General features: G+C 46.3%; 2 protein-coding genes and 1 pseudogene across 8 annotated transcripts in view; 1 reads left to right on the top strand and 2 right to left on the bottom strand.

The window, feature by feature from the left end:
• Nucleotides 1–30,414, top strand: part of DSCAML1 (DS cell adhesion molecule like 1) — a 349,917-nt gene extending 319,503 nt beyond the window's left edge. For 2 of the 3 annotated variants that reach the window (XM_081062533.1, XM_081062532.1), the window contains 15 exons: nucleotides 416–571; nucleotides 8,441–8,580; nucleotides 14,254–14,407; nucleotides 17,712–17,829; nucleotides 18,210–18,373; nucleotides 18,684–18,782; nucleotides 20,758–20,946; nucleotides 21,431–21,718; nucleotides 23,227–23,382; nucleotides 25,440–25,470; nucleotides 25,619–25,737; nucleotides 26,040–26,192; nucleotides 26,814–27,008; nucleotides 27,529–27,840; nucleotides 29,378–30,414. In XM_081062533.1, the coding sequence (XP_080918659.1) occupies nucleotides 416–571; nucleotides 8,441–8,580; nucleotides 14,254–14,407; nucleotides 17,712–17,829; nucleotides 18,210–18,373; nucleotides 18,684–18,782; nucleotides 20,758–20,946; nucleotides 21,431–21,718; nucleotides 23,227–23,382; nucleotides 25,440–25,470; nucleotides 25,619–25,737; nucleotides 26,040–26,192; nucleotides 26,814–27,008; nucleotides 27,529–27,840; nucleotides 29,378–29,853 (2,750 nt within the window). In that variant the 3' untranslated portion in view covers nucleotides 29,854–30,414. Of the gene's footprint in view, nucleotides 1–415; nucleotides 572–8,440; nucleotides 8,581–9,768; nucleotides 9,908–14,253; nucleotides 14,408–17,711; nucleotides 17,830–18,209; nucleotides 18,374–18,683; nucleotides 18,783–20,757; nucleotides 20,947–21,430; nucleotides 21,719–23,226; nucleotides 23,383–25,439; nucleotides 25,471–25,618; nucleotides 25,738–26,039; nucleotides 26,193–26,813; nucleotides 27,009–27,528; nucleotides 27,841–29,377 lie in introns of those variants that run through there. The other variant, XM_081062534.1, reaches the window with a different exon arrangement.
• A 20,756-nt stretch (nucleotides 30,415–51,170) lies between these two features.
• On the bottom strand, nucleotides 51,171–141,876 carry CEP164 (centrosomal protein 164). 4 transcript variants are annotated; one of them, XM_081063875.1, is made up of 31 exons: nucleotides 141,757–141,876; nucleotides 135,051–135,153; nucleotides 128,900–129,011; nucleotides 96,965–97,169; nucleotides 90,299–90,454; nucleotides 89,737–89,871; nucleotides 88,989–89,066; nucleotides 81,050–81,421; nucleotides 79,961–80,041; nucleotides 73,717–73,802; nucleotides 72,584–72,751; nucleotides 71,523–71,672; nucleotides 66,918–67,127; nucleotides 63,296–63,427; nucleotides 62,996–63,212; nucleotides 61,996–62,073; nucleotides 61,665–61,796; nucleotides 61,207–61,329; nucleotides 59,956–60,099; nucleotides 59,445–59,528; nucleotides 59,230–59,298; nucleotides 58,766–58,941; nucleotides 58,272–58,398; nucleotides 57,925–57,992; nucleotides 57,314–57,521; nucleotides 56,260–56,367; nucleotides 55,589–55,703; nucleotides 54,700–55,035; nucleotides 53,747–53,813; nucleotides 52,762–52,884; nucleotides 51,171–52,574 (listed from the first exon to the last, which is right to left on the bottom strand). In XM_081063875.1, exons 2-31 carry the CDS (start codon nucleotides 135,130–135,132, stop codon nucleotides 52,481–52,483), a joined length of 4,236 nt encoding a protein of 1,411 aa, XP_080920001.1. In that variant the 5' UTR covers nucleotides 135,133–135,153; nucleotides 141,757–141,876; the 3' UTR covers nucleotides 51,171–52,480. The 4 variants fall into 4 exon arrangements, with proteins under 4 accessions (XP_080920001.1, XP_080920003.1, XP_080920002.1 ...); XM_081063877.1 differs by having other exon boundaries at nucleotides 72,584–72,700; XM_081063876.1 differs by having other exon boundaries at nucleotides 89,737–89,862.
• Nucleotides 108,266–109,408, bottom strand: LOC308503525 (transmembrane protein 248-like; annotated as a pseudogene). Its single transcript has 2 exons — nucleotides 109,241–109,408; nucleotides 108,266–109,068 (listed from the first exon to the last, which is right to left on the bottom strand). The product of its transcript is annotated as a transmembrane protein 248-like (transcript).
• Nucleotides 141,877–143,637: the final 1,761 nt, after the last annotated feature.

Genomic DNA, 143,637 nt, shown 5'->3' with positions numbered 1-143,637 from the left:
CCATCCCAATTAGCCTGGGCTCCCTCCCGGCCAAGTCACTCCTGGGGTCCCTCACGTGGAGAAGGGGTTAGATGGTCAAGGGGAGCATGTCGCTTAGAGAGATGGAGAGATGGAAGTATTCTACAAAGAGAGTATTCAGTTGAATTTGGTGCAAAGTCAGCTGGGGGCTAAGAACAGGCCAGCATATGCCAGTCACCCGAGTGGGGCCGCTCGGGGAAAGGCGTGGCCTGGAAGCAGTGCCCCAAATGTGCCCCCATGTGCACTGAGGAGAAGGGTGCCCCTAGTTGCCACCACACGCAATCAGCTCTGAGCCCAGTGAAGCAGTCCTGACAGGAGCCCGGGCTGGTGGGGGGCAGGGCCGGGGGCCACGTTGTGCTCAGGCTGGGCCTCACCAGAGGCTGCCTGTCCCTGACAGAATGGGGTGAGATGCAGAACATCACCACCACGCGGGAGCGCGTGGAGCTGCGAGGCATGGAGAAATTCACCAACTACAGCGTGCAGGTGCTGGCCTACACCCAGGCCGGGGACGGCGTGCGCAGCGGCGTGCTCTACATCCAGACCAAGGAGGACAGTGAGTGTGCCCCCCGGGCTGCGGGCCGCCAGCCCTGGGAGGCTCCCCAGCGCCTCTTGCTGAGCCGGCCCCTGCGCCACCCCACTGCCCATCCCCCGGAGGAGAAGGAGACAGCAGAGCACCATCCTTTCTCCTGACACTTTGAGGACTCTGGGGCCCTGCTTTGGGAGAATGCAGCTCACTGTGGGTGGCGGTAAAATTCTCTGGGACTCATGCATAAACATAGAAGCACTCGTGACCCTCTCCTCCTGTAACACGGGGTCAAAGGCCAGATAGAGCCTTTCCGCCCACCCCCACCCGAAAGGCATTCTTTGTGTGGCATCTGCTCCCCTGCAAGGTTCGGCCTGGTTTCCTCTGGATGCAGATGGTGGGGGTTGGGGTGCAACAGGAACAAAGGCTGACACATCCCAGGTTAGGGACTCGGCAGTCACCGGACAGAGGCCCCAGAGTGGGCCAGGCCCTGAACTCCAGTGTGCTGGAGGTCTCTTAGGGAGAGTATGGGAGGTACCTCCCTTTGGAGCTATGGTCTCAAACCCCTTTTCCATGGGGGCAGAGCTGGAGAAAAACTAGACATAAAAAGCCAGGCCTCGAGGATAGAGTGATAAAATAAGGGAGTAGTGGAGGCTGGGAGCCAAGTCAACCCAGGGAAGCAGAGCAGGAGAAGAGCCGACTTCCATCTCGGGCCCAGAGCTGCTTACATCGGCCCACCCCAATCCCGTCACTTAGTTCCTTGTTAAATGTTCTGAGCCAGGTACTATATTTTCTGAAGAGTTGGTTTATGTGAACAGTGGCTGGCCCCAGTGAGCACTTAAGAAACAGTAGCCATCGTTGGTATTATGGCTTCCTTCTCACTTAACCTCAGTTCTTCCAAAGGCTAAGTCCTACCCATACAATTTGGCAGAAGGTACTAAAGGCGTTAAAAGAGTTGAAAAGGAATGACAGACTAGCAGTGGTGGTGAAGAAGTTCCCAGAGCAGCTCTCAGTTTAGCTTAATGTTCCCCACTCTCCCAGAGCCCCTCCATTTCCATCAGATCAGCCCTTCCCCACCTTAAGCTCTGAGAAATTAAATATTTACCAACCTGGGGGTGGCTGGTTAGCGCAGTTGGTTAGAGCATGGTGCTGGTAGCACCAAGGTTGCCAGTTCGATCCCCGCATGAGCCACTGTGAGCTGCGCCCTCCTTAAAAAAAAAAAAAAAAGAAGAGAGAGAGAGAGGGGGGGGGGAGCGGGAGGGGGAGGGAGAGGGAGAGGGAGGAAGGAAGGAAGGAAGGAAGGAAGGAAGGAAGGAAGGAAGGAAGGAAGGAAGGAAGGAAGGAAAAAACAGAAAAGAAAATTTACCAACCTGCCTGCTTTGCTTTTCCTCTCATTAATACCCCCACCAGGGCTTCCCGCGACAGCTCCGGGCAGAGCCACCTGCTCTTGTGTGGAGACTGAACAGGGATGATGCTCAGAGCCTGGCCCCTGTCAGGGCTCAGGGCCACACATACACAGGCACCTTCCCAGCCTCTAGAAATAAACCACTGGGGCGCCCAGAATTCCAGCATCCTACTCTGAGGCAATGCCTGAGCCCTAAGCACCACATACGTTTAAATGATAGAGGTGAGGCCCTACCAGGGAATCCAGAGGTCAGGGAGCACCATCGCCCCCTGAACGGAGCTTTCAACTGTCCAGTCTAGAGCTGCCTATGGAGTCACACACAGGGACACACACGGTCAGAGCCAGGGCCCCAAGCCAGCAGCTTCACAGAGTGGAGGGGGTACTGGCAAACACTACAGACATGCATGTCCCAGCCCGATCATTTATTGGCAAGTCACTTAACCTTTCTTAACCTAAGCTTCCTCATGATAAAATGGGGATAAGTGATGTCTCATCAAGTTGTTGTAAGAAGTAAGTTAACTATAAAATCCTTTCTAAAATGTCAAATGCTAGAAAATGGTGGTGGTTTTAAGACTACCAAGGTACTGGCAATGAAATGACTGCTGCCGGTGAACCCACGTGCCCCAGAGACAATTGGTGTCCCCAGAGGGAGGCCTAGGCCAGAGGAATCTACTCTCAGATGAGGTCTCATCCAGAATAGTGGTCATAACTTGACATGTATGTGATGTCATAGGCATGATTTAACTTTCCCAATAGCCCTATGAGGTAGGGGTATTATTTCCATTTTAGAGGTAAGAAAATTGAGTCCTAGAGAGCTAAAGCAACTTACTGAAAGTCACTTAGCTAATAAGTGGCCTATGAAGGCTTTCTTGCTTCCATATCCTCTGTACTGTCCATCTTACCACTTGTATGTTAGGAAGATTTTGGTTGTGAGTAAAAAAAAATTTAAGCAATAAGCATATTTATTATCAGATATAACAAGAAGTCTTGAGTAGGGCAGCTCCAGGGTTGGGTAACTCAGTGGTCCCCATCTTTCTGCTCTGTCATCCTCAGTATGTCATCTATTCCTCTCATGATTTCAAGATGACTATAGCTTCAGGCACCACACCAGACAACACAGAGTTCAGAGTAAGAAAACCTGTCTCTTCCTATGAGCATGCCTCTCTTAGGAGTGAAAGAAACCTATCCCAGAAACCCCCTCAGGAGATTTATCCTCATTTCCCATTGGCCACAGTGGAGGGACATGCCTCTTGTTAGGCCAGTCACTGAAAGGTGAATGGAGTTATCATAGCTGACTTCCCCTAAGTATGATAAATCCTCTGGTATAGGTGATGGAGACAGCTTTCTCGAAGGTGTGGAGAAGAATGGGTACCCAAGCAAAAGTGAGGCTCTGTTTGCAAGGAATAGGAAAGAATAATGGAGGATGGGTAGGCAGATAACCATGCCTACTCCACCAGTGCTACCCTAACTCTACCACATTCTCCCATTTGTAGGTGGCAGGTATTACATTCATTTCTCAGCTGACTTGGAAAGCAGACAAGTCCAGTTTCCACTTCCAGCTCTGCCACGGGAGCTTAGGCAAATATCCTAATCTGAAGACACTATGACTACACACTTACCAGTACCACCCCTCAGGATTTTGCATTTTTCCAAAAGAAAAATGTTATCAGGAAATTTAGAGAAAAGCAAACAAACAAAAAGATAAAATGCAAACATATAAATCCAAGCTCATTTCTTCCATCCAAATCTCTCAGTCTGAGCTTGGTTTCAGGCTGGCTTGACGGGACTCAGTTTATGAACGACAAAGCCTCTTGCTTACTCCTCAGCGCCCCTGTGAATGCCAAGTACCATGTGGCTATTCCCCCGTGAATAGCCACATGGCCTCAGAGTGCAAAGTCGAGTTGGATTTTAGACCACTTTAGAGATCTTTAACTGAAGAAGAGGCTTGACTAGACGCATGTTTTAGGAAGGTATCTTTCGTAGAAATGTAGAGGACTGACGAGAGGAAGCGGGTGGGGAGATAAGGACTAGTGTCAGAGAGGACTGTTAGAGCCTGTGGGCATCTAGACAGAGAAGAGGAAGGTGTATGCTAGGGCAACAGCAGTAAGGATGAAGGGAGGAGAGACACGTTTTGAGAAACATATCAGAGGATATCCACTTCCAGTAATGGTGGACTAGGTAACCCAAACCCACTCTCCTTCTTACTGAGGACACTAAAAAATCTGGATAAAATATTTTTTAAAACACCTGCTTGAAGGCATCAGATTTCTGGCAGGAGAGTGAAGAATTAGTGGGCCAGGATCCAAGGGAGAATGGAAGCCCAGGAGGTAAGGCTGGCATTTGGAACAGCTTTTCCCCTGAGAGGACATTTGCTGAACTGGGGGCCGTGGCTGAGAATCTGAGCCGCATGAGAAAGACATGAATTGGACGCCAGGACCGGCCAGCATATGTGGGTTTGTCTGGTGAACCACCCTCACTTTGAGTTAAGATCGCAAAGGATAGCACTCTAGGATGAAACATGGGACAAAAGTAAACAGCTCAGCTTCAAATCGTCTCAGTCGTGGACGTTATACTGAAGCAACTCCGTGTTGCTAGTGTCTTAAATAGTAAGTACTTGTCAGAAGCAAACATGAATTCTCTCTTTAGGAAGATTACATCACCTGAGGCCTCAAATTATTTTTACAAACAATTTTGCAAATACAGTGCCTGGCATACAATAAAAAAAATAATAATAGGGACAATGTGAAGAAAAGCCAGCAGAAAAAAATAACAGACAAAAGAAATAGGCCCACGGGGATTCCAACCATGGGTGGTTTTAAAAAAAAAAGAAAAGAAAAACCCACAAATATGGACTTTCAAATAATCATTCTTAATAAGATTTAAATTTTAAGAGAATTGGAAACTCGAGAAACAAAATCAAATAGAAAATCTAGAAACAAAAATTACTAATACCTAAAATTAAGAACTCAGTAGATATATTTAAACAAATTAGACACAGCTGAAGAAATAACTAGTGAACTGGAAGATAGTTCAGAAGGAAATGTCCAAAAGAAGCACAGAAAGACAAGTGAATGGAAAATAAAAGAGCAAGTAAGCCATAGAGCAGTGATTTTTTCAAACTTGACTATGCGTGCAAACCACTTGGGGATCATGTTAAAATTCAGGTTCTGTTATACTAGGTCTGGGGTAGAACTTGAGGTTTTGCATTTCTAACATGCTCCCAGCTGATTCGGCTGCTGATCCATGGACCACATTCTGAATATCAAAGACGTAGAAGATGTGAGAAGATAACCCAAAGAAGAGGAGAAAGAAAGTGGGGCAGACCAAAAATATAAAAGCATTTCTCTATAGAGACACGTGTACGCCAATGTTCATTGCAGCTTTGTTTACGGTGGCCAAGACATGGAAACAACCAAAATGTCCTTCGATAGATGAATGGATAAAGAAGTTGTGGTACATATACACAATGGAATACTATTCGGCGTTAAGGAAAGATGATATAGGAGCATTTGTGACAACATGGATGGATCTCGAGAGAATAATGCTAAGTGAAGTAAGTCAGACAGAAAAAACAGAGAATCCTATGATTTCACTGATATGTGGTATATAAACCAAAAAGAACAAGACAAACAAATGAGAAACAAAAACTCATAGACACAGACAATAATTTAGTGGTTACCAGAGGGTAAGGGGGTGGGGGGTGGGTGATGAGGGTAAAGGGGGATCAAATATATGGTGATGGAAGGAGAACTGACTCTGGGTGGTGAACACACAATGGGATTTATAGACGATGTAATACAGAATTGTACACCTGAAATCTATGTAAATTTACTAACAATTGTCACCCCAATAAAATTAATTAAAAAAATAATAATAATAAAAAAAGAAAGTGGGGCAGAAGATAAAATGTCTGAAAACTTTTCAAAACTGATAAAAGAAATAAGGCCACAATGCAAGAAGTTCTACTAACTCTACAGGAAATAAAGAAATCCATACCTAGGCTCATCATAATAAAGCTTATAAACAAAAAACACAAAGAGAAAAATATTAAAAGCAACCAAAGGAAAAAAGACCAATTACCTTCAAAGGAGGTTTTGTCAGCTAACTTGTCAGAAAAAATGTAAGACAGAAAACAATGCAATGGTACATTTAAAGTATAAAAGGAAAATAGTTATCAACCTATCACTTTACACCAAACAAAAATATTCTTCCAGATTAAGATGAAATAAAGAAACTTTCATACAAATAAAAACAGAGAAAATTTATCACCAATATACCTGCCCTGGAGAAATATTAAAGTGCATTCTTTAGCTAGAATGAAAATGATCCCATTCTAGGTGGAAGCTAACTGATGCAGGAAGGAAAGAAGAGCAATTAGGTGATGAATGCACCAGTAAACATAAATTAATATTGAATGCATAAAAATGATGATGATGATATCATCTTAGGGAGGGTCTAAAATATGTGCAGAATTACGGTATACAGCAATGGCACATAAGTTGGGAGAGGGTAACTAGAAATTCTAATACCTTTGCAATGTCTGAGAAGAAAAGTACCAATTAATGTATTAGACTTTGTTAAGTTAAATATTTACGTTGTAATCTGTTCAGTAACCACTAAAAGTAATGAAAGGCTATATAATAGCCCAACTAATAGAGAGGGAGAAATACAGAATTTTTAAAAAATACTCAGTCTAGAAGAAGGCACAAAAGGAAAGAAAAAATAAAATAGATGGGACAATTGGAAAGTATTTAGTAAGATGGGATATTTAAACTCAAGTAGATCAAGAACTGCATTCAGAATAATTGACAAAATTCTCCAGTTAAAAGACAAAGAATATCAGGCCGGCTAGCAATGAAACAAAACCCAATATGTGCTGTTTATAGAAGACATCTGCAACATAAAGGTATAGAAAGGTTCAACATGAAAGGATGGAAAAAGATAAAAGGCATACCATGCAAAACTGTCAAAGAGAAAACTGGAATATTAATGTCAGACTATGTCATACTATGTTATACTAATGTCATGCTATGCTATAAGCAAAAAGTGTTATTAGAGATAAAGAGGGACACTCTGTTGTGATAAAGGACTCAATTTACTAGGCAAATAAGACAGTTCTAAATTTGTGTGAACCTAATAACATAACCTCAAAATATATAAAAGCTAAAACGGACAGAACTGAAAGGATAAATAGAGAAATCCTCAATTATAGTGGAAGATTTCAACATACCACTTCCAATAACTGACAAGAAAAACTATGCCAGGATAGAGAAGATTTGAACCGTACAGTTAGCACACGTGCTCCAGTGGCCACCCACAACTGCAGAGACACGGCAGAGGTGGAACGGCAGAGCTGCAGCAGCAGTGAGGGAGGGGGAAGCCAAGGATGATTGCCAACTTCTGGGCTCAGGCGCCTGCATGAATGATGATGCTGTATCTAGTTATTTTATTTAACCTAGAGCTGTTGACCACTTACTAGACTTTTGTTTAAAAAATCAGGTAGGTGCTAGAAGCTAGAAGCTGAAAGAAGGAATGCAAAATAATAATTGTTGCAATTTATCAAGTGTCTTCTATGTGTCAGGCTCTGGCCAGGTGCTTTGTTCTATCTAATTAGCACTAATTCTCCCTAAAACCTTTGATGTGGTTGTCATTGTGTTTATTGCATAGATGGGGAAACTGAGGCTCAGAGAGGTAAAATAAGTTGAATAGAATACCATCACTTCCTCAAAGGAGTGTTAAAGCTCCCAGGAAGGAAGACAAGCATACAAGGGAGAGATGAACCAGGAGAGTGTGGGCCGAGACCAGGAAGCTTCCAGTCTCACGGCCAGACTACCCTGAGGTCCCAGGCAGGCCAGGGAGACCCAGAAATGGGAGCCGGGGGAGGTCAGAGTCCATATGAATTGGGATCCACTTAGGATCGATTTCCCAGCCAATTCGAAAGGAGACTTTCCCTCCTGAAAACAGACAGGGCCTAGCCAGCACCCCTAGGGCACTGTCCTGGGCACATGGCAGGAAACACAGTCATCCACTTGCTGACCACAGCCCTTGACCCTCAGGAGGAGGCCCCCTCTGTGAGTCTGGAGTCCCCAACTCACAGGCCTAAAAGCAAAGTGCCCGTGTATTTGTTTGGCCTAAATACAAGCTGTTAGTCAGTAGAGCACTGGGATGGGGGGCAGGTTAGGGTCATAGGGATCAAGATGAGTTCCTCATGGGCTGTATTTCCCTCTTGTGGGTCCTAATTCCTTGGTTCTGGCCAAACAGCTCTGCAGCTGGCTCTTCCCAGTGCCTCCATCTCAGAGACTTTGTTACAAGTCTAGAATGATTGCCTTTCTCCTCCCACCTGTTTGCCATGCTAGAACCTCCCCCCTTTAAACCTCAAGGATGCCTCCTCCAGTAAGCTCTCCCAAATTGATCTGCCTCACTCTCCCTATCCTGTCATTCTTTCCCACAGGCTGTGCTCCTCCTTTCTCTAAACTGGCCTTCTCCCTGCTCAGTTCCAGGTCCTCCCGCTGGCATCAAAGCTGTCCCTTCATCTGCCAGCAGTGTGGTCGTGTCTTGGCTGCCCCCCACCAAGCCCAATGGGGTGATCCGCAAGTACACCATCTTCTGCTCCAGCCCCGGATCTGGCCAGCCGGTAAGTGGGCCCAGGCGGAAGGATGAGGGGCACAGGAAGAAGGAAAAAGTGCTCTGTAGATCAGCCGGCTTCCAGGTCAAACCCTGGAGATGCTTACATCTGTGTTTCTACTTGGATTCTGGACACACGAGCGTGGCTAAAGCCTTACCCAGTGTCCACCTTGGATCAGTCCTCTATTCCAGGGGCTGCAAGATTGTCACAAGCCCTGGAAGCCCTTTGAGTCAGGGGTCAAGACCAAGAAGGCATGAAAGAGAGGCCAGGGCCTTGGCTCTTTTGGTCTGGCTGACCAAGGAAGCCTCTGGCAGGCCGCAGAGCTGTTGACTAGGGGCTGGCTGGTCCATGGTCTCTGGAAATGAATCGCTTTTTAGCATGGTCGGTCTGGGCTTGGAGCATTGCTGGGGCTCTGTCCTGAGTGTCCCCCTCAGCATGGAGCCAGCTGAAGGGAGGAGAAAAGATGGGGGACAGCTGAGAGAAGGCAAGGGCATCTCTCTAGGCCAGGGCCTGGGCCTAGCTGAGGGGACAGAACTGAGAGATTGTAATACGTGCCCAAATCCTGGGGCGGGGGAGGCAGCCCCCAGGCTGGGCACATTGCAGGGCGCTAGCCCTTGCCCTTGAGCTGAATGCTGAAAGGGGCCAGAGAGGCCCCACAGAAAGGGAAGAGAAGGTGAGGGTGGGTGCCGTAGGATATACAGCCACTTCTCATAATAGGTGTCTTTCTCTCTGCCCCCACTCAACCGCCAAGTGCTGCTGGGTGACTGCTCTGGAGCACACCTGTTCTAGTGACAAGAGCAGGTGCAAAGAGACCTGCCCTCAGGGGGCTTCCAGGCTGGTAGGGAGGCTGAGGGATGCCCACTGGAAGGCCCAGAGTACTGTCCAGGAGATGTGCTCGGGTTGGGGGAGCAAGAAGCAGGATGCCAGCTTCTCCCTCCATCAGCAACTTGTGCTGTGACAGCAGCCCAAGCACCTGCAGAGGAGCTTCTGGCAGCCAGAAAAGCTGTCCTGAAATTGCTCAGTAATTGTGTCATCATCTCCTCCTCTGCTCTCTGCTGTCCTGTGGTCTTTCTGAATTATTCTGAGTGCTAGGTGGCTCGGCTCCTCACCAGTGAGGCCAGAGTTCTGTAGCCAGAGGGGAAGCCCAGAAATGTCTTTGCAGTGACTCCGTCCCCTCCTCTCCATCCTCACATGCAGGAAAGTGCACTGAACAGGTCCATGAATCGCACACACCCAGGCACGTGGCACCCAGAGCAGGGAACAGAACATCACCACACCCCAGAAGACCTCTCTGGCCCCTTGCCACCACCACCCTCCCTCTAGCAGCGTCATCACCGTCCTGACTTCAGATTAGTATTGCCTCTTCTTGTACGGGATATAATGGAGTCATGTCATTTGTGTGGCTTCATTCACTCAACATTGTTTTGAGTCTGTGAATTTCACCCACATTGTTGTAGGTGGTTATAGATCATTCACTCTCACTTCTGTATTGTTTTTGATTGTGTGTGCATATTATAATTTATTTATCCATTGTGTTATCCATTGATAGGCATTTGGGTAGTTTTCAGTTTGGAGCTGTTACAAATGGTGTTGCCGTGAGCTTTCTTGTACATGTCACTGGGTGCTCATGCATTCCTGCCGGGTGTGTACCTACGACAGGAAATGCTGGGTGCTGGGGTCTGCAGAGGAGGGGTTGATAACACCCTGCCATCGTTGGGTGGTTGTGCCAATTTTCCGGTCAATGTTTTCGCCATGTCTTCTGCCCCTCCTTCCCCACTTCGCCACCCCTCCCCCACACGCATCCCGGCTCTCCTTACACTAAGCTCGTCACCATTCTGGACACCTGCTCTGCCTTTCCACACCTCTAAACTCAGCCCCTGTGCATCCCCACCATGGCGTGCCCGTCATCCTTGGTCCTGCCCTGAGTGCATTAGATGGCAACCAGCTGCACGCTTGTCTGTCTCCCGCACTGGTCTGTGAAGCCCTGTGAGGACAAGAGCAGCATCTTTCCACCTTTGGGACCGGCTGCCAGACACTGTGCCTGGAACATCATTGTCACTAAACACTGTTTGATGAATGAATTGCTAGCAGCCTGGCAATTGTAAAGCCTTAGACATTGGGCAAGTTTCCCTTCATACACTGATTCTCAAGCTTGGGTCTGATGATGAAGTCTTACGGAAGGATTGGCATCTGGGAGCTCAGCCTCCTCATTAACTCCATCCATGAGCCCCCAGTCGACTGCCTGGTGACCCCTCTCCCAGGCCCCAGAGCAGAGCTGCTGGTTCTCCTCCTGCTGCCGGAGACCATGGGTCCCTCCCTGCTTACTGTCCGTGTCCTGAATGGGTGGGAACCTCCACTCTTGTGGGAAGATTTCCCATCAGACAGTGTCACAAAAGGGGCTAGGTGTGCCAGTGTGATAAGAATTTTAGACACATTTTGGGGTAAGGACTGGGCTTAGTGAGGGACTCAGGACCTAACCATCATGTGTCATTGTATGATGTTATCATTTTGCACAAATATATTCCAAATTCCAAACAGTGCATTACAAATTCATTTATGAAAGAGCTCCAGGAATGATGCTAGGGATGAGGACATACTCATGTATACATCACAGTGCAAAACCATGGGTATGAGAGTGGGGTTAGAGACAAGTGCTTGTGAGTCTGAGTGTGTGAGTGTGTGAAAGTGTGCGTGGAACCCTCGGAATAGATGTGGGAAACTGCATATGCGTTGGCTCCCAGTGAGTGGCGCCCTGGGGGTGATCAGAGCCGTAGTGAGTCCTGTTAGATATTTTACCAAAGACTTTAAAACAGCTGTTGTTTTTCTCTGATTATCAAAATAATGCAATTTTATTGTAGAAAATCCTGTAAATATAGAAAAGAATAGAAAGGAAATGAAAAATTACTCGTATGACCATTCCCTAACTATAAACACTGGTAATGTTTTGGTATATAGCCTTCCAGTCTTTGATCTGTACATATATTATGGGTTTTGTTTTATTTTACAAAATTAAAATAAAATTTTACATAATGTTATATAATCTGCATTTTTCATTTAATATACGTAGGCACCTTGCCATGCTATAAACAATTTTTTAAATATGATCTTGAATGCCTCTATGTACATAATCTACTTAACCAGTCCCCCCCCCATTATTCTATTTTCAAATTTTCACCATCATAAATAATTCTTCATTGAGTATTCTTCATAAATGCCTCTGTGCACATGAATTATTATTTTCTTAGGGTAAATCTCTGTAGGAATTCCTGGGTCACAACAATATTCTTAAGGTTTGCAGACACATTTGCAAATTACCCTTCAGAACGTTTGCGCCACCAGCATTCCAAGTACATACTTTTTCCTTGTGCTCGTGCTAAAACATGGTATTATACATTTTTCATTTTTGCCAGTTGGATTTTTTTAATGTCTTATTTTAAGTTATATTTCTTTGATTACTAGTTATTATTGTTATGTGTTCATTGGCTGGTTTTGTTTTGTGTTTTTCATCTTTGGGTAATTGTCAACTCATGTCCTTTGTTCATTTTTCATTTGGGTGGCTCATGTTTTTTTCATATTGAGTGCTCTTTACATATTGAAGATAATCTTTTTTTTAAAATCATATAGGTTGCCAGTATTTGCCAGTTCATTGCTTGCCTTTTGATTCTATTTTTGGTGTACCATAGGTTTTCTTTTTATATAATTCAAATTTATACATCATTTCCATTCATTATTTTTGCCTTTATCTTTGTGATTAGAAAGACAGGTAAGTGTTTAACTATAGTTTATGCTTTTGTAGTTTTTACCTGTTTTTTAAACCTTTGATCCCCTGAGACTTTATTTGGGAGTATGGTTGTATGTTTTTTAAAGTGATTTCAGCAGATTCTTAGGGAATCCAGATTAAAAGGAAGGCTGAGCAAAATGCTAATACCTTCAAGAGGAAACCAAATCTTTCCTGCCCTGTATAGACGCTAATGTACAATCAGGTACACACTGACATACACAAGCAACTACACTCAACTTTTCTTCACACACACACACCCCACACCTCTACCCTCACAGAAAAATGAACCAGGACAAGAACATGTCCCAGTTTATGAAGAACTTACATATAGCCCTTGCCTCATTTGTGCCTCACTGGAACCACACAGGATAGGCAGAGCTGTATTGCTTTCTCAGTTTGCAGGAGAGAAAACTGAGGCCCCAGGAACCATGAAAGTTGCTTATGAGTCATATGCCTAGTAAGAAGGGCAGACAAGCGTTGAAGCCATTACACTCCCCTACTTCATACACAGATATGAACTACAGTTATGTACACAACGCCCTGAGTCTGTAGCCTGAAAGGACTTCCAAGTACCAGGGCTCAGGGTGGCTCTGCCCCTGTCCCCTGCAGGGACCTCTTGGGTTCAAGGCCAGATCTCCATGAGGGAGATCGGAAGAGGAGTTTGCCAGGGAGCTCTGTGTGGGAAGCCTGTACCTTCTTCCTAACATTTCCCTGCAGGCCCAAAAAGATGTTTTCTCCTGTTATAAAGTCATTGGGCCCTTCAGCCCTCCCACGGGGCACAGAGAATGTGCCTCTGTGACCCTATATCTGTCTGGAGGGTTGTCCTTCAGCCTGTGATGAATGCATCTACATATCTGTGTGTGTGAGCGTGTGCATGTGCTCACTTGTGTGCAAGATCCTGTGACTGCAGAGATAACTAATTATTAGCTCCCTCTGGCCTCAGGGCCCCCCCATCTGTTCCAGGGGCTCCCCCTCCCTAGACTTCCGCCCTGATTTCAAAGAGGCCCTAATGCTGTCCTCCTTTCCCTTCCCTGCGGCTGACCAAAAAATAAAATAAAATGAAAGTCAGCCCCATCCCGCCTGCACAAGGAAGAGGCTGACAGGAGGTCTGCAAACTAGCGCTTATCAAAAGCTCCTTCTCAAATTCATTTCAATATCTGAGCCTCTGGTTTCCAAGGCAACATAATCTTTTCATCAAAGCAACTGGTAAAACCACTGGGATCTGATATTGTTTTGTTGGCAACTTGTCAAAACTGTCATTTGGTTTAAAAAATTTATAGATTTATATAACCGACAAATATATATGGGATCTATACCACTACTAATCATTAGTAGAGTGTTGCGGTGAAACTCTCAGAGTTCCCTCTCCCGCCCCTTCGTCCCCAGGTGGGTTAGCCACCTTCAGAATGAAGGACTGGTACTTAGATGGCAGGACTGGGAGGTGACTCTGAGTGGGGACAGGCTAGGGAGCCTGTCTACAACTCTAATAAGGCAAATGTAGTCATCTAGCTTCTTCCTAGAGACTCCCTTTTCTCAAGGTTTTCCTGGGACCCTCTCTCCTCCATTTTCTTAGCTCCATCTCTCACCCAAAACACTCACATTCCCTGGCGTGGCGCTACAGTTGCCAGCCCCTGGATCAGTCAAAGAGGTAAACTGAGGCTGACCCGGCAACACCCCAGAGTAAGCCCCTCAGCTGCCAGAGCCAAGCCCAGTGCAGACTGTTCACTGTGGCTCCAAATCCAGAAAGAGCAACATAGGCAGGATCCTGCCTCCCCTTCCACAGCCACCCCACCACCAGCCATCACCTCCTCTGAGCCCAGGGCCACGAAGGTTGGAGTTGGAGGCTGGAGGCCCGAGGGCCTTGGTTCTTAGTATTTTTTTTTTTTTACTCTGCCCCGCAGGCTCCCAGTGAGTATGAGACGAGTCCAGAGCAGCTCTTCTACCGGATCGCCCACCTGAACCGTGGTCAGCAGTACCTGCTATGGGTAGCTGCTGTCACCTCTGCTGGCCGGGGCAACAGCAGTGAGAAGGTCACCATCGAGCCTGCCGGCAAGGGTGAGCAGCCTGGGGCTGACCCAGAGGGGTAGAAGCTGCCATAGCCCCCTTCTAGAATTCTGGTTCTCCCCAAATAGGGGATGTCTCCCCTCCAACTTGTCTGTGAGGAGCTGGCCAGCCACCTGCCTCCCTCCTGCATCCACCAAGACTGGACCTCTGCTGCCCCCTGACTCCCAGGAAGCCTCACAACAGGCTCGAGGCAGCACTGATACCCAGGGACCAGTCCCCCACTGCAAACTCTACTCCGGGGTTGAAAGAAGGGGGAGTCGGACCACCGCCCACCCTCATCCAGCGGAGTCTTTGTCCCAATGGTCAGCTCTCCAGAGGGGGCTGAGGCAGGGTACACTGCTCCACAGAGCAGAGAGCTGTGAAGAGAGCCCCCTCATCCCAAAGCCTGGACACCTCAGGTGGAGGGGACCCCACTGATTGCTGCTGGTTCATTCGATCAACAGACTACAGAGTGCATGTTGTAAAGGAGGCTCTGGGCTGGAGGCTGCACACAGTGGATTAGACTGTGTTGACCTGCGGGAGCACCCCACTGAATCCCTGACCTGGACATACGTGTGCCGTGGGGGCACACGTACCCACTTTACAGGGAATGACAGTTTGGAGGCTGCAATCCAAGATAAGACAGCCAGCCTCACTGCCAGGCTGCCTTCTGTGCCAATCGTAGGCCTGGGACTTAGCCACACAAGCCCGTGAATTCAGGTTCTCTCCTTTGATGCTGGGCCTCCCTGGGCCCTTCCTCTTTGTCCTGCCTCCTCCACATCCATCTGACTCTCTAGCCGAGAGTCTCAGGACCAGCACTCGAATGGGGTGGTGCCTGCCTCAGCCCAGCCACCGTCCTGGGGTGACGAGCTGCCTTGGTTGGGACACAAGAGGCATCAGTCCTCCCCTGCCACGGGCTCAGAGTTAGCTAGCACTCACTAAGGGCCTGCAGGGGGCCAGGGGCCTCCACCTGCCCTGCCAGTAGGGTTTGTTATCCCATTTGCAGGTGAACACTCTGAGGAGTGGCATGCTCTGCAAGGCAGCTAAGAGTGGTGGGCTAGTTTTTCTGGCTCCAGGTTGGGGCTCTTTCCACACAACCTCAGCATTTCTAACCTCCCCTGACCCTTCCGCCCAGAGGCATAGCATCCCCTTCTCCTACACTCGTCTCCTTAGGAAGAAATGGGCCTAGAGCCTATAATCCTCTCAGAACAGCTGGCACTGGCCCTGAGACAGGGTCTGAGGGCCTGGGTGTCTTGCAAAAGCCTGGCCCTTCCCCTGTGGGTATGAAATGTAACCTTCCCAGGGGGCTTTGTACTTCCTAGAACACATTTGTGTGTCCTCCCTTTTGTCCTCACAGCAGCCCTGTGAGGTAGGAGGGACAAGCACTGCTATTCCCTTCTCCCCCACCCCCACACATGCACTGAGACACAGACAAGTTCAGGGAGCCCGTCCCAGCCGTGTGGCAGAACCAGGCCCAGAACCGAGTCTCTAGAGAACCTTGCGTTCTCCTCCAGGCCCCCAAGATTTCTCTCAGGCCCCAATGGCGGCCATCTTAACTTGCGCCCCTCTGCTCTGTCCAAGTCTTTCTAGCCCCTAGGTGGTCCACCACTGCTCTGAGAAGCCCTTTTCCTTCTCCTCAGAGGCTTCTCCAGACCCATCTCCTAAGCCCCATCGCCCCAGCACTGCCCTCACAGGAGAGGAACCTCCATTTTCTGCACCCAAACCTCTAAACATTGCTTCCTCAACCACCTTACATGTTCCATCTCCCCAAGAAGGGACCCATGGCTTAGAGGGGCCTGCTCTGGCCCTCTGAAACACTTGGTCCCTTGGTTTAATTTAAGACCTTTACCTGAGGGCCTGGAGATCCCTGAGGTACCTGACAGGATTACCTTCTCACTGGACCCTTGACATCATTCCTTCCCTTGCTTTCCATGATGCCGCTTGTACACCCCGATCCTCTCAGTGTGCTCCTGTCCCCGCCCTCCCTGCCGGCCACCCCGGGCCCCCCACACACACACATCTGGGACATTCCTTTCTCCTCTGTGCCAATGTGTATTGACCCCAAGGCTTTGCCACTTCTCTGTCAACCTACATTCCCCCTCCTGGTGACCTCAGTCACTCTGCTGACTCCCACATCAGTGTCTGTGATCTAGCCATCTCTCTTATGCTCCAGAACATTTATATGCAACTGTTTTCTAGCTGCCCCATGTACTCCGTGTCCCCAGGTACTTCGCTCTCAGAATGAGGCAAAGTGTTTCCATCTCTCCTGCCCCCCCCTCCTCCCACATGCCCTGTCTCCATGAGGACACTATCACCCACCTAGGTGGCCCAGCTGAAATCCTAGCAGTCATCTTTACCTCCCCTTCCCTCTCTTCCCCTGAAACCAGTCAAACCCCAAGTCCTGGTAGTTCTTATCCTGAGCTCCTCGTCTCCTGCCCCCTGCCATACATCACCTCCAGCCAGCACTGTGGCCACCATCTTGTCTCTGGTCTATGTACGTCCTTCAGGACCAACTCCACCAAACCATCCTCTGCAAGCAGCCAGCAATTTATCTAAAACTCTACTTTGAACATGTCAATACTTACTTATAAGCCTCTAGTGGCTCCTCGTGACCTAAGAGGAAATCCAGACTCCTTGTTCTGCCAGGAGCCACCTCCACCCGCCATGCTTCTACTCCTACTCACCCTTCCAGCCACTGCACTTGCCCGTTCCTCTTTACTCGCCCTAGGCTTTGATCACCCCAAGTATCTGAAGATCTTCACGCTTGCCATGTGATTCAGACCTCTATGCCTCTGCTCAGTGTTGCTCCCTCTTCCTGACATGCCTTTTCTTCTCTGCATAGTGAATTCCTTCTTAGCCTTCAAGATTCAAGTCAAATCTTCCTCTTCTAGAAGCCTCCCCTGGCTGTCACCTCTGCTACCACTGAACCTGGCAGAGTTCACTTCACCTTCTTTGTGCTCCCATGAGTACTTGCACCTACTCCTTCCATAGTATTTTTCACCTGAATGATTTTTTTTAAGTATCTGTCTCCCTCTTGGACAGTGAACAACTTAAGGACAGGGAATAAATCTTATTCATTTTGTGAATCCTCAGAGTCTCATATGATAGCTGACCTATAACAGGTATTTGATACATGTTTGTTGAATCAATGACTCCCAGCTGAAATTCCCTGCACCCATCTCCCACTCCACACCCAAGGTAGAGGTCAGGTAGGAGAGGAAGGACTTGATGTGAAGTTCGGGGAGCCCTAAGAAAGGGGGGCCAGGGCAGTGTTGCGTGTAGCAGTAGGGTGGCCCTCATACTCTCTTCCTTGTAGCCCCAGCAAAGATCATCTCATTTGGGGGTACAGTGACGACACCCTGGATGAAAGATGTCCGGCTGCCTTGCAATTCAGTGGGAGATCCATCCCCTACTGTGAAGTGGACCAAGGACAGGTGTGTGCGGGACCCTGGAGGGATGGGAGACCCCCAGAAAGGAACATAGTAGAAGAGCCGTGAAGAAGAGAATCAGATGTCCCTTCCTTCCAGCTGACTTGGTCGCCTCCAGCCCTGTGGAGGCCCTGCTGGGTACACAGCTACCACAAGCAGGCCTTGACTCCCTGACTCACCTCTATAGGGCGTTTAGGATCTCCCTCCCCTGGGTGGTCAAAAGGCCAAGGTTACTAGATAACACCCCCCCCCAGGAAGTCCTAAGTAAAGACCCAAGAATCCCGGGTCCCCTAGCAAGCTTCCTTCTGCTCCCAGCTCTACTTGCTTACAGACCTGGGGGAGACTCCAGGTGAGGGGATGCTTGCCATAACCCATACCCCCCACAGTGAAGACTCGGCCATCCCCGTGTCCATGGATGGGCACCGGCTCATCCATACTAATGGCACATTGCTGCTGCGTGCTGTGAAAGCTGAGGACTCAGGCTACTACACCTGCACGGCTACCAACACTGGGGGCTTTGACACTATCATTGTCAACCTTCTTGTGCAAGGTGAGACCCTGCAAGGCAGGCCTGGCTTGGGTGGGGGCAGGGATGGAAAAGGAGGAGAAATCCCATTGTGTGAGAGAGAGGGTTGTTGAATGGAGAGAAATGGCCAACCACCAGGGAGACCAACCCTCAGTGGAACAGCAGTGCCAAATGGAAGAAGCGGCAAGAAGGGTGGGGAGAATAAGCCGGAGTGGAGGTAGTGCCTAGAAGGTGGCAAACCCAGCCCCTTGCCCTGCTTCCCATTTGGGTCCCCTTGCCTCCCATCATCAGGAGTCAATCCTTGTGGTGAGGGCTGTTGGCTTTCCCCTCACAGTCCCCCCGGACCAGCCCCGCCTCACTGTCTCCAAAACCTCTGCTTCATCCATCACTCTGACCTGGATTCCAGGCGACAATGGAGGCAGCTCCATTCGAGGTGAGAGGGGTCTGGGTGAGGAGGGGAAGGGGGGGATTCTGGGCGCGGGGTCAGAGGAAGGGCTTCACTTACTCCCACCACTTATCCCCATAATGCCCAGGAAGTGATGGAGGATGCGATTCAGACCACAAGGAACTTACCTAAGTTCCATGAAAAGTATACCAGCATAGGCATCTGGGCTCTAAAACACCCACCCCCTTGACACTATTGAGCCGTGTGAACCTGAAGAAGTCATTTTCTTTTCTGGGCCTCAGGTTCTAAATCTGTAAAAGTGGATGAACTGCTAGATGCGTGCTTCTCAAACTTGAACGTGCATGCAAGGTGCGATCAAACAATACCGTGAATGTTTAAATTTTTAAAAAATTTATTACAATAAAAGACACATTGCCATTAATCTCCCTCAAAATACTCCCCCTCACTTCAAACACACTTATCCCATCGTTCTTGCCACTTTCTGAAGCAGTTCTGGAAGTCCTCTTTGGTGAGTGTCTTTAGTTGCACTATCGTTGCCACCTTGATGTCCTGAATCAATTTAAAACGTTTACCTTGGGGGTTGGCCCAGTGGCTCAGGCCATTGGAGCTCCACGCCGAAGGCTGCCGGTTCGATTCCCACATGGGCCAGTGGGCTCTCAACCACAAGGCTGCTGGTTCAACTCCTCGAGTCCCACAAGGGATGGTGGGCTGTGCCCCCTGCAACTAAGAGTGAACACGGCACCTTGAGCTGAGCTGCCTCCCGGATGGCTCAGTTGGTTGGAGCACATCCTCTCAACCACAAGGTTGCCGGTTGGACTCCCACTAGGGATGGTGGGCTGTGGCCCCTGCAACTAGCAACGGCAACTGGACCTGGAGCTGAGCTGCGCCCTCCACAACTAAGACTGAAAGGGCAACAACTTGACTTGGAAAAAAAAAGTCCTGGAAGTACAGACTGTTCCCCAATAAAGTCCTGTTCTCCTTCCCCAATTTTTAAAAAAAAGTTTCCCTTTCATGGTCATTTTGACTTTGGGAAGAGCCAGAAGTTTCACTGTACCAGATCCAGGGAATAAGGTGGATGAGGATAAACCATAGCATTTTTATTTGACAGAAATTGCTGTACCAGAAGCGATATGTGACATGGAGCCTTTCGGTTGTGATCACAAAATACGGTGAATGCTGCTGCCGAGTGCCATCCAATGGAAAGGCAGGGATCTTCACTATGAGAAGTGGCGCATCTGACCTTACTAACAGTGTGTGACAAGTTTCCACTTATTTGGTGCAGTCAGTCGGGTGTGAGCTATGGTTGAGAGAAGGTGTGTTTTAGTGTGCTGTAAATCACCCTCCATCATGACAACATCCCATGTCACAATCGCTCTGGTACAGCAATTCCTGTCAAATAAAAACATTACTGTGTGTCCTCATCCACCTTATTCACCAGATCTGGCACCGTGAGACTTCTGGCTCTTCCCCAAAGTCAAAAATGACCATAAAAGGTAAAGGTTTTGTATCGATTCAGGACAATAGAACAATGGGACAAGTGTGTTCAAAGCTGTAATCAATTTTTTTTTTACTGTAATAAATTTTTATTTAAACATTCATCATAATTTTTTATTACACCTCATATGAATCACCAGGGAATCTTGTAAGATCCCTAATTCAGGAGGGTTGGGTGGGGGCTGAGAATTTGCATATCTAACAGGTGCCCAGGTGATGCCATGTTGCTGTCATGGGACAACACGTAGAACTCTAGGATCTAAATAAGATCCCTTTTCAGCCTCACAACCGTGGTTTTCTGCCCCCCCCCCACCTTGGCTTCTAAATCCTAACACGAGGGCTGAAGAGAGAGAGCAGTAAACGTCACCCAAGGTCCTTCCAGTCTTGCCTCTAAAATACATCTGCCCCTCCCAATGACCGAAGGCTCCACTCTGGCCCCTGCCCGGAGCCTGTCAGGTACCCCAGGCCCTGCCCTGCTCCACCTGAGCCAGGCAACCCTCCCGGGCAGGCTTTGTGCTGCAATACTCGGTGGACAACAGTGAGGAATGGAAGGACGTGTTCATCAGTTCAAGCGAGCGGGCCTTCAAGCTGGACAGCCTCAAGTGTGGCACGTGGTACAAGGTGAAGCTGGCGGCCAAAAACAGTGTGGGCTCCGGCCGCATCAGCGAGATCATCGAAGCCAAGACGCACGGGCGGGGTGAGACCCAGTGCTGGGAGTGAGGAGATATGGGCCCAGGGAAAAGGAGCTGGGGGGGGGCGGCGTGGAGAGGAGCCCAAGACAAGAGGTAGAAGATGGCTGGGACAGGGAAGGAGGGCACGGAGAAGCAGTGAGGCTGAAGGGAGACACTCAACCTAGCTCCCCTCTCTGCAGCATCTAGATGCATCACACAGAAGGCAAACTAGTCCCGCTTCCCTGCTAGGATGGCAGATGGGTGTCACTCTCTTCCTTCTTCCTGCATTTCTCTTCCTCCCCTGCTGAGGCCTTCTCTCCAGTCTTTCCTTTCTCTTCCCCTCCTCTGTTCTCTGGGGCATCCCTTCTGCCATAAGTGCCAACCGGTGATCCCCTGGAGCCACTGCAGCCCCAGATGCCCCAGGGGAATCTTTTCCTGCCCCGATGAATGAATCCCCCTACCCTCTCAGTCTCTAACCTGTCTCTCTCCCTCTTCTCCCCCCACACCCAGAGCCCTCCTTCAGCAAAGACCAGCACCTCTTCACCCACATCAACTCCACACATGCTCGGCTTAATCTGCAGGGCTGGAACAATGGAGGCTGTCCTATCACAGCCATTGGCCTGGAGTACCGGCCCAAGGGCACCTGGGCCTGGCAGGGCCTGCGAGCCAACACCTCCGGGGAGGTGTTTCTGACCGAACTGCGAGAGGCCACGTGGTACGAGCTGCGCATGAGGGCTTGCAACAGCGCTGGCTGCGGCAACGAGACGGCCCAGTTTGCGACCCTGGACTATGACGGCAGTGAGTGGAAAAGGGTAGAAAGGGGCAGCACAGAGGCTGGAGCAAGTTGTTGTCAGGGAAGCTGGCAGAGAGGCAGACACATAAAGAGAGAGACAAACAAATAGAAAAATCAGCAGGAGAAAGGCTGATAGGTAGATAAACAGACAAAGGGAGCAACAGATTGGTAGGCAGGCAGGTAAGTGAGCAGTGGCACCAGTGGCCAATACAGACAGATAGACAGGAAGACTAACAGGTCGATCACACTGAAGACAGAGGGTCTTTGACGGTGTGATCCTTGCTTTCCATGGTTTCAGAGAGATGGAGCGGGAGGTAGAGATGCAGTTGAGGTCCTGCTCTCTAAGAACCCACTACTAATATCAACCAGGATGGGAGAGCCTGAGCTACAATAACAGAGAAACGTGAGAAGCTCCATGCCTAAGCCCAATGAACGTCAGTTTCTTGCTCTCCTAATCTCATGAGGGTTGGCTGGCCACCATCTTTTAGCACTGTCATTTTGAATATTTACCCCCCAAAGTCACCAAAAAGAGAGATAGAAAAGGCATACCAGTTCTTAAGTGCCTTGGCCAGGAGGTGATACTCATGATTTCTATTCTCACTCTACTGTCCAGAACTAGTCACATGGTTCTAATCTAACCACCAGGAAGTCTGGGAAATGTAGGCAAGTCCATGGATACGTGGTGAGCACTAACTGATGTCTGCCACCTGAAGACACCCCACACACATGCATGTACATACATATACATATGCGCACACTGGCACACATGCACACATGTAAACATTAAAGCTGCATAGAAGGCTGCATTCATAGGGAGAAATTGTCACAAGCTAACTTAAGTCTACCTATGTGTTAAGGAAACAATAAAGTGATGTCAGAATGGGATGGGCTCAAACAGGGAAGGCTTCATGAAGGGGATGACTCTTAGGCAAGGCTTTGAAACAGGCAAAGATCAGGGCTTGGCAGAGCGCTATGTCAGCAGGAGAATGTGTCCTCTCCTTGCAGGCACTCAAGGCTAGCAGATATTGCCCACGGGAGGAAGAGCAGAGAGAGGATGCAGGGTATTTAGTGGCTTTTGTCCCCATGTAAGGAAGAGAACCCAGGATCCCACTGCCCTGACTTCTCTCTACTGAGACTCTCATCATGCCCCCTCCCCACTCCCACCTTACCAACTGGTATGGGAATTGAAGCAAGACTAGCCAACTTCTATGAATGAACACTGAACACCAACAAACAAGAGACTACCTCTGAGAGACTTCAGGATAATTCTGAAACAGGCCAGGAAGTCATTAATATCATAATGTAGTGTAAAAACCACACAACTGTTCATGGCTTCTCTGGTGGGACCAGAATTTGGGAGAGCAGAGGGGAGGGGAGTAGCTTGGCACCAGAAAGTTGAGCTCAGAGTGAAATAAGGGCAGCAAGAAAGATCAAAGGGCTCCGCCACCCGTGGGAATCTGCACAGCACCCAACTCATAAGGGACATCCAACTCCCTTCTTCACCCCCATTCAGGTACCATCCCTCCCATCAAGTCTGCCCAAGGTGAGGGGGATGATGTGAAGAAGCTCTTCACCATCGGCTGCCCAGTCATCCTGGCCACACTGGGGGTGGCGCTGCTCATCATCGTGCGCAGAAAGAGGAAGGAGAAAAGGCTGAAGCGGCTCAGAGGTGGGGACTTGCCGATGGGCTTCTCGGGTAGGGATCTGGACCTTCAGCACCACTGGCTCCCTTCCACGGATTCACAGCACCATCGAGACGAGAGAGTGCTTGTGTCCCTTTGAAAAGAGAGCTGCCACTCCAACCTCCTCAAACCTCCTTACTGTTCACTGCTTCTTCCTCTCTGCCCCCAGGACTCTGTGCCTGCCCGAACTAGGGCTGACTTTTGGAGGTTCACACTGGTAGAGCCACATTGCTTGTTAAAAGATTTAAACATTTCCATGTTGATTGGTAGATAGATATTGCTCCCTTCACCCTGGGTGCACCATTCTCTCACACAGGATCCCTGTGACTTTCCTAGGACCCAGCCACTGAAGAGTAGAACTGCAGGTGTTCTCTAGGACCTTGTTCGGTTCTGACTGGGAAGTTCCCATGCCACATCAGTTGTCAAATATTTTGAGTATCATCCCCTGTCCCAACACCTAATACTGTATTATGGCGTGAATGGGTCTGATTTACCTCAATTTATACAGTGTCTGTCACCTACTAGTTGCTTAATAAATGTTCATTCACTCATTTGGGAAACATTTAGTAAGCATCTGCTATATTGTAGATACTGCCAGCCATTGGAGATAAGAAGATGAATGAAGAAAGAACAACCCATTCCCTTACAGAGTTCACGGTCTAATGTGAGAAGCCAGGGCAGAGTAGCACAGAAGAAGGAATGACTAAAACTGCCTAGGGTATTTAGGAGTCGGATGAATGGATGCATGGATGGTTCAAAGGATGGTTGGATGGTTGTTGGATAGATAAATGAAAAGATGGATGGATGGTTGGATGATTGGATGGATGAATGGCTAGATAGTTGGATGGATGGTTGGATGATTGGATGGAAGGATGTATAGATGGAAGGATGGTTAGATGTATGTATGGTTGAAGGAAAGTTTTGATGGATAGATGGTTGGATGGATAGGTGGTTGTATGGATAGATGTCGCGAGGGAGAGAAGTAGCAAAGGAGGGAGGGAAGGAAGGAGGGAGGGATAGGTGGATGGATATTTGGTTAGATAAATGGAAGGTTTGATAGATGGTTGGATACATTGATGATTGATGGCTGTTTGGATGTATGTATGGATATTTTAATGGATAAATGGATGATAAGATAGAAAGATGGTTAAATAGTTAAATGAATGGATGGATTATTGGACAAATAGTTGAATAGATGAATGGATAATTGGATGGGTGGTTGGAGAGATAGCTGAATGGCTTGATAGTTGAATGGATGGATGATTGGATAGTTGGGTGGATAATAGCTGAATGGTTGGATGGGTGGGTTGATGTACGAGTCAACAGTTAGATGGGTGGATTGATAGGTGGATGGGTCAATTATGAATGGATAAATGGGTGGTAGTTGGATGCTTGGATGCAGTGCATGCAGCTAAATTCACTCTGACAGTTAATTCTCAGTTATCAGGGGTCTAATGGATTAACCAGGTCCTTTGCTTTTCCTCTCTCACATCAATTCCAATCCTGAGAGCCCTGATCCTATTCAAGAGCCCTCTGAAACAAAGCAGAGACCTCTAAATTCATCCATGAATTGTTGGGGGATAGGTGCCGTAGAGGAGGAAGTGAAGCCTCTTGGTTGATAGTCATCTTGGGATGCCCATTGGCCATCTCTACTTCATCATCTACCCTCTCCTCTCCACAACACATAACTGAGGATAGATCTGCCATTGATGCCTGTTTCTAGCCTGCTATGGTGTCTTGTTTAACTAGAGGCAATTCAGGAAGCAAATAGAGCTCTTTCTATACCCTCTCCTTTGGGAAGGACCTTCTTATTAGATAAAAATCTGAGGAAAGGAAAACAGACCTTAACCAAATCCTGACTTGGGAGCAGTGAAACCTTATCATGTTTTGGACTGTTTTAGAGGTCCTTACATTTCTCCTCTTCCCAGGAGACCAGCATTGGCCCCAGTTTAGCGAATTCTCACACTCTGTCTCCATGCTTCTTCCAGTTCTCATCCTACTCAGACTCCATTCTCATCTAGCTTCTCTCTCTACTGTTTTGCAGATGCAAAGAGTTTGGCAGAAATGTTGATAAGGTGGGTACCACATAGCTGCTTCCTCTCTCTCCCCCCTCTCTTCCCCCCTGCTTGAGACAGGCTTCTAAGACCCCACTGTTTTGCAAAACCCCCTCCTCCAACCTCTTATGGCTGCTGAGTCACCTACCTCTAGCCCTTCTCCCCACAGCAAGAACAACCGAAGTTTTGACACACCTGTAAAGGGGCCACCCCAGGGCCCACGGCTCCATATTGACATCCCCAGGGTCCAGCTGCTCATCGAGGACAAAGAGGGCATCAAGCAGCTGGGTGAGTGACAGGTGCCACAGGCTCTCTGTCTAGCTCTGAGTGTGTTTCCCTAGTCCACAACACACAAAGGGTAACTACCAGCCCTCACGGCAGTGCCCAGGGTTCTAAGTGAAGCCCTATCAACAACTCAACAACCTCAGAATGTACTGCAGCTTCTCTCAAGAGCTGTGTCCTCCTCTGTCTAAGGGAGAATTATCCTAGCCTTTCTGGGCCTCAATGTTGGATAAAGACAAAGAGAAATTTGGGAAGTAAAGATGGCATCCAAAGGGAAGGAGTCGTGCTGATTGTCCTTCTTCCCTCAGGAGATGACAAGGCCACCATCCCTGTGGCAGATGCTGAATTCAGCCAAGCTGTCAACCCACAGAGCTTCTGTACCGGTGTCTCCTTGCACCACCCAGCTCTCATCCAGAGCACAGGACCCCTCATCGATATGTCTGACATTCGGCCAGGCACCAGTATGCATTATCCCCAGGGAGACAGCCCCCCTCCTACATAGGGTGTCTTGGGCACAGCATGGGACAGAGGTGATAAATTTAAAAATTTTAAAAAAAAGACAAAGGAACAGCATGGAAGAATGGAAAGAGCACTGGAGTTAGAGTGTGGAGACCTTGACTGCAGACTCACTAGCTGTGACCTTGAGCATATCACTAACCTTATATCTCTGAGCCTCCGTTTCCTTACCTAGAAATGTTGAGAGGGTTGAGTGTTCTTGCTCTGAAGGAACTTCTACCTCTAGCACTGTGACTCTGGATATAAGGATAGAATACATTAAGGACTGGAGGGAATGTCAGGAGGCAGCAGGAGAGGAGGTGACATCCTTCCCAGGCTCAAGGAAAAGATGGGGTGGGTAGGGAGGACCAGGTACCACCCACTGACCCCATGCCTTGATACTCTTACTCTTCTCCTCTGGGGCCAGCTATGTGGTCAGGAGAGGCTGCATGCTTAGCATTCCCAAGGGAGCTTCTGTGGCTGCTTCTGCCTCCTCCTTTGCTCCCCACTGCCCTCTCTGGTAAGTGCCAGCTGCCCCGGCCAGTGGCCTCAGTTGGAGGGTGCTAGCTCTTGCTTCTTTTGTGTAGATCCAGTATCCAGGAAGAATGTAAAGTCAGCCCACAGTACCCGGAACCGGTACTCAAGCCAGTGGACTCTGACCAAGTGCCAGGCCTCCACACCTGCCCGCACACTCACCTCCGATTGGCGTACTGTGGGCTCCCAGCATGGTGTCACTGTCACTGAGAGTGACAGCTACAGTGCAAGTCTCTCCCAGGACACAGGTGAGCCCAGGGCCTACCTGTGTGCTGCTCACTCTCCTCCAGCTCCCTCATCATCCAGCTCCATGATCCATTTTCCCACTCTTACCCACCAGCTGACGGGGTTCAAGACACAAGTCAATGTCATTTCCAGCTGGCCACTGGCTCACTGTGTGGCTTTGACAAATACACTTGACCTCACTGAGCTCTGCTGGACAAGGACTTCATTTTGCTCTCTCCCATAATGTCAAAGAAAATAGCACACATGACATTTGTTGGAGAAAGTGCTGAGTGTTTCAGGGATAGTTGCTTGTTTCCAAGACTGAAAGGTGTTTGCCCTTCATTAGTCAAAGATCCCACTTCTGCCACCACTGCTGCCTTCACAGTGGGACAGCAGGACCTTCTGAGCCTAGTACACTCTATGACCAGGCTTTCAAATGGCTGCTGGGGTTAGGGGTAAGGGAACTGCTCAGTCTGGCCTCATTGACACACTTCTCCCCCTAACCTACTGTTTCCTCTTACTATATGCCTTCCATCTCCCTAGACAAAGGACGGAACAGCATGGTGTCCACTGAGAGTGCATCTTCCACCTACGAGGAGCTGGCCCGGGCCTATGAGCATGCCAAACTGGAGGAGCAGCTGCAGCATGCCAAGTTTGAGATCACCGAGTGCTTCATCTCTGACAGCTCCTCTGACCAGATGACCACGGGCACCAATGAGAACGCTGACAGCATGACGTCCATGAGCACACCCTCAGAGCCCGGCATCTGCCGCTTCACCGCCTCCCCACCCAAGCCCCAGGATGCCGACCGGGGCAAAAATGTGGCTGTGCCCATCCCTCACCGGGCCAACAAGAGTGAGTGCCCAGACCGCCTCCCTTGCTGTGAGCCCTGGCTAGGCCTAGCCCTAACCGTACCTGGATCCTGCCAGCCCAGCAGAGCTCCTTGGCAGTGTGGGATGGTGCAAAGAATAAGGAGTTGGGAGCAAGCAGATCAGGGTTCACATCCTGGCTCCACCTTTTAGTATCTCTGTGACCTTGGGCAAATCGTTTAACCTCTCTGGCCTTAACTTTCTCATTTGTAAAATGCAAATGATAGCATATGCTTTATATTGTTGTAATGGGCATTAGAAATCATATATACCTGCCACATAGTAGGTTCTCATTAAACAATGATTATTTTTTTAGTCTGAAGCTATGCCAGGATGGAAAGACCCCGTATGGGGTCAACTGCCCAGTGGCCATTGGTCTCAATGTTGTTTGAACTTAATCCAGACCCAAAGGAGCAATCCTGGCAGCTCAGTCCATGGTGGCCAACCCTCACGGTGGACAGTGACCTAGCCTGACTGGAAACCGTCTGGCTCCAGGGGACTGGCCAGAGCCTACGCCCTTTGGGTTTGGCAGGGCAGGTCTAGAATAATGAGGGGCATATGAGGGTAGTCCATCAGCAGATTTGGGGGCCACAGTGTACAAGTCTCATGCTCTCAAACCATTAGAGTCAGGCATGCCCAGTACTGACCTTGCTAAGTGGCCATGCTAACCTGGGGACTCAGGGTCATCTGGGGAAGAGCCTGAGGTAACAGAAAGTCAAGGATTCAGGAGACTAGCAGCCCTGAATGACGCCCCCACCCCTTCTAGCTATGTGAATTTGATTTCTCTGAACCTCAGTTTCCCTACTTGCAAAATGCAGGCAGGTATTAGCCTATCCAGGGTGCTGTGGGACTAAATGAGATTATCTGAGCAAAGTACCTGGCATGGTCAACAGGATAGAAACATGTTCACAGGAGGATACTCACAGAGCGGGGGATGAGGATATGGAGGCAGCTTAAGAAATTAGGAACGTGCCACCTGGAGAAGAGGGGACCAAGAAGAGGGGAGGGGCACTGGAGATCACTTCAGACATCTGAAAGGCTGCATGGGAAGGAGCACAGAATCAGGTTCAATGTGGAGAAGTGACAGGGAGTGACTGTCCTAGCCTCCTCAGGGTAAAGAAAAGCTTTCTAATAGCCAGAGCTCTTAGGAAGTCCTTGTTTTCAGAAGTGAGCTCTCTACCAGCTGAAGCTGACAGCTTATAGTGATCATTTAATAAGATCAATTTATTGAGCAACTACTATATGTGCCAGCCACTGTATTTGCCATATTTTATTAATATCTTATCCACTACTCACAGTAATCCTGAAGGGAAATGTGATTATCCCCGTTTCACAGATAGGGAAACTTAGGCTCAAAGAGATCAAGTAATTGATCTTTCCTCAGCTGTATTTCCCATCCTATGAGAGATAGAGGAGGGACTCCTATGTTAGCTCAGGGAGAAGATGGAGGGGTAGGAGGTGGGGTGAACGAGCTGGTTCCCAGAGGCCTCTGTCTCTCACATCCTCTGCTTCTGTGATTCCAGGTGACTACTGTAACCTGCCCCTGTACACCAAGTCCGAGGCCTTCTTCCGAAAGACAGATGGGCGTGAGCCCTGTCCTGTGGTCCCACCCCGCGAAGCCTCCATCCGGAACCTGGCTCGAACCTACCACACCCAGGCTCGCCACCTGACCCTGGACCCTGCCAGCAAGTCCTTGGGCCTCCCACACCCAGGAGGTCCTGCGGCCACCTCCACAGCCACCTTACCTCAGAGGACTCTGGCCATGCCAGCCGCCCCAGCTGGCACAGCCCCCGCAGCACCTGGCCCCACCCCCGCCGAGCCCCCTGCTGCTCCCACTGCTGCCCCTCCGGCCCCCAGCTCCGAGCCTCCGCGGTCCGGGGGCCCACACACCAAAATGGGAGGCTCTAGGGACTCACTTCTCGAGATGAGCACGTCGGGGGTAGGGCGGTCTCAGAAGCAGGGGGCTGGGGCCTACTCCAAGTCCTACACCCTGGTATAGGGGAACACCGAGACGGGCAGCCCGATGCTTGGACCTGTCTGCACCTCCAGCGCTCAACACCAACTTGGCTGGTTTCCTGCATTATTTATATTAAACTGACAGATAAAAACTAACCAACAATGAAAAGAAAACCCCCCAAGTCATGAACGCTTGTACATAGAACTCTTTTGTACAAATGAAACTATTTTCTTCTTCTCCATGAAGCCAGGGCACAAAGAATTTCACAGTACAAGTCAAACCCTTCCACCCCACAAAATATGTGTGGAGAGATATATACATATATAGAGAGATGGGAACACATCAACAAGCTATGTATCTATATATTTCTCTCACCTTATTTTGAGACAGAGGCACAAAGACTCAGCAAGTTTTCCCTCCTCCTCACCTCCCTCCAATCTAGGTGGTTTTGACAAAGACCAAAATCCCAACTCAGAGACATTGCATGCGATTTTACTGTTCCAAGAAAACCAGGAGTTGCTTCAATTTGCAGATGCTTATGTGTTAATACCTTTTTCTATGAAAAAAGACCCAGCGCCGTGTGCAATAAAGGTTATGTTTCTATGTGGTGGCTTTTCCCCCATCTGGCAAGGGCCAATGGGCAGGGAGGAAGTAGAGGCCTCTATACCAGGCCATTATCTCTTGTGGAGAAACTGAGAAGCCTCGGCTCTAGCTAAGCATATTAAGCTTTTTAAAAAGATTTCAATTAGCCAAGGTGTGTCTTTGAGCACCTGTTCTGTTCTCACATCTGTGCTGGGCCCTAAAGGGGACCATGACCAGGTGTGTGGCTTTGAGCAAGCTCCAAAACCCCTCTGAGCCCCAGTTTCCTTAGCTATAAAATAAGATATTTGTGGGAGCTCTGGGTTTCCTGGTATGGGGAGTTGGAGTTTGTCTACTGGTTTCTCTCCTCCAGGAAATCACAAAACAGCCAAGGGAACAAAGCTATGCAAAACCACTAGTGAACAGTTAGGTTATATAAGAGATTCCTATGAACTGGGAAGGGGAGGGGGAGGGGTGGGAGCGAGAGCCTGAAGTTCTGGGCTGACTGTCAGGTCAAGGTGAAATCATGAGAAGAGGGACGGAGGTCATCAGAGGTCAGGGAGGCGGAAAGGACTCATGGAGGAGGGGGAACGGAGCTCAGTCAAAGAGAATCAGGCCAGAATCCTACCTTACCTGGTTTGGGAGGAGTTGGCAATTAGATTGCCAGGTGGAAACATGCCACGAGAGGATTAATAGGGTAGCACAGGGGGTTGGCATGTGAGCTGGGCCTCCAAGTATGTGAAGATTTGGATAGGCAAAGAGGGAAAGACCCAGGAGAGTAGCAAAAGCCCAGGGGCATGAAGTTTGTGGTCCAGGGACCTCCCTCCACCATGGGTGGAGCCCCCAGCTGAAAAGAAGGTGCACCTAAGAAGTACAAGGGCCTCCTGAGTTCAGCACCCCGAGTCAAGGCTGAGTTGTATGCCAAGAATCTGGAAGGAAGGTGAGTCTGTGACCAGCTGTTGTCCCGCAGCTGAGGGGAGTAACTGGGAAGGGAACAGAGGGGTTTGTGCTTATCAGTCTGGACCAAAGTGAGGGCTGCATACCCGGGATGCGTAATGTTTCATAGAAGCACTTTCCCAAATGCAACTCATTCCATAAGCATTCCTTGAGCACCCAGCTAGTGCAGGACACGAGGCGCTCTCACCCATAAGTAACTACGGACAAGATAAGGGGGCACTGTAAGAGAGCAGGGGGCAGAGATGACGTACTCTTTGGTGGTTCCTGGGCCCATGGGGGAACTCCATCTTAGGCCCCACAGCCAGGATCCACCCCAGAGAACCAGCTATTGGCATTAATGAGAATAGTGAGAACAAGGCCCCTCATTCCAGACACCTGGTGACATTCCAGCTTCATTCCATCCTGGGAGGACGGGTCACCTCCCAGGGCTGCGCGTGCCATCTGCAGGTCGCCTCCCAAACCGTAAGCACAATGATCAAGCTTGAGAGTTCTTCCCAGAATCTGGCTTAGAGCGTCCACCCCACCCCCCACCACCCTCCACCGCCTGCATGCTAGACACTGGGGAAAACAAACACAGATCAGCCCCAACTATGAGCAGCACAAAGAGATGAGCAAATCCTCCGAAGCTAGAGTGGAATGGAGTCACCCGCCTAAGGGCTGCAAAAGAGAACACTGTCATGAAAATACATCGTGGAGCCCTTTCTGCGTGCCAGGTGCCAAGCAAAACACTTTCCTATCATTGGCTCTTGGAACCTCACTGCAGCTTTGGGAGGCAGGCATCACAATCTCCATTTGAAAAGTGAGACAGCTGGAGCTGTGGGGAGTTTAGTAACTCATCCAAAGTTAGAGGAGCAGGAAGAGATGGAGATGAGATGCAAACTCCTACACTGCCCCATGTTCCTCTGTTCAGAGGCTGAGTCTTACTTCTGTCCCCAGGATGTTGCCAGGTGCAGAGTCCTCAACCAGCAGGTGAGCCAGCTGGGACTTACTGGCAGGGAAGCAGTCAGTGTGCAACTGACCAATTCAGGGAGGTGAGTCAATATGCTGGGCTGGATGGACAGGAGCTCTGCTGTTTGACTCGGGAGCGGGAGGGGTTCAGCTCTGGGGAGGCTGTTGCAGAAGGCCTGGGACCTAAGGTGGACCATGTAGGGAAGAGGATTTGGGGAGGCAACAGAGAAGCAAAACTAGAGCCAGTTTAATTTGTGTTCAGCTGAGCTGGGTCCCTTACGATAAAACACAAGATCCGGAAATTCAGACAGACTCATGCAAAAAATTTATATGCTAATAATCTCTATATTTATGAGCTGAACCACAAACCTGTTTAAACTGTACCTAGAAGCTAATTCACAAATCAGCTAAACTCCCTCTTGCTCATCCCCAGCTCCTCATCATTGAATGCTGTATCTGGGGGAATCATCTTAAACATTTTCTTGCTCCTGTCCAGAACTCCACTTTGTCCCCCACCATCTGCCTCCAGAGCCTCGGTTCTCAAAGTGTAGTCCATGCACCAGCAGCATCAACACCCCTGGAGACTCGTCAGAAATGTGCATTGTTAGGCCTCACCCCAGAGCCACTGGGTAAGAATCTGCAGTTTAGCAAAATCCCCAGAGGATTTGTTTCACATTCAAATTCCCATTTCAAGAAGCCCACCTCTAGAAGGTCTTCACAGAGAGACCACTCCCCTGCTCTGCCCCCTCTGCCAAGCACCAAAGCCAGACCAGTGGGTCTCAAACTTAGTTGCACATCAGAAGCACTTGAGGAGCTTGTTTAAAAAGCAGCACAGATCTCACCCATCCCAACTGAATCACAATTTGTGGGTGTGCAGCCCAGGCATTTGTTTTTGTTTTTTGTTTTTTATTTATTTTTTATTGTGGTAAAAGATTTACAACATAGAATTTACCATTTGAACCATTTTTGTTTGGATAAAACAAACAACCCTCTCTTTTAGGGAGAGGGTTAGTATGGTTTGGGTTGTACATGGATAGTAGCAGTATGGTAAACAGAAGCAAGACTTTGCTTTTGTCTTTATCTGAAACTTGAGTATGGAGCTTCCAGTCAAGATGGAGCACTAGGTAAACGCTGTGCTTATCTTCTTGAACAACCACATCAAAATTACAACTAAACTACAAAAGAACCATCATTGAGAATCGCCTAAAACCTTGCTGAACTGAAGCCCTACAACTAAGGACGTGCAGAAGAAGCCACCTCAAGTGTGGTAGGAGGGGCAGACATGGAATGGGCTGGTGCCACACCCGCATGTGACCACTGAAAATTGGGAGGGATATCCTGGCTGCGGGCCCCCAGGAAGAGTGGAAGGTCCCAGCCCCAACCCAACCCAGGGTCCCAGTGCTGGAGAGAGAGGTCTCCGTAATCTCTGGTTGTGAAAACCGGCAGACATTGTGACTGAGTGAGACAGAGGGTGGCTGGAGTCCTACGTGCCCCTCTAAAAGGGACCACACAAGGACTTAACCATTGATGGAGTCACTGGCTCTGAGCTCCAGCGCTGGGGCAGTAGCTGGAGAAGGGACAGGGACATGGGGGAGGGGGCGACTGAGTTGTCTGGCTTCAGGACAGGGGCTGGAGGGGCAGCTTTCTCCTGACTGGAGGAGTTGTGTGGGCCATTGTTTCTTTGTTAAGCTGCCCCTTTTCCAGTGTGCAGATGAAGGCTTCTGCCATATCTGAGTCTCCATCACTAACTGGAACCATTCACCACACCCTGGTGATTCAAGACCCTGCTCCAATCAACTTTCGGGCATACCCAAGCCAGTGGCTTTTTCATACAAACTGCCAGCCTTAGCTCATGCTGCAGACTTCCCTAGGGTCTCTCAAAGGTTCACAGAACCCAGACCAGCAGCATCTGGCTTGAGTGTGTCCTGTACCTCTGGCTGAGCAGCCCTGAGCCCAGCACTAACAGTAGCCAGCCTTGGTTCATAGCTTGGCCTCTCAAGGCTCTTCCAAGCATGGCAGTGGGCACTGACCATCTGTGGATTTCTTTGTGGTTCCTGCAGGTGGCTCCAGGTGGGGCACAGACTTTGAGCTTCAGCTGAACTTGACCTGCAGCAAGTCCCCTCCCAGATGGCCCTGGGGTTGGCATCCCCAGCAGCCAGCTTCAAAATGAGCTGGAGCCTCACCCAGCTGCCTCCAAGAATGACACACCCAAGGGGCAGATTGGGCAGGCACCAGAGCCCTGCTGAGGCAGATCCTGCTCTGTAGCGTCAGCACCTGCACCACAGCTCCTTCACTTTAGTCCAGTTCAGTCCTCACAACCAATCAGCCTGAGGGTCAATCCCTCCTATTGATGTGCAACAGAGACAAAGGCTCAAGTACAAGAGGAGGACACACACAGCCCACAGAAGAGATAGACCTGGGGTGGCTCAGGTGACCAGGAAGACTGCACCACTGAGCCCCACAGCACACCTACCACATAAGGCCAGGACCAGGAGACATAGCAGCCCTACCTAGTACATAGAAATAAACACGATGAGGTAGCCAAAGTGGGGACACAAAGAAACATGTCCCAAATAAAAAAAGAAAACAGAACTAAACAAAATGGAGACAAGTAATCTACTAGATGCAGAGTTCCAAACACTGGTTATAAGGATGCTCAGTGATCTCAGGGCGAACTTCAACAAAGAGATAGGAAACATAAAAATGGAGATAGAAAATATTAAAATGAACCAGTCAGAAATAAATATACAATAACAAAAATGAAGACTATATTACAGGGAATCAACAGTAGATTGGACAAAGCAGGGGATCAAATCAGTGATTTAGAAGGTAAGGTAGCAAAGAACACTCAATCAGAACAGGAAAGAAAGGAAGGAAGGAAGGAAGGAAGGAAGGAAGGAAGGAAGGAAGGAAGGAAGGAAGGAAGGAAGGAAGGAAGGAAGGAAGGAAAGAAAGAAAGAAAGAAAGAAAGAAAGAAAGAAAGAAAGAAAGAAAGAAAGAAAGAAAGAAAGAAGGAAAGAACCCAAAAAACTGAGGAGAGTTTAAGACGCCTCTGGGACAACCTCAAGCATAACAATATTTGCATTATAGGGGTAGCAGAAGGAGGAGAGAGAGAACAAGGAATTGAAAAATTCTTCTGTTTGAAGAAATAATGACTGAAAACTTTCCTAACCTGGCAAAGGAAATAGATATGCAAGCCCAGGAAGCACAGACTCCCAAACAAGATAAACCCAAACAGGTCAACACCAAGACACATCATAATTAAAATGCCAAATGTTAAAGACAAAGAGAGATTCTTAAAAGCAGCAAGAGGAAAGCAGTTAGTTACCTACAAGAGAGCTCCCATAAGACTGTCAGCTGATTTCTCAACAGAAACTTTGCAGGCCAGAAGGGATTGACACAAAATACTTAAAGTGATGAAAAACAACCAAGATTACTCAGCAAAGCTATCATTTAGAATCAAAGGACAGATAAAGAGCTTCCCAGACAGGAGTTCATCACCACCAAACCAGTATTACAAGGAATTTTAGAGGAACTTCTTTAAGATGGAAAAAAAATAAAAAATATGAATAAAATGGCAATAACTACATACCTATCAACAATTACTTTCAATGTAAATGGACTAAATGCTCCAATCAAAAGATGAGGGGCTGAATGGATAAGAAAACAAGACCTTTACCTATGCTGCCTACAAGAGACTCACTTCAGATCAAAAGATACACATAGACTCAAAATAAAGGGATAGAAAAAGATACTTCATGAAAATGGAAACAAATAAACAAAAACTCATAGACACAGACAATAGTTTAGTGGTTACCAGAGGGTAAGGGGGGTGGGGGGAGGGAGATGAGGGTAAGGGGGATCAAATATATGGTGATGGAAGGAGAACTGACTCTGGGTGGTGAACACACAATGGGATTTATAGATGATGTAATACAGAATTGAACACCTGAAATGTATGTAATTTCACTAACAATTGTCACCCCAATCATTTTTTTAAAAAAATAGGGGCAAAGGGAAAAGAAAAAGAAAATGGAAACAAACAAACAAAAGCTGTGGTAGCAATACTTATACCACAAAAAATACACTTTAAAACAAAGACTATAACAATAGACAAAGAAGAAGGACCTACTAATCCCAATTCTGGGTATATATCCAAACAAACCCAAAATGCTACTTCGAGGGGATGTGCTCAACCATATATTCATTGAAGCATTATTTACAATAGCCAATATATGAAAGCAACCTGGATGTCCCTGAATGAATGAATACATAAATAGGTGGTACATACTCATATACCATAGAACAGTGTTAACTATAGTCATCATGTTGTCCTTTACATCCCTAGTACTTATTTCTCTTATACCTAAAAATCTGTGCCTTTTGACAACCTTCCTCCAATTCTTCCTCCCCACACCACCCTCGCCTCTAACCACAAATCTTATCTCTTTTTCTACAGGTTTTTTAATATTCCATGTAGAAGTGAGTTCATACATATTTGTCTTTCTTTGACTTATTTTACTGAGCATAATGCCCTCAAGTTCCATCTATATTGTTGCAAGTGGCAGGATTTCCTTGTTTTTTTTATGACTAAATATTCTGGTGTGTGTGTGTGTGTGTGTGTGTGTCACAACTTCATTATCTATTCACCCATCGATGGACACATAGGTTGTTTCCATGTCCCGGCTATTGTAAATAATGCTGCTATGAACATGGGGATGGCGTGTATATTTTTGAGTTAGTGTTTTCATTTCCTTTGGATATATTCCCAGAAGTGGAATTGCTGTGACATATGGTAGTTCTATTTTTAATTTTTTGAGCAATCTCTATATTATACCAGTGCTGTACCAGTTTACAATGCCACCAACAGTGCACAAGTGTTCCCATGTACCCACACCCGTACCACCATTTGTCACCTCTTTCTTTCCTGACGGTCATTCTAACACTCAGCATAGCTCATTTTGGTTTTCACTTGCATCCCTGACTAGTCATGTCGAGCATCTTCTCGTGCACCTGTCGGCCTGCATTATTTCTGTGGGAAAATGTCTACTCATGTCTATAGCCCATTTTTTTTTTTTAAAGAAAGGGTTTATTTTTTTTTATTTTTTTTTTTTACAATTTTTTTTGCCTTTGTGTGTGTGTGTGTGTGTGTGTTGAGAGCCCACTGGCCCATGTGGGAATCGAACCGGCAGCCTTCGGAGTTAGGAGCATGGAGCTCTAACCGCCTGAGCCATCGGGCCAGCCCTATAGCCCATTTTTAATGACACTGTTGTTTTGTTTGTTTTTGCTGTTGAGTTGTATGGGTTCTTTATAAATTTTGGATATTAACCCGTTACCAGATATACGGTTTGCAAATATCTTTTTCCCATTCCGTTTGTTTCCTTTTAACTTTGTTGATTGTTTCTTTCACTGGGCAGAAGATTTTTAGGTTAGTATAGTCTCACTTGTTTATTTTTTTATGTTGTTGCTTGTGCTTTAGGTGTCATACCCAAAAGTCATTGCCAAGACCATGTCTAGGAGCTTTTTTCCTGTTTTCTTCTATGGTTTCATGGTTCAGGTCTTATATTTAAGCCTTTAACCCATTTTGAGTTAATTTTTGTGAGTGGTGTAAAATAGTGGTCTAGTTTCATTCTTTTTTATGTGAATATCCAGTTTTACCAGCACACTTATTGAAGGGACTGTCTTGTCTCCATTGAGTATTCTTGACTCCTTTGTCAAATACTGTTAACCGTATATGCCTGGGTTTATTTCTGGGCTATTAATTCTGTTCCATTAATCTCGTTGTCTGTTTTTATGCCAGTACCATACTGTTTTGATTACTTTAGCTTTATAGGATACCTTAAAATCAGGATGTGTGATGCCTCCTGTTTTGCTCTTTCTCAAGATTTCTTTGACTATTTGGGTTTCCTGTTGTCCCATATATATTTTAGGATTTTTTTTTTATTTCTGCAAAAAATGTTATTGCAATCTTGATAGGGATTGCATTGACTCTAAGATGGCTTTGGGTAGCATTGATGTTTTAACAATATTAATTTTTCCAATCCACAAACACAGGATACCTTTCCATTTCTTCCTGTCTCCTATGATTTCTTTCATCAATGTCTTGTAGTTTTCAGAATCTTTCACCTCCTTGGTTAAGCTTATTACTAAGTATGTTTTTGATGCTGTTGAAAATGGAATAATTTTCTTTAGTTTTTTTCCTAATTCATTGTTAGTGTGTAGAAACACTACTGATTTTTGTATAATTTGTTTCTTGCAACTTTATTGAATTCGTTCATTAAAGTCTTTTTTGTGTGTGAAGTCTAAGGTTTTCTATATATAAAATCATGTCACCTGCAAATAAAGACAATTTTACTTCTTCCTTTCAAATTTTATTTCTTTTTCTAGTCCAATTGTTCTGGCAAAGACTTCCATACTGTGTTGAATAGGAGTGACGACAGTGTGCACCTTTGTCTTGTTCCTGATATTAGACGAAAAGTTTTCAAACTTTCACCATTGAGTAGGACGATATCTGTGGGGTATGTCCTGTATTATGTTCAGGTATATTTCTTTTGTACCTAAATTATAAAAGTTTTTACCGTGAACAGATATTGAATTTTGTCGAATGCTTTTTCTGCCTCTATTAAGAGTTTGAGAGTGTTTCCAACTCTTCAATTTTTTTGGAAGAGTTTGAGAAGAATTTGTATTAATTCTTCTATAAATGTTTGGTAAAATTCACCAGTGAAGGAATCTGGTCCTGGGCTTTCCTTCACTGAAAAATTTTTAATTGTTGGACCAATTTCCTTACCAGTAATTGGTCTATTCAGGTTTTCTAGTTCTTCTTGATTTAGTCCTGGTAGGTTGTATATGTCCAAGAATTTTTCCATTTCTTCTAGGTTGTCCAGTTTGTTAGCATATAATTATTCATAGTTGCCTTTTTATGATCCTTTGTATTTCTGTGGTATCAGTTATAATGTCTCCTCCTTTATTTATAATTTTGTTGATTTGGGTCCTCTATTTTCTTTCGTTTGTTTAGCTAAAGGCTTGTAGACTTTATCTTTTCAAAGAACCAGTTCTTAGTTTGATTAATGTTTTCTCTTGCTTCCCTGTTTTTCTATTTGACTTATTTCTGCTCTAATCATTACTATTTCCTTCCTTCTGCTAACTTTTGTTTCAGTTTTTGTTTTTCTAGTTTCTTAAGGTGGAGAATTAGGTTATTGGTTTGGAACCTTTCTTACTTCCTATTGTAGGCCTTTATTGATATAAACTTCCCTTTTAGAACTGATTTGCTGCATCCAATAAGTTTTGGTATATTGTATTTCCATTCCCACTTGTCTCAAGATACTTTTTCATTTCCCCTTTATCTCTTCTTTGATCCATTGATTGTTCAGAAGACTGTTGCTTAATTTCCATGTATTCATGAATTTTCTGGTTTTCCTCTTGTTATTGATTTCTAGTTTCATACCACTCTGGTCAGAGAAGATACTTGGTATAATTTTAATCTTGAATTTGCTAAGACTTGTTTTGTGACCTAACATATGGTCTATCCTGTGTACCCTAGAAAATGTTCCATGTGTACTTGAGGAGAATGTGTATTCTCCTGTTGTTGGATAAAATATCTGTATACAGCTCTTAGGTCCACTTGGTCTATAGTGTTGTTCATATCTGCTGTTTCCTTATTGATTCTCTGTATGGAGGATCTATCCATTGTTAAGAGTGGGGTATTAAAGTCCCCAACTATATATTTCTCCTTTTAGTTCTGTTAGTATTTGCTTTATGTATTTAGTTACTCCAATATTGAGCACATATTTACAATTGTTATATCTTCTTGATGTATTGACTGCTTTATCACTATATAGTGACCTACTTTGTCTTTTTACATTTTTAGTTTAAAGTCTATTTTGTCTGATATAAGTATAGCCATTCCTGCCTTTGTTGTTGTTACAACTTGCTTGACATATCTTTTTCCATCCCTTCACTGTTAGTCTGTGTGTCTTTACGGCTAAAGTGAGTCTCCTGTACACAGTGTAATGTTGGATCTTGTTTTTTTTGTTTGTTTGTTTTTATCTATAGAGACATTCTGTCTTTTGATTGGATAATTTAATGTAAGTATTTAAAGTAATTATTGATAAGTAAAGACGTACTATTGACATTTTGTGTTTTCCCGTTGTTTTGTAGGTCCGCTGTTTCTTTTTTTTAGTTTTTATTTTATTTTTTAACTTTTTATTTGTTTATTTATTTATTTATTTATTTATTTATTTATTTATTGGGGTGACAATTGTTAGTAAAATTACATACATTTCAGGTGTGCAATTCTGTATTACATCATCTATAAATCCCATTGTGTGTTCACCACCCAGAGTCAGTTCTCCTTCCATCACCATATATTTGATCCCCTTACCCTCATCTCCCACCCCCTCCCCCCTTACACTCTGGTAACCACTAAACCATTGTCTGTGTCTATGAGTTTTTGTTTCTCATTTGTTTGTCTTGTTCTTTTGTTGTTTTTGGTTTATATACCACGTATCAGTGAAATCACATGGTTCTCTGCTTTTTCTGTCTGACTTATTTCGCTCAGCATTATAACCTCAAGATCCATCCATGTTGTCACAAATGGTCCTATTTCATCTTTTCTTACTGCCGAATAGTATTCCATTGTGTATATATACCACAACTTCTTTATCCATTCATCTATCAGAGGACATTTTGGTTGTTTCTGTGTCTTGGCCACCATAAACAAACCTGCAATGAACATTGGAGCGCACGTGTTTTTATGGATAAATGTTTTCAGATTTTTGGAGGTAGATACCCAGGAGACGGATTGCCGGGTCATATGGTAATTCTATTCATATTTTTTTGAGGAACCTCCACACTGCTTTCCATAACAGCTGCACTAGTCTGCATTCCCACCAACAGTGTATGAGGGTTCCTTTTTCTCCACAGCCTCTCCAACACTTGTGACCATTTGTCTTGTTGATGACAGCCATTCTGACTGGGGTGAGGTGATATCTCATTGTGGTTTTTATTTGCATTTCTCTGATGATTAGTGACGTTGAGCATTTTTTCATATGTCTATTTACCATTTGTAAGTCCTCTTTGGAGAAATGTCTCTTCAGGTCCTCTGCCCACTTCTCAATTGGGTTGTTTGTTTTTTTGTTGTTGAGTTGCATGAGTTCCTTGTATATTTTGGATATTAGCCCTTTATCGGAGGTACTGTTTCAAAAAATCTTCTCCCATTCAGTTGGTTGCCTCTTTATTTTGTCGATGGATTCCTTTGCTGTGCAGAAGCTTTTAAGTTTCACATAGTCCCATTCGTTTATTTTAGCTTTTACTTCCCTTGCCTTTGGAGTCAAATTCATAAAATGATCTTTGAACCCAAGTTCCATAAGTTTAGTACCTATGTTTTTTTCTATGCAGTTTATTGTGTCAGATCTTATGCTTAAGTCTTTGATCCATTTTGAATTAATTTTGGTACATGGTGACAGATAGCAGTCCAATTGCATTCTTTTGCACGTGGCTATCCAATTCTCTCAGTACCATTTATTGAAGAGACTGTCTTTTCTCCACTGTATATTTTTTGCTTCTTTGTCAAAAATTGTCTGTCCGTATTTATGTGGTTTTATTTCTGGGTTCTCAATTCTATTCCATTGGTCTATGTGTCTGTTTTCTGTCACTACCATGCTGTTTTGATTATTGTAGCCCTGTAGTACAAGCTAAAGTCAGGGAGTGCGATACCTCCAGTATTGTTCTTTTCCTTAAGATTGCTTTGGCTATTCAGGGTCTTTTGTGGTTCCAAACAAATCTGATGATTTTTTGTTCTATTTCTTTTAAAAATGCCATTGGGATTTTCATGGGGATTGCGTTAAATCTGTATATTGCTTTGGGTAATATGGCCATTTTAACTATGTTGATTCTTCTAATCCATGAGCATGGAATGCCTTTCCATTTCTTTGTGTCTTCTTCAATTTCTTTTAAAAACGTCATAGAGTTTTCAGCATATAGGTCCTTCACATCCTTGGTTAAGTTTATTCCTAGGTATTTTATTCTTTTTGCTGCAATTGCAAAGGGAATTGTTGTTTGTATTTCTTTTTCTGAGATTTCATTGTTAGTAAATAGGAATGCAATAGACTTTTGTACGCTGATTTTTTGTAGCCAGCAACTTTACTGTGTTCGTTGATTGTTTCTAATAGCTTTCTGGTGAAGTCTTTAGGGTTTTCTATATATAGCATCATGTCAGCTGCAAAGAGTGATAATTTAACTTCTTCATTCCCAATTTGGATGCCTTATATTTCTTTCTCTTGCCTGATTGCTCTGGCAAGGACTTTCAACACTATGTTGAAAAGCAGAGGTGATAGGGGACAGCCCTGTCGTGTTCCTGAACATAGAGCAAAGGGCTTCAGTTTTTCACCATTAATTATGAGATTAGCTGAGGGCTTGTCATATATGGCCTTTATTATGTTAAGGTATTTTCCTTCTATACCTATTTTATTAACTGTTTTAATCATAAATGGATGTTATATTTTGTCAAATGCCTTTTCTGCATCAATTGATAGAATCATAAGATTTTTGTCCTTTATTTTGTTTATGTGGTGTATCACATTGATGGATTTGCAGAAGTTGAACCATCCTTGTGTCCCAGGGATGAACCCCACTTGGTCATGATGAATAATCTCTGTAATGCATTGTTGTATTTGATTTGCTAGAATTTTGTTTAGGATTTTTGCATCTGTATTCATCAGAGATATTGGTCTGTAGTTTTCTTTTTTTGTGTTGTCCTTACCGGTTTTTGGTATCAGGGTAATGTTGGCCTCATACAATGAGTTAGGGAGTACTCTCTCTTCTTCAATTTTTTGGAAGAGTTTGAGCAGGATTGGTATTAGATCCTCTTTGAAGGTTTGGTAGAATTCACTAGTGAACCATCTGGTCCAGTACTTTCGCTTTTGGGAAGGTTTTGGATGATTGATTCAATTTCGTTACTGGTGATCGGTCTGTTTAGATTTTCCATTTCTTCATGGTTCAGCCTTGGAAGGCTATATGTTTCTAAGAACTTGTCCATTTCTTCTAGGTTATTGAATTTGGTGGCATATAGTCCTTCATAGTATCCTTGGATGATCCTTTGTGTTTCTGTGGTGTCCGTGATAACTTCCCCTTTTTCATTTCTGATTTTGTTAGTGTCTTCTCTCTTCTTATCTTAGTGAGTCTAGCCAAAGGTTTGTCAATTTTGTTAATCTTTTCAAAGAACCAGCTCTTTGTCACATTAATTTTTTTCTATTGTCTTTTTGTTCTCCAGTTAATTTAGTTCTATTCTGATTTTTGTTATTTCCTTTCTTCTGCTGATGTTGGGTTTCACTTGTTCTTCTTTTTCTAGATCTTTAAGGTGTAACATGAGGTTATTTATTTGGAATTCTTCTTGTTTCTTGAGATAGGCTTGTAATGATATAAATTTCCCTCTTAAAACTGCTTTCGCTGCATCCCCAAAATTTTGGTAGGATGTATTTTCATTGTCATTTGTTTCTATGTATCTTTTGATCTCTCCTCTAATTTCTTCTTTGACCCGGTTGTTCTTTAAAAGTATGTTCTTTAATCTCCGTGTATTTGTGTGTTTTCCTGCTTTCTTTTTGCAGTTAATATCCAATTTCAAAGCCTTGTGATCAGAGAATATGCTTGGCATGATTTCAATCTTCTTAAATTTGTTGAGGCTGATTTTATGTCCCAATATATGGTCTATCCTGGAGAATGTTCCATGTACACTCGAAAAGAATGTAAAGTCTGATGTTTTAGGATGAAGTGCTCTGTATATGTCAATTATGTCCATTTCATCTAATGTGTCATTTAGGGCTGCTATTTTCTTATTTATTTTCTGTTTGTATGATCTATCCATAGCTGTCAATGATGTATTTAAGTCCCCTAGTATAAGTGTGTTTTGGTCAATTTCTCCCTTTAGTTCTGTTAGTAGTTGCTTGGTATATTTTGGTGCTCCCTGATTCGGGGCATAAATATTGATGACTGTTATGTCTTCTTGTTGTATAGTCCCCTTTACCATTATGAAATGTCCATCTTTGTCTCTTGTTATCTTTTTCACCCTAAAGTCTGTTTCATCTGATATCATTATGGCTACACCTGATTTTCTCTGGGTACCATTTGCTTGGAGTGTCAATTTCCACCCTTTCACTTTGAGTCTATGCTTCTCCTTGTAGCTGAGATGTGTCTCTTGGAGACAGCATACAGTTGGGTTTAGTTTTTTTTTTTTTTGGGGGGGGGGTTTAGTTTTTTGATCCAATCTGCTACTCTGTGCCTTTTTATTGGTGAGTTCAGTCCATTTACATTTAGGGTGATTATTGATACGTGAGGATTTCCTGTCATTCTATGTTTAGTTTTCTAAGGCTGTGTCTTCACTGTTTCTTTGCATTTTTGTTGTTGTCTATTATTTCTGTGTGGTGGTATTCTATGATGTTTCCCTCTGTTTCTTCTTTTATTACAGTATATATTTCAGTTCTGGATTTTTTTTGAGTGGTTACCCTTAAGTTTATGTAAAAGAAAGTTTGATATTTAAAGTATTCCATTTTCTTCAGCACGCTTACTTTCTCCATTCCCATATTCTGATTCAGGCCTTTACTCTCCCCCTTTTTATGTTGCCACAAATTGTCCCTGTTGATGGTGGTTGAATAGCCTCCTTTAGTATTTCTTGTAGTGCAGGTCGTGTATTAGAAAATTCCCTCAGCTTCTGGATGTCTGGAAAGGTCTTTATTCCTCTTTCATATCTAAAGGATATCTTTGCTGGATATATTATTCTTGGCTCATAATTGCTCTCTTTCAGTAGTTTGAATATTTGGTTCCACTCCCTCCTGGCTTTGTAGAGTTTCTGCTGAAAAATCTAATGATAATCTAATGGGTTTTCCTTTGTAAGTTACCGTCTTCTTTTCCTGGCTGCCTTGAGGATTCTTTCTTTGTCATTGATTTTAGACAGCTTTAATACAATGTGCCTTGGAGAAGGCCTGTTGGGATTGAGGTAATTAGGTGTTCTATTTGCTTCTTGGATTCGAGGATCCAGTTCTGTCCACAAGTTTGGGAAGTTCTCATCAACAATTTGTTTGAATATATTCTCTGTTCCCTTCTCTCTTTCTTCTTCTTCTGGTATGCCCATTATTCTTATATTGCTCTAATAGAGTCAGAAAGTTCTTGTAGAATTCTTTCATTTATTTTAAGTCCCAAGTCTTTCTTCTTCCATCTTGTAATTTCCAGGTTCCTATCTTTGATGTCACTGATTCCTTCCTCCATCTGGTCAACTCTACTACCTAAGATGGTTATTTCATTCTTAATTTCTTCTATTGAGTTCTTAATCTCCAGAAATTCCATTTGGTTCTTTTTAAAAATTTCAATCTCTTTCGTAAAATGCTACATGTTGTTCTTTGATTGCGTTTCTGAGTTCATTAAATTGCCTTTCTGTGTTTTCTTGCATCTCATTGAGTTTTTTCAGAACTGCAATCTTGAATTCTCTGTCATTTAAGTCACATATTTCCATATCTTTAAGTTCCTTTTCTGGAGATTTTTCACTTTCTTTCTGAGCTGTCTTGTTGCCTTGGTTATTCATGGCAATTACTGATTTATTATTTCTCTTCCTAGACATCTACGGGAGTGGCTTCTGCAACAGGTTGATAGGAAGAGGTCTTTCTTTTGTTTTCCAGTACTTGTTTGTAGAATGTTTTATTTTCTCTCCGACTGCAGCTTTTTTGTCTCTCACACATGGTAGTGCTGTTTTCTCTGCACTATTCCAGCTTGTCACACAATGGGGGATTCCCTGGGAAACGGGCTTCTCCTCTGTTAATAGTTCACGTGGGTCAAAGGGCGCAGTGTCCCTGTGGGTAGGCAGAGAGCTTTTGAAGTTCCAAAGCTCTTCCTGCGCCAGATTCAGAGTCCGTATGTTTCAGCAGTTCTGTTTACTCCTGCAGGGATCCGCCCAGATAGGTGAGGCCAGGGGCGGGGTGAGTTGTAAGAGGTGGGCCAGAGCAATGGCTGCAGCCACCACCATAGCCGGTCCTGCTTCCACAGCTCCCTTCCCTTTTCCGGAACTAGTTGGGCTGCGAATCTGTGTCTGTGGTCCACAGTTCTCAGAACAGCAAATGTTCTGTTCTCTTGATCTGACACCACTACTGTTCTGCTTCTAGCACCGGGCAGGTGGGGGCGGGGCGAGATCTGGGGGGGTATGAAGGGGGTGGCTAGTCTCCGTGCCTAAGGCTTCCGTTCTCTGCTCGGCAGTGAGGGCTTAAACCACCGTTTTCAGCCTTCTTCCCTCAGTCTTTGCTCCAAGGTCTCTGCCATGAGCATTGGGTTCAGCCGTGTTATATGCTGCCCCCTCAGCCCTGTGGGCCATAAGCGGAGCCCTAGCATTCCGAGTTCTTCCCTTTCCCGCAGCTGCAGTAGTTCCTGGATGCAGCGAGCTCAGAGCACTGAGCTAGGTCTGTGTCCTGTGCCCGCAGGGCTCCGTCCGCACACTTCTCTCTTCCCTCCTCCCCCGCTCGCCCAATTCTCCCACCTTTAGGTGAATTCAGTAGTGGGCCTGTTCGTCTTGCCTGTCTGCTGTGCAGGGAGTCCTTTGTGGAGTTATTGTTATTCAATTAGTTGTAAATTCCAGGGGAGCTTTACAGAGGCTCACCTCATGCTGCCATTTTGATGACCAGGTCCATTGTTTCTTAACCTTTTTTGTTTTAATGACTTGTGGTCTAAAAATGCTTTAACTACTTTATCATGTTCTTTTGTGTAATTACTATAGGTTTTCCCTTGTGGTTACCATGAGGCTTACATAAAATATCTTAAAATTGTAACAACCTATTTTAAAGTAATAATTTAACTTCAATAGAAGTCCTAAGTTTTATACTTTTACTTCTCCTCTCCCTCACATTTTAGGTTATTGGTGTTCAATTTACATATTTTTATGTTGTGTAACTAATAATAAATTATTGTAGTTATGGTTATTTCTAATGTTTGTTTTTAACTTTTAGACTAGAGTTGTAAATGAATGATGCATTACTAACACCATATTACAGAACCAAACTTTGACTACATATGTATTTAGCATTACCAGTAGGTTTTACACTGCCTTATGTTTTTATGATGTTAATTAGTATCCTTTATTTTTTCTCAAAGAACTCCCTTTAGCATTTCTTATAAGACAAGTCTAGTGGTGATGAATTCTCTCTGCTTTTGTTTGAGAAAGTCTTTATCCCTCTTTTGTTTCTGAAGGACAATTTTGCCTGGTATAGTATTCTTGGTTGATGGTTTTTGTTGTTCCAATATTTTAAACATGCTATCCCATTCTCTTCTGGCCTGAAAAGTTTCTGTAGCGAAACCTATAGTCTTGTGGGGATTCTGTTATGCATAACTTCTCTTTTCTCTTGCTGCTTGTAAAATTATTTGTCTTTGACTTTTGATAATTTAATTACAATGTGTCTTGGTGTAGCCCTATTCAGGTTCAACCTATTTGGGGTCCTTTGGGTCTCTTGGGTCTAGATATCTGTTTCTCTCCCCAAGTTGGAAAACTTTTCAGCCATCTAAATATACTGTCCCTTTTTCCTTCTCTTCTTCTGGAATTCCCATTGCAAACATTGTTTCTTTTCATTGTGTCCCATAAGTCCCATTAGCTTTTTTCACTTTTTTTTTTTTCTGACTCTGACTGGATAATTTCAAACGTCCTATCTGCTAGGTCGCTGATTCTTTCTTCTGTGTAGTTGAGTATGCTTTTGAGTCTCTCTTACTCAATTTATTTATTGCATCTTTCAGCTCTAGGATTTTTTTTTATGGTTTCTATTTCTTTGTTGAAATCGTTTTCTTCATGCATTGTTTTCCTAATTTCATTTAGTTTTGTGTATTCTTGTAGTTCACTAAACTTCTTTTAAAGAATTATTCTGATTTTTCTTGTCTAACAGTTCATAAATATCCATTTCTTTAGGGACATTAGAGATTTATTAGTTTCCTTTGGTGGTGTCATGTTTATCTGATTGTGTGTGTGTGTGTGTGTGTGTGAGAGAGAGAGAGAGAGAGAGAGAGAGGAGAGACGAGAGACTTGACTCCTTATGTTGGTATCTGTGCATTTGAGTAAGTGGTCTCCTCTTCCAAACTTTACAAGTTTGCTTTGGCAGTTCTTCACCAGTCAGCTTCTGGTAATGTCCTTGGGCAGGTGGGGCCTACTATTAGGGTCTATTTTGGGGTAAGGCACCTGTTTGAGCTCTGAGGTCAGTTGGGTGTGTGCCATTGGCTGAGAACAGCTGGATAGGACTTCTGGGTTAGTTCCCTGCCCATGTGAGGCTATAGGATGAGCTCTGTTGTTGCCTGAAATCTCTGGTCAGGCTTACTAGATGGTCAGGACTGGGTATCATGCTCAGAAGTAGGTGGGACTATGAATTAGCTTCCCTGCTCTGACAGGACAGCAGGACAGGGTGCAGGACCAGCATGGCACATTGTGCAGGGACCCAAGTTAGGCAAGAGTGTTCACTGAATATCCTGGTCAGGTGAGGCCATCAGTTTTACTCTGCAGACAGGTTAAGACACAGGCTGTGCTCTGTTCAAGCGTCACTATAAGCAGGGCAGTTGGGTGGGCTACGCAGCTTCCTTTGTGCTCTGATAAGGTTCGCTGGTCAGGTGGACCGAAGGCTGTAGTTAACAGTAAGTGGAGCTACAAATTAAGTTTCCATGCCTGGGTGCAGCAGCAGAAGCAGCTGCCAGGCCTCCAAGGCTCTTTTGTGGTCTCAAGCTGAATCATGCCCATAGTTCCCTAGCCAAACAGGGATACTGACTTTGCTCTGGGAGCAGTTAGCTCTCCCAATGCCAATTCTTTCCTTGAATTTCCATAAAATCTCCAAAAGGAACTTGTATATTTGTTGCATTCAAGGGGGAGACTAGATGGCTCATGGATGGAGTGACTTTTGTACCATTTGCACATTGAGCCATGTGAACATACAGCCTATTCAAAATAAATATCCTTTAAAAAATATTCCTGCTCCTTTTTAGCCAGGACTGCCATTTCCTAGTAATTCATCAAAATGACCAACACAAAGGGAAAGAAGAGAGGGACCAACTGTATGTTCTTTAGGCCTTTTAGAAAACATGCAGTTGTCCCTTTGTGAATCTACCAGAAAGGTGATATTGTGGACATCAAGGGAATGGGCACTGTCCAAAAGGAGTACCCACAAATGTTCCCACGGCAAAACGGGAAGGGTCTACAATGTTACCCACAATGTGGTTGGCATTGTTGTAAACAAACAAGGGCAAGTTTCTTGCCAAGAGAATTAATGTACGTATTGAGCATATTAAGCACTCTAATCTGAGATAGCTTCCTGAAACGGGTGAAGGAAAATGATCAAAAAGAGAAGGAAGCCAAAGAGAAAGGTACCTGGGTTCAACTGAAATGCCAGCCAGAGAAGCACACTTTGTGAGAACCAATGGAAAGGAGCCTGAGCTGCTGAAACCCATACCCTATGAATCTATGGCATAAGTGTAAAAAAATAAAAGACCTCTGTACTATTTAAAATATTTCTCTTAATTGAGTAGAAGTGTTGTGTCCCCTCACCCAAAAAAATATTTAAAGACAACGTGGAATTGTGTCCTAAAAAAACAAAAACAAATATCTATCTATCTGTCTGTCTGTCTGTCTGTCTGTCTGTCTGTCTGTCTGTCTATCTGTCTATCTATCTCCCTGAAACCCCAGGCTGGGAGCCAGGACTCCTCAGTTCTGGCCCCACCTCGGCCACAAACTGACTGTAACTTCAGGCAGCTGATGTAATCTCTGAAGGCCATTTCCTCCACTATGAAATAGGAACTAGCTGAAGCAGTCATCTGCAAGGCTCCTTTCAGCTCTAAATCTCCGATTCTAGACCCCCCCAGCTAGATTCCAAGGTCCATGAGAGAGGGATGGAACAATTTTGGAGTCTTCTGAAAAAGCCCCCTGTAAAGCTTGGCTCGGCATTTGCTCACTCAGCTAGAAGCCACCTCACTTCCTGGAAGCCAGTTCTGCAGAGCAAGCTGACCAGGACTGTTCTGTGAGCTAGGAAGAAGACAGGAGATACTGATATGGAGGAGTGCGGTCAACCAAACTCGACTTTCAGAGATATATGGACCTGGGTTCAAATCCTAGGTGACCTTGACTTATAGTCATTTAACCTGAGCCCACATTTCCTCATCCATAAAATATCAACTTCACAGGCTAAACAGATTATGTGACATAGCACGAAAAGCACCTGACACAGAAAGTGTTTGACAAATGTTAACTTGCTTCCTTCCTCCCTCCGTCCCTTAAGAGCTGGCTAGGACACTGGACAGAGGAGGCTAGGGTAGTTTGTATGTATTGCCTTTAAGTTGGTTTTCTTATGCAAACCCATTGAAACATGGCCATCTCAAGTTGGTTCTCTTAGCATTTTTGTTGCTACAGATTCAAGACTGTATGTAGGCTGTTCACACCATTGGAGTGAATACCCCCTTAACTTTGCCAGCTCAGGACTTCAGGGGGCTCATATTTCATTTGTCTGCATGGGGAAAACAGTGGCCTTTGGTAGATGGCACAGGTCTCCATCTGGTAGGTGGCAGAGTAGGGTGGGGGGCAAAAGGAGAGACGGAGAATGTCAGCTGGCATCAGGGTACAAGAAGCTCCAGGGGCACAGGGATGGGGTGTGAAAGTTATGCCTTGTGGGGAACTAGGCTTTTTTCAGGACCCCAGGCACTTGAAGTTCTCTGAATTGCTCTTGATTTTCTCCTTCACAGAAACAAATATGAAAATCTCTACATTACAGGTTTTTCTGATTAGATCAGATACCTAGGAGGTGTCCTGTGACTGTTAGTTTTTCCTTCCTCTATTCTTAAGAGGAAGAGGCAAAGGCTTTCAGAGGAGACACATTCAAACAACAGCCTTGTAGAAAATGGACCTGCAGAGATTTAATTGATGTACAAAACACAAGATTGTCATTAAAGGTGGTTGTGACATGTGAGTTAGTCCCAAAGCACAGTGAGCCAAATAAAATGGACTTTTTTCTGTGTGATAGTCTGATGCCTAAAAATTATCTGGGGGTGGGGGTAAAAAAAAACCAATTGGATCTTAGTTTCTTTTCTTATTCCATGACAGAAATGAGTGGTGGGATGGTGGAAAGTTGGTTTCTATGCGTTGGAGAGGCAAGGGCAACCCCATAGCTTGCAAGACAGAAAAATGGGGACATTTTATTTAAACAATGAGATGTCAGAAAACATCCCTTGTAATCCCCAGGGAGCCCACTGATGAGAAGTGGGGCTGTGCCAGAATGGCAGCAGCTCCAACTGCCATAAGATCCCTCATTGCCAAGGCCAGGCACTGGCCCAGCCCCTCACTTCCTTCAGGAGTCTCCAAGCTCTGAGAAGGGGCAGCAGGGGGTGGCACAGGTAGAAAACATAGATGGAAACAAATAGCCATGAATATACCCAAGGTGGAGAAAAGTGAGATAAGGACCAGAAGCCATCCTTGACTTTTCCGATGGCTTGTTATCTTCTGAAAGTTGTGTGCTTGAGACCTGAGAAGCTAGCGGGGAGGGGGGGGTAGGAAGGTAGGACAGGCAGGGGGAAGGCAATGCCCCTGAGGACAGCACAGTGAAAACAGAGGAAAGGCAGGCTGTGAAACCTGTGGGGCCCAGCCTCCAGCAACCTCTGGCAGGGCTCTGGGCCCAATGCTGACAGTCAAAGAAGAAACAGAGGGCTCAAGGAAGGGGACATTAGAAAAAGAAAAAGGTCTGATCTCTATGAGACTGAGGTATTGAGGACACAGAGCCTGGTCCCAGGGTACAGACGTGCTGGGGGCTTTGTTCCGAAGAAGTAACTGTGCAGGTCCAAGGGACCAACTTGGCTCCAAAGGGAGTCCCCTGGCCTTTGACAGCACTCCTACTAATACCACCTCTGCCCCATGAAAGTGCCCACATCCCCGAAGCCCCACATCATCAGTGCTGCCATGTCCGTGCAGGAGCTCACAGCAGTCCACACATGTCAGCCTGAGATCCGTTACGTGGTCATTGGAGGTGGCTTACTGCTTTCAGTTGTACCATCCTATTCACCTAGCTGCGCCCCCTCACCCTACCGTGGTCCTCCAAGTTTTGAGTGGGGCAAGCAGCAAAGAGGCGACAGGAGAATGTTTTATCAGAGAAATACAGTGCAGGCCCCTCCTCAGGCACTTGTGCTCCAAACGCCACAGATGAGGGCCTCAATAGTGATGCACATTTAGTGTGTTGTCATCCAGGCCCAGCTGCAGAAGGCCAGGAGTGGCTGTTGGGTCGGGCACTGAGGAGAAGAGATGTCTGGCCATGAGGTGAAGGAAAACTGCAGTCAGCTGAGCACGCCCAGGGAAGGGGCATGGAAGTGTCTAGAGCGAAACAGGACCCTGCTCGGACCCCCAGGGCACTAACACAAGCCCTGCAGCCCAGCCCAGCCATCCCAGCTACAGCAGGAAGACAGACCGGAGTTTGGGAACCGGCTAAAGGATACAACTTGGGGTGGCTCCTGTAATGTTCTAGCCACTTCCGGTTAGCCTCGATCATGCCCTGAAAGTTGGAGCTGTCCAGCCCAGGGATGTGGGAATGGGGACGTTGCAGAAGGCGGAGCTGCTCCCTGGGAAAGAAGAACAGCATTGGGAAGAGAAAGAGAAGAGTCAGGAGTGCCCCAAGAAGGGGGTACAGGCGGTACAGCTAAGCGGAGGCCATCACATCTGCCGCCTCCCTCTTCCTCTCAACACGCCCGCTGCAGCCTTTGTGGAGTCACTTCAGCAATTCAAAACTTTGTCTACTGGCAGGCATGCCCCTCTGGGACGGGCCCAAAAGGGAAGGGGGACCCCTCTTCCTAGGTGAATACTCCTGATATCAAAGCTCTTGGCTCCTGCATCTACCCATTCTGGGCCAATCTCATCAGCAAAAGCTCTCCCCTGTGTCAACTCAAATACCTGCCTAATTGACCAAAGGCGTAAGTGGCGGTGGTGGGGGGATGTACTTATGGCTGCGCCAATGTGGGGGGATATGTTTGGCAAGTAATAAGATGAATGGGAAATTGATAACAGGTTTAAATAATTGCCCGTCTGTCTCCCCCACGGGGCTCCCCTCTCACTCCCCTCTCACTCCTATGTTGCTCAGCAGGACCAGGGGAAGAAGGGAGCTCTAAGAAGCAAACAAAGGGCTCAACGGCAAAGACAAAAGACACACTGAAGGGCTGGAGGGTCCGGCCAGGGGCTGACTTCTTCCTAGGATGCCCAGGGCAGCTTCGCATAGAGCTGGGCCAGGTACGCCCAGCCCCACTCCCACTGGGACTTTCCTCTGGTTGTGGAGGAGAATCTCAGACTCAGGCAGCTTTGTGGACTGGAGGCCTGCCTGACCTCTCTGGGCAACAGGACCATGAGTTCTGCTCCCTTCTGAGGGCCCACCAGCTTAGGGAGGTGCAGTGAGCCACTGACCTGTGTGGCTCCACCTACAGGGCGCCTTACCTAGCGGACACATAGCCCAGCCTGTTCTCCACGGGGGCAGGGCGGCTGCTGAGGACTGGGACTCCAGCTGGAAAGTGGGAGGAAATGATTCAGAAACGGGCAGTGGTTCAGCTGAACCAGACCTGGGCCTAGGCAGGCCACCTCCCTGCTCACCAGCACCTCCTGTCCCCCCATTACTGAAAAGGCACTGCCCTCAAAACAAACAAAAACAGAGAAAGTTTCAATGGCTGGAAGTGAGAGATGAAAGACAGGAACTGTCCTATTTATTTTATTCCTAAAACTCAATCTCCTTTCCTTATTTGGTTGAGATGGGGAGATGTAACTTTTTCCCTTAAACAACGGTTTTTATGGCTTTTCACATTCCTTAGCAGTACTATGACAGCACGGGAGGCCACCGAGCCCAGAAGCAAGGGGAAGCCAAATGCCCAAAGGTGACAAGCAAAATCCTTGAGTCACAGAGACAGGGGGGTGAAACCCAGCCTGCTGCTGCCTCACTGGGCACCTGCAGCATATTACTTAGCCTCCCTTAATCTCAGTTGCCTCCTCTGTAAAGTGGAACACATAATTAGTGCCTCAGAGGGTTATTACGAGGACTAAATGAAAAACTTTACATAAAATGCCTGGCCCATAATATAAGGCACATGATAGTAGCTATTATGATGATGCCATGATGACCTTTTAGGTTCTGCTGAGCTCTGGAGGCATAAAAGCCCCTGTGAGCCCAAGCTCCAGGAAAACCATCGTGACCCATGTAGCCTCCAGCTGCAGGGCAACCAGCAAGGTCTTCTTCCCAGGGTCCACAGTCACTGGATCAATGAAGCATGCCAAAGGTGGGGGTTAGGGGGATGAAGCGTAAGTGAAAAAGGAAGGGAGAACAAGGAAGAGGAGGAGAAAGACGGAAGGAGGAAGAAGAGCAGGAACACACACACACACTGGCCCACAAGGAGGCTTACTTGGAAAATACTTGCGCCACTTCTCCATCAGAAAGTCGTCCACAGAGGAGGAGAGCCTGGGGCCCAGCCCCGGGTCCCAGGCCCACTGGGTGGACATGAGTGTAGCAGGGGATGAGGCTGAGAGCTGGGCCAGGGAGGGGTAGATGGGAATGGGGGTGCTCCTGGAGGACCCAGGGCAGCTCTGTGCCGAGGTGGAGGTGACGAGCGCTGGCGGTGGCTGAGGGTTGGCGCTGCCCAACATGCTGAGGACACTGTTTAGCTGGCTGCTGATCCGCTGCAGGGAGCTGCTCAGGCAGTGGATCTTGTTGGGGAAGGCGGCACTTGCAGCTGGGCTGACTGAAAGGGAAGAGGCAGACGGTGAGGACGGACTCCGGTTCCAGGCTCTGCAGCAGCCCCAGGCCCAGCTGGCACTGTGGCCCCCTACTGGCCCACCCCTCGCTGTTTCTCCAGACAACAGCCCCTCGGACTTGACTGCGGGTACAGGGAATGGCAGGGCTTCTATGTCCCAGACAGTGCAATTGGAAGCCGGCCCTGGGAAGAAGAAGGAGGAGAGGGCCCTTTGCAGGCTTCAGTGGCACACGGAGAATAGCCGCCCAGAAGGCGGCTCCGGAAGGGAGTGGAGAACAGGGACACTTCTAACTGTAAAGTGCTGTGCACATTCAGAAGGCTTGCCTAGATCCTTTTGGCCCTGTGTGCTGGCAAAGCCAGACTAGTTCACTCCTTCCCAGCATTTACTGAGTACCTGCTCCAGACACTGGCTCCCACAGGCCTACCCACACAAGGCTGAGGGAAGGGGGGCTGTACCTCTGCTCCGCAAGTTTCTCCATCTCCATGAAAACTGTGGTCCTCCCCGCCTCTCCTCCCTCTCTTCCCTGCCACCACCACTCACTGTGAGGCAGGGGGCAGGACTCGGAACTATCACTGCTCATGTCTTCCGTGTCGCTGAGGTCAAAAGTCACCACTTTCTTGAGGGGGGCTCCTCTCAGAGTGTCATTATCCAAAGCCTATGGGTAGAAGTAGCAGCTCTTACTGGTACTTTCCGTTGTGAAGTATGGGGACTGAACACTTAGTGAACAGGCTCTCTGGGACCCAAAGTTCTGGGAGAGGCACATTGTGTAGGGAGGCCGGAGGGAGGCGAGGCTAAGAGAACTCATCACCTGAGACACAGGCGCTAGGCCCACCCTTCTCCACATCAACTCTCCCTGCAGTGTCTCTCCACCTAAGCTTCCTGCCTGCCACACCCATGCCTCAGGCACCCAGGGGAAAGTCCCTAAGGCCCAGGGAAGATAGGGAAACCTGCCAGGTGCCTCTATCCCAACACCCTGGGAAGACCTGTCATCAGGTGCTGTGGCCGGGGAAGGGCAGGGGCTAGACCCTCTCTGAGAAATCTTCCGCACAGATACCCAAACTCAAAGCTGAAGCCACTGCCGTTTTCACCAGCCCAAGAGCCCTAAGCCTACTGCTAGGCCTGCGCCCTAGAGGCCCAGCTTCCACGACCACATCCCAGGAACGGAAGAGGAGGCCGCATCCACACCGGGCTAGGTGGCCCTGGGGCTACACCTCTTCCTGAAGGGAGGACTCCAGCTGGTTCAGCTTCTCCTCTTTCTTCTTCAGCAGGTCGTGGCCTTTCCGCATGGCTGACTTCATCTCATCCAGGTGCCTGGTTTCCTGCGCCAGGGAGGACGGGAGGGGAAATGGGTGACTACCACTCAGGCACTGGACTCCCAGCTTTGCCGTTGTTGGCTACGTGATCTTGAACCAATGACTTAACTGTCAGTCTGGATTCTCATCTAAGAAAGAGAAATACTACTTTTCATAGGATCATGAGAATTAAATGAGATAGAACATGTCACATGCTTAGCACCAAGGCCATACCCAACAAATTCTCAAATGGTTACTGTTAACCCAAATGGTAATCATTATCGCCGCTCCAACTACTAGTTCTACCATCACCGTACTGTCATCAGGAGGGACTCGGCAGAGCAAGGACAGGGTGCGGCGGTCGCATGGGAAGCCTGCCGCTCTATCGGCCTCTTGCCCTCTGCTGCCCGCAAGCTCGCTCACCAGCCCTGAGCACCATCACAATGCTAAGGGACGAAGTACGATCTGCCAGGACCTAGCTAATAACAACCATGAAGGCTCTGCCTTTCCATTGCAAATTAGGGTAGCAAAGCAGTACAAAGGAGAAGTAATTCAGTCTTACGCTGAGTGAACTCAAAAGATGTTCCGTTATGAACAGTGTTTAGGGTGCTGGAATGGATAAGCAAGGTACTGGGTATAAATGTTAAAACCTTCCTTGTATTCTTCACCTAGGAAATGGAGCTACTACTACTATCCTGCACGTCATCTACAGGTACTGTGAGGACCCAAAGAGTCACTATTAGAGAAAGCCTTCTGCACGCGGCATTGCCTTGTAAACAGAAGGTGCTTCCAGCCTCATGGAGATATGTAATGACCTGCATCCCCTGTCCAGGCGCCCGAGGAGACTCGTGCAGTGATCCCAGGGCCGATGTGACCACACTCATGGAATCCCCAGGACGCTCAATTTCCCTGGCTCCCGCAGGCCTCGCCCGCCCCCACGCAGGGCTGACAGGCTCGCCTGCAAGCTCCTGACCTCCCGCAGGTCCTTGCGCAACTCCTCCAGGGCCTTGGTGCTGGGCAGGTCTTTGGGTACCTCCGGAGCAAGGGCCAGCTCGTGGCGTAAGTGCCGCTGGGCAGCTTTCAGAGCCGTCTGCCGCCTCTGCATGGAGCGTGTCTGCCGCACCAGGAACTCCTTGGCACTGCGGAGAGCTACCCCCTCCGCAGAGAAGTAGTGCCGGAGGCTGTGGGAAGACATACAGACTCGGAGAAGCCCTGCTCCGGGTCGCTCCACCACTTTCTCAGCAGATTCCTGGGCTGGGGCTGAGCAGTGTGTGGGAATGCCGCCAGGAAACACTACAGCAGGGGTATGTTGCACTGAGTCTTCCCACCCTGACTCTGAAAGGCCTTCGGATAGGTGGCCAGATGCACCCATCAGCCTGACCCTCAACCAGGGGCCAGCCGATGCCAGCGGGCTGTGTCGACAGTCACAATCGGTACCTACTTGGCTCGCCACAAAGGATTCCTCAATCCCCAGGACCCCCTCCCCGGAACCAAGCCCCACTGGTGATTGTTACCATGTCACTCAGGTTACCCCAGCTCTGCCATACAGGCCCTCCCCCGTCATGACCTCCTATCGGAACTCACCCGTCCAAGGACAAGTCAGTGTCCTCCTTGCTCTGGGAGAGAGGAGAGGGTACCTCTTTGGTCTTGCTCTAAGGATACACAGTAGAAAAGACCCCCTGAATGAACTAAAGCAGATACACTGCAGGCTCGGGATCCCGAAGCCCCTCCAGTGGCCTAGACACAAGTGGCTGTGCCAGCTGCTGGGCACTAGTCACTTATAGATAGCATGTGACTGACAGAGATGGGGGCTGGGGATGATGACTACAGAGAGCCAGGGCCCCTCCAGGGACCCTCCCCCCCCAGGGGCCCACCCCCGTCTGGTGCCTCAGCCCAGCCATCTGCCCCTTCCACGGCACAGAGAAGCTCACTGTCACAAGGGATTTCCTCAGTTCCTCAATGTGGAGATCTGGCTCAAAATGTGGAGAGGCATTACTCTCCTCGACTTCCAGCTCTTTCAATGTGTCCTGCTTCCTCTGAGCTTCTGCCCCCAGGTCTCTGTGGTGACAGAGAGAAGGGGGAGGCGGGGTAAGTGAGGCAGTGACACGACGGAGCAGGCGGGCAGCACCGTTGGGACCCTAGGTGGGCTTCAAACCCCAACTCTAGAGAGCAGGAGCACCTCCATCCCTTCACGCCCGTCTAAGTCCCTGAGGCAGGGCTGGGGCATGAACAGTGAAACCAGGGATCCCCAGCTCTTTACAACCTCCTATCACCCCCTACTCCCTACAAAGTGCAGCCGATGTAGCCCCTCTGCCTGGCTCCACCTCTGCCTTTAACTGAGCCACGAGCAGACATGGCCCCTGGGCAGTAGAGGTCAGAGGCAGGCGAGAGGCATCAGGGTAGCTAAGCGCAGGGCGCACACCACCTGATATGTTTCTGAAGCCTCTGAGTCTGGGTCTGTAGCAGGTCCACCTGGGACTCCAGCTCCAACTTGTGGGCACGAAGCTCACTGAGAATTCTTCGGAGCTGCTGGTTTGACTCCAACAGGTGGGTGTGTTCCTTTTTGGCCTCTTCTAGGGACTGACGGGTGGCTGTGGCCTCCTGAAGCAGAAGAAAAGATAGAGGCACCTGGAGCAGGCAGAAGTAGAGGACAGGGAAGCCCAAAGAGCAGGGAGACAGGGCGGAACACTGGAGTTAAGGACTGTGTCCTCCCACCAGGGCTCCACGCCAAGGTTCCCCAGTTGGGTCCAACACAGTGGTGCTATTTGTAGAATAAACCCAATGCCCTGAAGAGATCAGGTGAACAAAAGGTGGGGCATTGGGGGGGAGAACAAAAGAAGGAAAGGGAACGAGGAAGAACAAAGGAGGCTCCAAGAGAGGCAGACACACCTTACTCTCCAGGGCAACCTGCCTCTGCACATCACGAAGCTGCTGCTTCTCCTTCTGGGCAGTCTCCTCCTGGAGTGGGGAAGGAAAGAAACAGGGCCCCTTGGCCATCTCCAGGTCCCAGGTCTAAGGGGTGGAAAGGCCCATCCGCTCCTGGAGGAGCTATGACTTCAAGGTCAAAGCTACCTAGAGACCGTCCTCCACCCCTACACCCTCACCTGAACATCCAGCTGAGACAATCTGGCCTTGACATCTTTGGTTCTGGTTTCAAGTTCCACCTCCAAATCTTGGAGTTTCCTTTCCTGCACAGAAGCACAGGTGGAGAGAAAGATGTAAGTGTAGAAAGAGCACAAAGCATTAGCTGAAGGGGCAGGAGCGGGCCTGATCCACCGTACTATACCACATCCTCCAAAATGGGCTCAGGCTTCCTCCCATGAGCCCCACGGCCTCCTAGGAAAGCACCACACCTTATTTATTTTCAGCGGGGACAAGGAGAAGCAAAGGTGCCAACCGCAGGGCCCTAAGGGGGCTGACCTCCTCTTCTAATCCTGGGGATGTTCCCTGGCCCAGAAACAAGCAGCAAATGTGTCCAAGCTTGGGGACGACCAGTGAGAGACCCCCACTTCCGACACTGTCAGGCCCCATCCTGCTACCTTGCTGTCCCAGCACTTTTCTGCCCTGCCTGGAGGTTGCGTGTGTGAGCCCCAAGTGCCCAGCCAGAGCCCCCACCTGCTCCCGGTGCCGACGCCGCAAGTCCTCCAGCTGCGCGTTCTGCTCCTGCCTCACCATCTCCAGTTCTCGCTCGTGCGCCCTTCGCAGGCGCTCCAGCTCTCGGGTCAGGTGCCCCACAAGTTCAGCCCGCTGCTTCCTCTCCTGCACAGAGGGTGGGGCTGCAGGTGGGAAACTGCAGTGGCCCTCACACACCTAAAAGCACGGCCTCCCCACAGCTGCAGCCTGAGTCCCGTCGGTTCCGTCAGGCCAGCTCCTAGAGAAGGAGCACGGAAGGCAGCATGGTCCTACGCCCCGGAAAGCCCGTAGCCCTCTCTGCTGCAGCAGCAGAGGCTGGGAAATGCCCCTGTGGGCGCCTCCCTCTAATCTACTACTGCTTCATCATGTACAGCTGCCCTTCCTTAAGGGAAGAGAGGTCATTAATAAATCATCACTCTTCTTCAGCAAGGTCAGAATTGGTTTGGGAAAGGAATCAACTCCATTCCATCACGGCCCACTACTTGTGCCCTGGGAAAGACGTACAAAGTGTCTGGGTTACTGGTTCCAGGCCCTGGAGCAGCAGCCTAGGAGTCCCGGGCAGAAGCCCAGCTATGGGCTAAGGTCAGCCACCGCCATTTTCACCCCAACAGGAGCAAGCCAAGCTGGAGCGGGTCAGCCATGCCTAAGGGCTGAAGGTGGGCAGAGCATAGCTACACACAGGATGGCTCTTGCCGTGGAACTTCCATGACCCTGGTGGCATGGTGTTAGGGCGGTGAAAACTGAAGGCTTTGGAATCAGACAGTCGAGGCCTTCATGCTAGCTGCTCTGCTTGTTAGCCGGGGTGGGCTTGTGCAAGTTCCTTCCACTCCCCAAGTCTATTGCCTCATTTTTAAAATGGAGATGATGATAGTATATCTGTCCTCTGTGTTTTGAGGACTAAATGAGTTAATATGAAGAACTTAGAGCAGTGCCCGGCACGTCGTACAAGCTCAGTGATAGCTATTATTACCATGAGAGGAAGGGGCAGCCTGCCCGAGGAAGAGGAATCGCTCCTCAGCTAATGCTTTCGTGAAAAGGCAAACGATGACCCCACTGCAGGGCGCCAGGGAAGACAGCGTCCCGTAAACCTGAACAGTGTGTCTCCTTCCCCTGCTTTCTAGCCAGCTGAGAAGGGCCCAGGGCGTTGGGAGCTGGGGGGTGAGTGGGAGGATGTGTGTGGGGGTGTGGAAGCGTGCACACGTGCATGCGTGCTGGGGGACACGGCCAAGTCACCTCAGCTTCATACTGCTCTCTGGCCTCGGCCACCACTTGCTGGTGCTCCTCCTTCATCTTGTCCATCTTCCTCTCATGCTCCCTTTCCACCTCCTGGCGCCTGTCTCTCAGGAGGCCACTGAGCTGCAGGGCAGGCGGTACATACAACACGCAGGACTGAGTGGGCCAGCACTCGGGGACTGAAGCACTCGAACGTCTCATACACACATGCAACATACGCACACGACATGCACGTCACACGTCCATGACACACGCTACACACGCAGCAACATCCCCCAGCACCCCCTCCTCACATGGGCACAGGGCCATGCGGGGAAAGAAGCACCTGACCTGAGGGAATGAAGACATAAAAAGGGGACGAGAAGTCCTAACCCCAGCTGAGTCACCCAAAGCGGAGCGCAGGCCTCCAGGACGGTCGGCCCTCCGTCAGAGCGTCCGCAACAGGCACGCACATTCACCTCTCGCTCATACTCCAGCAAGTGGCGAACTTTCTGCTGAGCTCTGTGCTCCGCCGACCCCAGGCTCTCCTGCAGCTGGGCCTCCTCTTTCTGTTGAGTTTCCTCTATCTTCTTCTGGAGGCTGGAGACCACCTAAGGAGACCGCAGCAAGGGGGGTGTGACTCAGAGAGCACTGCAGAGCAGCCAGAGGGGCCTCCCTTCCCGGGGACCCAGTGGCCCGCTCTCGTGGCAGCCATGGGTCGAGTCCCTGTGGGGACTAGCTGTGACTTGGGGCTTACGGTCAGGGAGCAGGATGCCGAGCTCTGCCTCACAGGCCAGGCGGCAATCTCACCTCTGTGTGCTTGGCCTTCAGCAAGGAGGAGAGCCGGTCCAGCTCAGCTCTGTGCTCCCTCTCCAGCGCGGCCTCTGCCTAGGGAGCAATAAAGGGCCTGTGAGGTGGGCACTGACCCAGAGGAAGGAAGAGCCAGCAAAACCATCCCCAAGCTAAGGGGCTAAGGGGAACCACAGGCACATCTTTGTTCCTGCAACATAACTTAGTCTCAAAAGTCTGCAACCAGCAAAGGAACAAGAACATGAAGGCCAGAGGGGAGGGGCACTCTGGCAAGGCAAGCCGCAGGTCACTGCTCCATCGCCGGCCTCTGGGCTAGGCACCTGGGTGACACCTGCGCCTGGATGAGGCCCCAGGAGGGCAGGACTGGAGGTTTTGCACAGTCCCCCTGAGCACTGGCAGTGCAATGTTCTCCTCCAGCCGTACTGGAGTTTCTCCTTGTCTGACACTGCACCATTCACCAAAAGACAACAGAAGTTCCACTGGCCTGTTACTTACTTCCGCCCCTTCCATAGAGACAGACCATCGGTTCGGAGGGACAAGGAGCAAGGACAAAGGAGAAAAAAATCCTCTAAATGTGCTAACCTCTCATTCTCTGGCAGGAGAAAAAAGGAGAGGGATGAAAGGTCATCAGAGCTGCCCAACAGGGACAAGGACGGGCACCTTTGTCACAGGACCTCTGGGCTAGTTTAAGTTCTTTCGGTCATGAATTCTTCCCAAGTCCACAGGCCATTTCCACTGAAACTTCTTCACTGCCGTTGCCAACCCCGGCTGCTGCTGGCCCAGCTGGCCCTAGAGGGAGCCTCTGGATACCTGCCATGGGGACCAGGGCTAGCTCCTGCCCTGAGACAAGCTGGGTCCACATGGAGGAACGGGCCCACCATCTCCTCTCTGCCTGGCTCCCCACCACGTATGCCCAAGGCGGGCTCTTCCTCCACACTCAGTCCCTCCCAGGCAGCCCAGGGACATGGCAGAGGGGAAGGTCCCCACTCTACTTGCTCACTTCTTTCCTCTCCCTTTCTAGCTGCAACCTCAGCTGCTGCAAAGCCTTCTCCTTCTCAGCGTTCAGGGCAGCCTGCTCTCTCTTCTGCAAAGCCTCCATCTCTTCCTTGAGCTGCTCCACCATTTGCCTGTTTTTCTGCTCCAAGCTGGCCCGCTCAGCCTTCTGCAGAGACTCCAACTCCTCTCTCAGCCTCTGCAGGGAAGCCTCTTGCTCGGCCCTGGGCAGAGAAGGGAATGGGGATGGGCCTGTGCACTCAGGGGCTGCCCCCACGGGGCAGGGAAGCTCACAGGAGGCACTCACCTGATTTGGTCCTCATCTGCTTCTGCACTGGACTGGACCTGGGCCCGGAGCTGGGACAGTGTCCGGCTTTTCTCCTCTCTCATCCGAATCCCCTCTTCCTCAGTGGCTTTCTGCAGTTGCTCCTTCAAGGAACTGGGAAGGAAAAAAAAGCCAAGTTTGTTGGAGGATCCACAGGTTTTTCCTCTTCTAGCCATAATCCCTGCCTCTCAGCCTCAAAAGCCTGTAGCCTGTAGCCTGCCTGTATAGCTCCCTAAATCTTAAAGATGAGCCTAACGTCAGCTTCTGGGTCCTGCTGCCCCCCGATAATACCTCCCAGGGTAAAGAGAGCCATAAACTCTACCTACCCTCTGCCACAGGAAGCAGATCACAGGCTGCTTCATCTCAGAGCAGTGTTTCTCCCAAAGGCTCCCCTCTGCCTCCAGCTTCAGCTGACATGGCATTCATGCCAGGACAGACAGTCCGACCCCAACCCAATGCTGGTTCCGTATCCTTTCACTCCCCACCTCACAGACTCTGTTCCAGCCACATCAGATGAGCCACCACCTCTAAATCCCACCACACTCTTCCTTGCCTCTTGGCCTTTGTTCACACTGGGTCCTCTGCCTAGAATCCCCTTTTCCACCTGACTATCCCATATTCATCGTTCAACACCCAGCTCCCTCCTCTCAGAGGAGACTTTCTGACTCCCTCCAAGTTCATCAATTAGCCTTTCTGTTCCTATCACAAGTTATATGGGGACCTTTCTTATCCTGTGCCATTCTGTACCATGCATCAAACTGCATAATAATTAATCTTTTGTATGTCTGTTTTCCTTACAAGTCAGGGAGCTTCTCCAGAGAAAGAATCTTCTTAAAATTATTATCCCAGTTGCTGAACACAGTAACTGACATGAAGTAGGTGCTCAATAATGTTTGTTGAATTTGAACAGTATCATCCAGCCCCAAAATATAAGCACGGCTTTGATTATCTATGAGGGTATCTTATTTACAGACCAACAACGGCAACCATTTCATCCCAAGTGAACACCCCTCTGCATATACAAACCACATCTTCTACACGCAGCCCCCACATGACCAGGGCTATGTTCTGTGCAACCCGGGAATTCAAGTCTAGGGAAAAAAAGATTCAGAAGACAACTTCTCTGAGAAGCTTCTGTAATGAATTCCAAAGCCAAAAAAGATTTAGGATCGTTTTCTATTTCACGTTATCAGTACCAGTGCTCTCTTCTGTTATGATGGAAAATTTGAGTAAAAATCCTTCCCTATAGATTCCACAGAAACCCTTTCTCTGTCCTATGGCTAAATTTTACACATAGCAACACAGAGCTGGAAGGGTCTTTAGAGGTTAAGTCCTTCATTTTACAATTCTCTCTTTATCTTACAATCTCTTCATTTTACAACTAAAGAAAATAAGAGTCAGCCTGCCTGTCTTCCTGCTTGCCTGCTCATTCAAGAAACATTTGTGGGGTGGCCGGATGGCTCAGTTGGTTAGAATGCGAGCTCTGAATGACAGGGTTGCTGGTTCAATTCCCACAGGGGATGGTGGGCTGTGCCCCTTGCGACCAAGATTGAAAACGGCGACTGGACTTGGAGCTGAGCTGCGCCCTCCACAACTAGATTGAAGGACAATGACTTGCAACTGATGGGCCCTGGAGAAGCAGACTGTTCCCCAATATTCCCCAATAAAACTAAAATATTTGCTATAAGGTCAGTGTGGCTTCCAAGTAGAAGTTCTACCAAGTAGAAATTTCCCAGCAGAGAGAAGGCCCCCCCTCCCAGGAAGGCTCATATGTAAACAGAAACAGGGTTCTCATTGTGAACCATTTTGAAGGGAACCAGGCAAGGCACTGCCCACTGAGACATCACTTAGTCAAACCGTTGAAACTATATTGATTTCAACTGAAAATAAAAATAAGAGCTTCCAAGTACTGAGCAATTACTGTGCTGCACTTCCTGAGTTAGATACTTTTGGGATGCCAGTCTTCCCCACAACCTAAAAGGGCTCTTGGACGTCCCGCTGGAGTTGGAGGGTTTGGAGAAAAATGAAAAGCCCCGTCAGCCACGCCCAGGGAGGGCCATGAAGAGAGGAGGAGGCTGACAACCTGACATGGAGCCACCGCCAGAATTTTCCCCAAGGCACTGCCTCTCAAGCTGAGCTGAGCCACACTCTGTCTGGATGGGCCCCGGCCTCAATTTCCAGTCGGCAGGAAGAGGAGGGTGCTGCGGGGAGATCTGTGCTGTGGGATACCCCCTGGCAGGGAGTCCCGGAGGGTGATGTGAGTACAGAGGGTGCTGGGTCAGCAGGTCCTGGGACGGATGAAGGAACCCGTCCCCAACCCACTGGGTAGTCGAGTGATGGTGTTCTGTTAGCTTCTCTAAGCAGAAATGTTTTACACACTCTTTGTTATCTATGATATAAAAGCAAATAAGTCTCTACCACTTTTGGATGTTCTGTCCAAGAAGATAAGATTTTGTCTGTAGATAAACTGCAAAGTGAGTGAATTATACCTTTTTGTAGCATGTTTCCCATCTTGGGACTGTGACAGAGATTGCTTATTACCTTCTCAGTATCCACTCTCTCACTTTCCTTACGAACAGAACCCTGATTTTATTCTATCAGGTAGAGCCCCAACTAAAGGACTACATTTCCCAGTCTCCTTTGCAAGTAGGGCTAACCAATGAGCTATAAGTGGAAATCACTGCATAAAGTTCCCAGAAAAACTCCTTTAAAGGGACTGAATGAGCTAGAAGGTACCCCCTTTATACTCTTCCCTTATACTTCCTGCCTGGAGCACTGACACAACAGCTAGACATCTAGCAACTATTAGGTTGGTGCAAAAGTAACTGGGTGTTTGCAATTATCTTTAATTTAATGCAAACACCACAATTACTTTTGCATCATCCTAATATACTGGACTGTGAAGAGACCCTGAGAGTGAAAACCAGCATCAAAGAGGCAAAGAGATGAAAGGAGACAGGGACCCCGTGACTGTGTGGAACCACTGTGCCAGCCCTAGACTGCCTTTTCTTATAAAAATAAACCTCTAGCTTATTTACACAATCACATACACACAGGCCCAGCCCAGGCTCAAGTGTCATGTTTGGGGCCTGCCAGCCAGCTACTCAAAGAGTAGGAACCCAAACAGAAACTTCTGCGTCCTGGGCAAGAGCACGTTACACTGTGTCTCCCTGGGTCCCAGCAGGGCCCTGACTCCCAAAAGAGAGGGCAATGTAGTAATTAATAAAACCGGCTTCACAGACGAGCTGCCATACTTTGTACAAGGGACTTAACCTTTCTGTGCCTCAGTTTCTTCATCTATATTACATACTCTATAAAATGGGGTTGATAACAATACCTCCTGAGAGGTATTCACAGGACTAAACAAATACATGTAAAGCACATGGATCAGTACAATCTGTCGTAAAAGGTTAGCTACTCTCATGATGATTGTGCCCCCTCTCAATCCTCTCCCAAAAAGCCCATTCCTCCATACAGGTCAGCGAGGCGGAGTCTTGGGGGGGCCAAGGGCATTCCTGTGATCTCCGGGGTGGCAGGAGAGTGGCCCCCACGCCCCGCGTCCCTGCAAGGCCCTGGGCGGCTTCTCTAAGGGGAGGGGCAGGACCTGAGAGACTCCTCTTTCTGCTGGTGAAGCCGGAGGACCTCCTCTTGCTCCTCCTGCCGCAGCTTCTCCCGTAGCTGCTGCATCTTCTCTTGCTTCAAGTCCAGAAGCTGCCTCTGGTGTTGCTTGAGTTCTTGAGCCACTGCCTCGTCCATGGCCTGCATGGCGGCCTTTGAGAGCTGCTTTGGGGGAGCCACAAGCTCCGGAGATCGCCTGCCAAGGGTGGAGAACAGCATTTCACTACTTTTAATATCCAGCCACCTTTTGGCATCAGGGCTTATACAACTGGATCATCACATATGGAGTCCTAATGGGGGGCCCACGATCAGGAATCACATATGCAAATCAGGGCCCCCACAGGCAGGCAGTGAGGCCGCCCCGGTGGGACACACAGGCAGCACCTGCTGTACGGCACAAGCCCCTCTGTGGCTGTCTAAAGCCTGAGAGCCTGGGGAGAAGGGCAGCCCACAGCAGGCTCTCAGTGGGCCCAGTGGTTGTGGCCCAATGTGAAGAAGTGCTCAGGAGCTCGCAGCAGCGGGGAGATGAAAGTGCTCCCCTGACAGGTTTTCCCCAGGGTGGCTCGGGGCCCTGTTCCTGTCACCCACCAGGGCTCTGCCAGCTACCTGAGGCTCATGCCAGCAGTTTGGGAAGTCCCCAGAGGCTGTTCTTTGCCTCCCCAACTGAACAGAGGCCAATGCCTAGGAGCTGGCAGCAAAGCAGCAGCATCTGTACGCGCCCTGAGACCCAGACGAGTCCCTGCAGGTCCCGGAACGGGACCCCCTCCCACTGCCAAGGGAGCCACGCAGGAGACCGCGGCCTAAGCCAAAGACAGTAGCAAGAGCACAACAGGAATATGGTGCTCCGTATCTCACCGATGATGCCATGTTTTCATCTGCTTCAAGTTAATTCAATGGTTGAAAATGGGTATAAGAAATTGAAAGCTAACCTGGACAAATTAGGTGGGTGGGAAGATAAGAACTAATGGTATTGGTTATAAACATGCCCATACATTACAAATGTTGTTTGTTGCTTGTACTCTGGTTCTTGAAGGACATGCCCAAAGAGAACATTTGGAACCATGAGAGCACAAGCAGGATAAAGTATTTCACCTACCAGAATGGCTCTCCTGAAGGCCAGTATGCGTTTGCATTCCCAGGGCCCTACATCTTATGTTAGAAATTGATCTCGCCACACAACCACCACCCTTCTTCCATGTGCTTAGGCTGTGGCAGGCCTGGCACGGGCCCCAGGCCCAAGTCAAGGAGCACTGGAGCAAGAGTGGGACAGGGGATCCAGTCCCCCGGCTGGGGTTGCAGAACCCCCTTCTCTCTCCAGCTCTAGCACTGCAGCAGATAGAAGGCAGTGTGTAGGATCAGATTAGAAAAGCAGAAGAAAACAAGGCCTTTGGACTTCCATTTTGGCCCCGGGACTAGAGAGAGAAGACATAAAAGGCCACTGGCATCTCTGAAATACCATTACAATCTTTCCTTCCCCCTTTCCTAACATTGTCACTCAGACCAGAAGCCGTCCTGAGCTATGCCTTCAATCCTCTTCTGCCCCAGCTCCATCTCCCCCCCTCCCTTCCCAGCTTCCTCTCGGTCCCGACACAGCACAGCTGATGCAGATGTAAGACAAGCGGCTGCCACCTCCTCTGAGAATTCCGCCTTTGGAAGGAGCCTCTCCCCGCAGCGCTCCGCCTCATCAACCCTCCAACTCATTTCCAACCTTGGCTGAAAACATCTTTTTTTCCTGAGATGGTACCTTTTAATGTTTCTCTCCCCCGTGGGCTGTGTAGCTATGTGGAGCCCTAGGGACAGACGCTACAGAAAGATGGGCCGTGTGTGCCCAGGCTACACGCATGGGTGAGCTGGCTTGCAAGCCTGGCATGCAAGCAAACAGGCCTTTTTCAGTAGGCCTCTTTTCTGTGTCCCTGTTTGAAAGACCTAATATCCCAAACTCCCAGCTTAAGTCCAAAGCAGGCCTGAAAGCTGACTGGGAAGTTGGAGACCCCAGAGAAAGAGGCAGGTCTGGTTTCTAGGCCGCTCCTCAGGTGTTGGCATCATTGAGATCCAGTTTTCAGCAGTTAGGGCCAAAAGGAGGCTCTGTAGGAGAGTAACCATTGCAGGCTGGCCACCAAGTGGCTCTGGGACATGCGAAGGAAAGCAAGGAGGGAAGGCGGGCAGGGAGAGGGAAGAGGAAAGGAGACAGGCACCCAGACATTCTGAAATGTCTGTACACCACTGAAACCAGGATCACAAGGCAAGATATCTTGTTTCCTCTCATTCAACAGAGTGGTTTTAATGAATCTACCCTCTTCCTACAAACACCTCAAGAAAGATGCTGGGATGACAAAGGGGAGAATCTCCCCCTTTCCCAGACTCAGGCCTTCTGGCCAAAAAGCGTGCACGGCGGTGGCTGCTTGCTAGCCTTGCCCACACTCGCTGGCCTGCCCTTTGCTCCTAACTCCTGATTCAGCTTGACTACAGCTATGAAAAGTGACACTCTATGAATCATGCTGTCTGATTTTCTGTATTTTGTGATGTTCTGACATCTTAAGAAGCTTGCTGGTCAAGGAGAGACTGCCCCTCCCAGGACTAACCAATTCTTACTGACATCAAAGGAAACACGTCTGTCATATGCAAGCCAACCAATCCTGAGTCTATATCCCAACTGTCTCCTTATTTAACTCACACCAAGCCAGTATTTCCCTACCCTAAATCACCAGGACCAGGTACCAGGCAACTAACTAACGCCACCCCATCACCCAAAATCCACAAAATTATTCAACCATCCAATCCTACACTCACACAGGATACTTAGCCTGTCTTGCCCATTCCTTCCCATGAAAACCCCAAGAAAGAAAACCCCTGGGTCATGCTCTCCCTTCTTGCCTCTTCTGCCTCCTGACCAGCCCTGGTCCTTCCTCACGTGGCCCTGCATGGCGTGGCACGCTTTCTTCTCTCTGGAAATGTTATTAATAAATTCTTCTTTCAATGGCAATGGCCTCCCTGTGTTGTCAGTCACCTCCATAAATTAAAATCCCGCAGGAACAAATGAGACAGACAAAGCTACTTCCTACAAAACCCAGAAAAATCAATCCATTCCTAATGTAACTGTAAAGATTAATGACAAGGAATTTGTGGGGCCTGAAAAAACTCAGGAAAGGAATAAAAGACGTTTCCTAAGAGTACCGTGTAAATTGGTCAAGGAAAGTGTCCCTGAGACCCCAGCGGGGGCAGCCTCCTTAGGACAGAGGGAAAACACAAAGCTGCCTTGGCTTCTCTCACTGCCCAGCTTCTCTCTCAGAGCGCCAGGCAGATACCCTCTGACCTCTGCCGACAGCATCCTCCCTCTGAACCACACTCGCCTCCTGTCCCCATAGCAAGCACCCTGATCTGGCTGTCCACAGCCACCAAGGACACTTGGGAAAGCCATGTCATTTCTCCAGGTCAGAGCTGTCATTGTAGAATATATCGCCACCTGAAAAATGACACGACCCCTTCCCGACACCGCTCCTGTAGTGCCATGGTGACATGACATGGGGAGTTCACGTGCTCTGCCCGCTCTCGGTGACACTTCCTGTGAGCAATCAGCGGATGAACCAGCCTCTGCTCAACAGTCGGCCTGAATCCTGGGGACTTTTAACTCTTTTGTAGTGCTCAGGTCAGATGGGAAAAACTTTGTAACCCTGGCACTGGTCTCTCTCCATGTATAGAAAAGGAACCACGGCTGCAGACTAAAAGTCAGACATCTACGGCTCCAGTGACTAGAGTCTAGTTCTAATTCTGCAACTGACCAGCATTGTGACCCTGGGCAAATCCATTCGCCTCTCTGAGCCTCAGTTTCCTCATCTGTAAAAGAAGTGAGACAGGGGAAGGCGAAAATGGGAGAAAAAAGCTAAGCAATTTTCTAAGTTTTGGAAGTGCTTCATGCAACCACATGGGTGAGCTGCAAACCCAGGTACAAACAATGTATACTGTATACCATCTACGTCCATTTACATGAAGTTGGAGAACCAGAAAAACAAATTTACTGGATAGAAGCCAGAAGAGCAGTGACGGGGACAGGTGGATTAGAGGAAGAGGCATGAGGAAACTTTCTCGAGGGACAGAAATGTTCTCCATTGGGTCTCGGTGGTGGTTATGTGGTATGTACATATGTAAACACTCACTGACTCGTACAACTCGAATTGGTGTACTTTCGTCTATACAAAGATCTCAATAAAAACTTCTGGGGTTTCTTTGAGCAGGCATTGTTTTTCCAATTACAGTTGACATATAATAAAAATTTTTTAAAGAAAGAGAGAAATAGTGCTTCGTAGAGAGAAGAACACGATTTACCAGATTTCTAATGACCCAGGAGGTAACCTCTTGCTTGTATCCGTATACCCAGGTCCTGACGAGGGGAGTCCCGGGGACCTCAGCCAACCCACACGAGGACCAGTGATGGCTGCTTGGGATCTCAAAGCTGCTCACAGAACCGAGGGTATACTCACTCCACCCCTTGGGCCAGGGCCAAAGCATCCCCTCCCCACCAAGAGTACATGGGCACTAAAGCCAACCATCCACAATGGAGGACAGGAACAGACACTTTAAAACTAGCCCTTACACCTCGGGAGAGACTGGCAGGGTGGGGCTGACCGCCTCCTTCTCTTCGGGCTCCTTGGCCTCTTCCTGCCCAGTGCCCAGCTCCTCAGCCTGGGGGTGCTGTTCTTTGCCCCTCTTGTAGGTGAATGGTGGGCTTGAGATCTCCTCCTCCCTTGAAAGCAATAAGGAAGAAAATGTTAAAGCCAGAAGGAAGGTGAGGGGCTCCAAACATCATTCAGGGTCAAAGAGTTGTGAAGGGGACAAAGGAGGCAGCCCCAACAGTTTCCCTACTTCAGGTCTTAAATCTCACTCTCCTCTCCCTGCCTCTTCCCGAGCTGTTTACAATGAAGACCAGACACTCAGGTCCCACATGGGACGCAGAATGGTTATGGGGCCCAAGAAGTTCTGCTCACAGCAGGTGTTCGGTGGAGGCTGGTGATGGAACATCACTGCTATTCAGCTTCCCCAGTGACTCATTCCAACTGGATGAGCTCTACAGGCAGCTTCTTTCTCTTGCCAGAACAGGACTAGCAAATATACAGCAGGCTGGGCACAGAGGTCCAGTCAGCTGGCCTTGGGGAAGCCTTAGCTCTGCACCTCCCTCGCCCTGGGAACTCGCACAACAGGGCTCTAAGGGATTTGCTCAGTGACTAGCGGTGGAGCGGTGGGGTGACAACTGGGCGGGAGGGGCTGCTGGGTGCAGGCGAGGAGAAACGCCCCACCTGGCGGGACGTCCACAGCCTGGGTGACAGCAGTCTCTGCCCCAGCCCCGGGCAGGGAGGCAGCTAGCTCAGAAGAGACCGTTCCTAGTTCAAGAGAGTCTGAGATCCCCTAATCAGACTGTGCACCCCAATTTTAGCTGTGGATTGAGGAGGAGGAAGAGGCCAATTTCCTCATTCCCCAGCTCGTGTGGGACACTCAGAGGAAACCTCTACTGCTGCTGCTTAGGCTGCAGACCCACCCCACCTCTCCGCACTTCTCCAGGCCTGCCACCCCCACCAACGTCTCTCCCAGCCTGGCACACACAGCTACACACAGGATAGGGGCCACTCCCACCCTGACAGGACCCCCGCTCACCCTTACCTCTGCGGAGAAACTGGCGGGAGGGGGCTGCCTGTAGAGTCCTCCCCGGGCTCCTCTGTCCCTTTCCACTCAGGCTGCCCCTCAGGGGCCTGCAGAGGCCCTTCTTCAGTGGCCTGGCTGTGAAGGGAACTCTTGAGCCGCTCCCCATACAGAAGTGGAGGAGATAACCTGGTCAGACCAGCCAGAGCAGCAGAGCAGGAAGATAATTGGGGAGTGTAGGATGTGGAGCTAGGTCCATACCTCTTTGCAAGCTGTAGCCTGGCCCAGCCCCACATCCATGGAGAGCCACAGAGGACAAAACAGCCAGAAAAGCAGGAAGGACAGACTGGCTACTGAGCGCTCCCTTTGCCTGGACTAGACTCAGGCTTCCCAGGTCCCTGTGCTTCATAAGCTTGGCCCAGGAGTGAGAGTTAGGTACACTCTCAGTGTATCCATTCCCAGAATTCACCATCACTCAGGCCAGGGAGGGACTGAGCAGAAATTAGGGAGAAAGAGAAGTCAGACTCAAGTGGTCAGACAATGGAAAACGCATGAAGCTACAGCTTTAAGGAAGAATGCTGACAGCTTTTCAAGGTCCAAAAAGTAGAATGACTGCTGCCCTTCCCTTTCCAAGGTGGCAGCCCTTCCCTCATCATGGGCTCAGGCCTGAGACGCTGGAAGCCACCACCCCCCACCCCCAGCCACCACACACAGAGTTAGCCTCAGCCAGTTCTGATATGGCAGTGCCCTGGTCAGAGCTCCGAGTTGCAGAACTGACCCTCCAGCCTGACTCTCCCAGATCTCTAGCAGGCTACTCCAGCGCTGACACATGACCAGGCACACACACAGCTTAATCCAATCCAGTGACAAAGCCCTGGTCCCACAGTGGCGCTATGTGCACAGCAAAGGTACCCACCAAAAGCACCCAGCAGCACTTCACATTGCTGTGGTGCAGATTCAGGGGGTTTGCACACGCGCACGCATACACACACACACACACACACACACACACACACACACACACAGACTCTAAAGGCCATCTAGCCGTTCATCATCTGTCTTCATGCAGGAGCATAACGAACCACACAGACCAAATTCTGCCCCCGTCCACGCATCCTTAAAGGCGCCTGAGGGCAGCCTCTCACGTACTGTACCTCTCTGAGCCTTTGGACTGTTTGCTCTGCAGCTCATCTGGGCTGGACTGGCTGTCATCCTTGTCTTCTCTTACCAACCTCTGGGCCTGGAGGCAGGAGCAGTGCAAAGTGTATATTGGAGGGGTCTGTATTTGGGTCCCTCAATCCTCCAACTGACTCCCATGCCTAAGAGGGAGCACCGAGAAGTGGCTCTTGTGTGGGTGAGGACCACGTGGGGTACAGAAGAGGTGGCCGGGCTACTGTGCAACAAAGCCTCCTGGGGCTCTGGCTGAGCCTCCAGGCGCACAGCTGCTCCCAGAGCCAACCTTGCTGGCCTGGGGAGGGTGAGTCACAGACCACAGTCACTGCATGCAGAGCCAGAAGCCAGAGGCTGAAGGAAAACACACAAGAAAAAGAAAACGCTGCCTCCTGCAGTTGGAAGCCTTCACTGCCAGTTGCAAAGTGAAAGCAGAACCATCCATGAACACCACACACCTACAGAGGCCCCAGACCTCCAGTACCAATGACATACAGGGACGCTGCCATTAAGTGGGCAGAACTGGGGGCAGCAGACAAGTACATTAAAGAGGAAGGACCTGGAGAAATGGAGACTTGGTAAAACGAGAGAGTACCGTACTCCAGATAAAAAGGGTACCATTTGGGCACCTGAAGGGAGGAAAACAGAGTGCTCCTTTGCTCCATTCTGAGCTCCCCCAAGCACCCAGCTCCGACCAGTGGACAACAATGCCCCCTTCCCCAATCAGGGATTATACCATCCATCCAAAAAAAAACCAACCCAACCCAAATCTCATTTTTAAAGCGTGGGTGTCTGGGCAAATTTGGTAAAAAAGAGGACTATTCTCGATAAGTTCAAGTATTTTCTGCAGGGGTGGGGCCATGGGGTACAGTGGTGTAGTCAGCCTAGACTCCACCCTCTGTTCTACCACATCCTGCCTTGGGAGTCTGTCCCCCACCGGAAAACGGGATAGCAAACCGGACCTCACAGGGCTTCTGGTGAGGATTCAACTAGATTATGTACATAAATTCAGACTCCTGGCCTAAAGAAGTCTGCCACAAATGTTAGCTCCTCTATTCACATTCCTCTCCCTCCCCCAGCCTAAGACAGAAAAAAAAAGAAAACAACCTTGCCAGTGCCAGTCCCCATTCTAGGACCTGTACTCCTTCTGTCATATTGACAGGAGCCCCGTCTGTTCTGGGACACAAGGGTTAACAGGAGCGGTGGGGAGGAGACAACTCATTCCATCTTCCCCAGTGGGGTTCCTGCCTGGTTGGCACACTGCTGTGTCCTCAGCGCTGTGCCCACAGCCCCCCACACCTCTCCACTGGCAGTCTGACCCCAGCAGCTGTGGCCGACTCTGCCATCTGGATGGGCAAGGAAGGGCAGGGCCTGAACTAAAAGCCGGCTCCCCCAAATTACATTAAAAATAGAAATGCTGCCTGTGAGTACCTCCCAGTGCAGCAGAAGGGCTCCCTGCCAGTGCTGCCACCCCTAATCACATCAGCCTGGGCAGAGCCTGCAGACAACAGCAGGGGCATGCAGTCCTCCTCCCGCCTCACCTCCATTCCCTTCCAGTGTTCAACTCACAACTTGTCTTCCCTACAGATCACACCAAGCTCAGCAAATAGCTCCCTCTCTCAAGTCTCAAGGGGGGAAAAAGTCAGCCAGGCCAATCTCTTTAACAAACTAAAACTCGATGGGTGGTACAGTGAGGTGATCATAACAATTTGGGGAGTGGGCCTGAGTCAGAAAGAAGTAGCTGCAGAAAACATCTGTTTCCTCCTCGGTTCATCTATATTTCTGTCAGAAACCCCTGCTTGAGAAAAGGGGATACCTTGGGAAAGTACCCCAAGAGAGGTCCTTCAAGTAGAGTTTGACTTGATCCCTAGAACTTTTTGCCCCAGAAAAGGAATCAAAGGAACCAGACAAGGCCAGCACTCTTCAGAAAGGGGCGGAAAGGGGAGAAAGCAAGGACATTCTCAGCCTCTGGCCTCAGACGGCTTAAGACACCATTTCCCCATCCTTAACTCAGTTGTGGGTTTGGTGTTATGATCCAGTACCCAGTTAAATAAATCACAGTGCATTTATAAAGCAGGATGCTCTGCAAACAATAAAAAGAGTACGGTAGATCTGAAATAAGTCAGAAGTCAAGGACCTATTCCCAAATTTAAAGACCAATATTGCCAAGCAGTTTTTGTAGCACAGTCCCAATTTTTATGGGTGGAAACAAGATAAACAAATAGAAAATAGATACATGCTTATATGTGCACAGAAAAACTTCTAGAAAGGCACGTGAAAAATGTTAATGGAAACTGTTAATAGTCCCCACCTGTGGGAGTACGGCTATAGAAAGTAGACTTTGACCTTCTATAATATTTGAAAAAATTTATGGTCACTTTTGTAATTTATTATAAAATTCATCACATTTACAATTGATCATAATCATTATTTTGACAGTAGTGATGGTTTGAAAGGTGTATCACATGGTAAAAATATCGAATGGTACACGTTAAATACATGCAGTTTATTACGTGTCAATTACATCTCAATAAGGCTGCATTCAATTTTTTTAAGTGAACAAAACCTCGTTAAGCTCAGTTCTAAGGCTCTGCACTGGCCTTGGCCTCGGGAGAGATCCAGAGAATACAGAACCTGGGCAGGAGCCCCCAGGGAACGGCCAAGGAGACTGTGCTACGGTCTGGTCTGCCCTACACAGAGGCTGCGGCTTGGTCCTCCCGCCCCATGCCCCTGCTCAGCCCCTTCAGGCACTGAAGACGGGAGAGCGTGGAGACTGAGCCCCACAGGGCTCTGTGTGGGCAGCCAACCCGAGCGCCCAGAACCGCTCCATACCCAGTATGCTGGTCATGAGCTGGAGCTCAGGGCTTCCTCTGCCAGCGCTGGCAGAGGGTGCCTCATGAGAACCAAATCCAAGCCAAGCTCTGCTACTACTTTATACCAAGTGGCATGACTCAAAAAGAGGCTGCTGGCCACATTAGGTTTTATGTAGGACCCACAAACCTGTCTTTTTTAAAGCCCCCAAGTATTCTGATATTGGCCAGTTTTGGAACCAGAGCAATGGACATCCACCCTGCCCAGCCAACATGGTCACTTCCCCACTTAACCACCACTGCCAAAGGTGCCCTGCAATTCACCTGCTCTACACCCTCCCTGACCAGTCTGGCCTGCCAGGCCAGGTTTGTGCCTTCACATCCCATCAGGGCTGCAAATGGGAGTGGCTGAGGTGCAGCAGGGACCTGGCGGCTGGGCAGTGGCCCAGGAGGCTTGTCAGTCAGAGCTGAGAGAAATGCAACCAGCCTTACAGCTCTGCACTGTCTCCCACTCATTTCACTGAGGCCTCCCCAGGCTCGATTCACATTACATATCTTGTTTGCTTCACCCAAACCAAATGCTCCCTTACACTTGCAGAGACCGTACACCAGAATTTCTATTCTAACAACCCACAGAGGAGGAAAACACGATCTTGTGTTAACTCTGGAAATGAAAGCACAGCATCCCTTCTGGCCAGAGCCTGAGGAGGTCCTCACCACAGCTCAGTGATCCCACACACACTCGCACGCACACACAGCCAGTCTCTAACCTCCTAGATTCATGTCACGTTCCTGCAAGAGCCCAGAGGCAATGATCTCACATGATGTCACAGGCAATTCACACAGTAGTAGTAATACACAGCTACGTTTATTTAATGTTTGTATGCTAGTGTTTCACGTTCTTTACACCACTTTCTTCTCCTAACAGCTTCTAAGGACAGGATTTATCTCTGAGTCATCCTTGTACCCTTCTCTGGGTCACACGTCACCCATGCCTGCACAGAGCTTACATCTGGCAGGGGAGATAAGGAACCATAAAATAAAAGAAGCAGCACTAAGAAGAGCAAACGGGGGGAATGATTCATCCTGCTTGGAGGAGGTGGTATCAGAGGTGGGCCTCCAAGACCAGAACCAGCCAGGACAAAAGGGGCAGAAGCACAGCATGCAGAGCAGTGGAGGAAGGGACGGTGCCCAGGGAGTGGTGAGTGGCAGGCACTGCTGGTGCCCAGCAGGCAGGCTGAGGACCGGCCTGCAAATGTTAAATGGGCCAAGTAGGGAAGTGCCTTGAAATCCACAATCTATACACAGTGCTTTTCACATGAGCCAGTGGTCAACCCTCAGTTTCTAAATGAATGGACAGACAAATATGGGTGGGGGGTGTGCCTAATTCATAGCGGCAGCAGAGCAGGAATGGTCGGAAGCCCCCTCACAGTCAGGGCCCCGCCTAAATGAACAGAAATGCCCCTAGGATGTACAGGGCTCAGCTCTGGCTCATCCCCAAGGTGAAGCTGCAGCCCACCACCCAGTGACATTCGCCTCCCAGGGGGCCCCACTCAGGACTGGGGAAAACACACCAACATCCAGAAGGGGCTCCCAGATATGGCAGCAAAAACCAAAGTCCTGGAGACAGTGGACATGGAGAGGTCAGCACCCACCAGGGCCTCTCCTCTACCGCTGACCTTCCAGAAAGGCACCTACTACTATGTGTTTGGCACGATGCTAAATATTTCGACATGTACTAATTATTTAAAATAATACCAGGACTACATGGAAATATATGAGATAAAGGAAGTATATTAAAATGTTCACTGTAGACTCTAGTTGGTGAGTAGGTGAGTAGTCACTGTAAAATTCTTTTAAGTTTTCTGTACGCTTGAAATTTTTATAATAAAATTATAGGTAAAATACAACCCTGGGAGACTGGTACCCTTATCCTCATCTCCCAATTGAGGAAGTAGGTCTAAGAGCATATGTCATCTGTCCAAGGTCATACAGCCAATAAACAATGGGGCTGAGGGCAGATAAGCCCTGGGCAGACTCCAAAGCCCAAGCTCTTTGCATGACACATGCTGCAAAGCATGTCACTTCCCAACTGTCTCTCCCCGCCAACCAGAGCACCAGGAGAGAGGCCAAAGCGCCCAGAAGACCTGTAAAAGCAGCTTGGAAATCAGGTTTGGTAGGCTCCTCCCAGCTTTTTCTTTCCTCTTTCCCATGCAGATGCCCCTCTGGACAATGGGGATTAATCAATAGCACTTCCTCTACAGGCTTCTCTTTGGGACAGGCAGCAAGTGCCCACAGAAGAGCCAGCTCCCCATTGCCCTTTGGCTGCCACAGAAGATCCCTGCTGGGCTAAGTGACGGATTGCTACCTGATGGCACACTACTAGGGGCAGTTGTCACGAGCCCTGACAAATGGCGGGATGACCAGCCAAGGTCTGGTCCTGCTGTCCATGGCTTCCTTCACCCACTCCCATAGGGAAGGAAAACACAAATGGGCACATGTCTCTACATGGGACTCCTTCAGGAAGGCCAAAGCCCTTGCTTCCGAGTTCTGAGACATGGCTGTTCTTCATGATGGTTTTTGCCAACAATGACTTTTTGCCTTCCCTTCCTAGCTTTGGTTTTCTTTTTTGGTGACATTTTCCTTTCAGTTTGAGTTCTACTCCATTTAATACAGCTGCCATCTGCCTCCTAAGCCTATGGCTCAGTGAGGGGCTGAAGCACACAGTCCCCTAATTCCTCTGCACTCCCTCATATCATTACTGCTCATCCCTGATCCTCCCACTAATCCCTTCCCTTTGATCTGCTTCCTCCAAACAGATGGAGCATGGTTTCTAGAGGTAATGCTCTGCCAAAAAGCACCCTGAACGACTCCCCTTAGATGCAGACCGGGCAATTGAAGCCAGGATACAGCAGGCCGGGTGGAAGGTCTGGGACCAAGAAACTATGGATGCTGGCATTCCAGGACAAACTCTTAACTTTGAAAATGAAACCACAGCATCCCTCCTGGCCAGAGCTGGAGGACTGGTCCTCACCACAGCTCAGTGATCCCACACACACTCGCACTCGCACACAACCAGTCTCTAACCTCCTAGATTCATGTAAGTTCCTGCAAAAGCCCAGAGGCAATGATCTCACAGGCAATTCACACAGTAGTAACAGTAACAACAGCTACTTTTAAAAATGTTTGTATGCTAATGTTTTATGCTCTTTCCCCCACTTTCTTCTCATAACAAACCTATAAAGAGGGCAGTGTTATCCGTAGTTAATGGGCTAAGAATCTGGAGTTAGACGAGACCTAAGTTTGAGCCCCAACTCCCACTTACCAGCTGTGTGCTGTTAGGCAAACCGCTTCAGCACAGGAACCCACAGATCCATGCTATTAACCACCACTCTGCTGGCCCTCATAGCAGACTCACCAGGCCAAGGTAGGACTTGGGGTCAGAAGCAATGGAGTCTGAGAACTGTAGTTCCTTCATGTGTTCACTAATCTCCGACTCCTGGGGAAACAGACCCACAGAAAAGTCACCCGGAGCAGCACACAATGTCGTGATCACTACCCAGGGAATTCCGTTCAGGCCATGACGCCAACACAGGGCTCAGCCCAAAATCCACCTCTTCTGGAAAACCTGAAAGAGGCGTGTGGACCCTCCCCTTCTCTCTGGACACATGCACCAAACCCCCGCCCAGTCAGGCTGGGCAGCCCAGCTGCGTGTGGACAATCACACGCTGACTCAGGTCACCAAGGATTTACACGTGTAAGGAGGGCCAAGTGAAGTGGAGTGGAGATGGTTAGAAAGTTGGCAGTACGGAAGTGCGATGCTATCCTAAAGAAAAACAGAATGAGAGTCTCTTTCCCAGGAAGTAGTTAAAAGCCCTTTGAATTAATTCCCTCACCATCTACCTGGAGGAGGTGCAGGACTAAGGGTTGAAAATAGAAAATGCCAAAGGCTCTCCCCACGGGTCCTCCTTCTGTCCATTTGGGTCATTGGCCAGGTCGTGCCAAAGCAAGACTCCCGTGTCTTGAGTTGGTTCAGAAAAAGCCACAAAAATCAATGCGTCTTCCTGTAACGTAACTGACGGTGATAGAGCAGGAACTGCTGGTTGTGTTCACCACCCACCCCCTCAATGTTCTCCTCTCTCTACAGGAACCACTGCTGAAACCGTGACTAACACCAAACTGATGTCAAGAAGTAGAAGGGGGAGGTAGGAAACGGGAAGAGGAAGGAAGTAGGAGAACAGAAGAACATGCATATTCCAGGAGGGTGCCAGCGGAAACGCCAGTTTCTGCTCTGACTTTCTAGAGCCAGCAGGTTTCGAGTTTCATTCAGGATGTTACCTCCTGTGGGGTCTGGGCACATTTGTCACAATTAAGAGTTTTGGCTGGGTGATGTTGACAGCCCATTACAGGCCTGCAAATGAAGCTCCTGCCTCAGTAATAAAGATCTGGGGACAGAAATCTGCACTGCGCTTGCAGCCGCGACTGCCTGTGGGACAAAGTGACTTACTTCACTGGCGTCTGATATGCTCTCTTTCAGGACAGAACCCTCCTTCTTTGGCTCGTTTGCTGCCTCTTCCTTCCTGGAACCCTCCTCTCCTGTAGGCACCGGGTCCTCGTGGGCACCTTTTTGATTGGCTTTAGCAGGCTGATTGCCCCCAGGGTCCACCAGACTTCTGGATATCACAGGATCACTCTTGTCATTCTGTTCTTTTCCTGGGAGCCGAGCACTCGCCTCTCTTCCCTGTCGCCCTGTGCCATGGGCACTGCTCAGGCTGCTGTCTGCAGCTCGACTGCAGAGCTTGCCGGGAGGAGGGGGGCGGGCAATGTCTGAATCAAGAGAGGTGTCCTTTGCCTCTGGCTTGCTTGTTCCTGGAGACTCCTGGGGGCAGCAGACCACGTCAGAAAGGAAGACAGCAGGAATTAACAGAAAGAATTGAGAGACTTGCTGCAAGACAGAACGGTCATTCCTTGACTCCTACAGGCCAGTGCTGTACTTCTGACACCAGTGGTTATCAAACACGCCAAAGCTTTTCAAAACACATGGAGCATGGTTTCTAAGGCACCTGAACGACTCCCCTCAGGTACAGACCTGGCAACTGAAGCCGGGATACGGCAGGCCGGGTGGAAGGTCTGGGCCCAAGAAACCACGGCTGCCGGCTCCACTCCAGCCCTACCGAATCTGAACATCACGTGGTTTGGGCACGCCCCCCCGACCCCTGTCCACTGACAGGCTTGGAAACCACCGCACTGGACTGTACAACTCCATTACCAGCTAGCATGTCCTCGAGTAGTAAATCTGTCTGGTTCCAGCCCCAACAGCCGAATCATAAGATTGCAGACTCAAGTCAATGTTCATTTACAATGATGATGATGGAAAATCATGTGAGAGAAAAGTACCAATGTCTATTTTTCATTTTTAAAAGGTAGGAGGAAAAGAATATCAGGAGGGTGCCCTTCTGCAATAGCAATGCGGGTCGCTCTCTCCCTAAAGCCTCTCCTGTACAAGCAACCCTGGAGACAGGTCCTCTGTCAGAGGGCGCCAACTGAGTCCTCTGAGAAGCAGAGGCCAAGATGAGATTAGGTGTTTACGCGATTTGTGGGGGCAATGCCTATGAAGGATAAGGGAGGCAGGCGAGCCTTCAGGACAGAGGTCTGAGATCTGTGACAGGAGAGAGGGAAGGAGGAGACTGCAGTCGGAAGAGCCTCAGGCCACAGCATAATTCTTAGAAATGTCTTGACCAGCCCTGCAGGGGTCCGCATCGGGCAGAGATGGTCCTGCTGGAGGGCCTGCTGGACTCCATCACCTCCATCCACAAGCCGGCCTTGGCACGAGCTGCGGTGAAACAAAGGTGCAGGAACTAGAAGCTGTCAGTCAACTGAGGCTCCTTCAGCAGGGTCTCTGAAGGATATCTGTGCAGTACACCTCCACAGCTGCCACACCCTGCCTCTCACACAGAAACCCCACTGGTCAAGATGAGTAAACACCTTTAGAGCTGGCCAAAATAGAAAAAGAACCCCCCGCCCCTAGGAAATGCAGCCAGAGATCTCCCCTGGGCTCGTGCACAGAAGCCTTCTTCCCACAAAACACGTGCGCTAATACTTGAGCTGCCAGTGTGAACAACTTCTGAGCAAGATTTTGGAGACTTCCTGATTCTCCCCCCTGGAGACTCAAAGAAGGAGCATGATGACTAGAGTCCAAAAGTCCAAGGAGCAGCCCTACACGTGGCATTCACTGACACCCGCTGTTGAAGGATCTGCTGCAAAGACATGACCATCTGCCTGTAGGTCCGGCAAAGCCAAACTTTCCAAGGACTGTTAGAGAGGCAGGAAAGCAGAGCAGGTCAGGCTCAGCTTTGGAGACAGACTAGCTAGGTTCAAATCTTTGCTCCATGCTTACAGTGACCTTAGGCAAATTATTTAACTTCTCTGTGCCTCAGTTTCTTCTTCTAAAATACAGGGATATAGTAAGGCCTATCTCATAGGGTTGTTGGGAAGATCAAATGAGTTAACACTCATTAAGTGAGTTAAAGAACTGAGAACTGTGTCTGGCATACCGTGTTTCATAAACGTTAACTAATGTTATATGATGAGACCCACACGTTCATTCCTGAGCACCTTCTGTGTGCCAAACACCACCTTGGGGACCCAAATACAAACAAGACACACATCTTGCCCTCAAGGAATTCAACTGAATATGGAAAAAGTGAGATGTCCCAGGTGGCCCTGGTTATGAGCCTTTACTGCTCAAAGCAAAAGGCACTGGACACGGTGGTGACGCTGTCACCAGCCTCAAGCCTGTCCCAGGGACAAAAGCACAAAGGCAGGGTACCTGCCGTGCTGCTCATCCTCCCAGCGTCCCTAACCTGCAGCACAGAAACAATGTGCCGTGACCACTGGGCTAAGAGAAGGGGGCATGATGTCCTCTTGAAGACAAGCATCGTCTCGGGGAGGCAGGCCTCCTCGTCTCATACCCCCAACAGGGGCCAGCTCTCAACAGGAGCTCCACGGCCTCCAACAAGTGCTGGGAGCTTCCCGGCGTGAGCGAGGGGTGTCTGGCCAGTCACACTCCCTCACTCATCAAAGCAGGGCCAATCCACCGGGCCATGCTCACTTCGTGTTTAAATAAAGGCAGCAGACCTGGGTTAAGGGACAGAGGAGGTGGCAGACCACAAACAGCACCCATGGCCTTCAGGATAAAGTTCACATCTGCTCAGATGGCCCAGCCCTTGGCTGCATCGCATGGGTCCTCTCCAGCCACACCCTGCACAGCCTCTCCTCCAGCCTGAGAGCAAGCATCATGCTATTTCACTACTTTGTCATTTCACTACTTTTTAAAACTCTCTCTCTCTCTCTCTCTCTCTCTCTCTCTCTCTCTCTCTCTCCCCCCCTTCCCTCTCCTTCTCCCTCGCTCTCCCTCTTTCATCCTCTCCTTCTCCCTCCTTCCCCCTCTCCCTCTCCCTCCCTCTCCTTCCCCCCTCCCTTTCCTTCCCTCTCTTTCCCCCTCCTTCCCTCCCCACCCTCCCTCTCCTTCCTTCTCCCTCCCTTTTCCTCTCTCTCCCACTCCCTCTCACCCTCCCCTCTCCCTCTCCCTCCCCCCTCCCTCCCCCTCCTCCCCCTCCCTCTGCGTCTCTCTCTCCCTCCCCCTCCCCCTCTGCCACGCTCTCCCTTTCCCTCTCCCCTGCCCCCCGACAAACTCCCACTGGTCCTCACAGCATCACATCTTCTAGGAAGCCTTCCTTGCCTTCCTTGATCCCTGGCAGTTGTCCTGAGGTGAGCCTTCCCCATCCTCTTACGTAACTATATTGTATTATAATTGCTGATTTCCTTACCTGTTTCCCTCACCAGATCTGCTCCCTATTATCCTCAGTGCCTGGCACATAATAGATACTCAGTAAATGCCTGTTGACTTGAGTTTTTGAAAATGAACTTTAAAGACTCCACGGACATTTGCTAACCTGAGAATAAGACAGCTTCATCTTGAATAAGCCCTTTCACAGTCTACTCTGAAAGAAGAGAAACTGAGGACGAGAGGTCTGGAAATTCATATTGCTGCTACAAAAATAAATGATTAAGAATAAGTGTGTCGTGCAGACATAGAAGTTCCTACTCCATAAAACAGAGATGTAACATTTATTTTGCAAGGTTATACAGGGATTAGACTATATTTATTATAGTGCTTATTAAATGGAAAATAGCTAAACATATGTTAACTATTAATATTCAAGATGATGGAAAAACAACCTATCAAAACTCAGAGGACACGAGATACAGGGAGTGGTTCCCATTCTTATACAGGAGAGAACACAGCCAGACTACAAGAATGCTAGGCCAGCCTAGGCCACGCTCAAGCATGAATTCTTCAAAAGAAGATTTTCCCACGGTGGAACTTACCCTCTTCTGTCTACCTAAATACTAAAGCGTGGCGAACAGTAAAACCAATGAGCTTGCATTCTCGTGCTCATGTCAACTAACGGCAACGACACAACAGCCAGAGGTGTATCTGGAGGGGGAGGACAGCAGACGGAGACTAGACATCTGCTGTACATTACCCACAAAGGGATAAACGAGAGCTGAACTTATAGAAAGCCTACTGGACAACACGCTCCGCCCCTGTCCCGCCCTTGCTCCTCGTCACACTGCGGGCCCAAGGCCGGAGGCCCTGCCCAAGGTGCACACCGCAGGCCCGGTACACAGCCTGCCGCGTCAGGGCTCTGTGGCTGGGGACTGCACGGCTCAGCTTTGCTTCAGCTCATCTGTGCTCAGACTCCTTGTCTCCTCCTGTCACAGCCCCAGGTCCTTGAGTATCTCAAGGCAAATTTCTGTTGCTCTTTCAAAAAAGACCTTGCCATCTGCATGAGGAGGGGGTATAGGAGAGTGCCTGTAAGAACCAGTTCATGACTATTTAACAGAGCCCCCAAAAGCCACAGGCCCCAGCCCAGTGCTGTAATCGCCCTCCTCCGGCTGAGCACAAAGGCAGGGGCCGGCTCCCGTGACCCACACAGCTCCGAGGGAGGGCGTGGAGGGAGCCGAGCACGATCCTGTTCTGGGGAGACCCCCACCACGCCAACCATCAGTCCAGTCTATGTTCTACATCTCATTCCCACACAGTGGGTCTCAGTTCTTTCTACTGCTCCCTGGTGGTGATAGCACTTTCAATCACACTGACATCATCCTGTTATTTCTAAGCCCAGCTCCCTCCCTCTCCTTTGATCAGCTGATGGGCTTCTCACCAGCTCCACGAGGCCACATGCCTGCTTGCCTATCCCTCAGCCTCTCTCTTTCACTCCCACTCATTCTCAGTGTCTGTTTCATGAGCCTATCCCTTTTGATTCTGTAACAGACTAGAAATGGGTTTAAGCTGAAGGCAGAAGAGGAGGGGAAGAGGAAAGAGAGAGAGAGGCATTCTTGCCATCCTACTGCCCTCTCATGGAACCACGAGCAAAGTGACTGTCGACAGTGAGACACAGCAGAATAAACCATGGAATGAGCTCTCTACTGAGGGGAGCCTGGGATGCCCAGGAGTGGGCAGAGGTGGACAGCTCACAGCATCCAAGGTCTATAAACCTGGACAAAAGGCATTTTCAAAGGGCGTGGTCCCAGCAGAGGCAGCTTTGTCCAGTCCTAAAACCCCTCATTCATGCCCACCAACCTTTCCCACCAGGAAAAGCCCTAGTTCCTGCCTGAGGTTAGACACGGGAACCCAACCCTCCATGTGGCAAAAACGACTAAATCTGTTGAGATGCTAGAAACAGGGGTGGGAGGTGTTCAATTCACCTCCCACTCCAGACATTTCCCCCATCACACTGGGTTGCCTATTTATATTAAGAAGTTATAAGAAATATGTTTAAAACCTTCTCATCAGAAGGGAAGCTTTTGGAAATTCAGGACTGTCTTGTTGACATTTATAATCCATTATGAAGCAAAACTTAACTAAAAGTCCAGCTCCGTCATCATCAGTCTACTTGGGGGTCTTTAATCCAGCAGCTGACAGTAGGGATCAAGTACCCACTCTACGTGGAACACAAGAAAGCCAAGGGAGGAAAAGAGCACGGCACAGACTGCCAGGACACCCTCCCCGTCCCAGCATGGCTCATTCATTCATTCACCTATTCATTCTCTCAACTGCTCAGCACAACTTACTCAAGGCCCTTCCTATGTTCCAGACAGTGGGCCAGGTCCTGGACATACAGACATGAATAGGGCAGAAGCTCTATTCTCAATGCACTCAGTCTTGTGGAGACTATCCTCTTCTCCAAAAGTAAGTCCTCCTGATATCCCATTTCTATTCATGATCATCCTTTCTAGGCTCAAAATCTCAGCTACTGATTCTGTCAGTGTTATAAGGATTTAATGATAGATAAGAAGAAACAAAGTTGTCATTTCAGGAAAGCAAACAGACTGAAGGCTTTGGATTTAATGCAAACAGACCAGGCATCACTTGGAAGAGTTTCAAAGTAGACACAGTCAGGTTGATGATAAAGATGGGATACTCACAAAAAAGTGTCACATTTGGAAGAAAGTCACAATCAAAACATATCTGATGGCACAGAGCCAAAACTACAGATAGTCTGTGAGGTAATAGAGAAAGCCTAACCACAAACAGGGGCCTGCGATGGTTAGAATTGGGTCATCTGGGAAGGCCCACCTACACCTCAGGGCCTGTCAGCCAGCATCTGCAACCCCAGCCAGCCTGAGACATTAACCCAGGCTCTGCAGATGAGCTGAAGACCAAGAGATGAGTCAGCAATGACAGGAACACAATAAGGGATTACAGGGACATAATAAGAGAAAATAAGGAAACAAATTTAAATCCACGATACAAACACTGGTGTTTTACTGGTCACTTCTGTGACCATTTTAATAAAATGTGAGTGATCTGATTCACTTTAAAGTGTTTAAAGTATTTTTTAGAAATTGGTATATTAGATTGTGAAAAGTTTAATTAAGCTTGCAATCAATATTGAAATGTTTGGGGAAATCTGAGCTGTTGACTACATGATTTACAAGGTGTGTGACTACTTTGGGAATATTTAGAGAAATGTTCATTGTTAAAAATGAATAAACTGGACACCAAAGTACATATAGTAGGGAATGTTCCTTTTCAAGTGTAAAAATGCATTCGAGTTTTTAGGTATTATAACAACACGATGAGTTTTTGGTTTTGTTTGTTTTTCATAAAGAACATTCTGGTGGCAGTGAAGGACAGAGTGCCGAGAAAGAGATCAGAAGTAACAGGATTATTGGTGGGGGAGGTGGAGAGGGGTGGTAATTCCAGAATCTATTCCCAGTCGTATTCTGCATTTTCTAGGCCTCACCTGAGGCCTTTGCTCAAGCTGTTTGCTTGCCTAAAATATCCCTTATATTCTCCCCCATGTCCAAAACATATCCACTCTTGAAGACCAAGGCAAATGTCATCTTTCCCCAAGTCTTCCCTGAGCCCTAGGCAAGTAGCTTCTTCCCCTCAGAACTCCTTCCAGTAGTATCCCTGTGCTCTAGTTCTTTACACACGCTGCCCTGCTCTACAGTGTCCCACACACTAACCTACTCAGCATTTACTGAACACTCACTAAACACCAAGTACCTAGCGTTCCTTCCCTCTCTCCAACTGCAAACTCTTTGAGGCCAGCCAGACGCTTGTCTGAGGATACCCGGATCGCCCGTAGGGCCTAGCACAGGGGCCTGCTACACGGCCAGCACTTGACAAATGTTAAGAATCCGGATGATGTTATACCTCTGAAAGCTACCAATGCCTATGTAATCCAATCCCAAACGCTCAGCTGGCACTGGGGCCCTCCATGATCGAGCCCAACCTCCCTCCACAGTGTCCTCTCACATCTCTCCCTCATACGTTCTGTACTCCAGACAAAGGAGACGCCTCATCTTCCCCCACTCACCCTGCATCTCTGTCTCTGCCTATGCAGTGCCCAGGGGACTTCTCTGTCACCCATCACCTCTGCCTGTCTAGTCCTGCCCACGGTTCTGCCTGACTCACCTCAGACGTCAGTTTCTCAATGGAGCCTTTCTTAGTCAATTCAAATGGACAAGAGACCCCTAAGTTTACAGCAAGTCCGCCCCCTCATGGCACTCTGTTTTACCTTGCTTATGGCCTCACTGCATTCTACTCTGTTCCAGTTATTTAACACTCTCTTTTATGAGACTATAAGCTCTTAGAGAGCAGGAATCACATCTAATTTAGGCTTACACAACCTATAGCCTCCAGCAAAGTGCCTCATTTTGTAGAAATAGGCAATAAAGGGTGCTTATTTGATAAATGAACAAATAGATGAATTTCTTTCCCCTCTTATACACCCCCAAACCCCAGAAATCCCATCTGAACTGGGACAAAATGGTCCTCTTTCCAAGTACGTATCCCATAGGGAGAAAGGTTTAAGGAGCAAGGACACAGCCCGCTGGGGCATTTGCCTGCAGGGGCTTCGGGCTCTTACCTCATACTCAAAGTCGCCCCCCAATGCCCCAACGTCCAGGTGCAGGTTCTTAAGAAGCTCACTTGAGCTGCGGAAACTCTGTAAAGAAAATGACTGTGAGGGATTAAGTGGAAGGGAGCGGGACAGCCCAGGGTGAGGGCCAGGAGGCTCCTTGTGGGTTACGCCTTCTCAGTGAGAACTAGGACACAGACAGACTGGGCAAGAAAAAACTCTGTGGGCTGGAAATTCATTTTTACTTATTTCCAAGTAGCACAGAGGTTAGAAAAAGGTGAAAACAAGTGTCCACCAACAGATGAATGGATAAACAACATGTGGTCTATTCATACAATAAAGTATTGTTCAGACATAAAAAGGAATAAAGTTCTAATACATGCTACTACATGGATGAACCTTGAAAACATGCCACACAAAAGAAATCATACAGAAAAGAATACTGTATAATTATATGAAATATCTAGAATAGGCAAATCCACAGACAGAAAGTAGATCAGCGGTAACCTGGGGAAAGGGGAACGGGGGGAGTTATTGTTTAGTGGGCACCCAGTGGCAATTTGGGATTATGAATAAGTTCTGGAAATGGATCGCAGTGATGACTGTACAATACTGTAAAAGTAATTAAGGCCACTGAATTATTACTTAAAATTGGTTAAAATGGTAACTTTCATTTACACATATTTTACCACATAAAAAAATTAAGAACAATTAAAATAACACAGAGGGTTTCCAGGCCAGGAAGAGGATTCATTACCCGGTTGTCACTCTGTGCCTCGTCCTCCTTGTGGGTCTTCTCCCCTAAAGCCAAGAGGCGGAGAGCATTCTTGTCCTCATGGATGGAGCCCAAGACACCCTTTGTATAAGCAGAAGTCTTGAGACCCTGTGAAGGCTCCAAAATAGAGAAAGTCAGTCAAGTGACTCACTAGGAAGACCTTCAGAATGACCTTCAGAATGACCTTCAGAATGCTATCCCCACTCTCCTTCTATTTAGATGTCTTCTAGAGCAAGTCTACCAGGTCCACACAGCTGATGCTGGTAACTCCAGCTCAGACCAACCCCTCCTTTGCCCAATTCCCACTGCCCTGGCTACACGGACTGACAAATCAGCCCTACAGTCCCTATGGCATGAGTCCACCCTCCACTGCCCAGATTCCACCTTTGGCATCATACGGGTGTGACTCACCTTTCCAGCTAGATTCTGAGCTTTGAAGGCTAGGCCCATGCCCTCTGGTTCTCATCTATGGGCCACAGTTCCTAGCATGGTACACAGGGCCCCACAGTAACTAAATACACTAAACGCAAGAAAAAGCATTTACCAGCATGAGTTCTCCAAGTTGACTGGACTCCACTGAGTTCCCCTGGCTCACACTTGGAGATCCACAAAGAGCAGAGGGTGGGGCATCCACAGGGGCTCGTAAGGGAGCCAGGCCCCCAAGAGGAACGTGGACTGGGGCTAACAAGGAGCCCAGGGCCTGGGCAACAAAACACATCTTGTTACAAACCCAAGAAACCACATGGCTCTGAGAGTATCAGAGACAGATACAAAAATAAAACATCTAAATCCTGCCTGCTCAAATTTAAACCACCTCCGTTCAGAAGCTGCTAATGAAACACAACATCCAGAAATTACCATTGTGCCAACTATGTAAGAAATCACAGGCTGGTTGTTTGATTCTTATAATGCTGCTCTCTCACAGCGAATGGTTCTTTCACATTCGGCAGATGCTGCACAGGGCTCCGCCCTCCCTTCCGAAGCCACATAGGAAGTGTGGGGTGGGGAGCAGAGACAAAAGCCTCATCTACCAGAATGAGAAGCCTCAATAGTTTAAAAGTGATGAATCAAGAAAAAAGCAGTGTAAGCACATTATTTACAAATGCAGAAGTAAACATCAGAAGAAAGCGGTTTCCTCTGGAGAGGGGCACACACCATTGAACTGCTGTATTTTGTTATACACCTTTTGGAGCTATTTGACTTCACTTAATATGGGTATGTATTACTCTGAGTAAAATAAATATTAACTATGAAGCAGAATACAAGAGCAACAAAAGAGGAACTCTCCCCGCTCCACTGACGAGGAAAGAGGTTGAAAATAAGCCTTGCCTTCTTTTCCCCATCCTCAGCACAGCCCAACGAAAGCACTGTGCCAGCAAGGACAGGGAAAACCAAGCTAGGAGTCAGAACCTGTGAGACCTCGGGCTACTCAGACTCTTGGATTCTCAGTTTACTCATCTGAAAGATGGAGATTATGTGTGTCCCGTCACTTAAGGTTTATTGAGAAGTTCAAACGAGATCATGAATGCAAGGTGCATATGCAAGTGGTCCAGGGCTACACCAAGGTTATGGACTTACTATTAGTATAGAGATTCACATTACAATAGTCAGGGCTTAGAAGCAGAGGCAAGGAAGGCATTCTGGGGACAGTTTACAAAGAGCTCTTTAAAATTCATTTCTCAAACTTAAAATGTATGAAACAACACAAAAATTCCATTTCTCTCTAATCCCACAGGACTGAAGAAAGAACAGGGAACCTGGAAGAGTTCAGGATGAGAACATTCAGAGAACCCCTCAGCCTAGGGGCCAGACCATCCGAAGGGTTCTGAACAGGGCCCGTTTCTGCAGGGGAAGGGCGTCAGGCACTCATCTGAAAGGTGACATGAGAACCACTCCTGGGCCTTTGTAGATTCCCACTCACCTGGCCTGTTGTATAGTATCCTTGTTAAGCAGAAAAGGAGCTAATAAAATTGGCCAGCACTACCTGGGCACCAAGCACTGAGTTAAGCACCTTACATGCCATGTCACATTGTACTCTTGCAACAGCCTGAGGCCACAGTCCCCACATGAGCCAATAGAGACTGATAAGGTCAAGAGCCTGCCCAAAGTCACGGGCCAACAGGGGAGCAGATATGGACCTGGCACCCAAGGCTAGCTCAGGCAAGCTCTAAGGTGAACTGTGAGAAAATGGGGCTGCTGCTCCTGATTTCCACCCTCCCAACCAGCCCCAGTATAGCAGCAAGCAAAATTCTTCCCACACTGTATTTATGGAAAATTACAGACTCCTAACATGGCTAATTTGCTAACATGCTGGGGGCTAGAGGCAGGAAGACAGGTATGCAGAGGGCTTTGTCCTGCCAGGCCTTTACCAAATCAATGGTTGACAGGGAAATTATACATTCCTGGCTCCTAGCTGCTCGTCTGCTATAGACAGCCATTAACTGACTAAGGGCTGTGCGTGGCATTGTCCTTCAGAGCAGATAAACTTGCTGCCACTGGGCTAATTAAAACTTTTGGGATAATCTGCAGCTTATCTGATATTTATAGTGCTACCATAGTTATTAGAACTAACGGAGAACCAGCGCACGTTAGCAATTAGGAACCAGAGGTAACAACTGGGTAAAGCCACAGCTGGGCAACAACAGAATAGCCGGGGAAATTCAGACTGATCCCCATGGTCTCTAAACCAACATGACTTCTTCTGAATGAGGAATATTGCATGATTCTTTAAAGGGACCAAGGGGCAAAATGACAGCATACCCAACCCTTTGATAAATCCCAGTACAGGAGGAAGTGAAGGCACAAACAGGGTCTGCACAGCTTAACACAGGTTATCCACATGGTTTCTGGGAACCCTGGGAAGCGAGGAGCAAAAGCAGCTTACCAGATAATTGAGATTCTAGGCTTCAGCCCCTCGTGACTGTATGATTTTAAGAAGGGACTAAATTCAGGACTTTGGGGTAGGGTGTCTACTTGGCAGGACCTCTCTATAATCAGCTGATGGGAAAGGCTTCCCAAAGCCTGGGAAGGTACCTATATCCTGCGTGAGTGCTAGGATCGGCACCACCTTGCTTCCCCGCAAACTTGATCATCTTCAAGGCATGTGAACCACCCCGGAAACCTAGGTACCCTCAGCCCCTATCTTGCAGGTGATGGGGTAGAAAAAACATGCAACGCATGTCATCCCACACAATGGCCATCCTGAGTAGTTAAGCAATCAATAGTTACCAAGGGAGGGCAAACAACAGGAAAGCAGACCTGACGGCTACGCTGTCAACGCTACCTCCTCCCTCGCGGCCACGTTCCCTGAGGCCCAGAGGCCATGCTCTCTAAGAAGCCTACCTGGTTGAGAAGCTGCATCTTGCCTGGCTCTGGAGCAAACCCGCTGTTGGAACTCAGCTCGATTAGCCCCTGCCTGGGGGGGTTGCTGCTCGGCTGGAAATGGGCTTGCTGAGAGGCCTCCTGCCCAGTGAGGGCGAGGGCCACCTCCTGAGGATACTCCGGCAGCTCTGGCCCCCAAGTCAGAAACCCTGAGTCCCTGATGGCTTTGTGCTCTCCCTCACTAGACATCCTGGCAGACTCAGGTGCCATATAGAAGGCCATCCTGGCAAAGTCTTTGCATGCCATTTTCTGCACGCTCTCGGTCAACTCCAGGCCCTCCAGCTGGTTGGAGATCTTGCCCATGTGCAGGATGTGCTGGTAGAACCTCTGATCCTCAGAGCAGTCTTCACTCTGTGACTGCTCATCAGAAGACCCCTGCAGGTTGGACGACTGGGACACTAGGAAGGGGCTGAAGTGCAGATCTCTGGGTCCAGGGCCTGACTGAGCCATGCCCCACTCAGATCCCTGAGAGCTCTGCAGGTCCCACGGGAAGTTATTCACCTCACCCAGTATCTGAGAGCCCAGCTGAGAGGTCAGACTGCTGCTGCCGTTGCTCTCCAAGTGAGGCCCAGACCCACTAAGCTTCCTGTCTTCTTGGGGGGGCTTTGGAGATTCTGGGGGTTGTCTCTTCTTACTGGTAGGAGATGCCCCAGGGACACTTCCTGAAGGGGCGTTCTGGGCTGGTTCTGATGCCCGGGTATCAGGTGGTATTAGGAAGTGTCCCTCTGGTACAGCTTCAGCTGAGGCCCCTACAGCCTCAGGCTCGGTTTGCTTCCGGCTCTCAGGGGTGTCCATGTTGACAAGCCTGGAGACCTGTCCCATCCACAGTCCAGGAGGCTCTTTCCTCCTCCTTCGCGGGCCCACACCTCCACCTTCCCCAGAAACACACTGCCAACTCAGGTCTTCAGCTGGACGACTGTCGAACAAGAACGGCTTGCTCTTCCTGGTAGGCAGCATATGGTCAGAAGAACAAGGGGACAGGGAGGGGGCCTCCTTAGGGGATGGTGAGGGAATGGCGTTCTGGCCCTTGTCCCCCCCGGGGCCAGTGGCGCTCAGTTTGGTCACACTGTGGCTGTGCTGCCCCCCTTTCAGCTGCGGGCCCTTGATGGTTTCAGAAAGCTCTGAGTGGACAGAGGCCTGGCTCCTGCTTCCTAACTCATCCTGCCCGTTCTGCAGGAGCCTACTGTTCCCAGGGCCCAGAGTGCTGGGTTTCTGCTGTCTGGTCCTCATTTCCAGCTTTTCGATTTCAGGGTCTGTAAACCCCAGGTAGATGTTCTCTGTTAGCTTCTGGGGTTTCTCTGGACCCTGCTGGTCACCTACTTCTGTCCTGCATTGGGCTGGGGTCCTACCTAAGATTTTCTCCACATCAGCAAAGATCTGGTGGGAAGCTTGGCCTTTGGAGAGTGGTTGTAGCTTGCTGGGCAGTGTGTCCGTGAGAGGCCAGCGGGTATCACCCAGCATGCATGGGCTCTTCCCTTTATTAAAGGAGCCCTTACTTCTAGCCTGCATCTCTTGGTATAGATCCAAATCAGCAAGCCCAGGTGCTGGAAGAGGGGATGGACCGCGGAGAAAGGAAGGAGGCAGAAGTCCCTGCTCAGGCTGTGTTTCCTAGATGGGTATATAAACATGCAGAGAAAACTAAGACAAAGCACTTCTGATTTATACTTGCTACCTCAGCTCTTAGCAAGCCCTTAGCAAAAACCCATACTCATTTAAAGTCAAACAAAAACCAAAGAGGAAAGAAAAGCTAAAAGCTCCCTTGGGCTTTGTTGTTTTCTGGCCCTAGTCTCCTTATCCATAAAGAAGAAGCCAGACTAGATCACTGGCTCACAAACCTTGCTCCATGGAAGCTGCAGGTTGTTTCTATATGGTACCTTGGGGGCTGCTACAGTGTGCATGTGATGGGGAAGGGGCATCACCAAGACCCACAGCAGCTCCACTTCTTTATATGCTGGATCTCTTTGGAGGAACTGATTTGATGAGAGGGCTTCACTAACAAAAGTCTGAAAAATCATCAACCAGATTATCTCTAAGGTACCATCAAACTCTCAGTTGTGTGACTGGTTAATTTTATAAAATCCACTAACCTTATCAAGGACTACCAGAATTATTTAAGAAGGGAGAGAAGGAAACCTAACTGAGCTGAGCCTTGGAAACTCAATTTAGGTCTCCTACCAAAGACACAAGTTGGTTCTGCTCAAGAGAGGTTCACACAGTCAGATAATCTTGGGGCTAGAAGAAACCCTAAAATATCAACCAGATCCTGCTAGAATTCACTCTAAACTCTGCCCGGCCCGTGAGCACACACTTCCAGAGAGCCCAAACCACCTGCACAGAGGTCGCCCAGTTGGTTGCCCTCTGGACAAACTCAGTTTTGAGGCAACTGTCTTGAGCCCTAAGATCCAGACTGGCAGCCCAGGGCTATCCAATGGTCCCCAACTCCTGAAACCACAGAAGAAATCCTTTTTTAACAGGGAGCTCCGGGAACTCAGTGACACACCCACGACTCAGTCTATTAGCTAACCCTCCACTCCAGAATCCTCGCCTCATTCCCTCTCCCACCTGTAGTCGTGCCACAGCCTGCCCAGATACTGATTATCATTTACAATAAACTTGGGTTAGTGAAAATCCCGTTGTCCATCTTTTGCCTTTCAAATACATGACATTGGAAAATTCAACCTATTTGGTAATTACCTCTCCTCTTTACCTGAAGGAAGGGGCTTGCTATCTTATTTTTCAAAACCACGAGTAGCAGTATGTGGAGAAGGGGAAGGGAAGGAGTATCTGTAGAGTTTGGAAATGATAAAAAGGATAAATTCATCAGTAACTACCCAATGCCAGGACTGTCACCTTGGAAAGGATATAAGAAAGATAGTGGAACTCTTCACTGAGAAGTAAGTATCAGGCACTGGTGGGAAATAAAGACTATAAATAAAAGAGCATATCAACTAAACCACTGAGAGGGTTAAAGAGATATTCCCAGTTCTCCACACCAGGCTGACCCTCCCTCTCCTCAACCTGTCCCACCTGTCTCACACCTGGGTGAAGAGAAGAAGGCAGGTTTTCTTCCACTGCCATAGCACACTGGGAGAGCCTGGGCCTCACTCCAGTATGACTCCAACTCTTAGCTTCTCCACCTATAAAATGAGGGCGATAACTCTGCCTCCTAAGTACAACATACTGAAGGGACAAATAAAACAACAACGGAAAAGAGCTCTGAGCAAAAAAGCTACCTGAGACGAAGGTGTTCATGCTGCAATTAAACCTCAGTCACCCACCACTAAGGACACTGGCAACAAAAACAATCCATGGCAGGGGGTAAAGCCCAAAGCATTTCTTTTGGGATCTTGAAGGCACTGGTGTCCTGACAGCTGAATTATGGCTACATCTCCCATGTAGGAATTCACACCACTGAGACAAATAATGAACCCACACTAAGAAGGACTGACTGTGAAAAAAGAGAAAAGTCACTCCGTTCATCTAGGCTCTGTGGCCTCCACCAACTGTTCCCTGTCCCCCTACTCTCCAGAGGGGCAGATGGCATCACTTCTTAAACTACCTACCATCCTACACAGAGCACTCTGTCTCACTAATCCTATTATGTAATGTAAGCTTCCCAAAGGGGGGGAAAGGAATTGTTTAGAAATAGTAACTTCTAGAAACTGAAAGGAAAATTTGCCAGAAGTTAGGCATATTCAGATGATGTACTATCCAGAAGTTACTACGTTATGGTAGTTGTTCTTAACCTCCCCGCTATAAACAGCTGGAGATGCCCAATGTCCCCTCAGGTTGCAGCCTCTCTGGGAGCTGGCATCACTGACTCACTCACCAGAGGACTTTTGGAGGTCTCTTTGTCCTTCTTGTCTTTCTTCTCCTTTTTCTTTTTCTTGTCTTTCTTCTTAAGGGTCCCAGAAGTTGACAGCTTCCCTCGCTCTTGGATCACCAGGTTCCGATAGTGTTCGTCACATGGGTGGTCCCACACGGACTGCCCGTTGGCAAAGTTGAAGTAGTAAATCTCACCTGTGATGTCCTGGCTGGGGATGAGCAGAGGTCAGAAGTTAGTCCCTGCTCAGGTCCAAAGCTACTTAGGAAAAAAAGGAAGACAAATGGCGAGAAGGCAGAGGAGAAAGAGGAATTCAGGGAAAGGGGCAGAGGAAGAGAGAAGATGGGAGGAGAGGAGAAGAGAGGAAAGGATTAACACAAAATTGAAGGGTACCATTTGGCTAAGAAGAAAGGCATTAACTTAGATAGGAACAAAGGATTGAGATACCTAGGGACTTCTCTATATGGAGACATTGGGGTTCTTGGAAATTCATGCTAGACTAGTGTAGAAATAAACTTGGTTTTAAATGGATAAGTACAACTGTGGTATCTTGGACATAAATTCTAGGATAGGCATTACTTAACATTTTTATAAATGGTCTGAGAAAGAAAGATACATTGTGAAAGCTCTTTTTACAAAAGAGTCCAAACTCTTAAGAGGTGACAATCCAAGCTAGTGGGCATCAACAATAGAAGAAAATAATGTAGAAGGTGGGTCTCAAGAATCTGTGTTTCCCAAGTCCAAAATAAGTCATTCATCCTATCTGCCATTATTAATAATCCATTAAGACAGCTAACAGGGGGGGAAAAACATGCACGATAGCAATATACAATATATAATACCCCAAAATAAATCCAAAGTGCAAAAGTTTTATAAAACCTTTACTGAAAATCAGGAAAAATAAAAAATAAAAAAACAATTAGAGAGAGAGTCCATGTTCCTGAATAGAAAGACTCAAGTCTATAAGCATGCCAATAATCCTCAAATTAATATATAAATCCAATACAATCCCAATATAATCCCCAATCAGACTCCTTATCAAACCTGACAAACTCAATCTCAATTCAAGTAAAGAAAATACACAGAAGTAAACAGGACAAATATCAGGGGTAAAAGATAAAAATAAGGTATACAAATGGCCAATAAGCACATGACAAGGTGCTCAACAACACTAAACATTAGGAAAATGAAAATTAAAAGCACAATGAAATGTCCCTTCACACCCATTGGCATGGCTATTATCAAAAAGCAAGAGGAAAATACCAAGTGTTGGCAAAGATGTGGAGAAACTGGAACCCTTGTGTACTACTGGTAGGAAGTTAAAATGGTGCAGCCACTGTGAAAAACAGTATAGCAGTTCCTCAAAAAATTAAAAATGGAATTACCATATGACCCAGCAATTCAACTTCTGGGTATATATCCACAAGAACTGAAAACAGGATTCAAACAGATATTTGTATATAGGCCCTGGGAACTTGTGTTTTAATGACAATGTTTATAACAGCATTATTCATATTAGCCAAAGGTGAAAACACCCAATTACCTATCAACAAATAAATGGATAAACAAAATATAGTATATACATACACTGGAATATTATCGTCTTAAAAAGGAATTAAATTCTGACACATGCTATAACATGGATGAACCTTGCAGACATCATGCTAAATAAAATAAGCTAATCACAAAAGGACTAATGTTGTATGAGTCCACTTGTATAAGGTACCCAGAATAGCAAATTAATAGAGACAGAAAGTAGATGAGAAGTTCCAAGAGCTGGGGAAAATGGGGAGCTATTGTTTAATGGGTACAGAGTTTCAGCTTAGGTAGAAAAAAAAAAGTTCTAGAGATGGGTGCTAGTGACGGGTGTATAACACTTACTGAACGTACTTAAGGCCACTGAACTGTGTATCTAAAAATGGTTAAAACAGTAAATTTTGTTATGTATATTTTACCAGAAAAAACCCTTACAAAAAATTTTTTAATTTATGCACTGACTAATATAATTGAATATAATTGAATAGAAGTGATTACAATGCATATTTTTGCCTCCTTCTTCAGTGTGTAAGAAAGCATAAAGAAAATTAAAAGACAAGAAACTGGGGAAAAATAGTAGAAATAGCAGTATAAGATTAACACACAGAAAAATCAAAGAGTTCCACCTCCTTAACAAAAATAAAAACACAGCAACAGGACAAAAAGGCAAAGGATATAAACAAAGATAAACCAACGGCCAACAGACAACCAACTCGACTCTGTGAACATTTCGGGAAATGCGAATTAAAACAACCAGGTATAATTTCTTGCCCTTAAATTGACAATTTGTTGGAATAATTTTTTTTATTTTGGATTGACAATTTCTTTTTTTTTTGACAATTTCTTAATTGATAATATTTTTTAAATGAACAATTACATGTGCTGTTGGTAGAACTGTTAAACTTTAGTGGAAAATAATTTGATATTAAGTAACGATATTTAAATTCTGCACATCTTTTAACATATCCATTCAAATTCCAGAAATTTGTTTCTAAAGAAACACATACAAAACCGGGCAACATGCGTAACTGAACTGAAGAAAACATCTGACCTCCCCTCACTCCGTGCCAACACAGATACTGCATTAATTATAACAACAATCACAACAGCAAAATAATAAGACCAAAAAAAATTTTTTCAACATAGCCAGACAGAAAGAGAAATTCTCACATGCCAGAAACAGAAAGAAAATGTGAAACCTGACTAATAAGTGCATGAATTAATAGGTCAAGGCTGATATCTGACCTAGATATAGGCCCTGAGAATTTGGGTTTTTAATGCCAATTTACGGACATAAAATGTGGCCTTAGGCCTCTATAAATTTGGAAACTGGAGACTGTTGTATCTGGGGCCCTTAAGAATGCTACTTCTGTAAATAAAAGAACCTAAAGGCCCATGGAAATAACAAGGAAACATGTCACCAACTCCAGATTCTAGGCAGGCAAAATAAAATTTTATGGAAAATTGAAAACTCCAAGGCACATGTAGATATAGAGGCCAAAATGTGATAAGGAAACACCAAGTCAGAAAATTAATATAAAAATTTAGTCCTACACCACTGAAAAATCCTTGGCAGAAGCCATTATAAAGCCACTCAACAACCTAGGAATGAGACACTCACAGAAACAACCTCTATGGAAGATTAACTGAGAAAATTCACAATAAATAATTACAAACCACATAAGGAAACAGGTCACCAAGAGAGAAAATTAGTGACACACTGAAGCAAAGAATTAGCACACCAAATATCTTGCATAGCAGAACAATCAAAAGAAGACTAAAAGCTAGAGAATCAAGATGGCAGAGTAGGTAAATGCTGTGCTTACCTTCTCTCACAGCCACATCAAAATTACCTAAACTATAGAACAACCGTCATTGAGAATCGCCTAAAGTCTTGCTGAACAGAAGCCATACAACTAAGGACGTGCAGAAGAAGCCACCTCAAGACTGGAAGGAGGGGCAGAGATGCAGAACCGGCTATTCTCTAACCCATGTGAGACCATTAAAAATCAGGAGGGATACCTCAGACGCAGAGGTCCGCCCCGAAGGAGGAAGGGGTCCCAGCACCACAAGAGGCTCCCCAGCCCAGGGTTCCATTGTCGGGGAGAGAAGTCCCTACGATTTCTGGTAGTGAAAACCAGTGGAGATTGTGGCTGAGTGGCACGGAGAGTGGCTGGCGTCCTAGGCGCTCTTCTTAAAGGGACCACACAGGGACTTACTGACAGAATCACTGGCTCTGAGCTCCAGCACTTGGGGCAGCAGCTGCAGAGGCAGCAGGGACATATGGGAGTAACTGAGTTGTCTGACTTAAGGTCAAGGGCTGGCGGTGTAACCTTCTCCCAGGAGGAGGAGCTGGCAGAATCCATTGTTTTGGGGGGTATTTTTCTTCCTTTTTTTTTCTAACTTAGCTTTTATTTTTGTTTAATCTATAGATGCATAGAGTACAAATATATAGATTAGAAATAATTCTCCATGGCTGATTAAAAAACACAGCAGTTCCCCGTCCCACTCCCCAGAAGCATCTACTTGCAACATGCACCTGCTTCTTTTCACATTCACTTATGCATTTGCACGTAACATTCATCTTGCTTTTTATAAAACGTTTTGGACGTATTTGTTTTACACATGGAATACAAGGACTTTGGCCTCTTTTACCCACCTATCCCCAGCACACAATTCATCTTCTCCATTCTCCCAATATAATTAAATTGTAATTTGTTTAGCTCATGATTCAGAGTTCACTATGACAACGCATGCTGTATCATGCAGTATACAATTATTATTACTTTTATTTTTGTTACATCTTTTTGTTTTCCCTAAAGTTGACTATGGCCTTCTTATCCCATTTGTTTAGTTTTCTATAGACCTGCCATTAATTCAGTGCCAACTCTTCCAATACATTCAATTTCATTTTTCCAAAGGAATCTCTCTGGATCTTTTGAGTGGCTCCAAACTGGACCAGTGACATATCTGTCATGCCAAGTTCTGTCTTTACCCATTATCCTGTTCCTTTACCTATCTACCTGCAGATGTGGAAAGCTCTTCATTTTATCTTCTTACTTAATTGATAGTTAGCTAAGTTTAAATTCTAGGTTTCAAAACATTTTACTTCAGAAATTTGCAGACTTCGCTTCATCATCTTCTGACTTCATACATAAAACCTATGTTTTGGTTATTTTTCTCGTCTGAAGTTTGTAGAATCTTTCCTCTGTTACAAGTTCTGGATTATTGTAATGATATGCTTTGTTGTGGAGCTATTTTGCTTCCTCTTCTGGGACTTGGTGTGTACTACTTAATCTAGAAACTTACATCTTTCAGCTCTGAGAGATTTTTCTTGAATTATTATTTTTTTAATTAAAGTTTATTGGGGTGACAATTGTTAGCGAAATTACATAGATTTCAGGTGTACAATTCTGTATTACATTATCTATAAATCCCATTGTGTGTTCACCACCCAGAGTCAGTTCTCCTTCCATCACCATATATTTGATCCCCCTTACCCTCATCTCCCACCCCCCACCCCCTTTCCCCCTGGTAACCACTAAACTATTGTCTGTGTCTATGAGTTTTGTTTCTCATTTGTTTGTCTTCTTCTTTTGTTGTTTTTGGTTTATATACCACATATCAGTGAAATCATACGGTTCTCTGCTTTTTCTCTCTGACTTATTTCACTTAGCATTATACTCTCAAGATCCATCCATGTTGTCACAAATGGTCCTATTTCATCTTTTCTTATCACCAAATAGTATTCGATTGTGTATATACCACAACTTCTTTATCCATTCATCTATCGAAGGACATTTTGGTTGTTTCCATGTCTTGGCCACCGTAAATAAAGCTACAATGAACATTGGAGCACACATATCTTTATGGATAAATGTTTTCAGATTTTTGCACTAGACCCAGGAGAGGGATTGCTGAATCATACGGTAAGTCTATTCTTAATTTTTCGAGGAAGCCCCACACTACCTTCCACAGCGGCTACACCAGTCTGCATTCCCACCAACAGTGTATGAGGGTTCCTTTTTCTCCACAGCCTCTCCAACACTTGTTATTATTTGTCTTGTTGATGATAGCCATTCTAACTGGGGTGAGGTGATATCTCATTGTGGTTTTCATTTGAATTTCTCTGGTGATTAGTGATGTTGAGCATTTTTTCATATGTCTATTTGCCATTTATATGTCCTCTGAAGAAATGTCTCTTCAGATCCTCTGTCCATTTTTCAATTGGGTTGTTTGATTTTTTGTTGTTGAGTTGTATGAGTTCCTTGAATATTTTGGAAGGCAGCTATGCTCACCACTATACCACCAACGCTCCTTGAATATTTTGGATATTAGCCCCTTATCGGAGGCACTGTTTGAAAAAAATCTTCTCTCATTCAGTTGGTTGCCTCTTTATTTTGTCAATGGTTTCATTTGCTGTGCAGAAGCTTTTAAGTTTGATATAGTCCCATTCGTTTATTTTAGCTTTTACTTCCCTTGCCTTTGGAGTCAAATTCATAAATGCTCTTTGAACCCAAGGTCCATAAGTTTAGTACCTATGTTTCCTTTATTTTTTTTTTAAGACACTGAATAAACACTTGTTGAAACTAATTGCAGGGGAATGCTCACTGAATTTTTTAATATATACATATTTTATTGGGGAAGGGGAACAGGACTTTATTGGGGAACAGTGTGTACTTCCAGGACTTTTTTCCAAGTCAAATTGTTGTCCTTTCAGTCTTAGTAGTGGAGGGCACAGCTCAGCTCCAGGTCCAGTTGTCGTTGTTAGTTGCAGGGGACGCAGCCACCATCCCTTGCGGGACTCGAGGAATCAAACTGGCAACCTTGTGGTTGAGAGTCCCCTGGCCCATGTGGGAATTGAACCGGCAGCCTTCGAAGTTAGAAGCACAGACCTCCAACCACCTGAGCCACCGGGCTGGCCCACTATGTTTTCTTCTATGCAGTTTATTGTTGAAGGTCTTATGCTTAGGTCGTTGATCCATTTTGAATTAATTTTCGTACATGGTGACAGATAGCAGTCCAGTTTCATTGTTTTGAACGTGGCTTTCCAATTCTCCCAGCACCATTTATTGAAGAGGCTGTCTTTTCTCCATTGTATGTTTTTAGCTTCTTTGTCAAAAATTATCTGTCCATAGTTATATGGATTTATTTCTGGGTTTTGAATTCTATTCCATTGGTCTGTGTGTCTGTTTTTCTGCCAATACCATGCTGTTTTGATTATTGTTGCCTGTAGTACAAGCTAAAGTCAGGGAGTGTGATACCTCCAGTATTGTTCTTTTTTCTTAAGATTGCTTTGGCTATTCGGGGTCTTTTGTGGTTCCAAAAAAATCTGATGATTTTTTTGTTCTATTTCTTTAAAAAATGTCATTGGTATTTTGATGGGGATTGCATTAAATCTGTATATTGCTTTGGGTAATATGGCCATTTTAACTATGTTGATTCTTCCAATCCATGAGCACAGAATGTCTTTCCATGTCTTTGTGTCTTCTTCAATTTCTTTTAAAAACGTCATAGTTTTCAGCATATAGGTCTTTCACATCCTTGGTTAAGTTTATTCCTAGGTATTTTATTTTTTTGTTGCAATTGCAAAAGGAATTGGATTTTTTATTTCTTTTTCTGAGATCTCATTGTTAGTATATAGGAATGCAATGGACTTTTGTACGCTGATTTTGTAGCCAGCAACTTTACTGTATTCGTTGATTGTTTCTAACAGTTTTTTGGTAGAGTCTTTACGGTTTTCTATATATAGCATCATGTCATCTGCAAAGAATGATAATTTAACTTCTTCATTCCCAATTTGCATGCCTTTTATTTCTTTTTCTCGCCTGACTGCTCTGGCGAGGACTTCCAACACTGTTGAGAAGCAGAGGTGATAGGGGACAGCCCTGTCGTGTTCCTGAACATAGAGCAAAAGGCTTCTGTTTTTCACCGTTAATTATATTAGCTGAAAGTTTGTAATATATGACCTTTATTACATTAAGGTATTTTCCTTCTATACCTATTTTATTAAGTGTTTGAATCATAAATGGATGTTGTATCTTGTCAAACGCTTTTTCTGCATCAATTGATATAATCATATGATTTTTGTCCTTTATTTTGTTTATGTGATGTATCTCATTGATGATTTTGCGTATATTGAACCATCCTTGTGCCCCTGGGATGAACCCCACTTGGTCGTGATGAATAATCTTTTTAATGCATTGTTGTATTCGATTTACTAGAATTTTGTTTAGGATTTTTGCATCAGTATTCATCAGAGACATTGGTCAGTAATTTTCTTTTTTTGTGTTATCCTTATCAGGTTTTGGTATCAGGGTAATGTTGGCCTCATAAAATGAGTTAGGGAGTCACTTCTTCAATATTTTGGAAGAGTTTGCATAGGACAGGTATTAGATCCTGTTTGAAGGTTTGGTAGAATTCACTAGTGAAGCCATCTGGTCCCAAACTTTTGCTTTTGGGAAGGTTTTGGATGACTGATTCAGTTTCGTTACTGGTGATCGGTCTGTTTAGATTTTCCAGTTCTTCATGGTTCAGCCTAGGAAGGCTATATGTTTCTAAGAACTTGTCCATTTCTTCTAGGTTATTGAATTTGGTGGCAAATAGTCCTTCATAGTATTCTTTGTATTTCTGTGGCATCCGTGATAACTTCCCCTTTCATTTCTTTCTTTTTTTTTAAATTCGGATGTTTTATTCTGTAAAGCACATATACACATACTTCAAACACAGAAAATTCACCTGGGAGTGAATGCTGTAACAGATTAGCTACTGACCATCATGCAGCAAGGTAGGTGAAAGGGACCCACTGGCCTCGTAACCCACGGTGCCTGCAGCAGGGCTGCAAACCGGGACCTGATTCCCGACAGACTGCCAAAGATGACGCAACAGAAACAGCAGATTCCTGATGGTGAGAAAAACTTACGAAGAGAATCACAACTGATTCAAGTGACACAGTGACAGCACAAAAGGAAAAGGGAAAGAGATCAATATGATCTGAAACAACACTTCAACAGCAAGGTGCTGGCCTTTTGTTGGACCCCCAGTCCACGATGCCTGAAGGCGAGCAGTGCTCCTACGAGGGGCCGCCCCTCCATGGCACACGGACCCCATCTGTGACACTGCAGAGGACCTGCCTTTGTCTGTAGCGCCCCCGCAGCAGCAGGTCCTTGGACTTCCTGAAAGCCAGGGGAGTGTCTGCCGTCACTAGACATCTTTGCCCAGTCCATGGCATCCCCTCTGCCGGGCCTTCCTTCACACACCTGAGTGACCCACGTTTCCACCTCTGAGAATGACCTGCTAGGGTAAATGCTGGGTTTTAAAGTGTGTGTCCTGGCCTTAGGACAAGTCCTACTGGCCAGGCATTTTTGGCACTTCCTTTCCTCATGCCTATCGGTACCCTTCCTCCCCTGGCTATAGTTCTAGCCATTCCCTATAATTAAAACAAGGGTAATTACTATTAGCAACAAGCTGGATTAAACAAACCAGTGAACGTGACTTTTTCAACCTGTCTTTCTCCTTACTCTGCAGTTACAAATCTCTCCCTACACTCCACTCATCTGGATTTTTTAATTCATTATTGAGTAGCAGCTTAACCTACAGTCTGTTGGTCTCAATGATACTGATGTTTGTAAAGGCCAAGCCAAGCAGCTTTTTCTTTTTTTTTTTTCTTTTTTTTTTTTAATTTATTTATTGGGGTGACAATTGTTAATGAAATTACATAGATTTCAGGTGTACAATTCCGTATTACATCATCAATAAATCCCATTGTGTGTTCACCACCCAGAGTCAGTTCTCCTTCCATCACCATATATTTGATCCCCCTTACCCTCATCTCCCTCCCCCCACCCCCCTTACCCTCTGGTAACCACTAAACTATTGTCTGTGTCTATGAGTTCTTGTTTCTCATTTGTTTGTCTTGTTTTTGGTTTATATACCACATATCAGTGAAATCATAGGGTTCTCTGCTTTTTCTGTCTGACTTACTTCGCTTAGCATTATATTCTCAAGATCCATCCATGTTGTCACAAATGTTCCTATATCATCTTTCCTTAACGCTGAATAGTATTCCATTGTGTATATACACCACAACTTCTTTATCCATTCATCTATCGAAGGACATTTTGGTTGTTTCCATGTCTTGGCCACCGTAAACAAAGCCAAGCAGCTTTTTCAATCTCATCTCATAAGAGTCTCGAAGTCTCCAAAGAAAAAACTAAATTACCAAGCTAGCCATGCATCATGTAAGCAACTCACGGCATACACATAACTGGACAGATTATGATTACTGCGCCTGAAATGTACTGAAAGGAAAAGACATATATTAACATATCAAGTTACTACGACAGTTATTTTAACAATCTTCAGTAAAAGCCTACAATTGTTTTCCATTCAAGAATGCGTGGGATGAAATGTTCTGGGCCGGTCTGTATTTCAGACTGCAGGACTGCCTCTTGCTGAGAACAGACTGCCCAGACCTGGAGTTAAGGAAAGGAGCTCCAACAGTCATGTCTAAGGCTTCACTTGCCCTTCACCTATAACACTGCTTGTAAGACCACAGAAGTCATTAATGATATGAGCTTTAAGGCAAAGAGCTAGTAAGAAAATCAGCAGGAATACAAGTAACAAGAAAGGACTAGAAAAGATAACGCACAATTTTCTTTTTTTTTAATGAAGATGGATTAGGAGGAAAATGGGGTAATAGAACTAGATCACCAAAATGTCACAGGAAAGAGATGCTCTTGGTTTCCCTTATACATGGCAAATCAGAATTGCTTTCATTCAGATTTCACAGGCATCGTTTTTATAACATTACTGATCTATGAGTTGCCATTTTCCTTCTGAAGACATGTTAACTGCATAGAAATGCAAGAAAAAAGGAAGGAAGAAAAACTACTCCCTCTTCAAGGGAAACATGAAATCCTTTCGTAACTCTTAGGTCAAAAATCATCATTCTCTTTCCACATTGTCATTTGCATTCCAGAAAATGAAACAGCTAATTTTTGCTCTAGAGACATTTACTTATTTTTTAAGCCCTTGTGAGTGAGGAAGGTGCTTTAACTTTTAGTATGGAGGGAAGTGACAACAGAGGAGAAAAAGATGGAACTTTCTGTGCCAACTCAGCTCCACAAGATCATGCTCCTCTCCATCCACATGGAAAATGGAACTTAGATCTTTGACCATGTAGGTGAATCTTAAATATTTAACTTTTTACACAAGATGAAAGCACAAGCCTGTCCTAACCAGAGTAGTATTAAAATGTGACTATTTTTTTCCAAAGGAAAACAAAGAAAACTTAGAAAGATAGGTATGTTTCCTTGCAAGCAAAACAGAGAAAACGTATTGTTGTTACTATGATTATTAAGCCAGACACACAAAATCCACAAGAGGAACTGGTGGCTTGGGAAATGAATGTACTGTCATGTCAAAGGTGCAGACTGTCTCGAATCAAAGCAAACCTCACCCTAGCAGCAACGAGACGCCCGTGACCGTGGTAAACAGCATGGCCCACTGCAACGCAGGGAGACGAGGGGTCATTGGAGTCATGTCGCCAAGTCCACAGGAGGCTGCAGGCTCGGGCTGCACCCAGGGCGAAGCACATGCATCACTGGATTGATTTCTGAACAGCTTTTTATAAATATATACAAATCAGTTACAGGCACTTGAAATGTCTTTGGCTGGAATAACCCAACATTGCAAGATAATGTATTCACAGAGTGTCCAGGCCCAGGCTGGTGTCAGCAGGCGATGATTACGCCTTGCTCAGTCTCTCTCAGAAAACAGGCAGTTGTGGGATTAGGTATCAGCCAAAGCCACCTTCTCTGGACAAAATTCAGGACTGTTCTGTTGCAATTTGCTGGGTCTGCCCTTGATAACCACGTAGCAAAACATTGTTATCACCATAACGAAGAGGAAGTAACTGGTGCATGAGATGCAAATTTATTAATGAACGATCATCATCTGGAACAATAACTGAGCTTGGGATTTAAAGCATGATAGACTTTTCCAATGGCCCCCTTGTAACACCAGCAAGGGTTGTAATCTTGAGTGTATTTTGTGTTGGCATCTCGGGCAGTCGTGAAGATCTTGTACCAGAGTGTGGCATTGCTGTACATGTCAGGAACACAGTGTGGTGGCTGTACGGTGACGGGGAACACGTCAGGGTTGGCTGTGAGGGTCATGCTGGCTGTGAACACCACCTGCTCGCAGTGACCATGAAGCACACAGTCATCCGCACTCCAAGCTGTGGGCAGGGCGAAGATGATGTTTACCTCCTCGTGGGCTTCCCTGCCTGAAAGTCCAATCTGATGCCCTAAGATAGTCGAGTACAGATGTGTGACATTGCGAGAGCAGCCTCCAAAGGGTCTGAGTGGGTCCAGGGTCAGGGTGATTGCGACTGAGACGTTAATGGGGCCAGACTCCTCCAGGACCTGTGGGGACTGGGTGGACACTCTGGTCTGCCCACTGGTCACTGTGCTTTCTGGAGATGTGGTGTCATTTGTGAGGTGCTTTAGCGTTTCATTCTCTGACACACACAAGTCCAAGTCATTAAACCGCAGCAGGAAAGTATTCCAATCCATCGTGGAGACACCACACTTGGAGAGTCAGTCATTTAGAACAACAATGACAATGCAGCCATCAGCCTCTTGCAGTAGCATAATAGTGTAGTTTTCCAAGCACTCTCATACTCATAAAATACGAATTCTTCACTGGTGTGAGATATGAAATAAACCGTGGTATTAAACCAACCTCTGCCATTTCCGGTCACTTAATCTCCTTGATTTTGAAGAAATAGCCCAAGGTCAGGAAAGCTATGGCCATGGCGCTGACACTGATCATAAACACCACCAGGGGGGGCCGGCTGCTGATGTACGGCTCCAGGATATCCAGGGGGTTAATGGTGAGCATTATTCTCATCCGCTCCACCCGCACTGGCCGGCAGCGGCGCACCCCGGGCCCAGCCCGGCCAGCTGCTCGGCGGACGCCCGGGGCGCTCCAAGCTCACTCTCCGCGGCGAGCAGCGGGCCCGGGGCCGCTCGGAAACCATCCTCCCCGCCGCGCCGGGAGCAGCGTCCGGCTCTGTGGGGCCCGCGCGAGGACCAGAGGCCAGTCGGGTTCACGCCGCTGAGACACGAGCCAGTCTGGGTCCAACAGCCGCGGTTTCGGGGTAGCATAAAAACGCCACCGCCAGCTATGCCGTGACCTCCGATACCTGGCCTCCTCTTTCATTTCTGATTTTGTTTATTAGTGTCTTTTCTCTTGTTATCTTAATGAATAAAGCCAAGGGTTTGTCAATTTTATTAAACTTTTCAAAGAACCAACTCTGTCATATTAATTTTTTCTATTGTCTTTTTGTTCTCTATTTCATTTAGTTCTGCTCTGATTTGTAATGTTTGTTTTCTTCCGCTGACCTTGGGTTTTCATTTGCACTTCTTTTTCTAGTTCTGTAAGGTGTAATGTGAGGTTACTTATCTGGGATTTTTCTTGTTTCTTGAGATAGGCCTGCAATGATATAAATTTCCCTCTTAAAACTGCTTTTGCTGCGTCCCCAAAATTTTGGTAGGATGCATTTTCATTGTCATTTGTTTCTATGTACCTTTTGACCTCTCCTCTAATTTCTTATTTGACCTGGTTGTACTTTAAAAGTATGTTGTTTAATCTCCACATATTTCTGGTTTTTCCTCCTTTCTTTTTGCAGTTGATATCCGATTTCAAAGCTTTGTGATCAGAGAATATGCTTGGTATGATTTCAATCTTCTTAAATTTGTTGAGGCTGATTTTATGTCCCAATATATGGTCTATCCTTGAGAATGTTCCATGTATACTCGAAAAAAATGTATAGTCTGATATTCTAGGATGAAGTGCTCTATAAATGTCAATTATGTCTGTTTCATCAAATGTGTCATTTAGGGCTACTATTTCGTTATTTTTTTTTTTCTGTTTGGATGATCTATCCATAGCTGTCAATGATGTATTTAAGTCCCCTAGTATAATGGTGTTTTGGTCAATTTCTCCCTTTAGTTCTGTTAGTAGGTGCTTGGTATATTTTGGTGCTCCCTGATTGGGGGCATAAATATTGATGACTGTCATGTCTTCTTGTTGTATAGTCCCCTTTACCATTGTGAAATGTCCATCTTTGTCTCTTGTTACCTTCTTCACCCTGAAGTCTGTTTCATCTGATATCAGTAAGGCTCCACCTGATTTTCTCTGGATACCATTTGCTTGGAGTATCAAATTCCACCCTTTCACTTTGAGTCTATGTTTGTCCTTATAGCTGAGATATACCTTTTGGAGGCAGCATATGGTTGGGTTTAGCTTTTTGATCCAATATGCTACTGTGTGCCTTTTTATTGGTGAATTCAGTGCATTTACATTTAGTGTGATTATTGATATGTGAGGATTTCCTATCATTCTATCTTTGGTTTTCTGGTAAGACTGCATCTCCATTGCGCCTTTTTGTTGTTGTCTATTATTTCTGTGTGGTGGTATTCTATGATGTTTCCCTCTGTTTCTTCTTTTATTACGTTACATATTTCAGTTCTGGATTTTTCTAAGTGGTTACCATTAACTTTATGTAAAAGAAAATTTCATATTTAGAGTATTCCATTTTTTTCAGCATGCTTACTTTCTCTATTCCCATATTCCAGTACAGGCCTTTACTCTCCCACCTTTCATGTTTTGGTTGTCACAAATTATCTCTATTTATGCTGGTTGAACAGTTTCCTTCAGTATTTCTTGTAGTGCTGGTCATGTGTTAGAAAATTCTCTCAGCTTCTGTATGTCTAGAAAGGTCTTTATTCCTCCTTCACATCTAAGGGATATCTTTGCTGGATATATTATTCCTGGCTCATAATTTCTCTCTTTCAATAGTTTGAATATTTGGTTCCACTCCCTCCTGGCTTGTAGAGTTTCTGCTGAAAAATCTGATGATAATCTAATGGGCTTTCCTCTGTAGGTTACTATCTTCTTTTCCCTGGCTGCCTTGAGGATTCTTTCTTAGTCATTAATTTTTGACAGGTTCAATACAATGTGCCTTGGAGAAGGCCTGTTGGGGTTGAGGTAATTAGGTGTTGTATTTGCTTCTTGGATTCGAGGATCCAGTTCTCCTCACAAGGCTGGGAAGTCTTGTCGACTATTTGTTTGAATACACTCTGTGTTCCCTTCTCTCTTTCTTCTCCTTCTGATATGCCCATTATGCTTATATTGCTCTTTCTGATGGAGTCAGAAAGTTCCTGTAGAGTTCTTTCATTTCTCTTAAGTCTCAAGTCTCTTTCTTCTCCCATCCATGTCATTTCCAGGTTTCTATCTTCAATGTCACTGATTCTTTCCTCCATCTGGTCAACTTTACTACGTAAGCTGGCTATTTAATTCTTCATTTCTTTTACTGAGTTCTTAATCTCCAGATATTCTATTTGGTTCTATTTTTTTTTAAATTTATTTATTGGGGTGACAATTGTTAATGAAATTACATAATTTCAGGTGTACAATTCTGTATTATATTTGGTTCTTTTTTAAAATTTCAATCTCTTTGGTAAAATGTTCATTTTGTTCTTTGATTGTGTTTCTGAGTTCATTAAAGTGCCTGTCTGTGTTTTCTTGCATCTCATTGAGTTTTTTTATTTTCCCCTCCTTTTTTTCGCTTCCCCCCCACTCCAGTTCAAGCCAGTTTCTCAGTCTAGTTGTGTAGGACAGCTCCCTGGACCGTGCTGGTATTATGAGCCTTGCGCTCCCCTCGGCTGAGGCAGTCAGTTGCCAGTCATTGGTCAGCCGCTCACGACAGCTCTCGCCGGCTGCCGGCTGCTCACGATGGCTGCTGGCCACTCACGCTGGCCGCTGGCCACTCATTCATGGTGTTACACAGTAGCCTGCAGCAACTCACAGCAGCTCACGCCAACCTCTGGCTGCTCATAGCAGCCCAGCTCCAGGGAGAGCTGTTGTTCACAATCTTAGCTGTAGAGGGTGCAGCTCACTGGCCCACGTGTGAATCGAACCGGCGGCCTTCAGTGTTAGGAGCCTGATCCACTGGGCCGGCCCTCATTGAGTTTTTTCAGAACTACAACCTTGAATTCTCTGTCATTTAAGTCACGTATTTCCATATCTTTAAGGTCATATTCTCGAGACCTTTCATTTTCGTTCTGAGCCATCTTGTTACCTTGGTTATTCGTGGCTATTAATTAATGATTTATTATTTCTCTTCCTAGACATCTACAGGAGTGGGTTCTGCAACAGGTTGACATAACCTGTCAACAAACCCTTTCGTTTGTTTTCCAGTAGGTGTTGGTAGAATGTTTTATTTTCTCTCCAATTGCAGGCTTTTATTCGCTCACACTGTAGTGTTATATTTTCTCTGTACCCTTCCAGCTTCTCACACAATGGGGGGATTTCCTGGAAGGCAGGCTTCCCCTCTGTGAACAGTTCACCTGGGTCATAGGGTGTCGCCCCCGTGGGGGGATGTGGAGAGCTTCTGAAGTTCCAAAGCTCTTCCTGCACCAGATTTAGAGCCCACGTGTTTCGGCAGCTCTGTTTACTCCTGCAGGGATATGCCAAGATAGGTGGGGACAGGGGCAGGGTGGGTTGTGAGAGGTGGCCCAGACCAATGGCAGCGACCACCACCACAGGCGGCGACCACCTGCTTCCACGGCTCCCTCACCTTTGCTGGAATTAGTTGGGCTGTGCGTCCGTATCTGCAGACCACAGCTGTCAGAACTGCAAATATTCTGTTCTTTAGATCTGACACTGCTACTGTTCCGCTTCTAGCACTGGACAGATGGGGGCGGGGCGAGCTCTGAGAGGGTAGAGAGGGGGCAACTAGGCTCAGTACCTAAGGCTTCCGTTCTCTGCTTGGTAGTGAGGGCTTAAACCACCATTTTCAGCCTTCCCTCCTCAATCTTTGCTCCGAGGTCTCTGCCGTGAGTGTTGGGTTCAGCCGTGTTATATGCTGTCCCCTCAGCCCTGTCGGCCATAAGCAGAGCCCTAGCAGTCAGAGTTCTTCCCTCTCCTGCAGCTGCAGTAGTTCCGGAATGCAGGGAGCTCAGAGCACTGAGCTAGGTCTGCGCCCAGTCTCCGCACTTCTCTCTTCCCTCCTCCCCTGCTCGTGCAATTTGACCACCTTTAGGTTATTTCTGTAGTGTGCCTCTTAGTCTTGCCTGTCTGCTGTGCAGGAAGTCCTTTGTGGAGTTATAGTTCAATTTGTTGTATATTCCAGGGTAGATTTCAAGAGGCTCACCTCATGCCACAATTTTTATGACACCATCTAACCCATTGCTTCTTTGTTGAGCTCTCCCCCTTCCCAGCATGCGGACAAGGTGGCTGCCATATCTGAATCTCCACCAGCATGTCTAATGCCTCTGTTCTGAGATCCCCCACCCTGCCTAACTTTCGGACAAACCCAAGCAGCCTCCAGTGGCTTTTTCGTACAAACCACCTGCCTTGGCACATGCTGCAGACTTTCCTAGGGTCTCTCAAAGGTTCACGGAACCCAGACAAGCAGAATCTAGCTTGAGTGCGTCCCATACCTCTGGCTGACCAGCCCTAAGCCCAGCCCAGCGGCAGCCAGCCTTGGTTCACAGGTTGGTCTCTGATGGTACTTCCAAGCACAGTGCAGGTGGTGGCCATCTGCAGATTGCTTTGCGTCAGAACTGGGCCTTCAGCAGGTCCCCCTCAGGCTGGCACTGGGGATGGTGTGCCAGTGTACAGCTTCAAAAGGAGCTGAAGCATCAGCAGGCTTCCTCCATGCATGATAAACCTAAAGGGCAGACTAGGCAGGCACCAGACTCCCGTAAAGTGAACCCTGCTCTGTAGGGTCAGCCCCTGCACTACAGCTCCTCCACTGCAGTCACAGCCAGTCCTCACAACCAATCAGCCACAAGGTCAATCTCTGCCACTGATGTGCAAACAGCCATCAAGGCTGAAGTACAACAGGAGGGCACACACAACCCACACAAGGGACACACCTGGAGCACCAGGCTCTTGTGACCAGGGCGACTGCACCACTGTGTCCCACAGGACACCTACTACATAAAGCCACTCTACTAAGATTGGGAGGGATAGCAGCCCTACCTAACACACAGACACAAACAGAGGGAGGCAGCAAACAAACACAGGGGAGACAAAGAAACATGTCCCAAATGAAAGAACAGAACAAAGCTCCAGAAAAAGAACTAAACAGGAGTCAAGCAACTTACCTGACGCAGAGTTCTACTGTGTTTCCCCGAAAATAAGACCAGGTCTTATATTAAATTTTGCTCCAAAAGACGCATTATGGCTTATGTTCAGGGGATATCATACTGAAAAATCATGCTAGGGTTTATTTTCCATTTAGGTCTTATTTTGGGGGAAACACAGTAAACACTGGTTATCAGGATAGTTAATGATCTCAGGAAGAACTTCAATAAGGAGATGGGAAACATGAAAATGGAGATAGAAAACATAAGAAATAAAGAAAAAAGTCAGTAAGAAATAAAGAAACCAGTCAGAAATAAAGAATACAATAACTGAAGTGAAGAATATATCAGAGGGAATCAACAGTAGAGTAGATGAAGCAGAGGATCGAATCAGCAATCTAAAAGATAAGGTGGCAAAAACGCACAATCAGAACAGCAAAGAGAAAAAAAATTTTAAAAATGAGGACAGTTTAAAGGGCCTCTGGGACAATATCAAGCATATCAACATTCACATCATAGGGGTACCAGAAAGAGAAGTGAGAGAGCAAGGGACTGAAAACCAATTTGAAGGGAAAATGACAAAAAACTTCCCTAACCTGGTGAAGGAAATGGATATTCAAGCCCAGAAAGCACAGAGTCCCAAATAAGATGAACCCAAACAGTGCACATGAAGAAACATCATAATTAAAATGCCAAAGGTTAAAGACAGAGAGGATCTTAAAAGCAGCTAGAGAAAAGCCGTTAGTTACCTACAAGGGACTCCCATAAGACTGTCAGCTGATTTCTCAACAGAAATTTTGCAGACCAGAAGGGACTGGCACAAAATATTCAATGTGATGAAAACACAAGGACCTACAACCAAGATTACGGTATCCAGCAAAGCTATCATTTAGACCTGAAGGACAGATCAAGAGCTTCCTATCATTTAGACTTGAAGGACAGACAAGAAAAAGCTAAAGGAGTTCATCACCACCAACCAGTATTACAAGGAATCCTAGAGGGACTTAAGATGAAAAAAAAAGATAAAAAATATTAATAACAAAATCACAATAATTACATATCTATCAACAATTACTCTCAATGTAAATGGACTAAATGCTCCCATCAAAAGATGGGACGTCATAGGAATGGCGGCAGCCGGACTCACTTTTTGAGCTCTCCTCCGGATCTTATCACAAACGGGACATCTATGACCCACCAAAGAACTATCTGCTCATCACGCAGAACAGCTAAGAGACTCATGCAAGAATTACTTGAAGGTGGGCAAATTGGACGAGCAAGGGAAGAGGGAAGTGGGCAGAGTGGAGCCAAGACCCGCATCTGCAGCGGTGGAAACAGCCCGCATCTGCGGCGATACAAACGGCGGTCTGCATCTGCAGCGGTGGAAACGCGGTCCGCACCTTCGGCTGTGGAAATGAGGTATGCACCTGTGGCTGTGGAAATGCGGTCTGCACCTGTGGCTGTGGAAACGCAGCCGGCATCTGCGGCTGTGGGGACGCGGCCCGCACCTTTGGCTGTGGAAACGCGGCCGGCATCCGCAGCTGCAGAGACGCAGGGGATCCCAGGACAGAACAGAGAACATAAGAGCCAGGAGGTGGGCTCTTTCCCTGCGTCCCACAGCTGATCTCTCCCGCTGAGGGGGCACCTAGGTGGGCCCTAGGGCAGACAAAGGACACAAACTCCATACCTGGGCCCCTCCCCCTGCTCTTCCACTCCTACCCCCGCCTTTCCAGAGACTCAAACTGGCCCCTGAACTAAGGAGTAGTGTCAGATTACAGAGGAGCCTTAGTGCTCCTGCACTGGTGTGCAGCTCTGACCCAGGGAAGAGGCTGGGAAGAGTGTGATTTTGGCTGGGCTAGGAGAGAAGAGACTCCTCCACCCCCAGCCACCACCTTTTCTGGCCTGCGGGAAGAGTGTGACATAGCTGGGCTGGGAGAGAGAAGATCCCTCCATCCCCAGCCCCCACCCTTTCTGGCCTGCCTAGGGCGGGGCAAGTGCAACTGTGGAGGCACTCCCAGGGATCAGCAGTAAGTGGCAGAAGCAGCTCCCGGCTTTCAGCAGCTCAGAAATCTCCCGCCCACCACACACACATGGAAGAAGTGTCCTAAGACTCAGGAGAACTGGACACAGGGCTGGTGGTGCTACTCTCAGTGTGCATATGTGCAGGCAAGGGTAGAAACTGCACTGACTTTGTAAAAACTACCATCCAGACCCCTCAGCCCCACGCATCTAAATCTGCAGTTCCAACGTCACTCTGGGCACCAGGTGACCAGCTCTGCCTTCACAATAGGCAGGGGACTCTTTGGTACAGCAGAGGACAACCTGGAGATTACTGGGTGGACTTAAGCCAAGACTGGCGCTGCTTTCTATTTTCTTTTGTTTTGTTTTGTCTTTACATCTTTGATATCGTTTCCTGTGTTGAGTGAGGGTTGTCGGTTGTTTTTACATGTAAAGGTATTTGATTTTTTCTTTGTTGTTGTTGTTGTTGTTCTTGTGCTTGATGATTTGCTTTGTTCTAAAATTGCCGTACACCAGGGCCCAGCTTAAGAGGCACAAGATTCAACACACCCAGAGTACTACTGGGTTTGACCTACAAGTCACACACCCAGAGGGAATTCTCTACAGGCACAAGAGCCCACAGAGGCCAAACCTCATTTAAGTGGTCATGCAGCAGAACACCCTGCAGTGGGCAGAGCCAAGTCTCACAACTAGTCAGCCTAGGAGTCAACCCCACCTACTCACAAGCGAAAAGCAATTAAAGATCTTCTTTAACAGGACAATATACACAACACAAGAGTCAACTTTGGAGCACACACAGAGGAGAAAAACGAAGTAGTGCAAGTCAAATATAAAGGACACATACTACATAAGATAACCCAGCAAGAACTAAGAACTCTAGGGGATCTACCTAATACATCAAAACTAACACAGAGAGTCAGCCAGAATGGGGAAACAAAGAAACATGTCCCAAATAAAAGAACAGAAGAAACCTCCAGAAGTGGAACCAAATGAAACAGAGGTAACCAACCTATCAGAGACAGAGTTCAGAACACTGGTGATAAGAATGTTTAAGAACCTTAGAGACGACATGAAGAAGGATGTAGAAATCATAATGAACAACCAGTTAGAACTAAAGAACACAATTACCGAAATTAAGAACTCACTTGAAGGAATTACCAGCAGGTTAGATGACGCAGAGGATCGAATCAGCGACTTAGAAGACAAGTTAGCAGAGATCACCCAAACAGAACAATAGAAAGAAAAAAGAATGAAAAACAATGAAGATGGCTTAAGAGACCTCTGGGATAACATCAAGTGCAACAACATCGCATCATAGGAATACCAGAAGGTGAAGAGAGGAAGCAAGGGATTGAGAACATATTTGAAGTAATAATATCTGAAAACTTCCCTAACCTGATGAAGGAAACCAACATACAAGCCCAGGAAGTGCAGAGAGCTCCAAGCAGGATAAACCCAAACAGGCCCACACCAAGACACATTATAGTTAAAATGGCAAAGCTTAAAGACAAAAAGAGAATCCTAAAAGCAGCAAGAGAAAGACAGAGAATTACAAAGACTATCAAATGACTTTTCTACAGAAACATTGAAGGCCAGGAGGGAGTGGCATGAGATACTCAAAGTGATGGAAAACAAAGGCCTACAACCTAGATTGCTTGATCCAGCAAGGCTATCATTTAAAGTTGATGGAGAGATAAAGAGCTTCCTAGAAAAGAATAAGCTAAACGAATTTATTACCACCAAGCCAGCATTGCAAGAAATACTAAAAGGACTTCTATAAATAGAAGAAAGATGAAAACAATCTAACTACAAATTTAAAAACAGCAATAACTATGCACCTATCAATAATCACTTTAAATGTAAACGGATTAAATGCTCCAATCAAGAGACATAGGGTGGCTGAGTGGATAAGAAAGCAAGACCCTTGTATATGCTGAGACTCACCTCAGATCAAAAGACACACACAGGCTGAAAGTGAAGAATTGGAGTAAGATATTTCATGCAAATGGAAATGAGAGAAAAGCTGGAGTTGCAATACTTATATCTGACAAAATAGACTTTAAAATGAAGAACATATTAAAAGACAAATATGGGCACTATATAATAATAAAGGGATCGATCCGACAAGAGGACATAACCCTAGTAAACATCTATGCACCCAACATAGGAGTACCTAAATATATAAAACAGATATTGACTGACATAAAGACAGAAATCAACAGTAACAGTATCATAGTAGGGGACTTCAACACTCCTCTGACAACAAGGGACAGGTCTTCCAGACAGAAAATCAATATGGAAACAACAGCCTTAAATGACACATTGGACCACTTGGATTTAATCGATATTTTCAGAACAATTCACACCAAACTACAGAATACACGTTCTTCTCAAGCGCACATGGAACATTTTCCAAGATATGTTAGGCCACAAAACAAGTCTTGTTAAATTTAAGATACGTTAGGCCACAAAGCAAGTCTTGTTAAATTTAAGATATGTTAGGCCACAAAATAAGTCTTGATAAATTTAAGAAAATTGAAATCATACCAATTGTCTTCTCTGACCACAGTGCTATGAAATTAGAAACGAACTACAGGGAAAAAACTGGAAGACACACCAATTCATGGAGGCTGAATAACATGTTACTAACTAATGAATGGGTCAAGTAGGAGATCAAGGAAGAAATCAAAAGATATCTCGAAACAAACGAAAATGAAAACACAACAAGTCAAAATCTGTGGGATGCCGCGAAAGCAGTCCTAAGAGGGAAATTCATAGCATTGCAGGCCTACCTAAAGAAACAAGAAACATCACTAATCAACAGTTTATCTTCAGACTTAAGGGATCTGAAAAAAAAAACAGCAAAATAAGCCCAAAAGTAGCACAAGGAAGGAGATAATAAAGATCAGAGCAGAAATAAATGAAATAGAAACCAGAAAAACAATACAAAAGATCAATGTATCCAAGAGTTGGTTCTTAGAGAAGATAAAAATTGACAAACCTTTAGCCAGACTCATTAAAAAAAGAGAGAGAGAGGACCCAAATTAATAAAATCAGAAATGAAAGCGAAGTGACAACAGACACCACAGAAATACAAAAAATTTTAAGAAATTACTATGAACAACTATATGCCAACAAATTTGACAATATGGAAGAAATGGACAATTTTCTAGACACGTACAACCTTCCACGGCTAACTCAAGAAGAAACAGAAAACCTGAATAGACTGATTACCACCAGGGAAATTCAGTCAGTAATCAACAATCTCCCAACATACAAAAGTCCTGGACCAGATGGCCTTATAGGTGAATTTTACAAAACGTTCAAAAAAGAATTATCACCTATTCTCCTCAAGCTGTTCCAAAAAAACCCAGAAGGAGGGAAGACTCCCAAACACTTTTTATGAAGCCACTATCATCCTGATCCCAAAATCAGACAAAGACACCACAAAAAAAGGTAACTACAGGCCGGTATCGCTAATGAACATAGATGCAAAAATCCTTAACAAAATATCAGCGAACAGAATTCAGCAATACATTAAAAAGATCATACACCATGATCAAGTGGGATTCATCCCTTATATGCAAGGGTGGTTCAACATCCTCAAATCAATTAATGTGATACACATTAACAAAATGAAAAGTAAAAATCACATGATCATATCAATAGATGCAGAAAAAGCATTTGATAAAATCCTGCAGCCATTTATGATAAAAACCCTTAAGAAAGAGGGAATAGAGGGATCATATCTCAACATAATAAAGGCTACATATCATAAACCCACAGCTAACATCGTACTCAATGGGGAAAAGCTAAATCCATTCCCCTTAAGATCAGAAACAAGGCAAGGTTGCCCACTTTCTCCACTTCTATTCAACATAGTGCTGGAAGTTCTAGCCACAGCAATCAGACAAGAAAAAGAAATAAAAGGCATCCAAATTGGTAAAAAGAAAGTAAAATTGTCATTATATGCAGATGACCTGATACTATATATAGAGAACCCTAAAGACTCCACCAAGAAACTATTAAAGCTGATAGATGAATTTAGTAAAGTAGCAGGATACAAAATTAATATTCAGAAATCAGTTGCGTTTGTATATACCAATAATAAAACATCAGAAGGAGAAATTTAAAAAACAATCCCATTTACAATTGCTCCAAAGACTATAAAATACCTGGAAATAAATTTAACCAAAGAAGTAAAAGATCTGTACTCAGAAAATTATAAGACACTGAAGAAAGAAATGAAAGAAGATACAAAGAGATGGAAACACATACCACGTTCATGGATAGGTAGAATTAATATAGTTAAAATGCCCATACTGCCTAAGGCGATATACATATTCAATGCAATTCCTATCAAACTACCAATGACGTTTTTCACAGAAATAGAACATATAATCCTAAAATTTATACGGGACCATAAAAGATCCCATATAGCCTCAGCAATCTTGAGAAATAAGAACAAAGTGGGAGGTATAACAATACCTGAGTTCAAATTATACTACAAGGCTACAGTAATCAAAACCGCATGGTACTGGCATAAAAACAGACACATAGATCAATGGAACAGAATAGAGAGTCCAGAAATAAATCCATGCCTATATGGCCATATACTCTATGACAGTGGAAGCAAGAATGTACGGTGGGGTAAAGATAGTCTATTCAATAAATGGTGCTGGGAAACCTGGACAGACACATGTGAAAAAATGAAGCTGGACCACCTCCTTACACCATATACAAAAATAAATTCAAAATGGCTTAAAGACTTAAATGTAAGATCTGAAACCATAAAATTCCTAGAAGAAAATATAGGAAGAAACTTCACAGACATTACCCGGAGTAAGATTTTTACTGATATATCCCTTCGCATGAGGGAAGTAAGAGAAAAAATAAACATGTGGGATTACATCAAACTAAAAAGTTTTTTCACAGCAAAGGAAACCATCAATAAAACAAAAAGGGATACTACTGAATGGGAAAAGATATTTGCCAATGATATATCTGATAAGGGGTTAATATCACAAATTTATAAAGAACTCACTCAACTCAACTCCAAAAAAAACAAACAACCCAATTAAAAAATGGGCAGAGGACATGAAGAGACATTTTTCTAAAAAGGACATACAGATGGCAAACAGACATATGAAGAAATGCTCAACCTCACTAACCATCAGAGAAAGGCAAATAAAAACCACAATGAGATACCACCTCACCCCAGTCAAAATGGCTATTATCAATAAATCAACAAACAACAAGTGCTGGCACTGATATGGAGAAAAGGGAACGCTTGTGCACTGTTGGTGGGATTGCAGATTGGTGCAGCCACTATAGAAAACAGTATGGAGGTATCTCAAAAATCTGAAAATGGAACTACCCTATGATCCAGTAATTCCACTCCTAGGTATCTATCCGGAGAAATCTAAAACTCCAATTCAAAAATCTTTATGCACTCCTACGTTTATTGCAACACTATACACAATAGCCAAGACATGGAAACAACCGAAATGCCCATCGGTAGATGACTGGATTAAGAAACTGTGGTACATTTATACAATGGAATATTATGCAGCCATAAAGAAAGAAATCTTACCATTTGCAACACCATGGATGGACCTAGAGAACATTATGTTAAGTGAAATAAGTCAGACAGAGAAAGACAAATACCATATGATCTCACTTATATGCAGAATCTACAGAAAAGAATAAGTGAATGAACTAATCAGAAACAGTTTTGGAGACAGAGGAAAAACTGAGGGTTGCTAGATGGGCGGGGCAGTGGGGATAAGGGGGAAGGTGAGGGGATTAGAAAACAGTCGGTAACCACAATATGGCCACGGGGTTTTGAAAATTAATTTGGGGAATGTAATCAATAATGTTGTAAAGATTTTGTAGGGTATCTGATGGACACATGTCCCATTTGGGAGACCACCTCAGGGAAGATGTAGATGCCTGATCACTGCATTGTACACCTGAAGCTGAACAATAATGAATGCCAACTATAATTTTATATATATATATATATGGGTGTGTGTGTGTGTGTGTGTGTGTGTGTGTGTGTGTATGTATGTATATACTTATAAGAAGCGGAGTAGAGCATTAGGAATAGAGACAATGGAAATGTAATGGCTCTGTGCGATGTCAGAGGGATAGTGGATGGGGGCAGGGGGGATGGTTGCTGAATGGATAAGAAAAAAAAGACTCACATATGTCACCTACAAGAGACTCGCTTCAGATCCAAAGACACACAAAGACCGAAAGTAAAGGAATGGAAAAAGATATTTCATGAAAAAGGAAACAAACAAACAAAAAGCTGGAGTAGCAATATTTATACCAGACAAAATAGACTTTAAAACAAAGACTATAACAAGAGATAAAGAAGGACCTAGTAATCCCACTTCTGGATATTTATCCAAAGAAACCCCAAAAGCTACTTCAAGGGGACATGCTCATCCATATGTTCACTGCAGCATTATTTACAACTGCCAAGATATGAAGGCAACCTGGGTGTCGCTGAATGGATGAAGTGATAAAGAAGAGGTGGTACATATATACAGTGGAATATTACTCAGCCATAAAAAGGAACAAAATCTTGCCACCTGCAACAACATGGATGGACTTAGAGGTTATTGTTCTGCCATAAGTCAGACAGTGAAAGACAAATGTCATATGATTTCACTTATAAGTGGAATTTAAAGAACAAAATAAACAAACAAATGAAACAGTAACAAACTCATAGATACAGAGAACAGTTTGACAGTTGCCAGATGAGGGGGGAGTGTTGAAGGTGGGTGAAAAGGGGGACGGGATTAAGAAGTACAAATTGGTTGTTACACAGTAGCCATGGGGATGTGGGGTACAGCATAAGGAACATAGTCAATAATATTATAATCACTATGCATGGTGTCAGATGGCTACTAGATCTATCAGTGTGATAGATGGGAGGGGGCTTGGGGGCAGGGTGAAAAAGGTGAAGAAATACAAATTGGTAGTTACGAAACAGTCCTGAGGATGTAAAGTAAAGCATAGGGAATATAGTCAATAATATGGTTATAACTATGTATAGTGCCAGGTGGGTACTAGTCCAAGGGATCACTTCATAAATTATATAAATGTCTAACTCCTATTCTGTACACCTAAATATAAAATAATATTGACCATCAACTGTAATGGAAAAATTAAAAAGGGGGGAAAGATAAAGGGGAATAAGAGATTCAAAGTTCCAGGTATAAAACAAATACGTCTTGGGGATATAATATACAGCATAGGAAATATACTCAATAATATTGTGGTATGGTGTCAGATGGTTGCTGGATTTATCATGGTGATCACTTTTTTAGTATAGGGAATATAACCAGTAATATGGTAATAACCATCTAAAGTGCCAGGTAGGTACTGCTGAATAATTATGATGTACATCTGAAACTAATATAATATTGTATGTTAGCTACATTTTAATAAAAAATCTTTTCAAAAAAGACTAAAAATAACTATATTCACAATTATTGTAGGGATAAAAGAACTAGAATCCATAATAAAACAACTGTAAAAAAAAATGAAAGAAAGAAGAAAACCCCAGACATTGAAAAAAAACGTAACAAAACTTGTAGGAATTGGAAGTCATTAAATTCTTTAAGAAACAGATGGGTTAAACAGCAAATTTGACAGAGGAAAGTAAATAAATAGTAAATTGGAAAACATACCAAAGAAATTATTCAGAATGTAGCACGATAGAGAAAATGATTTTAAAACTACGAAACAGAAGTTAAGAGACATAGTGGATATAAAAAGAAGGTCCGATATATTTCTAGTAAGAGTTCCAAAAAGAAAATGGGATAATACTTGAGAATTTTCCAAAATTGAAGAGAGACATGAGTCATCAGAGTAAGAAAGCACTCCAAATCCTGAATATGGTATTTAAAAATAAATCCATACTTATATACATTGTAGTGAAATTACAGAACACCAAAGTTAAAAACAAAATAATAAAAACAACCAGAGGGGAAAAACCTGATTGCCTAAAAGGAACAACAAATGAGACCAAGAAAACATGTCTTATTCGCTAAACCAGAAGGCAGAAGATAATGGGTACATATAATGTCAAAAGGCTGTTCATATTCAACAAACAATTCTATACTCAACTAAACTATCATTCAAGAGTGAGACCAGACAAAAATGACTGAAGACACAAAAAAATATAAACACATTTAGCATGCTTTATATAAAGGACATTTATAGAACCCTGTATCCAAAAATGAAAGACGACATTCTTTTCAAGCACACGTTGAACATTTACATAAATAGGATCACTTATTGAGTCACAAGTCTCAATTTGTAATAAAGAATAAACATAATAAATAAATAAAATTGGAAATCAGTAATAAAAAAACACCCAAACTCTATCTCATTCCCTTCAAACTATTATTTTGTAACAAAAATACTTAACAAAATTTTAGAAAATCAAATAATACATAATTACGATGAAGGAGAACTTATCCTACAAATGTAAGTCAGATTAACATTTGAAAATCAATCAATGTAATTGTTAACAGGCCGAAATAGAAAAATCCTATGAGCCTGTCAATAGATGCAGAAAAAAAATTTAATAAAATCCAACATCCATTTCTGATTTAAACTCTCAACAAACTACAACTAGAAGGTAAGTTCCTCATCCTGACAAAGGACTTTTACAAAAATGTACAGCTAATATTGTACTTAATGGTGAAAGGCTGAATGCTTTCCCTAAAAAATAAGGCAAAAATGTCCATTGTCACAACATCAATTCAATTATAGTAGAGGTCTTAGTCAGTGCAGAAAGACAAGACGTAGAAATAAAAAGGTATCCAAATTAGAAAGGAAGAAGTAAAAATGTCTTTAATTCCAGAAGACATGATCATCTGTGTAGGAAATCCTGGGAATCTACAAAAAAGCTACTAGAACGGACATAAGTGAGTTTAGCAAGGTTGCAAGATATAAGATCAATATACAAAAACCAATTTTATTTCTGCATAAAAGTAACAAACAATTAGAAATTAGAAATTTTAAATATACCATTTGCAGAAACATGAAAAATATGAACTACTTAGGAATAAATCTGACAAAACAGGGGCAAGATCTATACTAAAAACTACAAAACATTCCTTAGAGATATTATAGACAAACTGATTAAAGAGATAGACCCTCAACCCAACTGAAAAATGGGCAGAGGACCTGGAGAGACATTTCTCCAAAGAGGACATATAAATGGCAAATAGACATATGAAAAAATGCTCAACATCACTAATCATCAGAGAAATGCAAATAAACACCACAATGAGACATCACCTCACCCCAGTCAGAATGGCTATCATCAACAAGATATATAGTAACAAGTGTTGGAGAGGCTGTGGAGAAAAAGGAACCCTCATTCACTGTTGGTGGGAATGCAGACTGGTGCAGCCGTTATGGAAGGCAGTGTGGAGGTTCCTCAAAAAATTACAAATAGAATTACCATATGACCCAGCAATCCTTCTCCTGGGTATCTACCCAAAAAATCTGAAAACATTTATCCATAAAGACATGTGTGTTCCAATGTTCATTGCAGCTTTGTTTACAGTGGCCAAGACATGGAAACAACCAAAATGTCCTTCGACAGATGAATGGATAAAGAAGTTGTGGTATATATACACAATGGAATACTATTCAGCAGTAAGAAAAGATGACATAGGAACATTTGTGACAACATGGATGGATCTTGAGAGTATGATGCTAAGCAAAATAAGTCAGACAGAAAAAGCAGAGAACCGTATGATTTCATTGGTATGTGGTATATAAACCAAAAACAACAAAAGAACAAGACAAACAAATGAGAAACAAAAACTCATAGACACAGAAATAGTTTAGTGGTTACCAGAGGGTAAGGGGGGTGGGGGGCAGAAGATGAGGGTAAGAGGGATCAAATATATGGTGATGGAAGGAGAACTGACTCTGGGTGGTGAACACACAATGGGATTTATAGATGATGTAATACGGAATTGTACACCTGAAATCTATGTAATTTTACTAACAATTGTCACCCCAATAAATTTAAAAAAAATAAAAAAATAAACGTAGACCCTACCCTGTTCATGGGTTGGAAGACTCAATATTGCTTTAGATGTCAATTCTCCCCAAACTGATTTACAGATTCAAAGTTATCCCAATCAAAATCCTAACGGGATGTTTTCTAAGAAAATGGCAAACAGATTCTAAAATTCATATGGGAATGCAATGGACCTATAATACAACTGTGAAAATGGAGAACAAAGTTCCAGGATATACCCTAAATGATTTTAAGATTTATAATAAAGCTACAGTAATCACAACAGTTTGACCCTGGTACAAAGGCAGACAAACAGATAAATGGAAGACAGCAGAGAATCCAGAACTAGACCCACACATAATGGTCAATTTGGGAAAACATCTAACTACCCTTCAATATAACTGGTTAACTAAATTGGGATTTTTTTAAAAATTATGGTACATCTACCTATGAAAAATATGCAGCTGATAAAAAAATGAGGTAGAGCTTCACACACTGACATACAAGTGCAATGTATACAGTATAGCACTTACATTTAAAAAACAAAACGTGTGGGGTGTGTGTATGTCTGTGTGTTTTAAAGGTCTAGAAGCAATTTACCAGTTACTCTTGCGATTGGGAGTAAGGGTAAAAGATGACATGTATACATAAGTTTTAATAACTTTTGTTATTTTAAAAAGTGAGATATACTTCACACTCTCCTGATAGGATGGGGGAGTGTCTGCCACAGCCAGCAGGTACATAAAGGCAGCTGGCACGAAGCCTGGTCCCAGCTGGCGATAACAAATGAGTTTCCTTCCTTCTATTCACCTTTTTTTTTTTAACATCGCTGTAGCCATTTATTTATTGAGTATGTGTATATTAAGGTGTTACTATACTGACTACATTCCTCATGTGGCTTTTAATTTAAAAATGTATCCAAAAGCAAAACAACACAGATATACACGAAGTTAAAAACACAGAGAAAAAGAAGATAGAGATTATTAGATAAGGCAAAGGTGGGTACCAGGGTGGATATTGGACACGAAACAGAAACCATTATCCTACCAACACAACCGTGAGTCCTCAACACCTGTAATACTGTGTACAGTGCTGATGGATTTACTATAAGAAAGATATCATGAAACGAGAAGGTTCAAGGAAAGGCAGCTAAAAAGATCAAGACAACAGGGAGCCTGCCCTGTGAGGAGAAGCTAAAAGGATTACAATTCTTCAGTGGAGATGAGTAAGGCTACAATTGCAGTCATTTTGAAGTATGGCCAACACATTAAATGGATGGGTATAAACAGGATCATTACATCTCGCACACAAATTGCACAATACCAACATAAGAGAGGACCCACACACACACACCCCAAAGACATCTGGGACTAGTTTGGGACAAACATAGGGTAATCCCATGCTATCGTAGGAAGTAAACTAATGGCACTCACTTTAGGGAAACAGCTTGAAGAGAGAGCTCTATGCATGCGATGAGGAGGTAAACAGGACAGACGTGCAGAACAGAGAAAATAGCATCACCAAAAGAGGAAGGGAATATATCCTCAAAAGGACAGAGACACAGCAGCTTTTAGCTGCAACTTTTAGCTTCCCCACCTCAGCCAGTCTATTTCCTCACCTTTTTCCCTGTGATAACCTGAGTAAGTCTGTGCTCCTCCCAATCCAGAGTTCAAACTGAAAGTGAAAATATGAACGAATCTTCCAATGTGACCCTATTCCTGAAGAGGTGACTCAAAGTCAGGGATGGGCTGCCAAGGGAGAGGAAACCCTTGCCAGTCTGCGTAACCTCACATAAACCTCTTTAGCACCAGCATCCATTTTGGACATGCTGAGGAGGCCTCAATGTCATCATTCTCAACATCAATCTGCAAGGAGTGACACCTCCTCCTGAGTGTGTCCAAACCAGATGCTGGTGCTAGGGGACCTGACCCAGGGCAGCAGCTCCTGGGCCCCTGAGTGTAAGTGCTGAACCCCTCATAGGGACCACCAAGTCGGCCCATGCTCAAGCCAAAGCATCAAGCAGCCCAGCACAGGACTGGCCCATTGCTGTTCCCAACTCCATGCAGGGCAGGCTTCGAAAGCTGGCTGATTAAAGCTGATCTCCAGTGTCAGGCTCCCTCCACCTCTGACAGGCCACGTCAGTGGGCCACCCCCGTGCTAACTTACCATGGTTTCCACTCCTCAGGCAGTGAGGCCACAATGCCCTCCCGCGCGAGCCACAGCAGTTCCGGTTCCTTGATGGGATCAATACCAATCTCTCTGGCAAACTGAAGAATTTCTGCAAAGACAGCCAGGAGGGTAGAAAAGTAAGAGAGGTGAGAAGTAGATAAAAGGAAAAAGAATCACAATCAACCTGTGAAATAATAAAAAATACATATGTTGGTCTCTGCCACCAGTTCCTGTTAATATTTGGTCTTTGACCGCAGTTCCTAAAAGAGCTTCTAAAACCCTTGTGATTTCCTAAGTAGTAGGAACATTTTTGCTCCAATAAAGTGACTCTTCGTGGGTTCCTACAGGGCTCCTGGATGAGGGGTGGTCACCGGAAAGACCAGGCCATGACTAGAAGCTTGGAACTTTCAGGCTCACCCCCGCCTCCATTCTCCAGAGAGGGAAGAGGGGCTAGAAAATGAGTTAGTTGATCAGGTCTACATGATGATGCCTCCAGAAAAATCCCTAAACTATGGCGCACACAGAGCTTGCAGGTTGGTGAACACATCCACATCCATGTACTCAAACTCCACGGGGACAGAAGCTCCTGCACGTGGGACCCTCCCTCTCAGACCTTACCCTATGGATCTCTTCATCTGAATGTTCACCTGTACTTCTTTTTCCCCCTCCTCTCCACTCCTATTCAAGTGTTGTTTCTCAGTCTAGTTGTGTAGGATGCAGCTCCCTGGCCCACGTTGGTATTATGAGTCTTGCCTCCCCCTGGCAGAGGCAGTCGGTCACGGCAGCCTCACCGCAGCCCAGCTCCAGGGAGAGCTGTTGTTCCCAATCTTAGCTGTAGAGAACGCAGCTCACTGGCCCATGTAGGAATCGAACTGGTCACTTCATCATTAGGAGCACAGTGTTCCAACCACCTGAGCCATTGGGTCAGCCTCACCTATTTTCTTCATCATGTCCTTTATTATATAATAAGCTGGTAAATATAAGTGTTTTCCTGAGTCCTATCACTTGTTCTACCAAATTATCGAAACTGAGGATGGCACCGTGGGAACCATGGTGTACAGGTGGTTAGTCAGAAGTACAGGGGACAGCCTGGAACTTGAGACTGGCCTCTGACGTGTGGGCAGTCTTGTAGAACTGCGCCCTCAGCTTGTGGGATCCAATGCTAACTCCACGTAGATAATGTCAGAATTGAACTGAATTGTAGGACATCCAGATGGTGTCGGAGAATTGGTAGATATGGGAAGAAAATCCATACATCTGGTTTCAGAATCACTGAGTGTGAGAGTAAAGGAAAAACAGGGTTTCTTCCCAAACAACTGTTCTATTCTGCCTTACTTTCCAAATTTTCTTCAGTGAGCAGGGATTACTTCTATATAATAATTTTCTTAGGGGCCAGCCCGGTGGCTCAGGAGGTTGGAGCTCCGTGCTCCTAACTCCGAAGGCTGCTGGTTTGATTCCCACACGGGCCGGTGGGCTCTCAACCACAAGGTTGCCGGTTCAGTTCCTCGAGTCCCGCAAGGGATGGTGGGCAGCGCCCCCTGCAACTAAGATTGAACACGGCACCTTGAGCTGAACTGCCTCCCGGATGGCTCAGTTGGCTGGAGCGCATCCTCTCAACCACAGGGTTGCCGGTTTGACTTCTGCAAAGGATGGTGGGCTGCGCCCCCTGCAACTAGCAACAGCAACTGGACCTGGAGCTGAGCTGCGCCCTCCACAACTAAGACTGAAAGGACGACAACTTGACTTGGAGAAAAGTCCTGGAAGTACACACTGTTCCCCAATAAAGTCCTGTTCCCCTTCCCCAATAAAATCTTTAAAAAAATAGTTTTCTTAAATTACAGTTATAAATGGTATACCTGAATCAAGGCACGCTACTGCTGTACTCCAAGAATGAAATCTGAAGACAAGTATCACAAAGGCCAAAATAAATAGGACCAAGACTTCAGTGTGGCAGGGGCCTCTGGAAGAACCCCAGCAGCCACAGCTAGGACCATCGTGAATGAGGGCAGCCTTACCAGTACACAAGCTCTCCCAAGATCTGCAAAATCTTAGTGCAAAGGGTGTCACTCAATCAACAAGCATGTACTGAACAACTCCCGAAGACTTGCGTGCAAAGCAGGTGATAGGTGCTATCAGGGAGATGTGCGCCGGGCCATAGGAGCAGAGAGGACACAGTGACTTACTCCGTCAGAGCTGAGAAAGTGACATGATACTCAGGCAGTATCTTTCCCACTTGCTGAACGCTCTCTTCCATGAAGAGAGTTGTTTCTTTTTCAATTTTGCTATATATTATTATGGACTCTAATACTTTTGTTGTACTCTTTTGGAATCAAGCATTCAGAAATGCTCTTTTGCCAGAGATCTGGAGGGAAAGAAAGATATGTAAATTGAGTTAAGACCTATCTCACCTAGAAGAAAAAACATAGGTGCAGAGCCCCTAGAATTAACAAAATAAATTCCCAAGCGGCATGGATGGTTAAGCTGATAACAACCCAGGCCAGAGAAGCACCAACAACATGGGTCACCTCCGTGGAGAGTTTGGGGGTTGACATTGACATACCTGTGGACTAGGAAAGGAAAACCACTTTTTCAAAGGACCAGCTGGAATTTGGCTAGCCAGAGACGAATTTATTAACTGATTTCACAAATATTTTTGGAATGCCTCCTATTTACCAGTCATCATGTGCCATGAATGACAGAGAAATGGTCTCTGCTCTTATAAGCTTACATTCTAGCAAAAGAAACAGCCAGGAAATAAGTAAACAGAAAAATATACAAAGAATTAAAGTTTCTAATAAACGTAATCAAGGAAGTAAATGAGGTATGAAATAGAGAACGTCAAGGTGGAGGAGGCACTCCTTTAGAAAGAGTCAAGGAAAACTTCTCAGAATGGTGACACAACTAAAACCTGTAGGAGGAAACAAGCCAGCCATGCACAGCACTGAGGAAAGAGCATTCAGGCAGAAGAGCAGGTGCCAAGAGCCTGTGGCAAGCAGCAGTTGGCCCATCTGGGGACTGTCAGAAAGGCCAAGTGACTAGCAGAGTGAGCAAGGGAGAGAGTGGCACTGGATGAGCCAGGCCAGGTGGCAGGGCCAGGTCATGCAGAGCCCTGCACATCCCACTAAGGGTATTATGCTGAGTATAAGGGAAGATTTTAATAATCAAAGCCCTGATATGATCTGCTTTACACTGTAAGAAGTACGTTCTTCTTCTAAAAAAAAACATTAGAACCCGTTTACAACAGCAAACAAAAAGATAAAATATTTAAGAAACTGAGCAAGAAATGTACAAAGCCTATATGAAAAAATTTAAGTCACTCTTAAGAAACAAAAAACAGACACAAACAGAAAGGAATACAATGTTCTTGGCTAGGAAGACTTAACTTCATAAAGCTATCACTCCCCTCTAGGCTCATTCATAAATTTAACACAATTTTTTCCAAGACACTAACAGCCCCCACATACAGAGCCCTCCCTAGAACTGGACGTGATTCTGAAGTTCATGGGGAGATAAAATGAACAAGATAACCAAGAAAACTTTGAAGAAAACAGCAATGAGGGCACTTCAGTCCTACTAAATACTAGGATTTATTATCGAGCCTCATTAATTAAGAGTACGGCACTGGCGTTATGAATAGACAGTCCGATGGAAGAGAAGAGAAAGTAGACCCAAATGTACATAGGCAGCATCTCATTCAGTGGGGGAAAGGTGAGCTATTCCATGAATGGTTGGGGACAAAACTAGAGGAAAACATGAGAGAAGTATTCATCCTTAGAGTAGGGCAAGCTTTACTATGATACAAAATTCAGAGGCCATGTGAAAATGGACTGATAAATTTAAAATGAAAATATACAATTTTGCCCAGCTAAGAATTTCCCGATGATTCTTGTCTCCATCAGGAACCTGGTCACCCGCCTACAACTCTGAGCCTTCAAGCTGGATTCTGACAGCACAGAGCGGAAAATCACAGCGCCACTGTTTTGACCTGAAAGTGGGCTTGGAAGAGCTGGTGCAAAATGCCACCTTCTGCTGCACCTTGGCCACCCTGCTGGCTGTGGGCAACTTCCTCAATGGCCCCCAGAGCAGTAGCTTTGAGCTGAACTACCTGGAGAAGGTGGGAGAGGTGGCGGACACAGAGCGCCAGCAGTCACTGCTGCACCATCTCGCTCCTTGGGGCTCCAGACTCGGCCTGATTCTTCTGACCTCTACTCAGAAATCCCCTCCCTGACCCACTGTGCCACTGTGGGATTTGAGCAGCTGACTGAGAAGCTGGGCAGCTGAGGAGAGTCTGCAGACCTTGGCCAAGCATGAGCTGGCCCCAGCCCTGTGAGCCAGCCTCACCCACTTCCTGGCCCAGTGTGCCCACCGCGCTGCCATGCTGTGGGTCGTGCACCTCTGTGGCTGCAACAGGTTTCATTCCTTCCTGCTGTACCTGGGGTACACAGCACAGGCAGCCCATGAAGTGCACTACATGCAGTTCTGCCATACGCTGCGGGAGTTTGCCCGGGAGTGTCGGACTTGCCGGGAATGGGTGCTGCCACAGCAGCAGAAGCCGGCCACATACAGTGAGCACAACAAGACCTGGCCGCACGATCACTGAGACAGAGAAGTGCTCAGGCGTGGCTGGCGAGCCCTCAGCAACCCAGCCATCCCAGTGGCCATTAATGGTGATGAAGGTAGTCACGCCAGCACGAAGAGTCTGCTGACCAGAGGACACCACACTCAGCGGCCGCAGCAAAGGTGTGGCTCAGAGCAGCCCCCAGTCATGCCCAGAGCAGTGGGGCCCTCCACGGCACCCCCAGAAGGACTCCCAGGCTCCAGTTTACCCAGTGACACTTCAGATGAGATCATGGACCTGCCGGTGTAGTCCTTGTGCCTTAAGAAGCCCTGAGAGGGACCTTGAAGAGCAGGCGCGGAGAGGAGCTGGTGCAGGGCCGGGCCTGAGCGAGGGCCCCGCCTGGCGGTGTGAAGGTGCTGCCTCCAGGGTACCTGTGTGGGCCCCTGCCTGCATGCATGGGCCTAAAGAGTGAGTGAGGAGGGACCAGAGAAGAATTCTGGGCATCTTCTCAACCCTGGGGCCACTCTGTGCCCAGTGGTCAGTGCCTTGAGCAGTATTAGCTGCGTGTATGTGCGTGCGTGCCTGTGTGTGTGCATGTATGAGTTCCCTGAACACATGGAGTATAATGAAGTTTTCTTAGCCAATCAAAAAAAAAAAAGGAAAATTAAAAATTTCTGCGTGGTAAACAAACAAAAATCCTATGCTATAAGCAAAGCCCAGGGTTTAATGCTGGATCCATGGAAACCTGAGGGTGCAAGAGGTCTTCCCCGCTCCCGAACAGGCCCACAAACCCTCTGAATTATAAGCAAAATTTGTGTGTCCAGGTCTGTAACTCATGAGAATTTCAAAAGAATCTTCACCCTCCAAAATAGCATAGTGCTTCAAAATTCATGCCCTAGAGTAAGAATGTCTGGGGATGAACCTGAGCAGAACTGTGTGACTGTAGGGAAGTTAGCCTTTCTGTGCCTTGGTGTCCTCCTATGTAAAATGGGGATAATAATAGTACCTAACTCAGGACTTGCTGTAAAGGTTGAAAACGAAATACAGTTACATATAGAGTTCTTACTACAGACAATGGCACATAGTAGCACTGAATAAATTTTGTTATTATTGCTATTAATAACGTTGTTTTTTAAAAAACGGCTTTAGTTTGTTCTTAAGAAATTGGGTTTCCCCTGGCCTCAATACACACTGTATTTCACAATACCCCCTACTATATTTTCATTTAAAATTAATCATGCGGTCAGCACACTTCTATAAATGGCCAAACAGTAAACATTTTAGATTTAATATTTTAGGTTTTGTGGGTCATATAGTTTCTGTGACAACCACTTAATACTGCCCTTGTGGCATGAAAGCTGCCATAGACAATACATGAATAAGCACGGCTGTTGTCTGATAAAACTTTATTTACAAAAACAAGCAACAGGCCAGGTTAGGCCCATGGGCAATAGTTTACCAACTCTGATCTAACCCAAATATACGGAGCAGCTCTATGCACGTACCACACTTTGCATTGAAAGAACAAAAATAAATCAGAGATAATTCCTGCCCTCAAAGAACTATTACAATATACCCCAGGCCTCTTACCTTGCTCACTGGGGATGTAATTCTCATCATAATCTTCCTCCAGAACTAGTTGGTCTCCTATACGGATGGGTCTCCCGGCCATGACTGGTCTGGGCTCGAACGCCTAGATCCCAGAGACCCCCCACCCACCCAGAAAGAAAATCAGTGACCCCGCTTAGAAAAGGAAAAGTTGGAGTTGGGTCATGGAGCATCTGGGTCAGAGCAGACCTGCAAGCCAACTTAGCCAGGGATTTTCCAGATGCCAGGGAAAGTGGAGGGTAAGGGCAACCACTCAGAACTCAGGCCTTACAGGCTCTGTGCCCTGGAAAGTTCCCTGAGACACATCTCCCAAAGGCCTACTGAACATTCAGTGGACCACAAAAGATCTGAAAACCCAGCTCTCTCCGAGTTCAGACTTCCTATCCCCCTCAAGTGGGAGGAAGAATTAACAGTGTAGGACCCCTACTTAGAAAACCCTAGTGACCAAAATAACTAGCAGTTCCCGCCCCCGCTGCCCATAGACCAACATATCCCAGTGTGGTCACACTGTCTCCATACGTGTCCCTCTCTGCACGTCCCTGTTTACATGTAACAGCACCCCAGGGACTTTACACTCTAGTGGAGATACCACACACACAACCTCAACAGTAGTGCAGAGCAGGGGGGAAGCATCCTGCTCTGAGAGCACCGAGGGAGAAATAACATAGTCCCACTGAAAGGGGGAAGACAGGCTTTGCCAAGGAGCTGGATACCGCAGGCTGGTAAGAGTTCCGAGAGTGGACACAGCTATTCTAGGCAGAGGGGACTTCACATGCAGACAATGTCCTGGGTACCAGCATGCATGGCAGGGACTGCGGTGGAACGCCAGGTCAGGGTCAGCTCATGCAGAGCCTTGTAGCCTTGTACAACACCATGCTAAAGAGCCTCGACACTGCCCTGTAGCAAACTGGGATCACTGAGGGCTTTAGTGAAAGAAAATGACACAGAGTGACTTTTTTTTAAGATGAAAACTCTGACAGGAGTGGCATGGCTGGATTGAAGAAAAGACTGGTGTCAGGAAAACCGCTGAGGAGGCTGCCATCCAGGTGAAAGACGACAAGGGTATAAAGTAGGGCAGAAGCAGTGGAAATGGAAAAGAAGGGACAGATAGGATGAGGGAAGTTGTGATGTTAGGTTTAATAAGACTAGGGTAAAGCAGAAAGGAGTCCAACTTGCATTCAAGGTTTCTAGCTCCAGGGATGGGGCAGTACCAAATTCTTCAACTGGCAAGCTGGTGCAGTTCTCGAATTGCTCCTGCCTTCCAATCCCTGCTCCTGCAACTACCTCAGGACCCCCAGGTAATGCCAAGCCTCCCCTATGGCAGCTCCCATGCTGAAGCCCGATGATACAGAGACAAGTCGCACTGTAAAGTAGCTGCCATAGACTGCTCTGCTCAGAGTACGACCCCCAGCTAAGGAGGCATCAGCCACCCCGTGTGACAACAGGGTCTGGAGGAGCAGGTCCTGACCTCTCCTGCAGCCACCTCTTCAGAGGCTGTCACTATTCCACCTGGAACAGAGAGCATGACACAGCCCTCCGAAAATAGGGCAAGTGAGCAGAAAGAGCTTGTCATCAAAAGGAGGTCAGGACGTGGCCTGCAATGACTGCTCAGGAAGTGGCCGGATCTGATGACTCTGAATCAGTTCCAAGATTCCTAGAGAGGGACCCTGGTAAACAGCAAAGGACCTACAAGAGAGCACTACCGTGGTCCTCTCTGCACCCTGACAGCAGGGAGATGGGTAAGGGAGGTGTCCTGCCTTAGGACTCACGAGACATGGTTCCCTTTGTCAGTCCAATGAACCCAAGGGAGCCACGCTTTGCTGCCTCTCATTTCCATCATGACACCTCCAAGCAGGAAGGTGGAGCAGTGCCTCAGTAAGAAAGGTTAAAGGAAAAGGCAGTCCTCTCTGCAGTACATAAGCCCAAGTGGGAATCTGCTCCCTACCCTAAGAACCCATAACCAACCCGCTGTGGACATGATGCTCCAGCCTCTGCACACACACTCAGAGATCAGTAAGGGTACCAACTCCAAAAAAGCAGAGAAGAGCCGGGAACTAGGGCAGCAGATGTGACCCACTGCCTCGTGGCTTAAGGAGTCCCTGGCCTCTTCAGTCCTCTTAGTTGGGGAGGAGACGTAAAAAGAAGGGGAAGGGGTCCCTGGGAAGGCAGGAGTCAATATCGGCCTGAATATCAGGCTGGACATTATCCAATCCAACAGGCAGTGACCTATACAAGGCATTGTGTCTACCATCTCAGAGAATCTGAGAAATTCTGCATTTGAGACGTTACCTATTCCCAGAACAGCCTATCTCCAAAAGCATGGGGCAGGCAATATCTGTCCTCGTGGTAACGTGCCTAATTAGCTATATACATAATTACCTATGTTTAACGATTTAAAGGTTAGGAAGAACCTGAAAAACCTGAATTCATGGATCACTCAAATGTCAAACAAACCTTCTGCCAGAAAAAAAAACCCTAAAATATGGGTGGGCTGTAGTCTACCTTCTTTCCTGCCTTCAAAAAGATGTGGGCTAGGACAGTGCCAAAAAGGCAGGATTGTAGGAATGAGGAAGGTGTGGGAAGAGAAACCATATTTGTTTAATGACGACTAGAGCTCACTTACTCATTTGAGCACTATATATGGAGCTAAGTTTATTTATTTGGGAGGCACTAGAGATTCAATGGTGATTTAAAACAGACTCTGCTGCGACTCCCCTGGAGCTACAGTCTAGTGAGGGAGGGAGACAAGCCAGTCACAGATAAATGTATAATCATAAATGAGGTAAGAGCTCTGGAAGAAATGAGCTTGATTTAGATGAAGCCTAGGCTGAAGGATGAGTAGGTATTCACCAACGAGAGGAGGAAAAGATGTTCTAACAGAAGCAGCCGCGCGTGCAAAGGCACTTCAACAGGATGAAGTGGGGACGATGGTCTCTACCTAGCGGAGAGGATGAGGTGAGACGGTGTGTCTACAGCAAGGGGAAGCAGGGTTGAAGGCGATGCGGGGGAAGTGGGAGGAAGCCAGGTCATGCCCAGAGCTTCGTCTTTAAAATAAGAGAGCTGAAAGCCAGGAAACGGTTTTCCTAGACAGACATTTCAGTAAGATCTCTCTGGCAGCCACCGGGAATACGGACTGCAATGGAGGCCAGATTAGAAGGAAGAAAATCAACGAGATTAGGTAGGAAACTGTGAGCTAGTCTAAGTCAGAGATAATGATGACTTAGGGTACAGTGATAACAGAGAAGATGTCTAAGAAAGCAGCCCTGAGATCTGCTGTGGCAAATACATGGCACATATCCTAACATTTACCGTCAAGCCTGAAACCTTCAGGGACATCACTGGTCAATCATAGCACCCTAGACATGGCTTCAATATTATACTCCATGTACCTAGCATTACCAACAGATCAGATGAAACCGGAAGAGATCTACTTGCCACCAAGTCTGAAACCCTCTATGAGCCATCACAATTGTAGGGAAGGGGTCATCCAATGGCATTTATCCACCTCCTGCCAATCCCAGAAACACCTCCTCCAGGAAGCCCTCCCTGGCTCACCTTAGCCTCTCCCATCCACGTATAACCTCCTCAGCAGTGAGCGCAGTTTTCATGTGTTCATAGGCATATGACTCTTAATATTACTTTTTTCATGGGAATGTGTTCCAACTCTCCTGTTAAACCACAAACGTATGAGGGTCATGCCTCCTCCCTGTTCTGCATTTTCTGACCAAGCCCAACATAAGGTATGTAAATTAGAGGAGCTCTGTCTCTGCTATAAACCACTAACATAAACCAAAGAATCTCAAGAGCCAGAAAAGCCCAGAAGAGCTTTGATCTAACGCCCCTCGCATGCCGAATGTTTCCTCTCTATGCTTTAAATAACAGACAGTGTAGTGGTCAAAGTACCAGCTTTGGGGCTCAAAACACCTGGATTCAAATCCCAGCTCTCTCGCTGACCAGTTGTGTGACCTTAGGCAAATTAGGCAAGGTCCTTCACCTCTCTATTCCTCGTGTGTATAATGGAAACAATCGTGACAGTCTCCATCAAAAGGTTATCTGAGGATGAAATAAGATCCTTCTTATAAAGTACCTATCATAGTCCCTGGTACACAACACATGTTAAACAAATTTAGCAGTATTACTGATGTTATTGCACACTTAGACCATTCTTAACTATGAAAAGGTCTTTCCCACAGTAAGCCAAAAATCAGTTTCTAAGAAATTTCCTCCCATTTGCCTGTTCTGCCCTTTGGAGCTACAGAGAGAACCCAATGCTTCTCTACTCCAAGCTAAGTATTCCCTTCCATTCAATATACGCCACTGTTTCCCAATCCCTCAATATTGCTGTTACCTTCCTGAAAACACTGGTTTGTCAGCATAGCCAGAATGTCCGATACACTTGAACACTAACAGAGCATTTACACACATATTCATAATTAGGGTCCCCTCCATATTTATTTCTTCCTCCCTCCTTGAACAATTATAAAAGATCATGGGGAAGGGAGGGAGATTTATTGGAGAAGGGTGTAGGGAGAAGGTGGAAGACATTAGAGTTGATTATGTAGTAGTAATGAGCACAGGTTTTAGAGCATTCTTGGCTTTAATCCTCACTCCACCACTTCTCTGCTGGGCAAGCTGCCTCAGTATCCTCATCTGTAAAATGAGGATAATAATATCCATCTCGAAGGGTTGTGAGAGTTATGATTCAATACATGTAAAATACTTAAAACAAAGTAAAATCTCAATAAATATCAGTTGTTATTACTATTCACATTTTTAAAGGGCTTATTCTACATTGTTCAGAGGACAAACCCAGTACCAGGGAATATAAATTAAGACATTCAGACATTCCATAAGCAGTTATTGAACACCTACCATGGGTCAAGCACTGTGCTAACTGTTAGGGCCACAAAGGTGATTACACATGGGCTTGAACTCCAGCTCAGCATAGTCAGAAGGCCAAACACGTAAACACATGATTATATGTTGAGCACATTAAGGGAAGGACAACAGGACACAGAAGTAAAAGCAACTAATCTTACTTTGGAAGATCAGGGAAAGCATCACAGAGTAGAGGACCACTGAGATGATTCTTGAAGGATAAGCAGTAGTTCACCCGGATAAGGGAGGAAGGGAACTTAAGGCAGAAGAAACAGCATACACAAAGGCAAAGAGGGAGGAAAGAATATGGTGGGTGCAGAGAATTGATTATGACAACAAAAGCTTTTATTCACTGAACACTTCCTATGTTCCAAGAATTGTACTAAAGCTTTAGACACATCATCTCACCTCATCCTCTCAGCGAGGTAGAGATTATTATCCCCAATTTTCAAGTAAGGAAACTGAGGGTCGGCAAAGTTAAAAAACATTTTTGCCCATGGTTTCGGTTAGTAAATGATCCAGCAGAACCTGCACACACCCACATCTACGTGACTCCAAAGCCTGAGGTCTAACCACTCTGACACGACCAGAGTGTAAGGGACAATGGGAGGGGTAGCAGAAGAGAGATGTACAGTGGAAGACAAGGAGCATATTATAAAGGGCTGCAGCCTGTAGGTGGTGAGGAGCCACCATGGGATGTCACATAAGTATGACAGCTGAGCTGTGTTAGAACTAATCAGAGGGCAAGAACAGAGGCAGAGGGATCACGTAGGAAATTGTCCTAAAAGCACAGGCAAGAAATTATGAACTAAACTAGTGGCTGGGAGAATGGAAAGGAAGAACCACATTCTATAGGTATTAGGTGCAGAACAACAGGAGCTGATGAGGGAGAGGGGGAGGGAGGCGGAAATCAGAGCACTTTAGCCCGTATCCTGTTCACTGTCACCTCTTCATGTCTACGCCTTGCCCGATAGCCCCACCTAGTATACTGCTGAGAATATAGGAAATACCCAACCAACGTTTGCAGTACATATTAGATGAATGAATTCCAGGTGCAGACTTGACTAAGTGAATGGTGAAGTCCTTCACTAAGACAGGAACTACAGATCTGGGGAGACCAGGAAGGCGGGAGAAGCGTGCAGTTGGGGATGATCAATGAGCGGGTCTGAGCTCAGGAAAAGTCTAGCTGGAGCTGCAGTTTGGGGAGTCACCTCTAAATAGTTGGCAGCTGAACCTCTGGGTGAAACCCCCCAGAGCTGGCCTCGGTGGGGAGAAGGGAGGGGCCTCCAGAGGCGGCTGAGGAGGGCCGAGTTAAAAGAAGCAGGAGAGAGGAATCTCGGAAGCCAAGTGAGGACAGCGAAACCAGGCGAAGGCAGATTGTAATCAATGCGAGGAAAGTTAAAAATACAACCATAAACTTTGTGATTTTTCCTGCTGCCCCAGAGAGGGCAAAGGGTCTGGCTAACCCCAAATTCGGACCTGGGGAAGGCTTCCGCGCACGAGAGGTATTCCAGCAAGCTTGGAAGGCCAGGCCTCGCCCACTAAGCCTGGGGCAACGAGACGCGCGCCGCAGCCAGCCCGCGGGGCCCAGCGCCCGCGCCCCCTCCCTCGCCAGCTCCGGCGCGCAGGGCCCCTTCTGCTCTCAGCGAGGTGTCTGAACACACGCGCACGAGTCCGGCCGCTCCCTCTCCACTGTTCAGTTCCCTCCCACCCTCGTGCATACCCCGCTCGCAGGCACTCGAGAGTGCCTCGACTCTCCCGCTTCCCTCCCTTCCCCGCCGCCCAACCCCTCCCTCGAGGACGTCCTCACCTGTCCCCAACCCCGGGAGACTCTGGCCGAGGGCTCCCGTCTCAGCGAAGCGTCCTCCACACCACCCCAGCTCCCCGCTTCTAGGGACGCCGGGGTGTTGCCCTGCAGAGGCCAACAACCACTTCCGGAGAGGGTACCAACCTAGCAACTGAGTGTCCCGCCTCTACCCGGAGTCAATAGGGCGCCTAAGGAGAGCTCTGTGATTGGATTGGTTAGCAGTCCCGTGAGATCACGGAGGAGTTCTGCACGTTGCCCGTTGCACAATGGGAGCTGTAGTCCAAGATAGTGAATGGGGTTCCGCAAGAGGTTAAAAGAGAGCTCTGAATTTAGAAATGAGGGGAATTTCTTCTCCGGCAGGGAGGGAACAGTCACAGTATTTATAGTAACTTGAATTAACTAAGGCAATTTATTGCTCACCATTTTTTAGTAGTGTGATTAATATCAGATGAATAATATACTAATCATCAATAATCAGCCCATTGAACCTTTAATAAACAAAAGAAATGTGAATGTAAGGTAATGGAGACCCCTCAAAAAAAAAACAGGCTCCCCTTACTCTAATTAAATCAATGAGCACCTGATCAGAAGTCAAAAGACTAGTTTCTACTCTCCATCTTTTCATCAGAGCACAGGGCTCAGTTTGCATGTCTGTAAAATGGGGATAATAATATCTGTCATAACTATTTCAAAGAGTCTCTTTAAGAAGAATAAAAGTGACACAATGTGTAACCCCACACACACCCTGTCTGGCAGAAGTGTTGCTACTAATTAATATAATTCCAAATAGCTTTAGTTTTGCTTACGCAGAGGGCAAATCTTCATTTCTCTCATACATTCTCAACCTCCTGGAGAAATTAAGAGTGGCAAAGACATCTCTGGCATTTACATCAGTGGGAAAAGTGAGGAATAGGAAAGAAGAGATGCTACTAGGTAAAAAGGAGAATGGAGCAACTGGAGAAGCTCCTGATCTGATAAGTTCCATTGTGGAGATGGATCTGGGTCGTACTAACTCTTGAAACTAGTCCCAGAACCTCTCAGGACTGATCCCAGAATGAGCAAATCAGATTGCTGTTCCTATAGATCCCAAATCAGATATCCAGAATGTAGTCCTCATGTCTAACTTCAAATCTTTCTGTGACAGTTCTGCCTGTACTTCCTTCATTCTGCCGGCAGGTGACAAAGCATTGCTCCCCTTCCTCTCCATGCTCTTTAAAAGTCTCACAGAGAAGCCAAAGGGACCAGATTGGGAAGGGACTTTCAGTGCTCACCAGTTCATCCATCACAGAACTTGCATAAAACAGGGATTCAAAAAACAGTTTGTAGTTTTAGTCCCTATGTCCAAGAATTTGCAATCAATCTGGTTGACTTTAATAGCCATCAGAATTCTTAACTTTTGTCTCTTAGCATGGGTCCCTTGCTGTCTCATGGGGAGAGCTAATAAAATAAGGGTCACTATGAGATTAATGGGATTATCCCCACACAGATAAGCAATTTGCATTTTATCAGGTTTCCCTATAGGTTAGTACTCAGAAATGCACACCAATTTTTTTTTTACATTCTCATTTGTTCTTTTCTTTTTTATATATATAATTTATTAGTTTCAGGTGTACAAGACAAGGTAATACTTAGACGTTCATCATTTATATCCCTCACACTGTGAACCCCCCTCCCCCCATCCACTATCCCTCCGACCTCGCACCAAGCTGTCACATTATATATATAAAATTATAGTTGGCATTCATTAATGTTTAGCTTCTGGTGTACAATGCCATGATCAGGCATCCACAGTATCCCTGAGGTGGTCTCCCAAACAGGACGCATGTCCATCGGATACCCGCAAACCAATTTTTAAATGCCCTTAGACAAACAATTAAGACAGCA

The sequence above is a fragment of the Rhinolophus hipposideros genome (genome assembly GCF_964194185.1).
Source record: "Rhinolophus hipposideros genome assembly, chromosome: 10".
Lineage (NCBI taxonomy): Eukaryota > Metazoa > Chordata > Mammalia > Chiroptera > Rhinolophidae > Rhinolophus > Rhinolophus hipposideros.
Note: the sequence above shows the minus strand (reverse complement) of the source record. Positions and strands in the feature narration are given on the sequence as shown.

What these genes read in the sequence shown, in the direction of transcription:
- CEP164 (XM_081063875.1), bottom strand. Translation starts at nt 135,132, where the DNA reads ATGGCCGGGAGACCCATCCGTATAGGAGACCAACTAGTTCTGGAGGAA. An exon ending in CCGCCAGTTTCTCCGCAGAG is followed by an intron (nt 71,673 to 72,583) that starts GTAAGGGTGAGC and finishes ATTGCTTTCAAG; the next exon opens with GGAGGAGGAGATCTCAAGCC. An exon ending in TACAGGAGCCACCCCAAGTT is followed by an intron (nt 52,575 to 52,761) that starts GTATCCTTTAGC and finishes CCTCATGGCCAG; the next exon opens with ACATCTCTTCTCCTCAGTGC.